This window comes from Rana temporaria, chromosome 5 (genome assembly GCF_905171775.1).
Source record: "Rana temporaria chromosome 5, aRanTem1.1, whole genome shotgun sequence".
Classification (NCBI taxonomy): domain Eukaryota; kingdom Metazoa; phylum Chordata; class Amphibia; order Anura; family Ranidae; genus Rana; species Rana temporaria.
The window spans coordinates 117,513,340-117,620,989 of NC_053493.1; the positions used below are offsets into that span (position 1 = coordinate 117,513,340).

The window sequence follows — 107,650 nt, forward strand, 5'->3', positions numbered from 1 at the left end:
TGAGTACAAAAAATCCTATTTTCTCTTATCGTCTATGGACGGACACAGCTCCTTAAGTCTTGACAAGTGGGACGTCCCCAAGCAGTGTCAAAACGAGGGGTGGGAAATATATCAGTAAAACCAATCTTAACTTCAAGCAGAGCTCTTCAACGGAGGAGGTGCAGTCTCAAATAGCTGCCTGCAAAAGCTAGCGGCCGAAGGAAGCATCATAAGATGTACTCACAGCAACCACGTAATTCTGGGAAAAGCGTGAACAGACAAGTAAGTCGCCGCCTCGCACACCCGTGATACCGACGCATGCAGTCGGAAAAAAAAACAGGAAGCACCATTGCCCTGGTCGAAAGTGCCGTGACCGGCAAGGGGGGCCTGCCCCCTAAGAGCATAGGGCCGTATGACAGCCTGCCTGATCCACCGAAAAAGAGGTGGTCGAGTAGACCACCAGGCCCCTTTTGTGGACCAGACACTGACACAAAAAAAGAGTCAGATCTCCGAAACGGAGCCGTAGCAGGCTGGTACACCCACAAGTGAGTACCACGCCTAAATTATGAAAGGCAACCTCCGTAGGATGCGCCAGCCGAGGACAGAAGGAAGGATGAAAGAACAATGTTCTTATCCCGGCGAAAGTTCGAAACTACCTTCGGAAGAAGGGAAAGTCGCGGGCGTACCACCATCTAATCCTACGGAGGGCCAAGCATGACGGCTTGCAGGACAAGGCCGCCAACCAAGAAACCCCTCTAACAGAGGTAAAGGCCACCAAAGGGGCCACCTTCTGAGATAGTTGTCAAGAGAATCTCTCTGACGTTTCTAAAAAGAAAGGTTCCTGAAGAACCGAGCGCACCAGAGTCAAAACTCATGGGGGAAGAGATGGGCCCAGAGGGGAAAGTGTAGGACCAACCCCAGCACAAAAAGGTACCCACCAGGGAACGGGCAGCAAAAAAAGGCCACTGAAGAACACAGCCAGGGCTGAAATCTGCCCCCAAACAGTGCTTTAAGCAATTTTTAGATCCACTCCAGGCTGTAAAAAACAGCAGGACCCTGGACACAGAGTATGTCCGTGGACGACACTCCATCTCTTCGTATCAAGAGATGTAAGCCTGCCCGATGCGACGGTAGATTCCCCGGAAGAAGACCATCGTGCCCTCAGCATGATTGAGATGACCGAGTCGGACAGACCCCGGTCTCTTAAAGTCTGGCTTCCAATAGCCCTGTTGAGCAAGTCAGTGACTGTACAACAGGAGGAAGTATGTGGCCTAGGGACAGAAGGGCGCGGCATCTAGTGAAACACCCCAGACATAAACAAGGCACTGGACCAGCTGGGCAGTAAGCCTAATAACTTCAGGAGAGAGTCGGTGCTCCTCCACAGTCTGGTGCAAAAATGTTCACTCCGTAAGCGACTGGGACCCCAGCGTAGTACAATAAGCCGCAAGGCAGACCCCAGCATGGTAGACATGGACCGGGTCAGTACTTCGGATCATTTAACAGTCAGATCCATACACGCGGGGTTCCCGCAATAGGGGGGGTGGTCACCTATACATGACCCCTGGAGGGTCCACCACCGGAGAAGAGGCCCACCTCTTGAAAGGGCTCTCCTAAAAGGGGTGGTGAGGGACTACAAAAAGCCTTCAGCGGCTTTTCTCATTCCGCATTCAGGAATTAATAAAAGAGGGCACAGGAGGAAAAACCTACACAGAGCGGTCTGGTTTGCAAAAAAAAAAAAGACCGAGCCCTCAGCGGAAACCCAGCTGCACTAACCAGCTAAAGAGAGTCCCTTGCAGCAGTGAGAAGCGCACCCAAAAATGCCGTATCCTGCAGACCCAGGTACCTGGTCCATGGCTCCATGACAGAGCATTCCCCAGGGGCTAACGGGGGGATGAGGCACTCTTAACCCCCGCCCGACAGCAGTCCCCACCCTGGCACCAAAAGGTCCAGGACCAACAATAAAAAGCACCCCTGGGAAACTCAGGCACTAACCATCTGCTGACAGCATGTTGGTGGAAGGATCAGGTACAGACTCCAAAATCTAGTAATACATATACATGTTGTATATGTATACACAAAAAAACGGAAGCTCCCAGGCCCTATTCAGGACATCTCACCTCTTGCTGCACTAACCAGGGTATCCAGGGGACTCACCTCGGGAGGGGACTGCCCAGCGCTGCCATCCGTCCGCAGCACACGGCGTGTGGGGAGGAAAGAACCCGTGAGGTAACTTGCGGCAGCCGAAGGGACCTGTGTGCACCGTAGGATTCAGCACTAGGGGCCAGGACTATCCAAAGATGGCCGCCGAGCGTTCAGAACACGGCCACAGGAAAATGGCCGACCGCAATTTTAGCCTGCGCAATGGTGCGGCTACGACAAAATGCCCGCCAATGAGGTTTTCAATACAATTGAAAAACCACCCAAAAAATGGCGCCAGCGTCAGCAGGATTTAAACAGTAAAATCATTTTAAGGCTTAAAAAGTGACACAAAGACAAAGCCCCTCACAGGAAAGCCCCAGTTACAACAGACTCAGGCCAACACAGTCCCCTCAGGCAGGCCCCCCCCCGACAATATACATGTAGTTTATGTATAAAATAAAATTTTAACAATGCAACAGAGAGAAAATAGCAAGAAGGGAGGAGAAGAGGACCCCCGAACCCCAGGAATGCCCAGCCGTACCAACCCACCGAAGCGGGAGGGACTGTACTTACCCGTCCAAGCGAGGACTCGCTGACGCATTCCTGACAGACCTACAACCCGGTCCACTGTGAGTGAGGCAACCTCCTTCCTCTGTACTTGAAAGTATTAAAAACACCAAGATTGGCATTTTTGAAGGATTTTTTAAAACTGGACGTGCCGACTGGTCGCTCGGGTCTCCGGGATGAGTGGAATTATACTTGCTAATTCCAAGTCTTTCTGAAGCTCTCCACAAGTGGTCCTTGGTGTAGTGATATAAATGTATAGTGTAGTCCGGTTAGATAATTGATATTTAGGTGTTAGTATGATGACTATAAATTATGTTGTTCCGCAGCAACACAAGTGCATTTATTTGACTTCCAATACAGAATAAAGTCCAAATTCCACAGATGATACAAATCCAACAGAGTAATTCAAAGTCTCATCTTTTCCTAGACCTGTGCCATATTCATACAGAGAATATACTCAGTGACAAGACTGACTGAATGCCAGCTTGAATGTCTTAAATACTGGTCTCACACTTCCAGGTCAACCAAATGTTTCCTGAATGAATACCCCCTCAAGTCTAATTACCATCAATAAATACTTCCTAGGTAGTCTTGCATAAGATTAACACATCAAAGCGTCTTCAGCTGTCCCTTTGATATGGTAGAATTCAGCTGGCTTGGACAGTTCAACTGAATTTCTGGTCAATATGGTAATGCAACACAATATATTGTGCAATACATATAACACAATATATTAAATACCTACACATATATATTAATATTACAACACTTGGCTCTTGGACAACTCTTCTTATAGTCACTCTTCTGTCAGAAATCTTGTGAGGGAGCACCTGGTCGTAGCCAGCTTATGGGGAAAGATGCTCTTTCCACTTCTGGATTATGGCTCCAACAGTGCTCACTAGAACATTCAGACGTTTAGAATGCTTCTGTAACCAATGCCATCAGTATTTTTTGGAAGAATAAGGTTCCGTAGGTCTTGAGAGCGCTTTGCTTTTACTCATCATGAGATGTTTTTTATTTGACACCTTGGTAATGAGGCACCTTTTTATAGGCCATCAGTTGAGACTGAACCAGCTCAAATTAATTTGCACGGACAAGGGGCAGGATTCCTTTCTAATTACCGATAGATTACAGCTGGTGTCTTTGCTTTCCATGCCTTTTTGCACCCTTTCTTTATGTGTTCAATACTTTTTCCCTGTGTCATTCAATTTTATTATACATAACTTCATTTCTGAACTTACTTGTTTTGGTTTCTTTGTATGTATAGATTGCATGGGTTGTTGCTTAGATGTGGTGAAAATGTCATGTCAATAGCACCTTTAGAAATATATTTACCTAGAAAAATTGTGATATGTTTAAATACTTATTTTCCCCTCTCCCACTCACACCATTTTACACTATTAATACTGGTAGTTATCACGTGTGTTTGTGCACTCCCCACAAGTCCAAGGCCCGGGCTTCAGAAACTAATCACTCCCTTTACCTTACATCTCTGGCAAGTAGGTCCGTCCACATATGGGTGCTTCATGGGACTTTGTTTGGTGACCCCCGCTGTCCTCGCCCGCTGGGTTGTTTAGGTAAGCAGCTGAGCCCTTGTTCCCCATTCTACATATTGTAGTTTTGTTTAATGTATAACCATTGATTGTTTGTCAATTTTAAATTTCAGACATGCTTCTGTTAAAGCGGCTTTCGCCGCGAAACTAGTCAAGATGATTGTCGTGACCCTCAATTCACAGTTTCCTTCCCCCTTGGGGATAAGTATATTGGTGTTGTGTACGGTCGTCACTATTTTAATTCTGTAACTTTTTGATGTTGTATTTAATAAAATAATTTTCGTGTTTTATATTTGCATTTGTATAATTGATATTTAGTTTATCAGTACCGCAATAGTCCAACCGCCCCCCCTTTCTTTGGCTCTTTGGTTTGGGGACCTTAGACCCAATCCTTCTATACTACCCCCTGTATGGGTCAGGTATACAACTCTGCCTGCAAATTTCTTTGTTCAGACATGTGTGCCCTAAAGCTGGGTGCACAAAGCAATGCAGCGCAGTTCACAGCAGGGGTCCGATGCATCCCTGTTCATCTTTTCAGGTCCGAATTCTGACCTGGAATGGACCAGAAGACGCACAGGACTCCTGTGCAATTCGCTCCACAGCTTTCCCGGAGATGTGTGAACTGGTTCCACTGCGAGCCAATCACAGTCTCCTAACATGCAAAAAGGATGCACATCTAATTCAGAATAGTGTGAACCCAGCCTTATACAAATGTATGTTTACACAGGTAACTGTATATAGCCATGTACCGACTTCTGTAGGTAGCACTTTTGGGTAATACGCCAGAATTTACACCATATGGCTATGTACATGAGCCCTTAGAATATAAAATAGTTTATGGTGACAGAGTTAGGCCTTGTACACACGATAGGTTAACCAGAGGACATCGGTCTGATGGACCGTTTTCATCGGTCAAAACCAATCGTGTGTGGGCCCCATAGGTTATTTAACCATCGGTTAAAAAAAGCCAACTCACTGATACATATTTATTTTGTGCATCTTGTCATCGATATTCATTCACTGCCTTCACACCTCCTTCTACCCCGTTTTCCTCCCCTTTTTTTTTCCCCCTTCCTCTGGCTGCATAACTATATATATATCATAGCTTTTAGTCTGTTGACTTTGTATTTCTGTAATGCTTATTACACCTGTTCCATCTTTTGTTACACATTGTGATTTTATTGTATGCAAATGTATTTATATTTTAATAATTCAATAAAATATTTGAAAAAAAAAAAAAAAAAACCAAAACCAAAACCGATCGTTAGTAGGCACAACCATCGGTTAAAAATCCACGCATGCTCAGGATCAAGTCGACGCATGCTTGGAAGCATTGAACTTTGTTTTTTTTCAGCACGTCGTTGTGTTTTATGTCACCACGTTCTGACACGATCGTTTTTTTAACCGATGGTGTGTGGGCGCGACGGACCATCAGTCAGCTTCATCGGTTAACTGATGAAAACGGTCCATCAGACGAGAGGACGAACGGGGAGAGGTAAGTGTAAACAAACCTCTCCCTGTGCTTCCTAGTGTGGCTGTCACTGATCGTCTGTGCCCTGTGTTAGGAAACGATAATCAGTGACGTCACACGCACAGCCACGCCCCCCCCTACAGTAAGAACACTCCCTTAGGGCACACTTAACCCCTACAGTGCGCCCTCCTGGTTAACCCCTTCACTGCCAGTGTCATTTTTACACTAACCAGTGCATTTTTATAGCACTATTTGCTGTAAAAATGACAATGGTCCCATAAATGTGTCAAAAGTGACCGATGTGTCCGCCATAATTTCGCAGTCACGATAAAAATTGCTGATCACCACCATTACTAGAAAAAAATAATAATAATAATGCAATAAAACGATCCCCTATTTGGTAGACGCTATAAATTTTGCGCAAACCAATCAATAAACGCTTATTGAGATTTTTGTTACCAAAATTATGTAGAAGAATACGCATCGGCCTAAACTGAGGAAAATTTTATTTTTTTTATATCTTTTTTGGGGATATTTATTATAGCAAAAAGTGAAATATATTGAATTATTTTTTTAAATTGTCACTCTATCTTTGTTTATAGCGCAAAAAATAAAAACCGCAGAGGTTATCAAATAGCACCAAAAGAAAACCGTATTTGTGGAAAAAAAATAAAAAAGATGCCAATTTTGTTTGGGAGCCACGTCGCACGACCGCGCAATTGTCAGTTAAAGCGACGCAGTGCCGAATCACAAAAAGGGGCCAGGTCCTGCATAATGGTCTGGGTCTTACGTGGTTAAAAAAATTTATAAAAAATTCTCTTTAGTGATCCTTTAAGGACTGAAAAAATCCAGGGTGATAGACAACGCTAGTACAGCAATGAGGACTGGTGCTCCTTCAGACCCACTAGATGTTTACCACTTACCTAATGTCCATCTCTGCTGTAGAATCTAAGGGCCAGATCCTCAAAAGGGATACGCCGGCGTAACTGCTGTTACGCCGTCGTATCCCTGTTTCTAACTATGGAACTGATCCACAGAATCAGTTTTCCATAGTTAGGCAGAAGATCCGACATGTGTAAGGGACTTACACTGTCGGATCTTAGGATGCAGTACCGCATCCGCCGCTGGGGGCATTTCGTGTCGAAATGCCGCCTCGGGTATGCAAATTAGCACTTACGGAGATCCACAAAGCTTTTACGCTTCGTTTTTTCTCCGTAAGTTTTAGTTTGCAAACGCAAAATTAGGGCTGCTTTTACAAAGTGTAAACTGTTTACACCATGTAAAAGCAGACCCTTCTGTCCAGCGACGCGATTTTTTTTTTGTTTTGAATTTTTTTTTTTCTGCTGTATCTTTTTTTTTTTTCGACGCAACTTTATTGACCCGTCGCGATCCACAAAGCTCGGCGTAACGTAATTTCGCGCTATGCACGTCGGGAAAATGACGTCACGAGCATGCGCAGTACGGCCGGCGCGGGAGCGCGCCTAATTTAAATGGGAATCGCCCCCAGTTGAAGAGGAACGCCTTGCGCCGGACGGATTTAAGTTACACCACTCAAAATTTCTAGGTAAGTGCTTTGTGGATCGGGCACTTAGGTAGAGATTTTGCGGCGGTGTAACTTAAATGCCAAAAATTACGTTGCGCCGGGTTTTTGAGGATCTGGCCCTAATTACATATTAATCCACATTTAAGCTCCAGTGTTGTTCTCAGAAAGTTTGTAACTGCTAACCTTTTGTATATGTAGATGTCGTTTTAAATTAAGTGTCAAAAAACACGCAGGAAGAGACCGTAGGAGTACTTAAAAACCATTTATCCCTTTCCAATACATAAATACAGAGTTAGAATTAATATATGTATATATAATATATACACAGGAACATTTTTTAAAACATTAATATACACCTACAAGCTAGTGCAGAGAAAACAGACTTCTAATTTCCCCAAATATTATGAAGACTGCAGTGGCATTTAAAATGAAATAGCAGTTTAGACTAACAGTTAACAATGTCTGCTACATGACTCCAGTCCAAGAGCTCTCCAACATGGTGGAAAGAGGTTCTCGACTACTACAACTCCACACACACACACATACGCACACACATACACATACACACAATAGCTTTTTGAACAGGTCTACTTCATAAAGAAAAGTGTCCATTCTTGTATTAGCAAATTTGAAATATTGTTTTTCTCAAGAGCCAGCACCTGATGTAGTACTTCGGCGGGTGTGAATGAGGACATTTCTCTGCAGATGAGGAGATGAAATATATACATGATTAAAGTGTCTTCTTTAGTCGTCGCTGTCACTTCCCGATTCACTTAGCTGAAGGTCATTCCCTAATGCAGTTGAAGAAAAGGAGAGACATCAAATGACAAATGCTTTTATCATGGCCTGAATGCATACAGAGAACCTTCTGTGTCATTTGAGCAGAGAGCTTCTGGGTTCATTTACTGGGGAGAGATTAGAGAAATAGATGCTTCTTGATCTTCCCTCATTCACCATCCTGTCATCTTTTATTGTGGGCTCCCTGGGCAGGGGAGCCCATGACCTACTGGAGAAGATGCCTAGAACACGTCATTAGCAGTCAAATGGGTTAAGTTGCTGGATGTCAGAATGGAGGTTATTTACAAAAGGTAAATCCACTTTGCACTACAAGTGCAAATTGCATTTGAAATTGCACTGATGCCGCGTACACACGACCATTTAAAAATCATGAAAAAACGTCATTTAAAATGATCACGTGTGGGCTACACATCATTTTTCAGGTTCTGAAAAACGCCACAAAAAAAATTCGAACATGCTTTATTTTTTAATGTCGTTTTAAACTATGTCGTTTTTCGGGTTGTAAAAAATGATCGTGTGTGGGCTAAAACGACGTTTTAAACCCGCGCATGCTCAGAAGCAAGTTATGAGACGGGAGCGCTCGTTCAGGTAAAACTACCGTTCATAATAGAGTAAGCACATTCATCACGCTGTAACAGACAAAAAAGCGCGAATCGTCTTTTACTAACACGGAATCAGCTAAAGCAGCCCAAAGGGTGGCATCATCCGCATGGAACTTCCCCTTTATAGTGCCGTCGTACGTGTTGTACGTCACCGCGCTTTGCTAGATCATTTTTTTAAAAACGATGGTGTGTAGGCAAGGCCGTTTTTAATGATGAAGTTGGAAAAACTTCGTTTTTTGGACATGCTGAAAAACAAAGTTTTTTTCATGCTGAAAAATGATTGTGTGTACGCGGCATGAAAGTGCACTTGGAAGTGCAGTCGCTGTAGATCCAAGGGGGACATGTAAGGAAAATAAAAAACAGCATTTTAGCTTGCACATGATTGGATGATAAAATCAGCAGGGCTTCCCCTCATTTCAGATCTACCCCTCAGGCCCCGTACACACGAGGAGACATGTCCGATGAAAACGGTCCGCGGACCGTTTTCATCGGACATGTCTCCTGGGAGCTTTTGGTCTGATGTGTGTACAAAGTAAAAAGTAAAAAGAAAAAGTACTCTTATGCCGCGTACACACGATCGGACATTCCGACATCAAAACCGTGTATTTCTTTCCAACGGATGTTTGCTCAAACTTGTCTTGCATACACACGGTCACACAAATGTTGTCGTAAATTGCGAACGTCAAGAACGCGGTGACATACAACATTACGCCAAGAGAAATTAAGTTCAATGATTCCGAGCATGCGCCGAATTGATTCCGAGCCGTCAAATTTTTGTGCGTTGAATTGTGTGCACATGGTCAGAGATTCCGACAAGAGCTTTTGTTGTCGGAAAAATTGAGAACCAGCTCTCAAACATTTGTTGTCAAAAATTCCGACAGCAAATGTCCGATGGAGCATACATACGGTCAGATTTTCCGACAAGAAGCTCACATCGAACATTTGTTGTCGGAAATTCCGACCGTGTGTACGCGGCATTTTTGTTGAAAAAGTGGTTTGTGCCTCAAGTAGTTATAATTATTACAGCTGCACTATACAACATAATTAATCACAAATTATGTGATGCTATACAACAGGGGTGTCAAACTCAATTTCATCGTGGACCATATCTGCATTATGATTGTCCTCAAAAGGGCCGGTTATATCTGTAAGATTAGATGTCCCGTGCATCCCCTCCCCTTAAATTAGATGTCATGAGCCACCATCAGAAGAGGAGTCCCCCACTCTCCCTTACATCACAGTGTACCCCCTTTCCTTATGCTGCTGCTGGGAAGAAGCTGGATGCATTGCTTAAAAGCAGAAAGTAGGGGTCTGGAGGATGACCAGAGGAGGGCTGGAGCTCTCCTGCAGCTGCAGGAGAAGTGCGAGGGCCACGTGAAATGGCCTGGAGGGCCGGATTCGGCCCGCGGGCCTTGTGTTTGACACCTGTGCTATACAAGGCCTGAAAAGCAGAAGCCTTTACTTACGGAGAGTGTTCATAAGCTGGTTGGATCCCTGGGCTCTGTTGGTACCATTGGAGACAGATGTTCGATTGCCATACTGCTGAGAAGGAGATGTGTGTGTGTCATCTTCTGCTCCACTGCTGGAACTATCATCACTCCCAGAGGAGCTTCCTGTATCAGACGAACTGGATCCACTGCTGCTGCTCATCTGTTCAATCATATCGACCTCGGCTCTCAGTTCTATGACAAGCAAACACATATTTCATATAAGAAATTACTCTGGAGATAACAGTTTCCTAGACTTTCTATATTAGAACTATTAGTAATTATTTGAACATAGCTGACTTTCATAAGAGACCGGCAGTGAGGGAGGTGGTGGCGCTGTAATACTATAAAAACCATCATCCAGAACACGCAAGAGTTATACAGAGAGAGGGCTGGAGCTCAAATATAGCAAATATGACAGTGCCACACACAATAATACTGGAAGTTGCTATATCTTATACTAATATATCCCAGGGGGTGCTCACTGTTTGACACATTCAGATAGCAGTTGTGCCCAGGGCTTATGAAGAGCGTGAAGACTTGGCAGAAACCTGCAGCACATCTGTCCACATTTGTACACATGCAATATCTAGGATCTTGATATCTTCTGCATCTATGCATATGTGTAGGTATCAGATACATGTGGAGGTGTGCCTAAGGTCCTGCAGCGCATCTGTGCATGTGTGGAATCCCACAGCATGCATGTGCCCATTAGTAAAGCTGTCCCCTGGGGTGTGCGATGTGAACATTCCAAGAAGGAGTGGCGGGGGGGGGGGGGGGGGGGGGTCCAATGTCATCCTCATCTAGGAGAGAAACCAGAAAGCAGCACGCACATGGGCGCATTAAAATAATTCCATCTAAGCTAGATATTTTCTGCAGATAACATCCCCTGTATAAAAATGCTCACTTTGGTGTGCAATTACACATACTTACAGGTGTGGGGTTTAGACGTGTATACATATAAACTTATTCTACTGAGTATTCATTTATTCTGGGCACTAGTATGAATTTTTGTAAATAAGCTCCTCTCTGACCTCAGGTTTGGGGCCTTTTCACCCAAAACGCTGCTCTAAAATCAGAATATAAAATCTAAACTATAATGTGTTGGCTAAAATTGATAAAAAAATGTATGTATGTATGTATATATATATATATATATATATATATACATACACACACACATATACATACACAGGGTTTGACAAATTTGCTTGGAATCTAGGAGCCAGCTAAAAAAGTTAGGAGCCAGAAAACGCGCCCCGTCCAGCCGAGCTCACGCGCAGAAGCGAACTCATGCGCGAGTAGCGCCCGCATATGTAAACGGTATTCAAACCACACATGTGAGGTATCGCTGCGATTGGTAGAGCGAGAGCAAGAATTCTAGACCTCCTCTGTAACTCAAAACATGCAACCTGTAGAATTTTTTAAACGTCGCCTATGGAGATTTTAAAGGGTAAAAGTTTGTCGCCATTCCACGAGCGGACGCAATTTTGAAGCGTGACATGTTGGGTATCAATTTACTCGGCGTAACATTATCTTTCACAATATAAAAAATAATTGGGCTAACTTTACTGTTGTCTTATTTTTTTAATAAAAAAAAATAAGACATGTATTTTTTCCCCCAAAAAAATGCGATTGTAAGACCGCTGCGCAAATACGGTGTGACAGAAAGTACTGCAACAACTGCCATTTTATTCTCTAGGGTCTTAGAATAAACAATATATACAGTATTTATCGGCGTATAACACGCACAGACGTATAACACGCACCCTAACTTTAAGAGGGAAGATTCAGGAAAAAAACTTTCCACAGCCCCCTACGTATAACACGCAGGCCCAGTTTACCCTCTATTTTCTGGGTAAAAAAGTGAGTGTTATACGCCAATAGATACAGTAAATGTTTGGAGGTTCTAATTAGAGGGAAGGAGATGGCAGTAAAAAACACACTAGAACGGCTGTTTTACTTGTAATGCCAACGGGCCACCACAAGATGGCGCCAGATCATAGAAGAAAGCTTAGGCCTGCAGAAGGCCGCAAAGGCGCGGCCTCAATTACCAGCGGGAACGGGCCTGCCGCAATCGCGCAGCGGGGGAGGTGGGGGCGCACGGAGACACTGTGTCTCCGTGCGCCCCCACCTCCCCAGGTGCGCGATTGCGATGGGCCCCGCCGGCCGGTAATTGAGGCCGTGGCTTTGCGGCCTTCTGCAGGCCTAAGCTTCCCCGGGCGCCAGGTCACAATTTCCTGTCGCAATTGTGACTGGGCGCACGGATATTGTCATGCACTGTATATATATTGGGGCTGTGGAAATTAAAGCGGTTGTATACCCTCAGGGTACATTTGCACCTACAGGTAAGTCTACATTAAGGCTTACCTGTAGGTGCTTACAATATCTCCTTAGCCTACATGGTTAAGGAGATATTTGCAGAAAAGCGGGCACCGTTGTCTACGGCGCATGCGCGGCATAGACAATGACGCAGGCGCACTGAGCGCGGCAGATCCTGAATGGAAGCCTGCCGGAAAGTTCCCGGAAATGTGCGCTCGCGCGGGGATCATGCCGTTCCGCGTGGGAGTGACATCATCGCCGCTCCAGCCAGTCACAGTGCCGATACCCGGAAGTCACTCCGGGTATCATGGTGGCGACGGAGGACGTATCCGAAGACCGCTGCAGGGGCTTCTATCTAAGGTAAGTAATTGATAATGAGCTAGAATGCTAGTCAAACTAGTTCATTATGCCTTTGCCTTGCAGGTTTTTTTTAAGGGTTTACAACCGCTTTAAAGATGAATTCCTCGATTAATCGTAAATTTTTTGGAGCGATCCAAATTCTTTTGATCGGTACAAGTGGTGCAATGGATCGTAAATGATCCGTGATCCGAACGGGTGACCATATGCAGATCGGCACACCACGTGATCCGCGGAGCTCCGCTGCTGCCTTGGCCATAGGAAAGGCCGCGGCTTCGTCCTAGCTCCCGGAGCGGCGGCCATCTTGGTCCACCCGGCGGCGGCCTAGGTGAGCCTAGAGCGACGCGCTGACGTCATCACCCGGCCTCAACTGCTCGTGTTCGGCCGGCTTCTCTGTAATTGTGGCGAGGAAGAGCCAGGAGCAATAAAGCTTTTTGAATGGGTGAAGGGTCTGCTTAAAGTCTCAAATGTGTTAAATAAAAAAATGTTTAGCTTTATCTCAAGCTTTATCCCTACCTCTCTTGATGTCATCAAGCTGAGGCTCTGGAGATGGATGGTCCTTCACTGGAGAGGTTTTAGGTCCAGCAGATAGTTTGGATGGGGTCTTAAACTGGGAGCTTGGCTGGGAAGAACGAGCAGATTGTTGTTCCATGCGAGCCTGTATCTTGCTGCTCCCCTCAGCCCTGAAAAGGAAACACTTTTCATTATTTCAAGGTCATAGTTCATTATTTAGCTAGTAAATGTTATACAGTAAAACCTTGGTTTGAGAGTAACTTGGTTTAAAAGCGTTTTGAAAGACAAGCAAAATGTTTTAATACATTTTGACTTGATATACAAGCGATGTCTTGATATACAAGTAGTGTCATGTAACAACTGAGTATAAAAGAGAAGATAGGTGTCTCTAAGTGTAGCAATATGGTTACATTTAATGAAGGTACAACATTTGGCAACATATTGCTACACTCATGCCGCGTACACATGACCATTTTCGGGTTCTAGAAAATGACGTTTTTTTTTATGTCATTAAAAACGATCGTGTGTGAGCTTTTTCACGATCTAAAAAATGGGCATTAAAAATTTCGAACATGGTCTATTTTTTTTACGATGTCGTTTTTAAGGTTGTAAAAAATGGTCGTGTGTGGGCTTTAAAGGGGTTGTAAAGGTCCGTTTTTTATTTACCGTATTTATCGGCGTATATCGCGCACTTTTTTGCCCTGAAAATCAGGGCAAAATCGTGGGTGCGCGATATACGCCGATACCCGCTTTGCCGCGCCGAGTTTTGAATACTGCGCCAACATATACCGAGCGCAGTACACTCGGGTATAGTCGGCCAGTCTCGGCTTCTTCCGTGCTCACGTCCTGGACGTACAGGACGTGAGCGTGACAGTTGCCGAGCCTGCCCGAGTGTACTGCGCTCGGTATATGCTGGCGCAGTATTCAAAACTCGGCGCGGGAAACGAGTGGGGAGGACGCGAGGACGCCGGACCCGACGAAGAGGACACCCGAAGCCGCAGACGGACGCCGGATTTGCCGATGGACGCCGCGCAAGACACCAAAACTGTAAGTACAAAAACTATTTTTTTCCACAGGAATGGGGGCAACTTTAGGGGTGCGCGCTATACGCGGGAGCGCGCTATACCCCGATAAATACGGTACTATATTGGTTCCTTTAAAACGAGGGTTCACCCTAAAAAAAAAAAATCTAATAATTACATCCAGCATACTAAGGACATTTACTGTATGCACGTCTTCGTTTTTTGTTTTTTATCTGTACATACCGTTAGATTGTCATTTTGTCCAGGGCTTCCAGGTTCTGATGACTGCGGGACTGGGCGTTCCTATCCTTCGGTTAGATGATTGACGGCTTGCACAACGCGCGTCAACAGATTTACGGAAATCTGGTGACGCGCGTTGTGCGACAGGGGAACTGTTTCACAAGTCGTCAATCATCTACCCCAAGGATAGGAACGCCCAGTCCTGTTTTCTTTGTCTGAATTTCTCACTTCCTGTTCCTCCTCAGTAAGGTGTTCAGTACGCTGTTCTAAATTACTTTCCACCGCTCGGATGATGGGGGCAAGCTTACTGAGGAGAAACAGGAAGTGAGAAATTCAAACAAAGGAAAAAATCATTTGGAAGGGAAATCGAAAGAAAACGTAAGTGAACCAACAATGCACTAGCTTAACCACTTCCTTACTGGGCACTTAAACCCCCTTCCTGACCAGAGGACTTCTTGCGATTCGGCACTGCGTCGCTTTAACTGACAATTGCGCGGTCGTGCGACGTGGCTCCCAAACAAAATTAACGTCCTTTTTTCCCCACAAATAGAGCTTTCTTTTGGTGGTATTTGATCACCTCTGCGTTTTTTATTTTTTGCGCTATAAACAAAAATAGAGCGACAATTTTGAAAAAAAAAAAAAAATGTTTTACTTGTTGCTATAATAAATAGCTAAATTTTTTTTTTACGTTTTTTTTTTATCCTCAGTCTAGGCCGATACGTATTCTACATATTTTTAGTAAAAAAAAATAAAAAATAAATCGCAATAAGCGACTGGTTTGCGCAAAAGTTATAGCGCCTACAAAATAAGGGACAGAATAATTTTTTTTTATTTTATTTTTTTTACTAGTAATGTCGGCGATCTGCGATTTTTATTGCGACTGCGACATTATGGCGGACACATCGGACACTTTTGACACATTTTTGGCGCCATTCACATTTATACTGCAATCAGTGCTATACATATGCACTAATTACTGTATAAATGTGACTGGCAGGGAAGGGGTTAACACTAGGGGGTGAGGAAGGGGTTAAATGTGTAGCCTAATATTAGTGTTCTAACTGTGGGGGAAGGGGGGTGACTGATCTGTGTCTCTATGTACAAGAGACACAGATCCGTCTCCTCTCTCCCCTGACAGCACCGCTGTCTGCGAGAGCCGGGAATGAGAGATGATCTCATATGTAAACATATGAGATCATCTCTCATTGGCCGCACAGATCGCCTAGGAAACGGCCGCTCCGATTGGCCGTTCACGGCGATCTGTGACTGGCTGTGTCCAAGGGATACGGCCAGCACAGCAGTTCCCCGCTGCGCGCTCGGGAGTGCGCGCGGGGAACGAGCAAAGGGGCGGCCGTAAAAAGACGGCCTGTTAGAGATTGGGAGCCGCGCTGAGGCCGTACAAAGTCATACGGCCGTCAGCTAGTGGTTAAAGGAACCAATTTAGATAATAAAAGACGAACCTTTACAGCCCCTTTAATGACGTGAAAAAAACGTGCATGCTCAGAAGCAAGTTATGAGATGAGAGCGCTCGTTTTGGTAAAACTACCGTTCATAATGGAGTAAGCACATTCATCACACTGTAACAGACAGAAAAGCGCAAATCGTCTTTTACTAACACAAAATCAGCAAAAGCAGCCCAAAGGGTGGCGTCATCCGAATGGAACTTCCCCTTTATAGCGCCGTTGTACGTGTTGTACGTCACCGCGCTTTGCTAGAGCATTTTTTTTTTCACGATCGTTTGTAGGCAAGGCCGTTTTAATGATCGGGTTGAACAAAACTTTGTTTTTTCTAGACCCTTAAAAAAGTAATTTTTTAGAACTAAAAAAACTGTCGTGTGTACGCGGCATTAGAGGCGCCTCTCTTCTCTTTTATACTCTGTAGCTCCTGGATTTTGCTTCTAATCCCCTTGTGGAGGCTTCCATTTGTGGATGGACATTTTATGGTTACACAACCTGGTCACATTGCTATAATCTTTTTATATGGAATGATTGATGAATAAATGGTTGTGGCATGAATCATCTGAGTTTCCATTATTTCTTATGGGGAAATTTGCTTTGATATACAAGCGCTTTGGATTACAAGCATGAATTTTGTTTGCAATCCAAGGTTATACTGTTCATGCTGAAAACAAAACATTGTTTTTTTTTTATTTACTCAATTGCATTTGAATGTTCCACATTAATATAGACACTCAATTTCAGAGAGATTTTATGGTAGCCTAAAGTGATTAAAAAGTCTAAGGGCCAGATTCAGGTACATTTGCGGCGGTCTAACGTATCCCATTTACGTTACACCGCCGCAAGTTTTAAGCCCAAGTGCTTGATTCACAAAGCACTTGCCTGTAAACTTGCGGCGGCGTAGCGTAAATGCGTCCGGCGCAAGCCCGCCTAATTCAAATGGGGCATGTATCATTTAAATTAGGCGCGTTCCCGCACCGAAAGTACTGCGCATGCTCCGTTTTGAAATTTCCCGCCGTGCTTTGCGCGAAATGACGTTGCACCAACGTAATCTTTTGAACGGCGACGTGCGTTACGTCCATTCCTATTCACGGACGACTTACGCAAAAAAAATAAAACATTTAAATTCGACGCGGGAACGACGCCCATACTTTAACATGGGCAGTCAAAATCTAAGCCATGAAATAGCAGCTGTAACTATCCGCCGGGAAAAGCCAACTAGCGACGACGTAAGAGAATGCGACAAACGCGCGTACCTTCGTGGATCGCCGTAAACAGCTAATTAGCATACCCGACGCGGAAAAATACGCAAACTCCACCCAGCGGGCGCCGAAGTATTACACCTACGATCCGAAGGCGCACGAAGCCGTACGCCTGTCGGATCGAAGCCTAAAGCCGTCGTATTTTGTTTTTAGAATTCAAACTAAAGATACGACGCAGCAAATTTGAAAAGCCGGCGTATTTCTACTGTGAATCTGGCCCATAGTGTTTTTTTTTTTAACCTTAATGCAATCCCCCCCACATTAAGGAAAATGCATTAAGGTAAAAAAAACTCCATATAAAACGTATTTTTACGGGGAGTGTCTGTACACACACAGCCCGGCTTAGGAACGCGCCAGCATGGGTTAAAAAAAATTACAGCATCTTACAAAAGTGAGTACACCCCTCACATTATTTTGTAAATATTTTAGTATACCTTTTCACGTGACAACACTGAAGAAATTACACTTTGCTACAATGTAAAGTAGTGAGTGTACAGCTTGTATAACAGTGTAACTTTGCTGTCCCCTCAAAATAACTCAACACACAGCCATTAATGTCTAAACTGCTGGACAACAAAAGTGAGTACACCCCTAAGTGAAAATGTCCATATTGGGCCCAAAGTGTCAATATTTTGTGTGGCCACCATTCTTTCCAGCACTGCCTTAACCCCCTTGGGCATGGAGATCACCAGAGCTTCACAGGTTGCCACTGGAGACCTTTTCCACTCCTCCATGACATCACAGAGCTGGTGGATGTTAGAGACCTTGCGCTCCTCCACCTTCAACTTGAGGATGCCCCACAGATGCTTAATAGGTTTTAGGTCTGGAGACATGCTTGGCCAGTCCATCATCTTTACTCTCAGCTTCTTTAGCAAGGCAGTGGTCATCTTGGAGGTGTGTTTGGGATCGTTATGTTGGAATACTGCCCTGCGGCCCAGTCTCCGAAGGGAGTGGGTCATGCTCTGCTTCAGTATGTCGCAGTTCATGTTGGCATTTATGGTTCCCTCAATGAACTGTAGCTCCCCAGTGCAGGCAGCGCTCATGCAGCACCAGACCATGACACTCCCACCACCATGCTTGACTGTAGGCAAGACACACTTGTCTTTGTACTCCTCACCTGGTTGCCATCACACAAGCTTGACACCATCTGAACCAAATAGGTTTATCTTGGTCTCATCAGACCACAGGACATGGTTCCAGTATTCCATGTCCTTAGTTGTTTTCAGCAAATTGTTTGCAGGCTTTCTGCATCATTTTTAGGCGTCTATTTCCCAAAGACAACCTCTGGATATGAAGCTGAGCATATGCACTCAACTTCTTTGGTCGACCATGGCAAGGCCTGTTCTGAGTGGAACCTGTCCTGTTAAACCGCCATATGGTCTTGACCACCGTGCTGCAGCTCAGTTTCAGGGTCTTGGCAATCTTCTTATAACCTAGGCCATCTTTACGTAGAGCAACAATTCTTTTTTTCAGATCTTCAGAGAGTTCTTTGCCATGAGGTGCCATGTTGAACTTTCAGTGAGAAGTATGAGAGAGTTATAGTGATAACATCAAATTTAACACACCTGCTCCCCATTCCCAACTGAGACCGTGTAACACTAATGAGTCACATGACACTGGGAGGGAAAATGGTTAATTGTGCCCAATTTGGACATTTTCAATTAGCGGTGTGCTCACTTTTGTTGCCAGCGGTTTAGACATTAATGGTTGTGTGTTGAGTTATTTTGAGGGGACAGCAAATTTACACTGTTATACAAGCTATACACTCACGACTTTACATTGTAACAAAGTGTCATTTCTTCAGTGTTGTCACATGAAAAGATATACTAAAATATTTACAAAAATGTGAGGGGTGTACTCACTTTTGTGAGATACTGCATGTAAGGAAGTGTAGCTCATCAATTAGAGAACAACTGCATACCTAAACCAGGGCATAAGGCAGGACCGACAATGTAGTTGGTGGCCCATAAAACACTAGTTTGACATGCCTGCCCTAGCACTTCTCAATTCTACCTAAGAAAAAATGTTTTGGCTTTAGTTCTACTTTAACCACTTAAGGACCGCCTCCTGCACATATACGTCGGCAGAATGGCACGGCTGGGCACAAGCACGTATATATACGTCCTGTACTTGTACCCAGCCGTGGGTCCCCGGAGCTGAAGAACGGGGAGAGCCGTGTGTAAACACGGCTTCCCCGTGCTTCACTGTGGCGGCGTATCGATTGCGTCATTCCCTTTATAGGGGAGACACGATCGATGACATCACACCTACAGCCACACCCCCCTACAGTTGTAAACACTCACACAGTGAACCCTAACTCCTACAGCGCCCCATGTGGTTAACTCCCAAACTGCAACTGTCATTTTCACAATAAAGAATGCAATTTAAATGCATTTTTTGCTGTGAAAATGGTCCCAAAAATGTGTCAAAATTGTCCGAAGTGTCCGCCATAATGTCGCAGTCACGAAAAAAATCGCTGATCGCCGCCATTAGTAGTAAAAAAAAAAAATGCAATAAAACTATCCCCTATTTTGTAAACGCTATAAATTTTGCGCAAACCAACCGATAAACGATTATTGCGATTTTTTTTTACCAAAAATAGGTAGAAGAATACGTATCGGCCTAAACTGAGGAAAAAAAAAAAATTATATATGTTTTTGGGGGATATTTATTATAGCAAAAAGTAAAAAATATTGCATTTTTTTCAAAATTGTCCCTCTATTTTTGTTTATAGCGCAAAAAATAAAAACCGCCGAGGTGATCAAATACCACCAAAAGAAAGCTCTATTTGTGGGGAAAAAAGGACGCCAATTTTGTTTGGGAGCCACGTCGCACGACCGCGCAATTGTCTGTTAAAGCGACGCAGTCCCGAACTGTAAAAACACCTTGGGTCTTTAGCCAGCATATTGGTCCGGGGCTTAAGTGGTTAAAGCTCAACTCTGGGCAAATAGAAAAATAATTATCCCTTGCAGTGGGGCTGTGCCTGCACTGCAAAGGTTAATTGCTAGTTTATGCCTAGGGGGAACAATAAAAGGAGATATATTTACCCAATCCTCCACCCCTCCCTTCATAGAGATCCCTGTAGCTTCTGTACCCCTGCAATTTAGGGTCCTGGCATTATCAAGACCAGAGCAGGGTTCATAGCCCTGCTCTGGAGGATGCAGAGGGACAGTCCACAGCCAGATCATAGGGGAAGGCCTGCCAAGGGAGCAGAGGATTAGGTAAGTAAAACGTTTTTTCCTTGCCCCTAGATGAAATGAGCTATTAACCCTTGCAGTATGAGCACAGCCTCACTGCAAAGGATACATTTTTATTTGCCTGGAGTTGGGCTTTAAACAAAATGAAGGCACAGAAGGTGCACTACAAAGTGTAGCAAAGAGAAACCAGAGCAAATAGACTTTTTTTAGAGTGCAGTACATTCTCTCAGCAATTAAAACAACCCAGGCAATGCATAAGAATGAGATCTATAGACACAATAAAGGTTATATGAGTAGGAAAAAGTGCAGTAACCCATAGCAACTGATCTAGATTCAGCTCTCATTGATGTGACTAAAGGGAACTTTGTCTTCTGCATTTTTCTATAAGATAAACATGCGGATTCCTTTGTTGTACCTAGTCTTCTTGACTTGTATGCTGCTGCTTAGTTTTTCCAGGACATATTCTCCAGTGTCATGGTTTATTATAAGCACACAGTCCTTCTGGTAGGGCCTCTTATTCCCTTTGAAGACAGTCATAGGAGGTGTTGAGCCCTGAAACAAAGAAGAGAATTTAATAAAACACCCAGTTTCTTTTTTTATCACATACATCCAGGGGCGGATCCGGGGGGGGGGGGGGGGGGCAACAGGGCAACTGCCCCCCCCCACGAAAATACCACACTGACATGTCATGTTGTCACTTGCCTCTGCCCAAGTCTCTCTCTCTCCCATCAGCCGATCAGCGGTGATGAGAGAGAGAGAGAGAGACTCGTCTAATGTTATCCATATAGTATATAAGGAACTTATTCTTTACACAAGTCTTTTGTTTGTTCCCAGCTGGAGATTTCATTAAAACCATTTTTTCTGAAGTTCCTGGTTCAAGCTTTCATTATTTACCACTTAAATTATTTAAAACTTAAAGTTTTATGCCATTTGGCCATCATCAGTGCACTTGGACTTGGACTCAACAAGACAATATAACTGGAAAATATTCACATGTTTCATTCCATCACATAAAACTTAAAGGCTAGGTTCACACTGCTGCGAATTCCAAATCTCTGTAAAATCGCGATTTTACCGTGATTTCGCGGCTGCGATTTTGCCTCGATTTCGGCCGCGATTTAAGAGACATCTGTGCAGTGTTCAATGTAAATCGCGGCCCGAAATCGCAAAAAGTAGTACAAGAACTACTTTTTGAAATCGGTGCAGCGCCGCACCAATTAGGACAGTGCCATTGCCGACAATTGCCGCCGATTTGAGATGCGATTTGACATGTGAAATCGCATCTCAAATCGTACCAAATCGTACCCAGTGTGAACCTGGGCAAATGGTTATATTGTCATGCTGCCTGTATGCAGTTTGGAATGAATGGCTCTAAAATATTAAGCTATTTTTACGCTATACACCAGCAGTTCTGTATGTGCATTTGGCCAATGAGGTATTAAGCAAATATTTGCAGGGCTCCACCCACTTAACTTGATTGAAAAATAATCCTAACATTTTTGGGACATGTGATGGAATGAGACATGTGAATAACTTACATTCAAAGAAGGCGTTACTGTGCAGGCTCTGGGCTCTCTTTTCCCGTTCAGTTCCTCATCCCTGGAGCCGGATGCTGTGCTGGGCTTGCTGACTCCAAACTCTGCCCCCAGACTGACATGTTGGAGGATGCCTGCCGGCGGCGGCTTCCCCCCCTCCATCTCCTCCGTGTCCCCTCTCTGTTTTCTCCTGCTGGCCAATAGGGTCTTCGGACTCAGAAACAGGAAAACATTAGCGAATATTAATTTGCTAATGTCACACAAGTCTACTCTTTTTTCAAGCCAATTAGAGCCTCAAGCTCCAATCGTGTTCTTCTAAAAAAACAAAAAAAAAAAACCCTATTGAAATCCATGCATCCGGCGCCCTGCATGTTGATTGGGGGCCGGATGCATAGGTGGGGGTGGCACCTGTGTGCCCCCCTATGGACAGCCCTCCACTGGCTTTTTTGATTGATGTAGTTCCTTTTCATAATAACCTGTATACTGTAACTATATCATGTTTTTTAAGATCACATTGAACATGGCCTTTGTTGTAAACAGAATGAGCGATGAAAAACCATGGTCACTCAAACACCTACCAGCCTCACCCACTCGCAGGTAAAAATTATCTTTAAAGTTAACAGTTTCTTCTAATATTGCTGATTAAGAAAAAATATACAACATTTAAATTAGACGGAAACTATGACTTACTGGGATATGTGGTAACGTTATGGTGACTTCATCACCTTTGCCGACTTGAAGTTCTCCCTCACAGGAGGTATCAATTGAGGCTGGCTTAAAATCATCTAAAAAGGAGAACAAGCATAATTCAGTTTAGGGATTACTCATTTAGCAAAATTCTGCATTAAACAACCCAATCTGTATAATATACTCTACATCAGGGATATGCAATTAGCGGACCTCCAAAACTACAAGTCCCATCATGCCTCTGCCTCTGGGTGTCATGCTTGTGGCTGTTAGAGTCTTGCAATGCCTCATGGGACTTGTAGTTTTTCAACAGCTGGAGGTCCGCCAATTGCATATCCCTGCTCTACATGTACCGGTAACTCTAATTTAAAGTGAAATGAAGGCATGATACTTGTTCCAGACTACCAGGGCTTATTTTAGTTATTTCACTATGCTTGAATATAAAAAAAAAAAAAATTACTCCCCTGATGATTGTATTGTGTGTGTGGTGCAGGGGTTGACAAATTTGCTTGGAATCTAGGAGCCAGGTAAAAAAGTTAGGAGCCAGAAAACGCGCCCCGTCCCAACGAGCTTGCGCGCAGAAGCGAACACATACGTGAGCAGCGCCCCAATATGTAAACGGTGTTCAAACCACACATGTGAGGTATCGCCGCGATTGGTAGAGCGAGAGCAATAATTCTAGCCCTAGACCTCCTCTAACTCAAAACATGCAACCTGTAGATTTTTTTAAACGTTGCCTATGGAGATTTTAAAGGGTAAAAGTTTGTCGGCATTCCACAAGCGGACGCAATTTTGAAGCGTGACATGTTAGGTATGAATTTACTCGGCGTAACATTATCTTTCATAATATAAAAAAAAAAATGGGGATAACTTTACTGTTTTATTTTTTAATTAAAAAAAGTGTATTTTTTTTCACAAAAAAAGTGCGCTTGTTAGACCGCTGTGCAAATACGGCGTGACAGAAAGTATTGCAACGATCGCCATTTTATTCTCTAGGGTGTTAGGATAAAAAATATATATAATGTTTGGGAGTTCTAAATAGAGGGAAGAAGATGGCAGTGAAATTAGTGAAAAATAACATTAGAATTGCTGTTTAACTTGTAATGCTTAACTTGTAATACCAATGGCCACCACCAGATGGCGCCAGCTCACATCTGGTGATAATAACTTGTAATACCAACGGCTCACCACCAGATGGCGCCAGCTCACAAAAAAAAAATATTTTTTTTTTGCCCCCCTTCCAAGCCAAGTCGCCAGGACCCTATTTCTAGTCGCCATGGCGACCTGGCGCCCGGGATTTGTCCAGCCCTGGTGTATATATATATATATATATATATATATATATATATATACACACACACACACACACACACACATATATATATTACATTACACATATTGCGGTCTTGAAGTAGTTAATACTCACTTCTATGTAGTCTGGGATCTCATAGAGATTGGTAATGAGTACAAACCAGATGAGCTCTTTACAGATTTTCAGAGTATTGGCTTGGTGACATTTTACCTTAACACTACAGTGGGAACAATTGCTGCAATAATAATTTTGCTATATGAGTTTAAATTGTCTACTGGTGTGGACAATAAGCTCACTCTTATGCCGCGTACAGACGATCGGACATTCGGACAACAAAACCGTGGATACATTTCCGATGGATGTTGGCTCAAACTTGTCTTGCATACACACAAATATTGTCGGAAATTCCAAACGTCAAGAACGCGGTGACGTACAACACGTACGACGGCACTAGGAAAAATAAATTCAATACCAGTCGTGTTAGTTGAAGTTTGGTGAGAGACGATTCACGCTTTTCAGCCTCATGCTTTTTAGTCCGTTACAGCGAGACGAATGTGCTATCTCCATTAGGAACGCTAGTTTTACCAGACCGAGCGCTCCCGTCCCGTACTTGATTCAGAGCATGGATTTTGTTGTCGGAAAATTTGAGAACCAGCTCTCAAATTTTTGTTGTCACAAATTCCGACAGAAAATGTCAGATGGGGCCAACACACGGTCGGAATTTCCGACCAAAAGCTCCCATCGAACATTTGTTGTCGGAAATTCTGAGCGTGTGTACGCAGCATTAGGGTGAGTAAAATAGTTTATATACACACTTTCAAAAGGCAGTTGAATTCTGAAGGTATCCATTTCTTGGACTTGGAGATCTTGGTTCAGGACAGCCAGTTGGTGACCAAGACCTATTTTAAAAGTACAGATCAGAATGGATACATTCCGATCGATAGTTGCCATCATCCTGCCTGGTTAAACTCTGTACCTCGCAGCCAGTTGCTGCGTATCAGGCGCAACTGTTCGAATATCACAGATTTTCAGGTCCAGGTCTTAAAAAATAGATTTCTGGATAAAGGGTATTCCAGCCAGGATGTAGATAGGGAGATTGATAGGATCACTATGATCGATCGAACTACACTAACAACTGAATGGCAAAAAAAGGCCCAAGAATCAGGATTCAAAAACTCCTACTTTACCACCTTTTCTACCCAATATAGACAAATCAAAGAGATCATTGTGAAGCATTGGAAAGTTCTGAAAAGTGATCGAGTTCTGGGATCCTCGCTTCCAACCAATGCTGGGGTGATTTATAGAGGTGCCACGTCACTCAAAAACCAAATTGCCCCCAACATTTCAGATCCTCCAATTAAGCCTTCCCTTTTCCCCCTCTCTAAGGGATTTCATCCCTGTAGGAGGTGCATAGTTTGCTTAAACAATGTGTGCGGAAGGAAGAAGACTATTTGTTTCAGAGCCACCTGTACAGGAGTGGAATTTCCTATGAAGCACTTCTTCACATGCGCCACCAAGTACATTGTTTACCTTATCACCTGCCCTTGTGGAAAACAGTACTTTGGTCGTACCATACAGAGCTTTTCCACAAGGGTAGGTGAACACGTCACTAGTATTAAAAAAGGTCGCACCAATCACACGGTGCCCAGGCACTATCTGGAATGACACAACAAAAAACTGGAGGGCACCAGTTTTAAATTATTGATAAATTTGTCCCCCATTGGAGAGGAGAACCCAATGTTAGAGGGGTATCCAAATTGGAGGTATTCTGGATATATCAACTAAAAAGCTATGTACCTTATGGCCTAAACGATGTATGGGAATGCCTTCCTTAACCAATCTTAATATGAGCCATCTGGGTTGGTAATATATTCTTGATGCTTTTGATATGTAATTTTGACATGCCTTTTTTCATTTTCTGTTTTAGGATTTAAATGTGTTTTTTTTATGTCTACCCGATTAATACCCACCTGTGAGACCGAGTTTCTCTATTTCTTTACATCCCTGCCTTCCCGATGATCTGTTTGAAACACCTGGTCAGGATGGCCTATGGGTTTCATTATAGGAGGTATTGGCAGTGATTTATATAAATTCCCATAAGATGCCCACTTAGGACCACTGCGAGGGCTATTGTTATTTGATATGATATTGGTTTGTTTTCCAGTGTCCCTACGACGTTCAATGAGCCCTGTGGAGCGCAAGTCGCCAGCGAGTGAAACGCATGACGCCAGTGCACTTCCGCACCACGTGACACCCACGCCGTGTTGGTCGGACGTGCATTACGTGGGAGAGCGGTGCGTGGAGCGCATGGTGGAGCGCACGAGCGTATGACGCCCGCCGTGCTGAGCAAGGCGGGGCTGGTAAGCTGGACGTACAGCGCTCGTCACCTCTCCCTCATTGGAGGGATGAGAAAGGGGGAGAGACGGCTACCACCCTTTGGTGGGTCGGGACCCGGAGCAACCTATAGGGTTTGAATTATCAACCCCGCCCATGTACTTCTGACATGTGGAACGCAGATTCCCGGAAGCCATCTGCAATTGGCACGCATGCCGCCCCCTCCCGGCGGAGGAAACAGGGTCTTATACAGGTGGGTGTATAGGGTATTTAAGTGAAAGGGAAAGGTGGGGTCCAGCTGTACTACCCTGTTGAAGTCTCTATTAGACGAAACCGGTCGGGTACGCTGGTCCTACCACTCTTTCCACTGCACACCATTGGATTACTCCTGTCCATCCATCAAGGTGGAGAGTCGCTGTGTGTTGAAATTCTCACGTGTGTTTTTAAGACTTTGGATTTTCCTGTCACCAGTGTGATTTTTTTTAAAGTGTTTTTTTTTTTTTTTTTTTTTACATTTTTACACTATGAGGAGTTTTTTTCCTTTCCTCCTTCTTCCCCATTTTGGTATTGATTGAATGGTACTGTTACGGTGCATGCTCGTATACCGGATTGGAATAACGGGCTACAAGTGTACTTCGTGCACATTGGACATCTATCACACCTAGGACAACCATCCAGACGGCGCTATCCAGACGGTAACCAGAGAGGGCGATCGGCCCATACAAGCCCTTAAGACCCCCCAACCGTATGGTGCGTTGCGGGTCCACTCCATCCGGTAAGAGTACCTCATTTAAACCTATTTCCAAGTGTTTGGGGATTGCTCCTTGAAGTATACATCTGATTCAAGTCCATCAGAAGGGGAAATCATATTCATATCATTCATCGCCATGGTGTATGGACTTATGATATATTTTTCATCTTGAGTGGGACTTTACAACAGCAATTCATAGCTGGGGTTGCCAATTTCATATTTTATATTTCAAGTGTGTATAAGGTTTATCATTGGTTACACATGATTGTTTATACCAATTCTGTCACCTAAACGGCTTTTTAGGACTATTCACTTATTAATCTACCAGCTATATTTGGGTAAATGTGTTATGGCCCCTATGATTGTGGCTGACATATTCCCATTACTGTAGTGAGGAGTAGTCACCATTGGGGAAGCACTATCACGCACCTTGTTATATAGTGACAGATTGGGATCGCCTTAGCTGTCCCTTTCCAGGGCACCTGATTTATTCAATCACTTATTTGGTGTCAGGTCACCTGTGGCCAGGTGACAAGTGCACCCCGTAGGGGTCAGGGATGCACCACAGGGTGGTGAATCCTATGGCCGACTACTGCTAGCAGAGACGAAGCGTGAACCTAAGATCACCCAGGGCGCGGAGTCTAAGACCCAGTATTGTATTCACCAGAGCCTTTGATGGTAAGGATGGTCTTGGCCGCTACTGGGTCCAGGTCGCATCCCCGAGATTCCTCAAGTCACACTCCGCAGGGAGAAGGGGGAGGCAGCCAGCAGGACAAACAGTGGTGATGGACAGGCCGAGGTCAGGGCAACAGGCAGACAAGGATAACCATGGAACATGCAAATAGTCAGGGGCACAGGCAGACAGGGAAGTCGGGGACAAGCCAAAACGGTACACGGAAGATGATCGTAGCACTCTGCAACCAGGAACTAGCAATACACTGCAGACAGGAAGTAAGCATAGGAACACTGTTGAACAGCACTGCAGACCTGTAGAGCAACGGTTAATATAGGCTTCCTGGGATGGACTAGGGTGGAGCCATACAGGAAGAGGAAGTGATAAAAAGGGGAACCAGAGCAGGATCTGCCTCTAATGAACACATGGAGATCAGGTAGGCAGACAGGCTTGATGCATATTCATGACAGTACCCTCCCTCTTAAGGCCCCTCCCCCTCCCCAGCCTGGAGCCAGGGCTAAAGGGGAATCCCAGAAGAAACCTCTTTGACAAATGGGGCGCAAAGATCTCAGATGCAGAAATCCAAGACGCTTCCTCAGGACCAAATCCTCTCCAAAGCACAAGGTACTGAAGAACGCCTCTGCGGAGACGAGAATCCAGAACTTGAGTATCCTCATTGACCAGAACCGAAGTAGGGACAGGAGGAGAGGATTTATTGAGGACCAAAGGCCTTTTAGGAATAAGTAAGGGCATGAGAGGGTCAACAGGAATCCGAGGAGGATCAAGCAGACCCTTAAAGATGAACTGGGGATTAAGCACAGGACCATCAGACTGGGCAGAGGTCAGAGGAACCCTGAAGTCAGGTTGGTTAGAAGGTGACAGGGCACAGGAGTCAAGCTGGATAGCAGGGAAACCAGCAGAATGCAGAGAGCCCTGAAAACAAGGTAGAAAACCCCATTTGGCCGACGATGGCAATCTATCCAAAGGATGGATTGAGCCCCTTAGACAGGTTGCAAGAGGGCCTGAACAAGAAAAGGTAGGAGGCTCACTGGGCATGGGCTGACCTGGCATAGCTGATGCAGAGGCCGATTGAATAGCATATTCAGGTGTAGCGATTACCCGAATCGCATCACAAGGCGTAGTGACAGCAGAACTCGCAGACAAGTTAGCCTGGCTGTGCGTTTTAGGGACAGTCAACGGTAAACTGGAGTGAATGATCGGCTCAGGTTCACAGACGGGCTCCTCATCCAGAGTGCTACATTGGCTAGAAAGTGCATCAGCCTGACTATTGCAGGACACATTCCGGACATCACGACATGTGGTGGGACGAGCAAAAGATTCTGGAATGGTGGCAACAGGAAGTTTCTCTTTTGGGGCAACCTTGGGTAGGCAAGACGTGGAACAGGAGGGACCCCAAGCCAGGATCTGTCCGGCAGTCCAGTCAATGTGAGGAGAATGGAGTCTTAACCAAGGAAGACCCAAAATGATAGGAGCTGAGGTCTTAGGTAGAACAAGGAAGGATATCCACTCATGGTGAAGTGTGCCTACTGACATCTTAACAGGGACTGTCTGGAAGCGAATAGGACCCCCCGGGAGAACAGTGCCATCAATCGCCGAGACCACCAATGGTGTGGTGAGGGGCAAAAGGGTAAGTCTCATGGACGATGCGATTTCCCAGTCTATGAAATTGCCAGCGGCTCCGGAATCCAGATATGCCGAGACCGAATGAGAAGAAGCACCAAAATGAAGGGACACAGGAAGAAAAAGACGAGAAGGTGAAGGAGATATTTCTGGATCCAATACTCCACCTTCCAGATGTATTGAACCCGAGCGTTTCTCGGGGCGAAGAGGGCAAGTGTCACGAAAATGACTTTTGCCCCCACAGTATAGACACAGGCCTAGAGTTATGCGCCTGGTACGTTCCTCAGGGGATAGCCTGGTCCGACCCAGCTGCATGGGTTCCTCAGTTGGCAAGGGATGCTCCACGGGTCGAAGAGAGGGGAGCTCAGGCTGACTAAGGGCCAAGGAATGTTGGCGTCGCTTTTCTAGGGTCCTTTCCTGAAAGCGAATATCGATCTGATTACACAAGGAGATCACTCCGTCCAGATCAGTGGGGATGGTTCTTCCTGCTAGTTCATCCTTCACTCTATCAGATAGGCCATGCAAAAAGGTTGCGACTAAGGCCTCATTGTTCCAGCTCAGTTCAGCTGAGTGGATACGGAACTGCAGAGAATATTGTCCCACTGAACGGGATTCTTGGCGGAGACGTAAAAGGGCGCTGGCTGCTGAAGAGACACGAGCCGGTTCTTCAAAGATATTCCGAAAAAGTTTCAAGAAAACAGGCAGGCTAGAAACCACTGGATCATTCAATTCCCACAGAGGGGCAGCCCAGGCTAAGGCCTCCCCGGAGAGGAGAGAAATGATATAGGCTATCTTGGCCCGATCAGACAAGAAGTACTGGGGCAGGAGCTCAAAATGAATAGTGCATTGGCTAAGGAATCCCCTGCAGGCTTTGGAGTCTCCAGAAAAACGGATTGGAGGTGATAACTTCAGTGAATGCGACTCTGCGACTGGTGCAACAGGTGCAGCTGCTGATTGTACTTGGGGTTGCGGATTCGGGGTTCCCAGCGAGGTCTGAAGCTGATCAAAGCGGGAAGCCAGATCCTGAAGGAAACGCATCACCTGATCCTGATTAGCTTCATGCGTCTCGAGTCTGCGAACAATGCCCTGTAATGGATCATCTGCGGGGAGCGGCATGTCGGCCGGATTCATGGCTGTTCAAACTGTCAGGTCACCTGTGGCCAGGTGACAAGTGCACCCCGTAGGGGTCAGGGATGCACCACAGGGTGGTGAATCCTATGGCCGACTACTGCTAGCAGAGACGAAGCGTGAACCTAAGATCACCCAGGGCGCGGAGTCTAAGACCCAGTATTGTATTCACCAGAGCCTTTGATGGTAAGGATGGTCTTGGCCGCTACTGGGTCCAGGTCGCATCCCCGAGATTCCTCAAGTCACACTCCGCAGGGAGAAGGGGGAGGCAGCCAGCAGGACAAACAGTGGTGATGGACAGGCCGAGGTCAGGGCAACAGGCAGACAAGGATAACCATGGAACATGCAAATAGTCAGGGGCACAGGCAGACAGGGAAGTCGGGGACAAGCCAAAACGGTACACGGAAGATGATCGTAGCACTCTGCAACCAGGAACTAGCAATACACTGCAGACAGGAAGTAAGCATAGGAACACTGTTGAACAGCACTGCAGACCTGTAGAGCAACGGTTAATATAGGCTTCCTGGGATGGACTAGGGTGGAGCCATACAGGAAGAGGAAGTGATAAAAAGGGGAACCAGAGCAGGATCTGCCTCTAATGAACACATGGAGATCAGGTAGGCAGACAGGCTTGATGCATATTCATGACATTTGGTTTATGGTGTTGATTCACTCTATCACTTATATTGATTTTCACTGGCTGCTATCGCTTATAGCTGCTGTGGACATATGCTGGCCACTGCACTTATCCATAGCACACACAGGTTATTATACTACAGCCACTGTACCCACCCACAGTGTGTGGGGTCCAACTTTGGAAGAGCATTGCTACCCAAGGTTTGGGACTATTCTTGTCACAGTAGATCCGCCATATAGGTGGTTCCTCCATTGGCGCCACATTTTATTTGTTCACTTATTTTCACAATTATCCTTTGTTGTGTTGGCTGCCTAAAATTTTGTTTGTGGTTTAGCGCAATATATTTATTATTTTAACTGAAGGTATAAGGTTTTCTGCTCTGCAGTCATTTTTCATTTTTAACACTCAACTTAAATTATCTAACAAAAGTGTTCAATATATTTTAGTTTGCCTTCTTTAAAAAATAGAGTAGAAAAACTTATCCCCTACTTGCATAAAAGAGTGGGACCAATCTAAAGAAGAATAAAACTGTGGACAATTGTTTACTATGTCTAAATGGAAACTGCACAGCATCATTACTATTGCATCCTAAAAATGATTTGTGCCATCTGCTCTTATCCAGTATAAAAATGCCTGTCTTTTCAACATCACATGTCTTTTCAAGCCATACCCACATAGTGTACCACTTATGACTCTATAAAATGTTCAAGGCTTTTATTTCTGTTGGTGCAAACCTGGTATTTTTTGTCTATGACCCTTAAAGGGGTTGTAAACCATCGTGTTTTAGGATGCATTAAGGTGAAAAATCTTCTGACACTGACCGCCCCCCCCCCCCAGCCCCCGTTTTACTCACCTGAGCCTGTTCGTCCCCTCGTCGGAGACGCACTCTTCCTCTCTGCCCAGAGTTTTCGGCTCTTGATTGGATATATTGATAGCAGCGCAGCCATTGGCTCCCGCTGCCGTCAGTCAATCAAATCCATTGACGCGGGCGCTGGGCCGAGTTCGGCATTCTGTATCTATGCACGCAAATGCTGGACTCAGGAGTGCGCCCGTAAGGAAACCCTCAGGGAGAGCACTTCTCCCAGGGGGTTTACCGATGTGAGGAAGAGCCGCGAGCCCCGTCGGGGGGATTCCAACAGACGAGGTTCGTGACCACACTGTGCAAAACGAACTGCACAGTGGAGTCAAGTATGATGTCTGTTATTTAAAAAAACAAAAACAAAGGTTTACAATCACTTTAATGCTGCTGCCAGAAGTTATATGGGCATTGCAATTACATCATCTACTCTATGTTTGGACCTTATGCCATTTCATTTTGTTAATTATTTATGGTTGTGCTGCCAACCTGTGGTCATTTTTTTAATTACATTCAATTGTCTGTATCCTCCTCTTATATGATGCAACATCCTTCCTCACGGCGAGTTCCTGTATTGTTCCTGCAGGACACACTGAGGCCTCGTACACACGACAGAGTTTCTCGGCAGAATTCACCGAGAAACTCGGTCAAAACCCGGATTCTGCCGAGAAACTCTGTCGTCTGTACAGTTTTGGCTCGATGGAGCCGCCGAGGAACTCGACGAGAAAATAGAGAACATGTTCTCTATTTTCTCGTTGTTCTCGTTGTTCTATGGGAGAAGGCGGCCCGCCGAGCTCCTCGGCGGCTTCATCCCAAAACTCGACGAGGAACTCGACGTGCCAAGCACGTCGAGTTCCTCTGTCGTGTGTACGGGGCCTGAGGCTTGCAAAGCAAATATTCCTTTTGATTATCAAACACTGCAGCAGTGCCAACATCTACCGCATCATATTGTTTGTCTCCATGCTTCTGCATGCAATAAAGATATTTACTGATGCCAAGTGTTTGGTGATTTCAGCTATCTATCTGCAGTGATTGTCTGCTACATTCAGACCAGGCATAGAGGTCTCAGGAAGGGATAAATCACTATTACAATAAAGGAGTCATTATTGATCACCAAACTTTAACCACCTGATGACCATCGGAAGGATTTTTCCCCTTTTTGACTAGAGCAAATTTTTCCTATTCAGCACTGTGCTACTTTAACTTGCAATTGCACGGTCATGCAGCGCTGTACGTAAAGTTTTATAATTTTTCACACAAATTGAGCTATGTTTTGGTGGTGTTTAATCACCACTGGGGTTTTTTTTTTTGCTCTATTAAAATGAAAAAATGTTTTAAAAAATAAAATAAATTTAGGTCCAAACGTAATCTTTGGTAGAAACAAAATTCCCAACAAGTAAATATTTATTTGTGTGAAAGTTATAGCGTCTATAGGGGCTCGACATATCCCAGGCGCCAGGTTACCATGGCGATCAGAAATTGCATCCTGGCGCCTGGGCATTTGTAAGCCTCAGTGGCATAGCGTTGGGGGGGGGGGGGCAGCCAGGCGCAACGGGAAACACTGAACAGGCATCGCAGAACAGACGACATTCCTGGTAAAACCAGGCGGCCGGCAGGCAGATGTCACTGTGCCTTGTGTGAGCATGAGACCAGGGGTTTCGAGGGGTGGTGCTGTTAGGGCGGGTTAAAGGAGGAGAGGGGCGGGACTGTGAAGAGTGTGTTAGGGAAGATGCAGGACTGTAGGGAAGTAGGAAGGGCGGGTCAGGAGAGGAGCTCCTGGAGGGGGAAGCCAATGGGGCAGAGTAAGTGTACCCTGTGATGCTCTGAGTGACACCATGGCAGTGTCTCCTCCTACAGCATCACTACAGGCAGAGCTGTCCAGGGAGACTCATTCTGGGGGCTCAGTAATGGCCCCAAACCTGACAACTACTCGCAGATTCCTGCATGGGGAAGGAATTGGCTCTGCCACTGTAAACCACACTCTTCTTGGCCACCAAGGATCTAGGACTGACTTCCACCTGCTTCTTCTCACCTCTAGCTGAGGGCATACAACCCTTCTAGCATAGCTCCCAACTGTCCCTGATTTCGAGGGACTGTCCCTGATTTGGAGCAATGTCCCTCATTCCTCCTCATTTTGGTCTGATCCATATAGTTGTATATAAAATGTACTTTTTAGCTATCAAAAAGTGTTTTCCAGCACTAAACTTTTAATCCAAATTCTAAATTGCTACATTTGTAAATTCCAAAAACAAATATAAAGGAAAAGTAGTGGTAAAAAAAGCACTTGTGTGTTTAACCAATCTTGTTTTTTTTGTACAACTCATTTAAGGGGGCGTGGTAGGGGGTGTGTCCTATGCCTGCATACTGTTGCTAATAGGTCCCTCATTCCCATCTCAAAAAGTTGGGAGGTATGCTTCTAGGAGTCCTCTCATGCAGGGCTCGACAAATCCCGGTCGCCAGGTCACCATGGCGACTAGAAATAGTGTCCTGGCGACTTGGCTTGGAAGTTGGGCAAAAAAAAAAAAAAAAACATTTTTTTTTTGTGAGCTGGCGCCACCTGGTGGTGAGCCGTTGGTATTACAAGTTATTACCACCAGATGTGAGCTGGCGCCATCTGGTGGTGGCCGTTGGTGTTACAAGTTAAGCATTACAAGTTAAACAGCAATTCTAATGTAAAACTTTGCACCTCACCTGTGGATTTTACGAGTGAAGCTCTTGAAATGGCTCATAGGTTTAAAGACAGGGGATACTCCGCCACTGTGGTCAACAATGCCCTTCGTAGGGTTAATGCCATTCCAAGAGACTCACTTTTGGACAACAGGAGATCTAGATCTAGATCTCCCAACTCCATGAACAATGAGCCAGCTCCGATCTTTTCTACCTCTTACAGTATGGAATTTTACAAAATTAAGCAGATCATTATCAAATATTTGCCTGTACTGTATAGTGATGCGTCTTACACATCCATTCTGTCGAAGGGTATTAAGACGGTCAGTCGTCGAGCCCCCACATTGGGGGGGGTTCTCTCACCTAGTCTCTTTGAGTCCAAACCCACTTCTTCAACTTGGTTGGACTTTGTGGGCACCTTCAAGTGCGGCACCAATGGGTGCAGATACTGCCCCCTAATGGGAGCTGGTAAAGTTATACGGTCATGCTCCAGTGGCAGAAATTTTTACATTAAGCAATACATAAACTGCAACACTAAGTTTGTGGTTTATGTAATTACTTGCAACATCTGCAATGTCCAATATGTTGGTAGGACCATTAGAAGACTACGTGACAGACTCAGTGACCATCTGTACGACATTGACAAAAATCACAATACCAATGTAGCCAGGCACTGGAACAACGTACATGACAAAAACATTTCCAGCCTGTCCATACAGGGTATTGAGAGGATTGTGTGTCCGGTTAGAGGGGGGGACAGATTCAAACTTCTTTGTAAACGGGAGGTATATTGGATATTTCACCTCAATTCTAGACAGCCTTGGGGCCTCAACTTTGATTGGGATGTTTCCCATTTCCATGATTGAGAGTAACATCTCTCTCCCCCCCCCCCTCCCCTCTGCTTGGCATACTCACTGTTTTTGTCCTCTTTTTCTAATGTATTTATCATCACACGTACATAACCATGTTCCCACACCCAATATTATACTTGTCATCTTGTGGGAACACAAAGTGTCTTTTTTGATTTGTTGAGGCTCTATTACTTGTTCCTATGGTTTACACCCAAGTTGTTAATGGTAAACTCATTTACATTACCCACTTGCTGCTCACCTGCTGTTTATTTCGGCAGGTGGGCTACCATACGGGTTTCAGTGTAACTTCCCCAATTTAAGTTTGAGACTACATTCATATTTACATAATTATGCAATTTTGCTCACCTTTGCACTGTCCATACTTTGCATATCTCATTCACGAACAGGCGGGTCACCATATGGCTCTTGGTAATAATTTTTATCAAGACACCATAAATTAATATATGGGTTCTCGTGTGGCCTGTTAATATACAGGGTACGAGGGCTCTACGGGGGTTTTGGGAGGGGGGTTTTTTTTGTCGGGTGAACATGCAGGTTATGCATTAAACATTATTTTTAATCAGGCATTAGCGGTTGGATTGATGCCATATCTGGAGGTGATAACATATACAAGTCTTCTTCTACTGTAATTGGAGACACATTACACAGCTTCACCTTCACCAATATTATTAGTGCATCCTGCATCATTTTTCATCTACCTCTCATAATATATCCCCCCCCCCACCCCTAGGTTCAATTAGCGCTTCATTATGAAGCATACACATTTCTATACAATCTATGTTACACATCCCATATTCATATGGGTATTGTATTCGTCCCTCATTATACATATACTATATAAAAACCTATTTTAGATATACCTATTCGCAATTTTGCGTTTTTATACCTCTTTAATCTTTGTTTCCTTTTTCTTTATTTTTCCCCTGGGTTTTAGGAGCAGTACGCTATACTGGTTTCATTGTATGGCTGATGAGGTACCATTATAGACAGTTTGACTTATGTCGACCCTTGTCCCTTGTCATATATAACCAGGTGCCACACCATTGCACAGGTTCTCGGGCTTTTTGCGCACTTGTTTATTTATCTGTTTGAATTTCTTTTCTATTCATGTGCTAGCCCCGTTCCTTATAAGATCCAATTGATTGTCCGGTTCGGTATAATAATCTTTTTATTTTTATTTTTAATATCGATGATTGACACCGGACTTTCATGCAGGATCATATCCATACTTGCTTGTATTCTTATTTACATTTGCCCTCGCGACTATTATGTCTTTTTAACGTATAGAGATGTCTATTCACACTCTTTACTTGTGCGAGGTCACTCACACAGTTCCTTAACCGGATAATAAATAAAAAAATATATATATAAAAAAAAAAAAAAAAACCCAACACTTATATGTATATGGTCGCTGGTCTGCTCTTTTAGAGCATAACCAGCTTCTTTATTATGTATACTCTTACATTCATGTATTAGACCTCTGAATGGATAAATATTTAGACAGATCGATTGCACATTACCACACTTGACCTCAGACTTTTGCACTAGATCATCATCTACCTAATGGTAAAATAACCGTTACCATGTTCATCACGATCACATTTATTGGGTAAGGCACCTTAACAGATGTTGTCATTACCTGCATGATGTTCACGCACATCATATCCATATGATTTTGTTTTCACTGACTCATTCATTATAAGGTCTTACTCACTATTGAACTTTAACTTAATGTCCATTCATGTAGCGATTCTCCCATCAATTTATTATTTGATTTTGCTATTTCACAGTTTATTCCCTAAAATAGGTCTATTTTGGCTTCACTAATTAATTTATTCCAATAACTTATGCATTTTTGAGTCACTAAATGACCACGGGTGAGAGCGCTTCTATATATATATATATGTACATGTATACACATAATAGAGAATTTTTTTATTATTATAATTATTTCTTATTTTTTAAGTGAGACTATACCTATACATATATGTTGTGGTCTGATTTTGAGAAACTTTATAAGTAATTTTATGGGTATTTCTATTTTTATATATTTGTTTATCTTCATTGTCATTTCATTTTGATTTTCATTTATACACAGGTTTTTCACAAATCAATATGTGTTTTTCACGCTTTCTCCCTTTTTTACAAAGGGACACACTTGAGGGAGGTTTAACCCATATTTCAGCTGTTTAAAGTGCCGTTTGATTTACTGCTTGATTAACTTAATTGATTCCTCCCTGCTGTAGGCAGGGCTTTTCATCACATGATTGTATGTTTTGTGTATATATTTCATTTGTAGTGTGAACCTTGCTAGCCATGACTAAGCACTGACGCCAGTGCGAAACGTTGGCCATACTGATTTTTGTGGGCTTGCAGTGACTGTATGCACAGTTGAAAATAAAGACATCTCTTTTAAAGAAAATTTTGGAGTGCGGCTGTCCAGCTTTTGTTCTTTTGTTTTTTTGCTATTACCGCATTGCCAGCACCCTGGTGGTTCAACAACCCCTGATCATCACGAGGCTCACCTGGAGCGGTGAGAATTCTGTCTGTGTGTCTACTCTGGATTGTGCATCCTTGTTCACCAGCTCGGGAGCCTCTGTCAACGGGAACCTAGTGTTGACACTTTGGAACCACCAGTCTCTTCATGGAACACAGTGCACCTTCAAATGCAGCCACAGATTCGGTTTTTAGCAGAACCCTTCAACCCTCGGCCGAGAACCCGTTCCGATTGGGAACCTACACTGCCTCGGCACCCAGCCAGGATAATGGGGCTTCACTTTTGGCCATGTTCCGACTATTGGAACAATCTATGGCAAAAGAAATTAAGCTGTATTGGGACACTCACTTCCTTTCCAACTACATCACGATGCAGCAAATCCCCCGGGGACTACGAATTAAAAAATTCCCCACCACCATATTATCCAATGAGACATTACAACAAGAGTGGACGGATACCCTTAACACCTGCTCTTTTGCCTTAATGAGCATTCTCATCAAATCCAATCTTGAGCAAGTTAGCTCATTGCAAACCGAAATGTCAGCGGTTCAAAAAGATCTTACCATGCTGCAAACACATCCAGATTTTGCCGATTTGGACAGCAAATTAAATAAAAGATTGGATAAACTTGAGAAATTCGTCATCGACACAAAAAGGGGCAAGCAACTGAGAGACCGTGCCGACTACGAGAGCAATAAAGTTTATATACGCACGCATGTTCCTTTTCAGTCCAGACGCCCTCGCAAGAATAGAGCAAAGAAGGTGAGCTTTTCCGACATCGAGCACGATGTCGCATATGACACTTTGGTTACATCCGGATCCGAATCATCTCCGGACCGTCCCGCACTAACACCAAGTCCGTTGTCGGACGATGATATACAACCCAATGGACACCCTCACGGAACCAAGGACACAAAGAAGCGAAAACCCATCATAAAAAGACAAGAAGGGGAGGCAAGAGATCCAAAGGCTAAACGCACCCCATACGCTTTACGGGGAAACAGAAGGAAATAACCAACAACGTTATCAACATCTCTAAAAGAGACTTAAACCCAGATGAACTCCATCTACTATCGAAAGGCTTGAATTTTTGTCCGTCCAACCATTTTAACTTGTTTGGTACCATATTGGACGTTAATAGATTTGCAAGAAAATTAACCCTTAAGAAACATTTTTTCAAGCCACCTATAGACGAAGTCAGTTCATCAGGAAGCAGCTTGGAGCTGGGTGAGTTGGTCTCTTCTCCTATTCTGTTTAAGGATGTTTGTGGTCTTCAAGACCTAACTGATTTACTCATTGAATCGGACCCCTGCCCCGTGGATCCTGTGGATGATTTGATTTCTATACCTTTCAAATTACAATCTCGATTCTATCCACTAGGGTCCAGGGGCAGTGAACTCGATCTATATCAGAAGTTAGTGGAGAGAGACCTGACTCATCTGGCTCACAGCTGCCTTAATGTCCCACACTCCTCCAACTTAACACAGCTCGAGAAAAAGGCTTTGATGTCCTTGAGCTCTGATAAGGATGTAGTGATCCGAAATGCGGATAAGGGGGGGGCGGTGGTTGTCATGGACTCTTGCCTTTATAGATCAGAAGCCATCCGACAATTATCTGACACATCCACTTACACATGTCTCAAAAGTAATCCCACTATGGAGTTTACAAAAGACTTGGTTTCTCTTCTAGACAGGGGGGTAGCCGCAGGCATTTTTTCTGAAGCTGATAGTAAAATGTTTATCCCAGCATATCCCATAATGCCGGTCTTCCACCATCTGCCAAAAATCCACAAGGGACTAGTTCCCTTAACTGGTAGACCGATTGTGGCAGGCATCGGGTCGCTCAACGAGCGCCTCGGTGAGTGGGTGGATGGCCGGCTGCAGCCACTTGTGTCTGTTCTTCCTGGTTACCTAAGAGACACCAAACATCTTTTGTGCAAATTGTCGGGGGTTCCATGGCAACATGGTTACAGATGGATGAGTTACGATGTATGCAGTCTCTACTCTAGCATCCCGCATGATCTAGGTTTACAGGCAGTATCTCACTTTTTGAAAGAGTCGGGTCACTATTCATTAGTCTTACAGGAGTTCATTGTTTTGGCTCTTAAATATTTGTTAACGCACAATTTCTTTATGTTCGACGGGGTCTTCTACCTCCAGAGGTGCGGGGCTTCCATGGGGGCTAAGTTCTCACCTTCCCTGGCCAATTTGTACATGGGATGGTGGGAAAAGTCCCGCATCTTTGGGGGTACCAGCCCCCGTCGTTCAGATACAGTCATCTACTGTCGCTACATCGACGATCTGCTCCTCGTCATTTCCGACGAGTCTGCAGATCTAGATGAGTGGCTAGTTTATCTCAATGACAATGAGCTCAATCTTCGGTTTACAGGTAACCTACAACCTACTACCATTGAATTCTTAGATCTAAAACTCACTGGGGCTGATGGTATTATTTCCACAAGTTTATTCAGAAAGAGTACTGCAGGTAATGCTCTGCTACGAGCTGACTCATCTCACCCTCCGCATACTATTAATAGTATCCCCTATGGGCAGTTCCTTCGCCTGAAAAGACTTTGCACCTCACCTGTGGATTTTACGAGTGAAGCTCTTGAAATGGCTCATAGGTTTAAAGACAGGGGATACTCTGCCACTGTGGTCAACAATGCCCTTCGTAGGGTTAATGCCATTCCAAGAGACTCACTTTTGGACAACAGGAGATCTAGATCTAGATCTCCCAACTCCATGAACAATGAGCCAGCTCCGATCTTTTCTACCTCTTACAGTATGGAATTTTACAAAATTAAGCAGATCATTATCAAATATTTGCCTGTACTGTATAGTGATGCGTCTTACACATCCATTCTGTCGAAGGGTATTAAGACGGTCAGTCGTCGAGCCCCCACATTGGGGGGGGTTCTCTCACCTAGTCTCTTTGAGTCCAAACCCACTTCTTCAACTTGGTTGGACTTTGTGGGCACCTTCAAGTGCGGCACCAATGGGTGCAGATACTGCCCCCTAATGGGAGCTGGTAAAGTTATACGGTCATGCTCCAGTGGCAGAAATTTTTACATTAAGCAATACATAAACTGCAACACTAAGTTTGTGGTTTATGTAATTACTTGCAACATCTGCAATGTCCAATATGTTGGTAGGACCATTAGAAGACTACGTGACAGACTCAGTGACCATCTGTACGACATTGACAAAAATCACAATACCAATGTAGCCAGGCACTGGAACAACGTACATGACAAAAACATTTCCAGCCTGTCCATACAGGGTATTGAGAGGATTGTGTGTCCGGTTAGAGGGGGGGACAGATTCAAACTTCTTTGTAAACGGGAGGTATATTGGATATTTCACCTCAATTCTAGACAGCCTTGGGGCCTCAACTTTGATTGGGATGTTTCCCATTTCCATGATTGAGAGTAACATCTCTCTCCCCCCCCCCCCTCCCCTCTGCTTGGCATACTCACTGTTTTTGTCCTCTTTTTCTAATGTATTTATCATCACACGTACATAACCATGTTCCCACACCCAATATTATACTTGTCATCTTGTGGGAACACAAAGTGTCTTTTTTGATTTGTTGAGGCTCTATTACTTGTTCCTATGGTTTACACCCAAGTTGTTAATGGTAAACTCATTTACATTACCCACTTGCTGCTCACCTGCTGTTTATTTCGGCAGGTGGGCTACCATACGGGTTTCAGTGTAACTTCCCCAATTTAAGTTTGAGACTACATTCATATTTACATAATTATGCAATTTTGCTCACCTTTGCACTGTCCATACTTTGCATATCTCATTCACGAACAGGCGGGTCACCATATGGCTCTTGGTAATAATTTTTATCAAGACACCATAAATTAATATATGGGTTCTCGTGTGGCCTGTTAATATACAGGGTACGAGGGCTCTACGGGGGTTTTGGGAGGGGGGTTTTTTTTTGTCGGGTGAACATGCAGGTTATGCATTAAACATTATTTTTAATCAGGCATTAGCGGTTGGATTGATGCCATATCTGGAGGTGATAACATATACAAGTCTTCTTCTACTGTAATTGGAGACACATTACACAGCTTCACCTTCACCAATATTATTAGTGCATCCTGCATCATTTTTCATCTACCTCTCATAATATATCCCCCCCCCACCCCTAGGTTCAATTAGCGCTTCATTATGAAGCATACACATTTCTATACAATCTATGTTACACATCCCATATTCATATGGGTATTGTATTCGTCCCTCATTATACATATACTATATAAAAACCTATTTTAGATATACCTATTCGCAATTTTGCGTTTTTATACCTCTTTAATCTTTGTTTCCTTTTTCTTTATTTTTCCCCTGGGTTTTAGGAGCAGTACGCTATACTGGTTTCATTGTATGGCTGATGAGGTACCATTATAGACAGTTTGACTTATGTCGACCCTTGTCCCTTGTCATATATAACCAGGTGCCACACCATTGCACAGGTTCTCGGGCTTTTTGCGCACTTGTTTATTTATCTGTTTGAATTTCTTTTCTATTCATGTGCTAGCCCCGTTCCTTATAAGATCCAATTGATTGTCCGGTTCGGTATAATAATCTTTTTATTTTTATTTTTAATATCGATGATTGACACCGGACTTTCATGCAGGATCATATCCATACTTGCTTGTATTCTTATTTACATTTGCCCTCGCGACTATTATGTCTTTTTAACGTATAGAGATGTCTATTCACACTCTTTACTTGTGCGAGGTCACTCACACAGTTCCTTAACCGGATAATAAATAAAAAAATATATATATAAAAAAAAAAAAAAAAACCCAACACTTATATGTATATGGTCGCTGGTCTGCTCTTTTAGAGCATAACCAGCTTCTTTATTATGTATACTCTTACATTCATGTATTAGACCTCTGAATGGATAAATATTTAGACAGATCGATTGCACATTACCACACTTGACCTCAGACTTTTGCACTAGATCATCATCTACCTAATGGTAAAATAACCGTTACCATGTTCATCACGATCACATTTATTGGGTAAGGCACCTTAACAGATGTTGTCATTACCTGCATGATGTTCACGCACATCATATCCATATGATTTTGTTTTCACTGACTCATTCATTATAAGGTCTTACTCACTATTGAACTTTAACTTAATGTCCATTCATGTAGCGATTCTCCCATCAATTTATTATTTGATTTTGCTATTTCACAGTTTATTCCCTAAAATAGGTCTATTTTGGCTTCACTAATTAATTTATTCCAATAACTTATGCATTTTTGAGTCACTAAATGACCACGGGTGAGAGCGCTTCTATATATATATATATGTACATGTATACACATAATAGAGAATTTTTTTATTATTATAATTATTTCTTATTTTTTAAGTGAGACTATACCTATACATATATGTTGTGGTCTGATTTTGAGAAACTTTATAAGTAATTTTATGGGTATTTCTATTTTTATATATTTGTTTATCTTCATTGTCATTTCATTTTGATTTTCATTTATACACAGGTTTTTCACAAATCAATATGTGTTTTTCACGCTTTCTCCCTTTTTTACAAAGGGACACACTTGAGGGAGGTTTAACCCATATTTCAGCTGTTTAAAGTGCCGTTTGATTTACTGCTTGATTAACTTAATTGATTCCTCCCTGCTGTAGGCAGGGCTTTTCATCACATGATTGTATGTTTTGTGTATATATTTCATTTGTAGTGTGAACCTTGCTAGCCATGACTAAGCACTGACGCCAGTGCGAAACGTTGGCCATACTGATTTTTGTGGGCTTGCAGTGACTGTATGCACAGTTGAAAATAAAGACATCTCTTTTAAAGAAAATTTTGGAGTGCGGCTGTCCAGCTTTTGTTCTTTTGTTTTTTCGCAATTTTGAAGCGTGACATGTTGGGTATGAATTTACTCGGCGTAACATTATCTTTCATAATATAAAAAAAAAAGGGGGGATAACTTTACTGTTGTCTTATTTTTTAATTTAAAAAAGTGTAATTTTTTCACAAAAAAGTGCGCTTGTAAGACCGCTGCGCAAATACGGCGTGACAGAAAGTATTGCAACGATCGCCATTTAATTCTCTAGGGTGTTAGGATAAAAAATATATATAATGTTTGGGGGTTCTAATTAGAGGGAAGAAGATGGCAGTGAAAATAGTGAAAAACAACATTAGAATTGCTGTTTAACTTGTAATACCAACGGCCACCACCAGATGGCGCCAGCTCACATCTGGTGGTAATAACTTGTAATACCAACGGCTCACTACCAGATGGCGCCAGCTCACAAAAAAGAAAAAAAAAGTGTTTTTTTTTTTTGCCCCCCTTCCAATTCAAGTCGCCAGGACCCTATTTCTAGTCGCCATGGCGACCTGGCGCCCGGGATTTGTCGAGCCCTGATCTATGGACATAAATATAAAGAGAGAACACTCCTATGGACACATCCGTTTCCAATATTGGTAAAAAAAAAAAAAGGGGGCAGACAACTGTCCCAAGGTTGGACTTTAGAGGCACTTCTGGATAAGAGTTGAAGTATAAAAATTTTTTTTTTATTATTATTGATAACAATTTATAAGGCAATAAAAAAAAAAGTTAAAAATACATAACATATAATGGACGAGAGTACATGGTGCAACAAAGGAAATTCTGCACCACGTGAACAACAGTAGTGAGCCCCTGTGTGTCAATGCGTTTTCCTGCTTCGTCAGGACACATCCAGGGGTTGTTGGAAAGAGTGGGCCTCACTATCTTGTCAGTAGAGTTCACCGAGGAGGCCACTAAACATCAAACGACACCATATATAGTGTCCAAATATATGAACCAGAGGTAAGCAGCCAAGAGCATCACTTCAAACACATATTAGTACTCTAGCATTCCTCCGAAGTGGATAAGGAGAAGACCAAAAACATACTGGAAAACAGTATGTGTGATCGCATCGGGCCGCGACGGCCGGTAATTGAGGCCGCGGCTTTGCGCCCTTCTGCAGGCCTATGCTTCCTTCCCCCAGACACTGGGTCACTTATTCTATTTGCAATTGCAACCTGGCGCCCGGACTTCGTCGAGTCCTGATTTTTTTGGCTCAATAGAACCATATTTTTATAAGCTATAAACAACCGACCTGCAATTGGTAGGTATTCACGGAGAAAAACTAACTCCTTAAAGCGGAGGTCCCGCAAAAAAAAAATATATATATATTAAAAGCCAGCGGCTACAAATACTGCAGCAGCTGACTTTTAATAAATGGACACTTACCTGTCCAGCGCGCCCGCGATGTCAGGAGCCGAGGCGCGTGCAATCGCTCGTCTCTCGGCTGCTTCCGCCGCCATCCTCGATGAGGGAATCAGGAAGTAAAGCCTTGCGGCTTCACTGCCCGGTTCCCTACTATGCATGTGCGAGTAGCACGATGCTTTCCCAGTGGTCCCTGCTGTCTCCTGGGACCAGTATGTTTCCCAGAAGGCAGCGGGGAGGGGGGGGGGACTGGAGTGACTCGTGGGAGTCATTCCCAGAAGTGGATGCAAATACCTGTATTATACAGGTATCTGCACCCCTCCCCCCTAAATAGTGCTAAATGTGACACCAGAGGGGGGGGGGGGGATCCGAAAAGCGGAAGTTCCATTTTTGGGTGGAACTCCGCTTTAAGGCCTTCATAGCTGAAGTTGTGTCCGGTCTGCCCCCCCCCCTCACACACACATAAAGCACGTCCACCACGATTTATGTGTGTGAGGGGGGGGGGGGGCGGCAGACTGGACACAACTTCAGTTTGATGGTCTTAACTCTTAAGGAGTTAGTTTTTCTCTGTGAATACCTACTAATTGCAGGTCGGGTTGTTTATTGCTTATAAAAAAAAATATGGTTCTATTGAGCCAATAAATTATGGCCCGGATTCAGAGAGCAATTGCGCCTGCATAATCATCGTTACGCAGCGCAATTGCTTACTTGCACCGGCGTAACGAATGCTCCCGATTCAGGAACCTCGTTACGCCGACTGCAGCCTAAGATATGCGTGGCATAAGGCTCTTATGCCCGCATATCTTAGGCTGCAATCTTGCGATGGCCGCTAGGTGGCGTTCCCGTTGTGCTCAGCGTATAGTATGCAAATTGCATACTAACGCCGATTCACAACGTTACGCGAGCCCTGCGTACGCAGTTTACGTCGTTTGCGTACGGCGGTTTTCGCGTAAGGCTGCCCCTATTAGCAGGGGCAGCCAATGTTACGTATACCCGTCGTTCCCGCGTCGCGAAAATTGAATTTTACGTAGTTCACGTAAGTGATTCGTGAATGGCGCTGGACGCCATTCACGTTCACTTTGAAGCAAATGACGTCCTTGCGACGTCATTTGCCGCAATGCACGTCGGGAAAGTTTCCCGACGGAGCATGCGCTCTGCGATCGCCGCGGGAACACGCCTAATTTAAATGATTCCCGCCCCCTACGGGATCATTTAAATTGCGCGCGCTTACGCCAGGGCATTTTGCCGGAGCGCCCACGCAATTTACGGAGCTACTGCTCCGTGAATCGCGGGTAGCGCAGAAAATTTGTGTGGGCGCAGGGCAAAAACGGTGCCCTGCGCCTACGTAAAAAAAGCACAGATGTTAGAATCTACCCCTATATATATATATTTCTGTACCAACAATGAGCCACAATTCTTCCCAATGACACCAATGATGGGGCACAATTATTCCCCATGACACCAATGATGGGGCACAATTCTTCCAAATGACACCAATGATGGGGCACAATTCTTCCCCATGACAGCAATGATGGAGCACACAATTCCTCCTATCAACTTTAACAATAGGGCACAATTCCTCCCAATGACACCAACAATTGGATTCAATGACACCAATGATGGGGCACAATTCGTCCCAATGACGCTAACAATTCTGCCCAATGACGGCATTCCTCCCACTGAAACCAAAGCTGTGGCATGGTTTTTCCCTATGATGTCGGGACATTTTGTACTCTAAATGGCCACAGTCCAACCCTCTTAACCACTTCCTTACTGGGCACGTATACCTGACCAGGTGAAATTTCAGCTTCTGCCACTGCGTCGCTTTAACTGACAATTGCGCGGTCGTGCGACATGGCTCCCAAACAAAATTGGCGTCCTTTTTTCCCCACAAATAGAGCTTTCTTTTGGTGGTATTTGATCACCTCTGCGGTTTTTATTTTTTGCGCCATAAACAAAAAAAGAGCGACAAGTTTGAAAAAAAGTTTTTTTCTTGTTACTATAATAAATAGCCCATTTTTAAAAAAAAAAAACATTTTTTTTCTCAGTTTAGGCCGATACGTATTCTTCTACATATTTAAAAAAATCGCAATAAGCGACTGGTTTGCGCAAAAGTTATAGCGCTTACAAAATAGGGGACAGAATTATTATTAATTTGTATTATTATTTTTTTTTACTAGTAATGGCGGCGATCTGCGATTTTTATTGGGACTGCGACGTTATGGCGGACACATCGGACACTTTTGACACATTTTTGGCGCCATTCACATTTATACTGCGATCAGTGCCCCATCCGTCCATGGCGGATCAGATTGGATGGATCTGATGAAAAACGGACAGCATCTCCCCATAGGAGACACAAGCACAAGCCCCTCCCCGCTCAGTAAGCAGAGAGGGACTTGTCATCCGCCGGCTCAGCGTTTGAACCACCGGGAGCTAGCGGACTCTGTAGCGATGGAGTACGCCGGTGTGGGAGAGGCCATACAGTGATCAGTGCTAAAAATATGCACTGTCACTGTACTAATGATACTTCAGAGCCTACAATTTTTTAGAACAAATACAGTTTATCATTAATTTCCCTTTTTTATTTGTCATATAATTGAGTTTCTATCTTAAGGGGCCCGAACTTGTAGCTCCCGGGCCCCCCAATGGGGCTCATTGTCACCTATGGAGAGGTCATGACACAATAGGATGGCAAACCCCGGCTCATTGTCATCTATGGACACAACACAAAGGCTAAGCTCGGCTCCCTGTCATGTATGGACAATGGACATTAGAGCGGTCATTAGAAGAACACATGACGTCAATCAGTAAACAAGGCCTGGGATTGGTCTAAGCCGAGCACGTCACTCCCCGGTACTCACATCGTACTGTGTGGAAGGAGGAGCGCGGCCTTTTCTCAAAGCTCTCTCCTAATCGCAGCGTGTGTTCCTCCCGGTCCAATGGCGGTGGTGGGGGCGTCCCGTTCATTACTATGGAGTCCGTTATTACCGAGCAGTATGCAAATAATCACGTCAACAAGCTACGCGCTATTTCCCCAGCGAGGCGAGCATGCGCAGCGTTGGCTTTCCCATTGGTCTGCAGTTACCCAGGTGACGCATGGTCTGTACGGCACGAATAATATTCCGGGGGGAACAGTGTAGATGGTAATTGGTTCCCCTGCTGCATGCGCTTTAGTGTTGCGATAGGCATAGTATTTTGTCAGCTGTTCCTGCCACCCGGGGTTCTGAAGAGCTGTCCTTGGCGAACACACCTATGAACGAGTTCAGTGCCATGCTTCTTCGTGACAGCGGTGTGGGAATCTAGGTATGTCTGCTTATTGAGTTGTTAATGTTTAGGGCAGCATGGAGGAAGTGGTTAGCAGTCTTGTCTTGGGTTTAGCGTGGGCTTCTTCCCATAATCCACAACATATTAAAGCAGGAGTAAACCGAATTTATTTTCATTTTAAGCCCTGTGAGAAAATACATTAGAATGAAAGGAACACTAAAGGCAATTTTTTTTTAACAACTTCAGCCCCGGAAAAATTTACCCCCTTCCTTGCCAGAGGACTTTTTGCGATTCGGCATTGCGCCGCTTTAACTGACAATTGTGCGACGTGGCTCCCAAACAAAATTGACGTCCCCCTTTGTTTTTTTTGTTTTTTTTTTTAACAAATTGGAGCTTTCTTTTGGTGGTATTTGATCACATCTGCGTTTTTTTATTTTTTGCGCTATAACCAAAAATAGAATGACAGTTTTGAAAAAAAATTCAATATTTTTTGCTAAAATATCCCCAAATAAAAATCTTATATATATATATATATATATATATATATATATATATATATATATATATATATATACACGTTTTTCCTCAGTTTAGGCCGCTACGTATTCTTCTACATATTTTTAGCAAAAACAATAAACCGCAATATGCGTATATTGATTGGTTTGCACGAAAGGTATAGCGTCTACAAAATAGGGGATAGTTTTATTGCATTTTTTTTTTCTTACTCGGCCCCACCCCGCGTCGCTGGATGTGATGGCAGCGCGAGCCAATGGCTGCGCTGTTTTCAATCAACCAATGAATGAGCCGAGAAGCCAGCGCGTTCAAGGCGCAGGACTTTCGAGAGGTCAGTTAAGTAAATGGGGGGGACGCTAATCCTCGGATGTTTTTTCACCTTAATGCATAGAATGCATTAAGGTGAAAAAAAACTGTACCTTTACAACCCCCTGAAGCCTTCCAGCGCTGTGCTGTCACTGTTGAAGGTGGTTCCATCTTCACCTAGTCTTCTTTTAGGGCCCCTTTCACACTGGTGCGTTTTTGCCGCATTTTTGCGGTAAAAATAGCGCTGTTAAAACGCTCCCCATGCCCCTCTCCATTGAAATGAATTAAAATCGCGGTGTTTTGCCGCGATTTTAACGCTCCGTTTTTACCGCCTTTTTACAGCGGTTTTTAATTCATTTCAATGGAGGGGGCATGGGGAGCGTTTTAATAGCGCTATTTTTACCGCAAAAACACACCAGTGTGAAAGGGCCCTAAGGGTTTGCTTCCTCCAGCCGTCTGGTCGCGCCGTGATGACCTCACTCCCGCCGCGATGACATCACTCCCGCACATGTGCATATGAGTCACGGGCCGTGGCTCGGAGCTTTGAAGGGACGGCATGGGTATGCACCACCAAGCTTCTAATTCACTCCTTGGTTATTCTCTCCTCAACTACTGCAACTCCCTCCTCATTGGATTACCTTTACACAGACTATATCCCCCCTTCAATCCATAATAAATGCTACTGCAAGACTCATCCACCTTACCAACCATTCAGTGTCCTCCACCCCTCTCTGCCAATCCCTTCACTGGCTTCCACTCACCCAACGAATAAGATTCAAAGTGCTAACATTAATTTACAAAGCCATCACTAAGGATGAGCTCTGGCGTGTTCGCATAGAACACGTGCAGAGCCCGCCAGGAAGTGTGCACGGCTCTGTGCTAATTGCAGCCAGGGAGACATTGTCCCGATGCTCGGCTGCAGGGATCGTGAAATGTCTCCCTGGCTGTTATTAGCGCAGCGCCGTGCAGACTTCCTGGCGGGCTCTGCACGTGTTCTATGCGAACACGCCGGGGCTCATCCTTAGCCATCACTAACCTAGTAGCAAAATACCAACCAAGCCACTCTCTTCCGTCCTGCTCTCTAGCTCCCTTGTCACCTCCTCCCATGCTCGCCTCCAGGATTTCTCCAGAGCTTCTCCCATCCTTTGGAGCTCCCTACCCCAATCTGTCTGACTGTCCCCTAATCTATCTATCTTTAGACGATCCCTGAAAACTCTTCCCTTTAAAGAAGCCTATCCTGCTTCTAACTAATACACTGTTTTACTTCCTCCATCAGCTCATCCCTCACAGCTATTACCTTTTGTATCAATTGACCCTCCTTTTTTAGATTGTAAGCTCTAATGAGCAGGGCCCTCTGATTCCTCTTATACCAAATTGTAACTGTAATGTCTGCCTTAATTTTGAAAGTACTGTGCTAACTATTGGCACTATATATAAATCCTCTATAATAATAAAACATATTCAATAAAAAAAACTAAAATTTCTTCGTAAATGTAGGCCAATATGTATTGTATTGATTAGTTTACACAAACATTATAGCGTCTACAAGCTATGGGATATATACTATGATTTTTTTTTTTTTTTTTTTTTAATGTATACTAGTAATGGCGGCGATAGTATGGCAGGCAGTCTCACACTTTGTGGGAACCAATGACACTAATGCAGTGATCCGTTCTACAAATATGCACTGTCACTGTACTAATGACAGTGGATGGTAACTGATTACATCCAGGGCAATCAAAGGGTTAAATGTAGGGTTGCACCAATACAGTTTTTTTTAGCAGCAAGTAGGAGTACCGATACTTTTGGTCAAGTACTCGTCGATACCAAGCATTGATACTTTGCTGTGCGATTTGCGTCAATACAAAAAAAGATTGGTGCAAATTGCACTGTATAGAATTCCATGCGATTTGAACAGGATTGCAGTGTGTTTTTCCCACACTGCAACTGTGTGTGTCTAAAAATGGAAAAGCACCATCTAGTGGGCAGGTTAAAAAAAATTGTTAGCACTCGTACATATCTGGCCACATGCAAAATAATCTACATGGATGTCCCGCTCTGCCCATGATAGCAAATCTGGGCCACTGGAGGAGGAGTTCCAGGACCCCGTCGGTTTGAAAAGGTACCAGAGATAAATTCATATTCATTTTCCACTTCAATACTGGGCACTTTTACCCCTTTCCTGCCCAGGACAATTTTTAGCTTTCGGTGCTGTCACACTTTGAAACAAAAATTGTATTTTCTTCCCGCAAGCTTTCTTTTGGTGGTATTCGATCACCACTATGTTGTGTGTTTGTTTAGCAAAAAAACAAAACAAAAAACAAACTATAGACCTCAATCTTTTTTTGTTATAAAATGTTTTCTCCTTCACTGGCTGGCACTGATATGTAGAATTAATGAGCACTGACAGGCGGCTGTGTTGGGCACTTATGGGCGGTACTGATTGGCATTGACAGGTGGCACTGATGGGCAGAACTGATGAGGTTTTGACAGGTGTTACTGCTGGGCACTGAGGTGGGCACTGACTGGCAGCTGTGGTGGCACATCCAATGGGGCTGTGCGTATATTGATTGGTTTGCACAAAATGTACAGGGTCTACAAAATAGGGGATAGATTTATTTATATATATATATATATATATATATATATATATATATATTAGTAATGGCATCGATCTGCGATATTTTTATTTTTTTTATTTTTATTTTTTTGTGGGACAGATCAGACTTTTTTTTTTGGAACCAGTAACATACAACGATCAGAGCTAAAATTAGCCACTGATCACTGTATAATGTCTTTGGCAGGGAAGGGGTTAAAACTAGGGGGCGATCAAGGGGTTTATTTGTTCCCTAGGGAGGTGTGTACTGCCAGGAGGAGGAGAGAGATCTCTGTTTCTGATCACTAGGAACAGACAATCCCACTCTACTCCCCTGCCAGAACGGGGATCTGTCTGTTTATATTGACAGATCCCTGTTCTGGCTCTCTGAGGATCGATTGCGGCCACGCGCATTGGCTTTGGCATCGTGCCGCAAGCATGTGCTCCTCCTATCGCTCTTAAAGCGGCCAACATACACCTACAGTGATTAATGCTGCCGTGCCAACCTGCCTCACTATAATGACGGCGGCTGGTTGGCAAGCGGTTCAATTCTGACTCCCTATCCCGGTAGGTCCGATCAGCCCCTACCCGGTTTACCTTTTGAGAGATCCATAAAAACTCATTTATTCAGGGAAGCCTATCCCACAAGCACCTAACAACTGTCCCCGAGCCACCCCCATCAAATCCTTTCTCTGCAGCCATTACCTTTTGTACCACCCCCACCCCCCTCTAAAGGCTCATACACACGGTAGGACATCCAACAAAATTTCCCTTGGATTTTTGTCCTAATTGATTTGTCCTGCCACACCCATAGCATACACACAGTCAGACTTTTCTGCAAACTTTTCCAAAAGTTTCCTAACATCATGTGGTTTTTTTTGCTCTTTTCTGCTCTTTACCGCCACCCTTTGGTTAACTTCTGCTATTGTTTTTTGCTTTTAACATTGGTTTTGAGCATTCGTATTTGCACTTTGTCCAAAAGTTGGTTGGATTGCTGTACACACGGTCACACAAAGCACCATCGGACTTTTGTTGCCGAAAAGTTGGTCCGTTCGCAGACCCAACTTTTTGTTGGATGAAACCAGAAAAAGTTGGTCTGATGGAGCGTACACACGGTCGGACAAATTTGAAAAGTTGCAGATTTTGAAGTTGGTTGGCCAAAAGTCCTACCGTGTGTACAGGGCTTTAGAATGTCAGCTCTACGAGCAGGGCCCTCCTGTACCTTTTTTGTATTAAACTGTACTGTCCCCCCTCTACATTGTAAAGTGCTGTGTAAACTGTTGGCGCTATATAAATCGTGTATAATAATAATTCTGACGCTGAAATAAGTGTCCAGATCCCCCTGACTTGCACTGTTAATTGATACTTACCTAAAATTTCTAAACCAACACAGTAGATCATCTTCTTTTGGTCTTTTTGCAGCATAAATAAAATAAAATAAATACTAATAAAACAAGATCATGATAGATTTCTTTCATTGGTTTCATTAAAACTATTTATTATGTGTAATGGCCAGAGAAAAACTGTCTAATATGTTGCATCAAGCCTCGCACACACGATCGGATTTTCCGACGGAAATTGTGTGATGACAGGCTGTTTGCGGAAAATCCGAATGCTCCATCGGACAATTGTTGTCGGATTTTCCATGGACAAATGTGGGATGGCATGCTTCAAAATTGTCGGATTTTCCGATCGCGTGTACACAAGTCCGTTGGACAAAGCTCCAAAGTACAAACGCACCTGCTCAGAAGCAATGCTCACCATAACAACATTATTATTTTATTATTCTACACCATTTATATAGTGCCAACAGTTTACAGAGCGCTTAACAATGTAGAGGGGAGACAGCATAATCACAGTTCAGTTCAATACAGAAGGTACAGGAGGGCCCTGCTCATGGAGCTTACATTAGGGCCGAAACAACTAATCGATTAATCGTCCAGTAACATAATGGGGTTAAAAACTAAAATTAGCCCTTTATAATACAGAAAGAGCAAATCGCTACTGTAAATATTACTTTCACGGTCCCACAGTAAAAAATGAACCGCTTACAGTAGCGATTGTTTGCTCTTTTTGTACTCCCATTTTTTTTTTAAACCCCTTTATTACTAAACCTCTCACTAAATCTATATGTTACTAAACATCTCAGGCCTGGGTCACGCCTCTGTGTTTTTGGTGCTCTTTGCAGAAACGCACTACAGTTCATTTACATGGTTTCCTATGGGAGACGTTTGCATCCAATTATTATTATTTTTTTTTTTTAAGTTATTAACCGATTAATTGAAACAATAATCGGCCAACTAATCGATTATGAAAATAATCGTTGGTTGCAGCCCTAGCTTACATTGTAAAGGGAGGGGAGGGTGGTAAAAAGGGTAATGGCTGCAGAGAATGATTTGATGGGGGTGGCTTGGGGACAGTTTTTAGGTGGGTGTGGGATATGCTAAGCAGAAGTTCCCAAAAGGGTGGTGCTAAAGAGCTGAAAAACCACGTAGTTTTGTGCTTGTTGGCCGACAATTCTTTGCCGTTTGGTATGCAAGACAAGTTCCTGGCCAACGCCCTTCGGACAAAAGTCCTACGCTTTGTCCGCTGAAAATCCGATCATGTGTATGAGGCTTTAGAGAGCAGTGTGAGCAGAGGGATGTTGCTGCTCCATCACTGTCTAGGCACAGGCTGGAGATGATGTGACCTATCTTTATTGAATAACTGCAAGTACAGAAAGTAAGGTCACCAGTCTGACTGTGCTGCCTGATAGGGGTGAGAAAATCTTAGGCCCCTTTCACACTGACACGTTTTTCAGGCGGTTTAGCGCTAAAAGTAGCGCTGCTATACCGCCTGAAAAAATCGTGCCCTGCAGTCTTCAGTGTGAAAGCCCGAAGGCTTTCACACTGAAGCGGTGCGCTAGCAGGACCGAATCTTTGGAGCGGTATAGGAGTGGGGTGTTTACCGCTCCTTCCCATTGAAATCAATGGGAAACCGCGGTAAAACTCCGTCAATGCGCCTCTGCCTCGGCATTAACCCTTTTTCGGCCGCTAGCGGGGGTTAAAACCGCATTGCTAGCGGCCGAATATCACGGTAAATACGACGGTATATCGGTGCTAAAAATTGCGCCACTATACCGCCACCGCACCTCCACTGCCCTGTGTGAAAGGGGCCTTAGGCTAGGGCACAGTCATAAATCTTTAGCAGGTAAATAAGCTCCCTCCATTTTAAGCATTTCGGTAGTGCTCTTTAGCCCGCATTCACATCTAGGCGTTTTTACGCCTGTAGCGCTATGCCGCTGCCGCTAGAGGGCTGGAAACACATTTCCCTCTATGGAGATGGTTCACATCTCCACGCCGAACGCCTGCCGCCTGAAAAAAGGTCCCGGACCTTTTTTCCAGGCGACTTTCGGCGTTCGGCTAGGAGATGGGAAGCATCTCCATAGAGGGGGGTCAATCTGGGGCACATATAGGCAGACAAAACCGGCGTTTTGTCGCCGCAAATCGTGGTACAAAATGCCGCTATTTGTACCGCGATTTCGTCCGCCTAGATGTGAATGGAGCCTTAAGGTTGGCCTGGACTTCAGCTTTAAGATCTACAAAATCTAGACAGAAATACAAATCCATTGACAAGCAAAAAACTTCCATATAAATATTTAAACTGTTTTTTTTTTAATCTGTATTTAGGCTTTATATGGGTTTTAAGTCTAACATGGCCTTCTATTGAAGTTGAAACCTCCTATAGCAATTTGTGTTAAATACTGACTAAAAGAATTGATTTTTAGCTAAATTCAGGTAGGGGCGCGTATCTTTCCGGCGGCGTAGCGTATCGTATTTACGCTACGCCGCCGTAAGTTAGATAGGCAAGTACTGTATTCACAAAGCAATTTCCTCCTAACTTACGGCGGCGTAGCATAAATGTGGCCGGCGTAAGCGTGCCTAATTCAAATGAGGATGGGGGGCGTGTTTTATGTAAATGAATGGTGACCCGACGTGATTGACGTTTTTTTTACGAACGGCGCATGCGCCATCCGTGTACATATCCCAGTGTGCATTGCTCCAAAGTACGCAGCAAGGACGTATTGGTTTCGACGTGAACGTAAATGACGTCCAGCACCATTCACGGACGACTTACGCAAACTACGTAAAAATGTCAAATTTTGACGCGGGAACGACGGCCATACTTGACATTGACTAGGCCAGCTATTTGTTGGAATAACTTTACGCCAGAAAACGCCTTACGTAAACAACGTATCTTTACTGCGACGGGCGCACGTACGTTCGTTAATCGGCGTATCTAGGCTTTTACATATTCTACGCCAAACTCAACGGAAGCGTCACCTAGCGGCCAGCGTAAATATTGCACCTAAGATACGACGGCGCAGGCCGTCGTATCTTAGATAGGTTTAAAAACACACTTAAACTTACGACGGCGCAGATTCAGAGTTACGTCGGCGTATCTACTGATACGACGGCGTAACGATCTCTGAATCCAGCTATTTGTATTTTAGAATTATTAGAAAAATTTTATTTTGTGATCTGTTGAAAAAATAATTGAATTTAGAAAAATATTGGGATCCTGATATAAGTTTTTTTTTTTTTTTTTTTTTTTTTTTTATATATAGGTCCACACTGTAGTTGTAACGCATGGATTCCTGTGCCTCGGATGGGGATACCTCTGCAGGAAAGAATGGCTCTATCTGTGAAATACCCTCTGCAGCAGAAGTACAATTTCAGAAGAAAGCTGACCAAGTGATGAGTGTTAGCCCTGAAGTGGCGCAAAAGCTGCAAAATGATGGCGTTCTGGTATCCGAGTTTAAGAGACTGAAACTAGAAACGGATGCACAGAAGAACTGGGACTTGTTCTATAAAAGAAATAGCACTAACTTTTTTAAGGACAGACATTGGACCACAAGGGAGTTTGAGGAACTCAAAGCGTGTAGGGAGGTAAGTACAGCTCTTTCAGTATTGTGAACACATAAAGATATGAAGGCATGAATAGATAATTGTTTTAGTTTGACTGTAGAATTTGTTCTATAGTCAAGGAATGTGGAATCTTTCAACACCTTATCCATCCAAAAATGGATGTGCTCCTACCAACACTGTGGTTGTTAAAGCAAAACCTGAGGAAGTCGGTATATACGGTTTTACCGGTCAAAGGATTCATAGTTCTGTACAGCCAGTCTTGTGATTTACACACATTTTTTTGCATGGCCAGACAGGTGACACATGTAATTCTTGATTTAGTATTTTATCTTTTTTGGCAAATCGGCTTTCTATGTCATCTTAGAGCCTTCAGACATTGAAGGCTTCATTACTTCTGTCCAGTGAACAGATTTAAACCGCAGTAATACTGGCCCAGGAAATAGCAGAGTGATCTTACAGACTAATAAAGGTGCATGTGTGTAAGAAGATACACACTATGCTTTACTTTTTTCTACTGTAGTTAAAGCTCAGCTTAAGAAATTAAGAATGGAATTGGTTCCCTGGCAGTCTGTAATGAATTAAAAACATAAAAATAAACAGCTACAGCTGCTATACTCGCCTCCTATCTGGTGGTGTCCCATGCAGACTCGCCCACTCAGAGATGCCATGCATTGAATGACACCAAGCCTCAGTCAGCCCATTTTTTGGTGCTCCAAGGGTGTTAAAGCTGAAATCCAGGCAAAACAAAATACCCTTGCAGTGAGACTTGACAGGTGTTTAACCAATGCTGCGTGGGAGGCTTCACTGTAAAGGTTTTTTGTGCCCAGAGTTGGGATTTAAGCCTCCACCTCCTGTCCTGGACCCACGGGAGTATGCTGCAGAGAACAGCATCTTGTATTTATTTGACTCCTGCAACATTTAGAATCCACCCAATGCTGGCAGAAGAAAAGGGCAGATATGACCCATGATGTTGGCAAAACCAGCCAAAGAGACTTGTAAAAAGGTATGTTATAGAGCAAGGGTGTCAAACTCAATTTCATTGTGGGCCGCATCAGCATTATGGTTGCCCTCAAAAGGGCCGGTTGTATCTAAGATTAGATGTCCAGCGCATCCCCTCCCCTTACATTAGATGTCAAGAGCCACCCCACCAACAGAAGTTGAGTCCCCCACTCTCCCTTGCATCACCGTGCACCCCCCTTATTTCTGCTGGGAAGAAGCTGGATGCATTCTTGAAAGTAAAAACGAAGGGTCTGGAGGAGGACCAGAGGAGGGCTGGAGGGCGGGCACTCTGGGTGGTGCTCTGTAGGAGCGCTGATGAGGTAGTGCAGGGACAGGCATTTATAGTCTTGGAAAAATCCAAGTCGCCACACAGCTTCAGGAAGAATTGTCCTTCATGCAGGGCCACGATGGGTGAATCTTGGACTAAAGTGTTTTGTAAGGAGTGCATTCAGGGTTTAGTGATGGAGCACTCAGCAGAACAGCAGATTTTGTATTTATTTTTCTCGTATGACAAAATAAAAATTCTGAAGTGATATGGTTTCAGTGACTGCAATAATATTTACATTGGCAGTACCAGGGCTTTTTTTCAGGGGGAACTTGGGTCTGGTTTCTGTGTTTACAAGTGACAGCTCTGCACTCTGTGTGTAACCCCCCTGAACTCTGCACTCTGTATGTAATGCAATCCTGGTATTTAATGCCCCTTTAAGACCCTTCTACCATTTTTGAAATCTGAATGGGGTCGTGGTTGAGTTCTTGCACCTATTTTCTGAGAAAAAAAGCTCTGGGCAGTACTATTTCAAACCCCCCCCCCCCCCTCTTACTTTCTACATTGATGGTAAGTGGCAATACTGTTAACTCTCACAGTGGCATTGCTGTTAACAGCCACCCATCCATACCTCCTTCTTTGGTGGTCTGTGGCAATGCTGTTAACACCACTTCCCACATCACTCTCTCTGATGGTATTGTGTAAGAAATACTCTCAGCTGGAGATGACTCCACTTGACAATATTAGATAAAAAGGAACTTGGAGAGCACCCCAGCACCTGTCATCTCAATGCCACTCTGCCTCATTGCAGACATACCCCACTTTTAAGTACACAATGGGACCAGGGTATGTATGTAAAAAAAAAAATGTACTTAAAGTGAATCAATTCATTTTTTTTTTTTTTTCACTTCTCAATGCATGTAAATACACTAGCTCTATGGGAAATCTTGGTCGGCTTGACATGGCACTGCTCCCTAAGTGACAGGGACACCAAACTTGGGGACCCAGTTTGACTCTAGAATTTGTTCTATAGTCAAGGAATGTGGAATCTTTCAACACCTTATCGTTATCCATCCAAAATTACCCTGACTACCATGACTTTGACATGGTAGATTACCTAGGCAAGCTGGCCGACCCCAAAATGGGATATTTTTTAGTCCTGGGTCCCCTCCTAGTGCTCCCCAAGTTTAGTTTCCCTGTCACTTGTGGTTCTGGAGCAGTGCCATGTCAAGCTGACCAAGATTTCCCATAGACAACAATGTTAAAAACTGGGAGCAGTGCCATGTCAAGCTGACCAAGATGTCCCATGGATGACAATGTAAGTAAGAGTACGTAAAGTGGGGTATGCCTGTATAGTGCTGGTTGCAGAAAGGCAGAGTGTGTCCCAGCACCTGGTCTCCTGCTGCCACTCTGCACTGATGCCCAATAGGTGATGGTCCCTGTACAGGAAGTGGCAAGCAGTGCAGAGAGAGTCAGTAAGCAGAGACATACTGTCTAAAAAAGGGAAGGGTGGGGGGGGGGTTGTTGCTAGAAAAAAAGGTTAGCCGTTCTTGCTTTATACAGTGTATATATAGACTGTATAGCTACTACATATTAATTGGTCAGTAGGTATCAACAAAATGTTATTAATAAAAGATGTATAGAATAACACAGATTGTTCTGTATTTTGGACAGAAGTGGGATTTGACAAAATCGCAAAATTCCTTCTGTAATGCCTCTTCCCATATAAAGTTGTGACTTTCCATTATATTTCAGCAGTGTATGATGATCTACTGTGTGGCATGTTTTTCATTCCAGTTTGAGAACCAAAGGCTAACTATCCTAGAAGCGGGCTGTGGTGTTGGAAACTGTTTGTTTCCTCTCCTAGAAGAGGATCCACGTCTGTTTGTGTATGCCTGCGACTTTTCTCCTAGAGCTGTGGACTTTGTGAAGGTTTGTATTCACTGACTTTTCCCAGTATTGTATGTTTTTTAATAGTCTTGTTGCTATTCTATATTGATGAGGATTCGGAACTCTGTGGCATTTTGGAATAATATACTGTATTTAGTGATTCTGTAAATGTATCTGGATAGTGTTTTTTTGCATTAAGATATTTGTTTCCTGTATGTATGGAGATGCATTGTATTATATGCAGTTTGTTTTCAATACTTGCCAAATAGTCAAATCAAAAGTGGGACTAACACTTGATTATATAAAAGAACAACATACTACTGAAACGGAAGACAACAATGTAAATCATTTTACATAACCCAATTGCCAACAAGGTTAGTAACCGTACCAGTGCATAGCTTGCGTTTGCAGCGTCTCAGCCTTTGATGCCTCCAGCTTGAATATGATCTCGGCTTGAGTCAGCATCTTCTTCCTAGCGGTAGATCGTGGCCTACTAATGATGCTGTATGTATGCTCACACATCTCAGAAGGTGTTGGCAAAAGCCACTCAGCTTTTTACAAGCGTCACATGCAGTTCTGCATTGATTGCACTGCATGTTAATCTAATACATAACAATGTACAGTAAAACCTTGGTTTGAGAGAGTTTTGCAAGACAAGCAAAATGTTGTAATACATTCTGCCTTGATATACAAGCGATGTCTTGATATAAGAGTAGCGTCAGGTCACAACTGAGTTAAAAAAAAAAGAGAGGAGCCTCTAAGTGTAGCAATATGGTTACATTTAATGAAGGTACAACATTTAGCAACTTATTGTTACACTTAGAGGTGCCTCTCTTCTCTTTTATACCCTGTAAAAAAAATGCTTTGATATACAAGTGCTTTGGATTACAAGCATGTTTCTGGAACGAATTATGCTCGCAAACCAAGGTTTTACTGTAGCTTACTATGAGTCTTGCAGTAAACTTTTCTCTTTTGGCAGCTTCACACAAAAGTTCCACTTTAAGCCCTTCTTAGCCCCCAAATGCCACCCCCACCCTTCTTTAGGAAATGCCACTTTTTTTTCAGAAGGGGAGCGGGTACCTGGTTTTGACAAGTACCTGCTTTCACTTCCACTTGGATCACCTAGGCGATCTGAGCAGAAGTTCACTCTTTGACACCCCCCCTGTGCAGTCCTCTGGGACACAATACAGGTCCCAGAAGACAGTGGGACAATTTTGGAATGTGCAGCTCACACAAGCACAGCGACACCCGACTGTGAAGCTGCAAGCTGTGCCCACAGTTGAGATGCTGTAGCTAGGGACAAAAGACTGATGGAACAAGTAGCTCGGGTGAGCACATTGCTGGATCCTGGGACTTTTATTAAACACAAATATGACTTAATCTCCTCTTAAAGTAACTGTGCATTTTATCCTTTTGAGTTTGGAACTCTAGGGTGAGAATAATGGGTAAATTAGACTTGCGATTCAATATAAGGAGCTTGTGGGACCACTTTTTTCTGGGTTTTAAACTGCAGAAACGTTATTGCTGGCATGACGCCTAATAGAGAGTAACTTTGGACGGAGCAGAACACCTCAGGGCTGAAGGCAGATGTACTGGGAGTGAAGATCGATATAGTTTAGAAGCTACATTCTTTTTTTTCTTGCTTGCTTTGCCCTTTTAGTTTATCTGCCGCAAGCATTTCCAGAAGGTATAAAGATCAGTGTTAGAACTAAGGTTGTCCCGATACCGATACTAGTATCGGTATCGATACCAAGCATTTGCCCGAGTACTTGTGCTCGGGCAAATGCTCCCAATGCTTCACCCGATACTTGTACTGTCGGCGGTGATCAGTGAGTGGGGAAGTTACAAGCACCGATCACCGTTGATTTTAAAGCAGCTGAAAGCCACCGTGTATGCCGCCGTGTGTATGCCGCTGTGTGTATCCCGTGTATGCCGCCGTGTGTATACAGCGTGTTTCTCTCCCCTTCGGTGCTCCTCCACCACCCCCTGGAAATGTCAGGATCGAGAGCGGGGTAGGAGGCGGTAAATCCGGCTCCTTACTGCTCCGAATGGACAGAGTCAGTGATCACTGACTGTCCATTCACATAACTGAAACATTGTAACCTGTGTTTACAAATGTTTCAGTTTATGAATGAAGAGAAGACGCTGTCTTCACTCCATTCATTTTCAGCGCAGCTGATGCTGCTGAGAAAGGGACAGGGGAACATGTGTGCCTAGTCCCTTTCCCTGTCTCAAAGGGAAGATGTCGGAGGTCTGTTAAGACCCCTGATATCTCACCAAAGCCCCCCCAACAGGGCTGAAAAAATAAATAAAAAAATAAAGAATAAAAAAAACAAAAGATTAAAAAAAAATGATTGTAGAAAATAAAAAAAATGAAAGAAAAAACACACTGACACGGTCCACCCCCCCCCCACCCCCCTTAAAAAAAAAAAAAGAAAGCATTATGAATAATATATATTTTTTTAAATGTAAAAAATTAAAAACAAATTGTTAAAGATAAAAAAAAAACATACTGACACATGTGCCGCTGTCACATGAGATTAAAAAAAAGTATCGGTACTTGTACTCGGTCTTAAAAAAGTGGTATCGGGACAACCCTAGTCAGAACCAAACTGTTCATTCAGGTTTTGCACGGTTAGATTTTTTTTTTATTAATTTGGTCTCTTTTTTGCTTTCTTAGCAAAACCCATCTTACAATACAAATACCTGCAAAGCCTTCCAGTGTGATCTGACCAAGGACAATCTAACGGAGAATGTACCGACGGAATGCGTGGATGTCGCCACCTTAATCTTTGTCCTTTCTGCTATCCATCCAGATAAAATGCATCTTGCTATTAGTAATATTTACAAGGTACATTGCATTTACAAAAATAAATAAAAATGTCATGCACACTTTGTATTAGCCCAAACTAAGGAACATCTTTTTCTTGCAGGTGCTGAAGCCAGGTGGGTGTGTTTTGTTCAGAGACTATGGGCTGCATGATCATGCCATGATACGCTTCAAACCAGGAAGTAAGCTTGGGGAAAACTTCTATGTAAGACAAGATGGGACACGGTCTTACTTTTTCAAAACAGGTGAATTGGCTTTTTAATGTTATCCTATGCGCTAAAATGCATCCATGGTAAAAGTTTCTATACAGTAAGGACTAATGCATGGAACTTTGTTCCTAGGAGAGCTGTATGCTTCAACTCTCATAATCCAGACGGATAAATTAGGGATAGGTTCTCCAAAGCGGTGCTTTGCAGCCATTACTGCATACCCCACTGGTGATCTGCAGGCTGTCTTTATCAGTCACCATTCACCCAGATGCAGATCTGAATGATTTAGTGTCCCCGATATGGAGATAAAGTAGAGAAGCACTATATATTGAGCTATATGAGTAAAATGCTGGGGTGTGTTTATCAGTGAAGAGGTGCTTGTAAAGCTGAATGAACTGAACTTCAAGTAAGCTTACTGATTAGATTCAGAAAAAATATAAGCAAGTTCCCACTTCTGTACATAAGGCATTTAAAAGGTTAAATGTGTAACAGAGAATATAAGAACACTGCTTTGCTATGAGCTGAATTTTGTGCAGTGCCATTAGCACAAGTTATATTCTCAACCAGCTTAAAGTGGAACTTCAGTCAGAAAATCTAAGTCTTGATAGATGACTTCAGGCTGGCCCATTTTACAGGTATACCGTGTTTCCCTGAAAATAAGACCTACACCAAAAATAAGACCTAGCGTTATTTTCAAGGAGGGCTGCAATATAAGCCCTACCCTGAAAATAAGCCCTAGTTTAAGATCCTATAATCCACTCTTTTAAAGTAGTATATAATGTACAATGTGTGTGTTTCTGTAATTATAATTGTGGGGAAAGAGAGCGCTGGTGGGTCACAGAAGCACAGAGCGGCGCTATAATGAAGGTTTTTGGCACAATTATATTACAGAAACACACACATTGTACATTATATAATACTGTAATAGAGTGGGTTATAGGATTTTACAAGCATTTCAACTCCGTTCCCACTGGGGATTCCTGTCGGGCAGGGAGAGAGAAAACATCACATTATATGGTAAGACCTACCCTGAAAATAAGCCCCACTGTGTCTTTTGTTGCCAAAATGATTATAAGACCCGGGCTTATTTTCAGGGAAACACGGTAGCTATGTAGAACATTAAAAATAATTGTCTATACTGTTTAAAATGCAATAATACACTGTCTCGCCCTGCTCTGCACATGCTCAATGGCTCTCCACTTGAGCATTATTAGGCACTGCCAAGTTTTTAGAGGCCAATCTGCTGCCAGCCTTAAAGAGGTTGTAAACTCTCATGTTTTTTCACCTTAATGCATCCTATGCATTAAGGGGAAAAAACTTCTTACACTGACCGGCCTCCTAGCGTTTTACTCACCTGAGCCCGTTCTTTCCTTCGGCGGAGACGCACTCTTCCTCTCTGCCGATTTGTTTCCGCCCTTTATTGGATAGATTGATAGCAGCGCGGCCATTGGCTCCCGCTGCTGTCAATCAAATCCAATGACGCGGGGCCGAGTCCTGCATTCTGTGTGAATATTAGGGCTGCGCATCTTCACTCGTCTCACGATTCGATGCGATTACGATTATCAAGTCCACGATTCGATTCGATTCGGCGATGCATCACGATGCATCAAGATTATTACCCAAGTCCCCTTGTTTTTCAATTTTACATCAAAAAATTAATTCAATCAGTCAGAAATTGCACAAAAATATTTATTTGTATCTGCTATTTAAACAAATCATACCAAGTTCCCTGCATATCATATAGCAAAGTCTGAATGAACAAAACAGTGCAGCAGACAACAGTATTTATTTAAAACAGTACTGTCAGTGTCTCTGAAACATTAAACTGTTGTGCTGGCCTGGCTGGTGCAGTTAGTTTATAAGTTTTGCAATAGTTTTACCATATAATATATATTATATATTATATAATATTAAACAGTACCTACAAAAAAAGGAGCACTTCAGTTCCTGACTGTAAAACATCACAGTGAGTCAGTGAACCTATAACACAGTCAGTGACTGTGTTATAGGTTCACTCACTGTGATGTTTGCCAGTCAGGAACTGTCTGTCACACAGTATGTTCAAGTTGTCTGTGTTGCAGAACTTCCTGGTTCACCGTGATTGTTTTGGCACCAGCACCAGCACCAGCACCAGCACCAGCACCACCAGCACCAGCACCAGCACCACCACCAGCACCAGATGGGTAGTACGTCTAGATCAGTGCTATAAGCTCTCAGAGTTGTCACTTTACAGAAAACGTTACCTGCACTGAGCACTCAGCGAGCACTCTACCACGATACATCAACTGAAGCCAAGCCATGCCACCATTAGAGGAAGCTGGAAAATCCTTGACAGAATAAATTTTCAACTGAATCTGAAAACCTTGGACAAATCTTTATGGGATCACAAACACACACCACAGAATACCAGAAAAAAAATAAACACACATCCTCCTCACTGAATCATAATGGTAAAGGGCAGGCCACAGGACGGGCAATGTGGCACAGCCACCATAGTCAGACATGATGTCAGAAGGTCGGTGTGTGTTTTTTTGGTTTGTGTGAATGTGTATTTGTGTGATCCAATAAAGATTTACTCCAGGTTTTAAGTTTCAATTTATTCTTTCAATGATTTGCCTTCCTCTGGTGGCTTGGCGGGCGTCAGTTGTCTTTAATCAAATAAATACACTTTTAGAATATTTGGCTGAGGTTTTAAGTTGAGCCCCCCTAAAAATTGACATTCAAAAGATAGACAGTACATCAAGTTAGAAAATTCAATGGAATGGACACATTTTTGAAGATTGTGTCCGACACAATCTTAAAAAATAATACCATTCTCCCCAGTGCTAGAAATTGAAAAGCTTGTCGTCACACAGTGACTTAACAGAAAATTTTACCTGCACTCTACCACGCATAGTCGCATACACCAACTGAAGCCAAGCCACGCCACCATTAGAGGAAGCTGGAAAATCCTTGACCGAAAAAATTGGCAACTGAATATGAAAACCTTGGACAAATCTTTATGGGATCACAAACAGTCACCACAGAATACCAAAAATAAAAAGAAAACACACACATGACACTGAATAATGATTGGTAAAGGGCAGGCCACAGCAGGTCAGACAGACAAGCGGGCAATGTGGCACAGCCACAGACAACATGAGGTCAGGTAGGTGTGTTTTTTTTTTGGTTCGTGTGATCCAATAAAGATTTACTCCAGGTTTTAAGTTTCAATTTATTCTTTCAAGGATTTGCCTTCCTCTGGTGGCTTGGCGGGCGTCAGTTGTCTGGAATTAAATACAGAATTCTTTTGGTTGAAGGTTAAACCCCTAAACAGAGTCAGAAATTCACAGAGCATGACAGACACATTGGGAAAACACCAAAAAACACGTCGGTGTAAAAATACAAAATGGATCGGACTGACAGTTGCATAATAGAAAACCATTCTCCATCTCCTCTCCACTCCAGTGCTGCTAAAAGCTAGAATAATATCATATATTCTGATTAATCATCACAGTGAACTTAGAATATATGATATTATACAATTACAAATATACATATTATAACAAAATGTTACATTCATTGATCGTTTGCAATTGCCACGACCTGTCGACCACTGCCAGTCACCTGCAGGCGGTCACTGCCAGTCTGACTGCCAGTGCCACGACGGCACCCCACCAGTCAGTCAGTCACAGTGACTGAGTGCGTTCCGTTGAGGACGAGAGTGGCATAACTGGCGTTAACCGTTAAGTAACTGGTCTTGTTGACAATGACAGGGATGGAGTTGGAGTAACTCGTCGTGAGGGAGGGGTGGGGAGGAAAAAGGGAAAGGGGAGGAAAAAGGGAAAGGGGGGGAGGAAAAAGGGAAAGGGGGGGAGGGAAAGGGGAAAGGGGGGGAGGGAAAGGGGAAAGGGGGGGAGGGAAAGGGGAAGGGGGGGGGCGGGGAAGGGGGGGAGGAAAGAGGGAAAGGGGGAGGGGGAAGGGAAAGGGGGGGAGAAAGAGACACAGAGACAGACACTCACAGACACAGAGACAGACACTCACAGACACAGAGACAGACACTCACAGACACAGAGACAGACACTCACAGACACAGAGACAGACACTCACAGAGACAGACACTCACACAGAGACAGACACAGAGACAGACACAGAGACAGACACAGAGACAGACACAGAGACAGACACAGAGACAGAGACAGACACAGAGACAGACACAGAGACAGACACAGAGACAGAGACAGACACTCACAGAGACAGACACTCACAGAGACAGACACTCACAGAGACAGACACTCACAGAGACAGACACTCACAGAGACAGACACTCACAGAGACAGACACTCACAGAGACAGACACTCACAGAGACAGACACTCACAGAGACAGACACTCACAGAGACAGACACTCACAGAGACAGACACTCACAGAGACAGACACTCACAGAGACAGACACTCACAGAGACAGACACTCACAGAGACAGACACTCACAGAGACAGACACTCACAGAGACAGACACTCACAGAGACAGACACTCACAGAGACAGACACTCACAGAGACAGACACTCACAGAGACAGACACTCACAGAGACAGACACTCACAGAGACAGACACTCACAGAGACAGACACTCACAGAGACAGACACTCACAGAGACAGACACTCACAGAGACAGACACTCACAGAGACAGACACTCACAGAGACAGACACTCACAGAGACAGACACTCACAGAGACAGACACTCACAGAGACAGACACTCACAGAGACAGACACTCACAGAGACAGACACTCAGAGACAGACACAGAGACAGACACAGAGACAGACACAGAGACAGACACAGAGACAGACACAGAGACAGACACAGAGACAGACACAGAGACAGACACAGAGACAGACACAGAGACAGACACAGAGACAGACACAGAGACAGACACAGAGACAGACACAGAGACAGACACAGAGACAGACACAGAGACAGACACAGAGACAGACACAGAGACAGACACAGAGACAGACACAGAGACAGACACAGAGACAGACACAGAGACAGACACAGAGACAGACACAGAGACAGACACAGAGACAGACACAGAGACAGACACAGAGACAGACACAGAGACAGACACAGAGACAGACACAGAGACAGACACAGAGACAGACACAGAGACAGACACAGAGACAGACACAGAGACAGACACAGAGACAGACAGAGACAGACACAGACACAGACAGACACAGACAGAGACAGACAGAGACAGACAGAGACAGACACAGACAGAGACAGACACAGACAGAGACAGACACAGACAGAGACAGACAGAGACAGACAGAGACAGACAGAGACACAGACAGAGACACAGACAGAGACACAGACACAGACATACACACAGACATACACACAGACACAGACAGAGACACAGACATACACACAGACAGAGACACAGACATACACACAGACAGAGACACAGACACAGAGACAGAGACACAGACATACACACAGACACAGAGACAGACACAGAGAGCGGTAAACGTAAAAAGAGAGAGAGAGACTGAGAGGGAGACAGAACGAGAGATAGGGAGACGGAAAGAGAGATAGAGAAAGACAGAAAAAAGGAGAGAAAGAAAGAAAAGAAAGAGAAAGGAGAGAAAGAATGAGGTAAAATTGAGGAAAGGACTAGTAGGACTAGGAGCCGGAGGAGAGGAAAAGTTCTCCTCCTTTCCTCCTTTAGTCTCTCCCCTTTCCTTCTCTCTCTCTCTCCCCTTCTTTCCTTCTCTTGGAGAAGGAAAGAGGGAGAGGGAGGAAGGAAAGAATGAGGGAGAGGGAGGAAGGAAAGAATGAGGAGAGAGGGAGGAAGGAAAGAAAGAAAGAATGAGGAGAGAGGGAGGAAGGAAAGAAAGAAAGAAAGAAAGAAAGAATGAGGAGAGAGGGAGGAAGGAAAGAATGATGAGAGAGGGAGGAAAGAAGGAGGAGAGAGGGAAAAAAAGGAAAGGAGGAGAGAGAGGGAAAAAGGGGAGGGAGAGGGAAAGGGAAAAGGGGAGGGAAAGGGGAAAGGGAAAAGGGGAGGGAAAGGGAAAAGGGGAGGGAAAGGGGAGGGAAAGGGAAGGGAAAGGGAAGGGAAAGGGAAGGGAAAAGGGAAGGGGAAGGGGGAAAAGGGGAGGGGAAGGGAAAAGGGGAAGGGAAAAGGGGAGGGGAAGGGAAAAGGGGAGGGGAAGGGAAAAGGGGAGTCTGGCAGGGGAGACAGAGAAATAAAAAATTTCAGTGGCAGAGACAATGCTATAAACAAAATCTATAAAATTAAAAACACTGCTCAGCATTTGGGAACATGTAGATTTTTCTGTAAGAACACCAATTGATCTACATGGTCTGGTTTGAGGGCGCTTCTTTTTGCAGTTACCACATCTCCTGCAGTGGAGAAAACCCGCTCTGCAGACACGCTTGTACCTGGGATACACAAGTATTGCTTTGACAGCCGAGAAAGGAGGGGAAATATGACCTCATGCTCACGCCACCAGTTCAAAGGGTCCTCAGTGAGAGGCAGAGGTGGGGCTTTACAATAGTTTTCCATTTCCTCTTCAGCCTTGGCATAGGGGGTCTTTTTGGGTTCTATTGTACCTTCAGTGTCAGTGAAAGACTGTCCCAGCAAACTCACGAGCAGCGATCTGGCCTTTTTGGGAGGAGATGGTGGAGATGGAGAATGGTTGTCTTCGATGGGTGAACTGTCCTCTTCTTCCAGAGTTCCTTTTCTTCTAGGCACTTGATGATCCTCTTGTGTCCTCTCACTCTCATCTGATGTAATCTGTGTTTGAACAAAAAAGAAACGGAAAAAAAACAATAAGTAAAAACACAAATGTCAATGCCTTTGATTCTGATGGGGTGATGAAAAAGCACAGGAAACGGACAGTACAGTTCCCGCACCGCATCAGATTCAGAAGCGTGGTAGTGCTACTGTCGTTTCAAGAAGAAACATGATGGAATTCTTCAAATTAATTTAATTACCTCCAAGGATGCAGCTTCCTCAGTGACTCCTTTAAATATCTCCAATCTTTCTTCATCTGTGAGGATGAAAGGCAGTCCCTTAAAGCGAGGATCCAGTGCAGAGGCTGTATGAAGGATCTTCTTCTCGGCCTCACTGCTGTACCTCTTCTGGAGATCTGTTCTAATAGAATTCTTGATCTCATGGATCATGGGTGTGTCTCCCATCGTGTCTGTCATGCTCTGGAGAAGTTGTGCATTTATAGGGGCAATGAGAGAAACTGTTGGATTGCGCTCTTCTGACATCAGCATGGTTGCATCCTTCATTGGCTTTAATGCACTCACGGCGTCCTCTGCATTTGACACATCTGTTTCGTTTAGAGTGCAGAGATCGGACTCTCCTCTTCTGACTTCTGGAGACAGCAAGGTGGCACAGACTGCATGTTGTTGTTCCAAGAACCTCTCGACCATGTCGTATGCACTGTTCCATCTTGTTACCACATCAGTTATCAGCTTATGATTCTTCAAGCCAAGACATTTCTGTTTCTCTTTTAGACAGTGGCTTGCTCTAGTGCTGCGGTGAAAGAATGTGGATATCCGACGTACTCTGCCAAGAAGCCTAGAGAGAGTGGCCACTTTCAACGCTCGCTGGGATGCAAGATTCAGTGTATGGGCGAAGCATTTCACATGGGGGAATTTTCCAACTTGAGCTGCAACTATCATGTTTGACGCGTTGTCGGTCACAAGCACTACAGATTTATCGGACAGCTGCCATTCTTCCACAACATGAGAAAGTAGCTCTGCCAGATGAGCACCCGTGTGAGACTCATAAATGGCTCTCGTTTGCAGTACATGCGACAAAATCTGCCAGTCCTTACTAACGTAATGTGCTGTTATTGTAACATAAGACTCTGTCGTGACTGAAGTCCAGGAATCACACGTTATTGCGACTCGACTTGCTTGGCTCATTGATGCAATTATCTTAGCTTTGGTTTCGTGGTAGAGTGCAGGTATGACGTTTTCTGTAAAGTGACTTCGTGACGGGATCTTGTAACGCGGCTCTATCGTCTTCAAAAGGTAGCGAAACCCACTGTTTTCCACAACAGAGTAAGGGCGCAGGTCCTTCGCTATGAAAGCTGCCACAGCTTTTGTTATTCTCTTTACCTTTTCAGAGTTGGGCGGCAAAGTTGACTGTAACATTGCATCAATTCTTGGCTGATCTGGGTTCATTTCCTTGGTGGTGGTGGTAGGTTTCAGCATTTCTGGGTGAAAACGGCTGACGTGGTTTCTCAGATTAGTAGTATTCCCTAGATATTTAATTTTTGTGTGACAGATTTTACACACAGCGTATGACTTGTCCAATTCGTGCTTCCCACTTTTTTCATAAAAGCCAAAATGTTCCCAGATGTTTGCTTTTAAAAAGCTAGGTGCATTTTTTATCTCTCGTTCCTTTTGTTCTACTTCTGCCATTTTTATTTACTAGCAAATGCAATGCATGCCAGGCATCTATGTGAATTTGTGAGTAGGGATGACACAAGTCTTGACGTGACGATGATGTTGTCAAACTCTGTCAGTTTAAAAAAAATAAAAATAATTTGAGTGACTAAGCCTAAAGCCTGCCACGAGATCAACAGAAAAAGTAACACGTTTCTTTCTAGTATGTATGTAATTGTATGATATGTAAAATCCTCATTTATTATTCTACCCCCCCCCCCACACACGCAGTTAGTCGCAGTCGCTGTCAACTTGTCAGGTGTCAACTATCATTATTCATCATGTGTAAAAGAAAAAATGCGCCCTGGCCCCTCATCTCGTCTGCCGCCGGTGGTTGGTCAACTCAACTGGTGGTGGTCATGGTCATTGGTCAATGCATTGGCATTGCAATGGTCACAGTCTCAGAGAGTCAGCGACAGCCGGTCACGTTATATCGCACTCTCTCTCCTTCTCCAATCTGGTACACTGGCATTATTTGAGATCACAAACTGGCTGCTATAACACAACAACAACATGTCCCGCCAACATCCCCCCCCCCCAATGACATAATGCCAGTGCCACCCATTTCATTAATTCTGGTTTTATGCATCATTTGAATGTCTTGTCTTGGTGATTGATTCACAATTCACAAGTTCATACTTACCTTGTTTGTATTGTAATATGATGCTTTTTGGTTTTGCTCATCATTACTGCCCCACACACAATGCACTTGCCTTGCAGTGCAGCTGCAGCATGTGTGGGGCTGGGGCAGTGATGAGCAAAACCATAAATGCTCTCAAAAAGTATCAATAAAGTTGTGATCAAACAATCATCATTCATCACTAAGACAAGACAGTCACACTGGACAAGTGGACAAATGGTCAGGACAGAACATTCAATGGATTAGAGATAGAGATATATAGACCTAGACCAGCACCAGCACTGCAGACCTACAGTCATAAACGTAACCATAATTAATTAAATGGCAATGGTATGGTCTGGTGATTGTCACTTAAACTCATTAAACCTTTCATGACATAGTTATTTAATATAATGTGAAAGATGATGTTTATTAGTTTTCCTACCTGATTAATGATGATACGATGATAACGACGACGGTGGTGCTGGTGGTGGTGGTGGTGGTGGTGGTGGTGGTGGTGGTGGCACTGCTGGCTGCTGGTGGTGGAGCGATTCTCCTCCTGCCTGTGGTGGACTGGACTGAGCCTGAGGAGTGAGGAAAAACGGACAGGTGAGGTGACACAAGTGACAATTTTTTTTTTTAGGTACGGTAACAGGCAGTGAGCAGCTGCAGTCTCTGTGAGTGGTGTATCTGTGTGATGGTCACCACACCTACCTGTCACAACAAGGTGGCAGAGTCTGGCTGGCACGTGGCACCTGCGGGTCTCCTCTCCTGCTGCCTGTGATGATGAAGGGACTCGGAGCAGGGGCGGACTGACCATTCGGTGAGTCGGGCAGTTCCCGAGGGCCCGTGGGGAGGGGGGCCCGGCCGGCTCAGTCTGTCCCTGAAGGTGCCCGCAGCAGCGCTGATTATTGTGCACAATAAAAAAAAAAAACTGTACCCCCGAGGAAGCAGTGCCATGGAACCATTGGCTGTGGCTGTGTGAGCAGCTCAGAGGTGTTTGCTGGCTGGGATGGATGCCTCATCAGAGCCCTGAGCCGTGCGGGGATATTCAGAGACAGGCGCTCCAGCCACCTCTCCCCCCTGCTCTCTCCTGGGGAATCCAGCTGAGGGGGCGGGGCCATAAGTCTGCCGTGGGTTACAGTCTGTGAAGGAGCCTCGAGGCAGAGAGCACTGCACACAGAGGAGAGCTGACTGAGTCAGCATGGAATTTCCAAACGGCATCCATCCACACTGATCTGCCTTGTGAAGCAGCAGGAGGTCAGTGTGATAATGAAATCACTGCAGTTACTGTGTCTGTGTGTTGTTCTAAGCCGTGCTGAGTGTTACTTCCTGGTTCCTTCCTTCTTGCCCTGTGCTGTGTGCCTATTTACCAGATCAGGTGCTATTCACTAATGCACACTGATATCTGGTACACTGAATGCCACTCAATGCACTCAGTGTATAGATATCAGTGTTATATATAGGGAATAGCACTTAGCCCTGGTTTATATTGGAGCAATTTGCCATGCGATTTGACATGTCAAATCGCATGGTAATGGCACTACCTGAATCAGTGCGGTGCCCCATTTGTGGCCCTGCACCGATTCCCAAAAGTAGTTTCTTTACAACTTTTAGTGACTTCTTGGTGCAATTTCCATCGACATCTGTGAAGCAACCCGCACAGATGTCTCTGAAATCGCCCGCCAAACTCGCACTGACATGCGGGTATGAAATCGTGCAAGTTTAGCTGAACTTGCATGATTTAATTCCTGCTGTCAGTGTAAACCTGGGCGTAAGTGAGTGTTATTCCCTATATATACACATTACATAAAATCATTGAAATGTATACACTAAGTGCTTTTCCCTAAGTCCCCCTTCACACTGGGATATTTTTCATGCGCTTTTCGGCTAAAAATAGCACCTGTAAAGCACCTGAAAAATGTCTCCCCTGCAGTGTAAATGTGAAAGCCAGATACTTTCACACTGAGGCGATGCGCTGGCAGGACGTTAAAAAATGTCCTGCAAGCAGCATCTCTGCCCATTGAAATGCAGCGGCACTTTGCGGGTTGTTTTATCCCTTTTTCAGACACTAGTGGGGGTTAAAAGCGCCCCACTAGCGGCCGAATACCTCCACAAAAATTACGGTAAAGCGCCGCTAAAAATAGCGGCGCTTTACCGCTGCCGCCACCCCAGTGTGAAAGCAGCCTAATACTGTCATCTGTACACTAAGAATGCACCTTACATTGGTGATCAGTGGGAAGAATGTCCCTTACATTGGTGATCAGTGGGAAGAATGCTCCTTACATTGGTGATCAGTGGGAAGAATGCTCCTTACATTGGTGATCAGTGAGAAGAATGCTCCTTACATTGGTGATCAGTGGGAAGAATGTTCCTTACATTGGTGATCAGTGGGAAGAATGTTCCTTACATTGGTGATCAGTGAGAAGAATGTTCCTTACATTGGTGATCAGTGAGAAGAATGTTCCTTACATTGGTGATCAGTGGGAAGAATGTTCCTTACATTGGTGATCAGTCAGAAGAATGTTCCTTACATTGGTGATCAGTGAGAAGAATGTTCCTTACATTGGTGGTCAGTGAGAAGAATGCTCCTTACATTGGTGATCAGTGGGAAGAATGCCCCTTACATTGGTGATCAGTGAGAAGAATGTTCCTTACATTGGTGATCAGTGGGAAGAATGCTCCTTACATTGGTGATCAGTCAGAAGAATGTTCCTTACATTGGTGATCAGTGAGAAGAATGTTCCTTACATTGGTGGTCAGTGAGAAGAATGCTCCTTACATTGGTGATCAGTGGGAAGAATGCCCCTTACATTGGTGATCAGTGAGAAGAATGTTCCTTACATTGGTGATCAGTGGGAAGAATGTCCCTTACATTGGTGATCAGTGAGAAGAATGTCCCTTACATTGGTGATCAGTGGGAAGAATGTTCCTTACATTGGTGATCAGTGAGAAGAATGTCCCTTACATTGGTGATCAGTGGGAAGAATGCTCCTTACATTGGTGGTCAGTGGGAAGAATGTCCCTTACATTGGTGATCAGTGAGAAGAATGTTCCTTACATTGGTGATCAGTGGGAAGAATGCCCCTTACATTGGTGATCAGTGAGAAGAATGTTCCTTACATTGGTGATCAGTGAGAAGAATGTTCCTTACATTGGTGATCAGTCAGAAGAATGCTCCTTACATTGGTGATCAGTGAGAAGAATGTTCCTTACATTGGTGATCAGTGGGAAGAATGTCCCTTACATTGGTGATCAGTGGGAAGAATGTCCCTTACATTGGTGATCAGTGGGAAGAATTTAATTCCTATAATAAACATTTATTTTGAACATTGTGTAGAGAAATTCTTTGAACGCTTGCAATGTGGGCAGTGCAATGTGTAGGTGGGACTTTGTGTGGATGTAGCTTGAACGTGGGCGGGGACACAGGGGGCCCCATGATCTTCTTTTGCCCGGGGGCCCCATGAGCTGTCAGTCCGCCCCTGACTCGGAGTGTGTGGCACTGGCAGCTGCGGCCTAGCTCCCTGTCCTGCGAGCCGGGTAACGGATGGGCTGGTCTCCCTCTCCTAAAAAAAAAGATAGCAATTGATTGATTGATTGCATCACGAAACTGGAAAGTGAAAAGGGGGGTAAAATTAAAAATTGTAAAATACCCAGTTCAAGATGTATGGGACAGAACAGTCAAAATGTTTTATTTCTCGAGTCGTCTTCCAGGACGGCACCTTGAGAGTAGACTGGCTCCACCTGACAGGAAACACAATCAAAAAGAGGTTTAAAAACCCCGCCCCTCCCCGTGCACCTCAGTTCATGATTGTGTTTCCCCCAGCGAAACGTTTTTTTGTTTTTCCAAAAAGACCTAAGGCCTGGGGCTGGTGGTCCCCCTCCTGGAAGGTGAGCCATGGGTCCTGGGAGGCCTTGAGCTCAGTGAGGCTATTGCCTGTCCGGAGGGTCTCCCTGCATTGAGGGGGGGGGGGAGCGGAAGGAAAAACCATGTTTGGAACCCCCCCCGGCTAGGTGTATCTGGGATAGTGGCTACCTCAGAACACCTAGGTGGCTGGAATCCCTCTCTCCCGAGCGTCCTCCTACCTGCTGGGCCGGGTAAGGACACTTCTCCGCGCTGTGGACTCGGCTGCTGTTCTCCCAGGCCCGTTTCTCGGTGGAGCCAGCATTTCCGACGCTGCGTCGATGGCGGCGCATGGTGATGACGCGCTTCCGGTTCCGGTCTTCGCCAAAATGGCGGCCGCCATCGGCGTTAGCTCACACGCTCGGAGCGCAGCAGGGGAGAGAGTGGCGCCCGATTCGATAGTGCCATGGAGCGTGAGGACCGCCCGGCACTAACCGCTGCTGCAGAGGAAGCCACCAAGGGTGAGTCTACCTCCAGAAACTTCATTGGGGCACTTGGACTGGGTCCTTATTCCCCACACACCCCCCTTCCCTTCCCCCTACTCCCTTTGTATTAAAGCCTTGTCTTTTACTTTCAGGGGAAGAGGTTACTGCCCAGGGGGAGGCTTCTAGTGTTTCTGCTAAACATACATCTAAAGCTAAAAGATGTGGGAATTGTAGCATTAAGCTAGCCACTGACTATTCCAAGCTTTTGTGTGCTAAGTGCATTCAAAAACTTACAGGGAAGGAAACTTCGCTAATAATGAAAGAATTCCTGACGGTTCAGTCAGAGATGCTTTCCACATTAAAAGAGTTTAAGGAAGCCTTAAAACCCAAAGGACCTGATCCCCTAGCAGCTGGACCCTCCTCACAGGAAAGCTTATCCACCTCGGCTCCAAAATTGTTGAGGGCTAGGGACGTTCTTCTGTCAGACTCTGAGGATTCAGAGGCTCAGGAAGAAGGTCTCATTGATAGCCAGACAGATGAGGAGGATGAAGATGCTAGATCAGGCAAATTCATTTTTTCAGCAGATGACATGGGTGGTTTACTGGCAGCTATCTATACCTCTGAGGGGATTCAGCAGCCGACCGAACTAGTGTCAGCACAGGATAAGATGTACCAGGGTTTAGCTAAACCCCAGCCAAAGGTTATCCCAGTTCACCAATCTCTTCAGGACTTGGTTCTAAAAGAGTGGGCAGAACCTGAAAAGAAGTTACTTAGGTACAAAACCTGGAAAAGGCGCTGTCCCTTTAAGGAGGAACTAGAAAACAAATTTTTCAAAGTCCCTAAACTAGACGCTTCCCTAGCTCAACTGTCTAGACAGTCTGACCTCTTCTTTGAGGATGCTGGGAATTTAAAAGATTCACTAGACAGACGGGCAGAGACCTCCCTTCGCAGGGCCTGGGAGGCTAATGCGGCAGCCCTTGGGCCCGCCCTGGCCTCATCCTGCATTGCCAGGAATACGGATACCTGGCTATCCAGGATGTTAGAACATATCCCACAGACTTCAAAGTTTAAGGATATCCGAGATTCCCTTAGAGTCATAGGTAGCGCTGTCGCCTATCTAGCAGACGCATCAATTGAGTCCGCTCGAGCCTCTGCTAAAACAGGCGCTCTTATTAACGCCTCAAGAAGGGCACTATGGCTCAAAACATGGGAAGGAGATTTGGCCTCCAAATCCCGTCTCTGTGCCCTACCCTTTGAGGGATCCTTCCTCTTTGGGACAGGTTTAGACCAGGCTCTAACTAGGGCCTCAGAAAAGGGTAAACGGTTCCCTCCCAAACCTAAACAAAATAGGAGGAGATTTTTTCGAGGCCCCCAGAATAAAAATCGACCTTCAGACCGAAGAGCGGCCTTTAATAGGAAGTGGATCACAGGGAAGGATAAACCAAAAGGGGGAATCCTTTTCCCTGATCCTAAACCCGCTGGAAAAGACTCCAAGTGACTCGAGAGTCGGGGGAAGGCTCTCCCGATTTCTTCCAGCTTGGGAAAGCATAACGCAGAGTCCTCATATTTTGCAGATAGTGAAGGAAGGCTACAGATTGGAATTCCGCCATCTTCCCCCACCAATTTTCCTCCTCACTCATTTACCCCAAAATCCCCTCAAAGCGGCAAGCCTTCTAGGGAATGTGTCAGACCTAGCACAACAGGGGGTCATAGTCACAGTTCCGGTAGACCAACAGGGTCAGGGGGTGTACTCTCACATCTTCGTAGTACCAAAACCCTCTGGAAAATTCCGTCTAATCATCAACTTAAAACCCCTGAATACTTATCTCCTCTACAAGAGGTTCCGCATGGAAAACATTTACAGTCTCAAGGGACTTCTTTTAGAAGGGGTATTTATGATAACCATAGACCTGAAGGACGCCTACCTCCATGTCCCCATTTACCAGGACCATCAAAGATTCCTGAGATTCGCCATTGTTTCCCCTCAGGGGATCCAACACTGGCAATTCACCGCTCTCCCCTTTGGGCTTGCCTCCAGCCCAAGAGTTTTCACAAAGGTGCTAGCAGAGGTGGTCGCCTTTTTACATCTGAAAGGCATCTCCCTTGTCCCCTACCTCGACGATCTGCTGCTGTTCAATCCCAGTCGGGCACTTCTTCTCACGGACCTGACCACCGTCCTGACTACACTGGAATCCTTAGGATGGATTATAAACAGAGAAAAATCTTCTCTCCTCCCAGAACAGAGAAAGATCTATCTGGGATTCTTAATAGATTCCTTAGAGAAAAAGCTTCTCCTACCAGTAGACAAGGTCCAGAGACTCATCTCAGTGGTCAGGTCTGTCAGGGGAACAGCAGATATTTCACTCAGGGAGATCATGAGGTTGTTGGGACTTATGACCTCATGCATCCCAGCAGTTCCGTGGGCTCAGCTCCACTACAGGCCACTACAGGCCTTCCTCCTCTCCTCCTGGGACGGGAAGGAAACATCCCTAGACTCCAGGGTCTCCATTCCAGAGTCGGTAAAGAACACTCTAAAGTGGTGGCTCATTCCTCGGAACTTGGAAAGAGGCCTTCAGTGGAACCAGTCAAATCCCCTCAGGATAACTACGGATGCCAGTTCCTGGGGATGGGGAGCCCACGTGGCGGGCCTACAGGCCCAGGGTTCCTGGGATCGACACCAAAGGGAGTCGTCTTCCAACTTCCGAGAATTATTAGCGGTCGGAAGAGCCTTGGAAGCGTTCGAGGAGAGAATCCTGAACCAGGAAATACAAATTCTCTCCGACAACGCGACCACGGTGGCGTTCCTGAACCATCAGGGAGGCACCAGGTCCCGTTCGCTCCTAAGGTTGTCCCTAGAAATTCTAGGCTGGGCAGAACAGAGGGTCCACTCCCTGTCAGCAGTCCACATCAGGGGAGTCCTAAACCTAGAAGCGGACTTTCTAAGCCGCCAACACATTCTCCAGGGAGAGTGGGAACTAAGTCAGGAGGTCTTCGATTGGGTATGTCATCATTTCGGCATCCCAGAAATAGACCTCTTTGCTCACAGGAGGAACAAGAAGATAGAAAGGTTCTTCTCCCTCTCCCGGGATCACGGATCGGAAGGGGTGGACGCGTTGGCCCAGGCCTGGACATTTTACCTAGCCTATGCCTTCCCTCCTCTGAATCTGATCCCGAGGGTATTGCAAAAACTGAGTCGTTCACAAGGGAAGCTGATCCTGATCGCTCCCTGGTGGCCCAAAAGATCTTGGTTTCCAATGTTAGAACAGTGGTCGGTCCTTCCTCCCCTCCCTCTCCCAGTCCGGGTGGACCTTCTGCGGCAGGGGCCGATCGTTCATCCAGAGCCAGGCTTTTTCAGTCTGACGGCCTGGTACTTGAGAGGTGGAACCTGCAGCGGAAGGGTTGCTCAGAGAAGGTAATAGATACCCTCTTAGCGAGTCGTAAGGAAGTTACCAGGAAGATCTATGCCAAGACCTGGGGGGTGTTTTCACGCTGGTGCACAGCAAGACAAGCCCCACTACCCGAAATATCGGTTATCTTGGAGTTCCTTCAGGAAGGGGTAGATCTAGGTCTAGCTACGAGAACCCTAAGAGTACAGGTTGCCGCCTTGTCCTACTTTTTAGACAAGAGGCTGGCTCTGGATCCTCTTATTAAGAGGTTCCTGACGGCCAGGGATAGGTTATCACCTATACAGATATCCAGAGTTCCCCCTTGGGACCTCTCCCTGGTGTTAGATCAGCTATCCAAACCTCTGTTTGAACCGATAGACAGCATTCCGGTTAGGCTGTTAGTATTTAAATTCTCCTTTCTTTTGGCCATCACCACGGCCAAAAGAATAGGAGACATGCAAGCGCTCTCAATCAAAGAGCCTTATTTTCGTTTATTTGAAGACAGGGTAGTCCTAAGTCAGGATCCCCTGTACCTACCTAAGGTGGCAACGAAGTTCCATAGGTCACAAGAAATTATACTTCCTTCTTTTTGCGCAAACCCACAGAATGAAAGAGAACAAACCTTTCATTGTTTGGATGTAAGACGCTGTTTATTAATTTATTTAGAAAGGGTGAGCGAGTTCAGACGCTCATCACACTTGCTAATCAACTTTTCAGGACAGAAAAAGGGTTGCCAAGCATCTAGAGCCTCCATATCTAGATGGATAAGACAGGCAATTTCAGTAGCATACAGTAAGGCTGGCAAAACAGTACCTAAAGTCAAGGCACATTCCACGAGATCTATAGCAACCTCCTGGGCAGAGAGAGCAGGAGTTTCAGTGGAACAAATCTGTAGATCAGCAACGTGGTCAAGCCAGAATACCTTTCTAAAACACTACCGAGTGGAACTCCTGTCACCCCAAGACTTGACGTTTGGCAGAAGAGTCCTGCAGGCAGTGGTCCCGCCCTAAGGTAGGCCTGAGGGTTACTTGCTTATCTCTCAAGGTGCCGTCCTGGAAGACGACTCGAGAAAATACCAGTTACTCACCGGTAGCTGTTTTTCTATGAGTCTTACAGGACGGCAGGCCTATTTCCCACCCTGAGGAATTTATATGGTTTGTATTTTTATATACTGGTTCCCGTGCTCTTATGGTGGTTACTTTATCACGAACTGAGGTGCACGGGGAGGGGCGGGGTTTTTAAACCTCTTTTTGATTGTGTTTCCTGTCAGGTGGAGCCAGTCTACTCTCAAGGTGCCGTCCTGTAAGACTCATAGAAAAACAGCTACCGGTGAGTAACTGGTATTTTTTTAAGTAACCAAACAGGCAGGCAGGCATGTTATATTGTTAAATAGTTGTGCTTTAAACCACATGACAATCCCAAGAACAGCAGTATTGAACAGTTGCAAACAGTGTTGTCTGGCATATCTTTGTAAATGATGTGATCAGTGATCACTCACTAAGACCTCTAACTTTACAGCATTGCAAAAAGCTGCCACTGACTGTAGTGTATTCAATACACATAGTGTATTTGACTTGCAGCTTTTTGCAATGCTGTAAACTAAGTTAGAGGTCTTAGTGAGTGATCACTGATCACATGCATCACAGTAATACAAAGATATGCCAGACAGTCAGACAGTGTGCAATTGTGCAGAAGCAGATCATCATCTCCCCCCCAAAAATAATAAAAATCCCCCAAAAAAATGCAGAAGGGTAACTTACTAACCAGTTTGTGCTCCCATGTGGCATGTGCTGCCTGCCACTGCTGCTCACTGTGTCTGAGTGTGCGGCACTGTGTCAGGCGGTGGCTGCGGCCTAGCTCGGGTCTCACTCGTCTCCTTCACTCCAGTCCTGCGGTCTCCTCCTCCTCTGTCCCCCTGCAAGACACTGTCAGCCTGTTTTTTTTCTTTTGTACACTCTGAGCGCTCTTGGGGGTACGAGGACGGGTCCGCTGTGCTCAGTGCTGCTCCTCTCCTTCGGTCTCCTCTCCAGTCCTCCTCACGAGTCGACTCACACGTGCGACACAGGGGGAGGGGGGTGTCACTGTCGTCACGTCAGCGGGAGGCGGGAAAGAAGGCGCCAAAAAACTTTTTTTTCCGACTCGGCTCTGCAAGGCGGACGCGACGCTGACGTCATCAACATGCATCGATTATTTAAAGCAACCGCATCGATGCAGAATCGCCGGGGGTCGAATCGCGATGCATCGCTGCATCGATTATATTCGACAGCCCTAGTGAATATACACAGATGCAGGACTCGGGAGCGCGCCCACACGGGTGTCCACCTTAGGAGCACCTTTGCCAATGTAGACACTTGATGCGGGAAGGAGCTACCAGCACCGCTAGAGGACCCCAGAAGTCGAGGATCAGGGCCACTCTGTGCAAAACAAACTGCACAGTTGAGGTAAGTATGACGTTTTTTATCTAAATAGCAAAAAAAAGAGGGTTTAAAGCGGAATTAAACCCTTTTATCCTTAAAGCGGGGGTTCACCCAAAAAAATAAATGTTAACATTAGATTCAGCCGAATTGTCAGAATGACAATCGGCTGTGTTTTTTTATTTTATCCCCGTACATACTGTATTTTCACCGCCGCTTCCGGGTATGTCTTCTGCGGGACTGGGCGTTCCTAATTGATTGACAGGCTTCCGACCGTCGCATACAGCGCGTCACGAGTTGCCGAAAGAAGCCGGACTGCGAGTCGGCTCTATACGGCGCCTGCGCACCGACGTTCGGCTTCTTTCGGCAACTCGTGATGCGCAGTATGCGACGGTCGGAAGCCTGTCAATCAATTAGGAATGCCCAGTCCCGCAGAAGACATACCCGGAAGCGGCGGTGAAAATACGGTATGTACGGGGATAAAAAAAAAAAAACAGCCGATTTTGTCATTCTGACAACTCGGCTGAATCTAATGTTTACATTGTTTGTTTTTTTTTTTTGGGGTGAACCCCCGCTTTAAAGTGGTTCTAAACCGCTTTTGACTACTTCTACCTATAGGTAGTGGAGATATCTCCTAAACGTGCGCTGTTTAGGAGATATTTCACTTGTAGTCCGCCGCAAATGTTAACGGCGCATGTGCAGGGAAGAAACACTAATTTACTTCCTCTTTAAGGCTCCATTCACACAATGAATTTTTTTATGCTTTTTGCAGAACGCAGGACTTTTTTTTTTTTTTTTTTTTTTTTTATATTTTTTCATCAATGCATTTTTGTGCTGCTGCATTTTTGGAAATGGTCGGGGACTTTTTTTAAACTCAAAACGGTGCCTTTCTTGCTTTGGTTCAATAGACTTCAATTGAGAAGCTGCACAAAAGCATGTAGTGTGTTTTTTTTTTTTTTTTTATCGCGATTCGCAGTTTTAAATTTGCCCAACAACAAACCAAATCTGCCCCAAAAAAAAAAAAACATAAACGCAAGATCGTGGTGAAAAAACGTAATGTATAGATGAATAGTGTATGGTGAATCGAGCCTTACAGCCAAGGGAGCTGCTTCTGTGTGAACTGCCATGGTGCTGCACATGTGACCAGTTATGACACCAGCCGTTTGACAGTTTGGTTGAGGACAAAAGCAAATGTAACAGTTGGCAATCCTACTATTCCAGGAATGTATCTTTGCTGAAACCAATAAATTGATGGGTTTGGTTTCGCTTTATGATTTACTGCTGTTCAGGGGCTCTGGGCTTCAGCAAAATGGCAGCTTCCAGCAAGAAGAAACGGGAACAACACTGGAAGCAATTTGTAGCACAATTATTAATATGGAATGTATGTTCTTTGCTAAACAACATTATTTTTTTATCAAGTTGTTATGGGTAAAGTTCTGCTTTTTAAAGCTGATCTCCAGGCAAACGGCTTAACTGCTTCCACTGCACATTTACTGCAGCAAGGCGGCATGGCTGCGCGAAACAACGTACCTGTAGGTTGCCTCTTCTTCCAGGCCTGGGGCGCGTGCAGGAGTCAAACAGTGGGTTCGGCGGACGTGATGTCCGCCGGAACCCACCGATTGTTGACGATCTATGTAAACAAGCAGACTGCCGTTCTGTCAGAGAGGTAAATGGAGATCTTGTGTTTCTGCTAAGCAGAAATGTGGATCTCTGTTTTCCTTCAGTTAAGCCATCCCCCCTCACAGTTAGAAATAATTTCCTTGGAAGCAAATTTAACCCTTTGATTGACCATGGTGTTAACCCCTTCCCTGCCAGTGTCAATGGTACAGTGATTTTTTTTTTGTTGGCACTGTTCACTAGTCCTCAAAAAGTGTCTGATTTGTCCGCCGCAATGTTGCAAAAAAAATGCTGATCGCCACCATTACTAGTAAAAAAATAAAAATTCCATAAAAATATTCCAGTTTGTAGACCTGATAACCTTTGCACAAACAAACCAATACAATATACGCTTATTGAGATTCTTTTTTTTTTTTTTTACCGAAAACATGTAGCAGAATACATATTGGCCCAATTGATGAAGAAATTCGATTTTTCTATATTTTCTTATTGGCTATGTTTTTTTTAGCAGAAAGTAAAAAATATTGTTTTTTCCCCCCAAAATTGTTGCTCTTTTTTTTTTGTTGTTTTGTTTATAGGTCAAAAAATAAAAGCCGCAGAGGTGATCAAATACCACCAAAAGAAAGCTCTATTTGTAGGGGGGGGGGGGGGGACATAAATTGGGTACAGTGTCGCATGACCACGCAATTGTCCAGTTAAATTTACGCAGTGCCGTATCGCAAAAAATGGAGTGGGTGAAACCTTCCGGGTCTGAAGTGGTTAATACATATGAGGGCTGCTTTACATGCTAACAGTTCTGCCGCTCAGCTCTGTCTGACAGGAAAGGGGACCTGATCTTTCTCTGCTCTAGGTTTACTTTCACTTACAAGTTTCTTTCCTACCCCAACCCTGTAACTGGACAGTCAAGCGGACAAATGTCTCACTCTTTACACTGCAACACACCCAACTGGCTACTTGTGCTGCTTTTCCCTTCCCCTGTCTAAGCTGCGATGCACAAGGTTAATTCAAGCAAAAAAAAAACTGTTGCTTTCACCGCTCAAATTAAAGAAAAAAAACACATAATGATGCCTTGATTAAAGATCTGCTACTGTACTGTGTGTGTTTTTTATCTGCCTGGATTTTAGCCATAATTCTTTCCTTTTTTACAGAGTATTTGCAAAGTCTCTTTACAACAGCGGGGTATACAGAAATTTCCAATGAGTATGTTCTACGAGAGACTGTGAACAAGAAGGAAGGCCTATGTGTACCAAGAGTCTTTGTTCAGAGCAAATTTTATAAACCTCTGCAGATGCTTTAAGTTTATTTGCATGTGGCTTTTAAACCTTATTTACAACATCATTTTTGTTTTATTTTTTATATATATCATTTTATTTTTGTTGGCCTTTATTTTCAAAAACGATTAAATATGTTTTATTATTTTCTGAATCATGTCCTATGTTTGTTTTTATAATATAAAATAAAAATAATAATGTTTTATTTTTTTTTATTTTTTTAACAGCAATTAACAGACAATTCAGCAGTCTATAACTTGACTGGTTGGTGGAGCTGAGTAAATTCTATCTAATTTTGCCATTGACTTTTGTTAACACTGCAGAATGTTTGGTAGAAAATTGATGGAACACCTCTTTATATGCAAATCTAAATATAGCATTTTTTACCTCAATTCACCTCTTGTTACTAAGAGGAAAATACTTCTGCTTGTCTTATCTGTTGAATTGTGCCAAACGCCTACATAGGACTTCTAAAGGTTCGTTATTATTTTTTTTTTTTATAGAGGTTACTTTAAAGGGGTTGTAAAGGTACAATTTATTTTTTTCCTAAATAGCTTTTATGTCTCTATACCCTGTAAACAGTCATTTCAGCAAACATTTTTTTTTTCCCTTTAGTGATTTTTTTAATCACACTCCCAGATCGTATCGCAGTGCGAACTGTGAAATGGTGCAGGAATCGAACACCCATGCGATCCGATTCCATTGCAGACCAAAAAAAAGGGTCCTGCACCATTTAGGTGCAAATTCGATTTCAGCTGTAAAGTTTGTATGGCTGAAATTGCATCGCACAGACAACGCATGTGATCTGCACAGCAATGTGGTGCGAATCACATGCGATGCCTGACTGCACTAGTGTGAACCGGGACTAGACCATTTTTTTTTTTTTCTACAGAATCTGATGAATTGGGAATCTTGGGTGAACACCTTTTATAAACAGACCCCTTAACCAGTTCAGGCCCAGAAGAATTTACACACTTCCTGACCAGGCCATTTTTGTCACTTTAACTGACAATTGTACATCCTTTTTACACATATAGAGCTTTCTTTTGGTGGTATTTGATCACCTGTGGGTTTTTTTTGCGCTATAAAAAAAAAAAGCGACAATTTGGAAGAATTTTTTTTTTTAATAATTTATACTTTCTGCTCTAAAACATCAGTTTACGCCAATCTGTATTCTGCTACTTATTATTGGTAAATAAATAAATAAAAATTGCAATAAGTGTATATTAATTGGTTTGCGCAAAAGTTATCGCGTACACAAGATAGGAGATAGATTTATGGCAAAAAAAATGTACTAGATTTATTTTATATATATATATATATATATATATATATATATATATATATATATATATATATATATATATATATATATATATATATATATATATATATATATAATTTTTTTTTTTTTTTTTTTTTTTTTAACTAGTAATGGCGGCGATTAAGTTTTTTTTTTTGTTTTTTTTTTGCTGTACTGCAACATTGCGGCAGACTAACTGACATTTTTAAAACTTTTTTTGGGAACCAGTGACGTTACAGTGATCAGTGCTAAAAATATGCATGGTTATTGTACTGATGACTCTGGCAGGGAAGGGGTTGACATCGGGGGCAATCAACGGGTTAAATGTGTTCCCTCATTGTGTGTGTGTTCTAACTATGTGACTGGGGAAACACACAGGTCCGACTTCTGGTCTTTCTGCTATGCAGGATCTGTGTGATCTCAGAACAGAGATCTGCCTTGTTTACACAGGCAGATTCCTGTTCTGTCACTGCGGGGAACGATCACGGGTGGCCGGCGGACATCGAGTCCGCCAGACCTGCTCATTGGCTCCCCCGCTGGATAATGGGAGCATGCGCAGCCACAAATCGCTGTGTACGAGTTGACGTACACCTACGGCGATTCGCGGGATTGAGCTACCTTGCCGCAGTATAATTGTGGCAGGTGAGGAAGTGGTTAATGTATAGAAGCCATCGTTTTAAAATTTGTTATACAAATAAAGCTTTTGTAAAAAATAAATAAAAAAAGCCTACAGCTTTAGTCACTTCATTACAGAGATTTATGTTCCATGTTGTGCAGGCAACTGGATCCTGGAGAAATCTCCACCGCAGGGATGCCTATCCTCTTTCAGTCTCTAAAATTCTGGCGCTGCAGTGGTTAATAGCTTTGGGTATTCAGACAGAGCAGCAGCACAGATGGTGAGACAGGGACACGCCCCCTCTTTCTCCCTCCTTCAATGAGAAAAAGGTCTTTTACTGATTATACTGTTACATATTTTTATAATCTTGAAAAAAAAACACAGGCCCCATTCAGTTCAACCTATGTGTGTATGATTTATTTTTTATTTTTTTATTTATTTATTTATTTATATATATATATATATATATATATATATATATATAACTCCCAGCTAGTACTACTCCCCAGGGGAGGGAGTTCCTCGTTTTTACTGCTCTAACAGAAAATAACACTATCCACAATCAAAGATTAAACCTCCCTTCTAACCTTAAATCGAGGCTGCATGTGCTCTTGAGGGACCTTTTAGAGTAAACAGTTTATCACAGTTACTAAAGTCACCTTTGATGTACAGTATTCGTGCATTGGGATCCTATTCCCTCTTAAGCACTCTCTTCTCTTCTCCAGAGTTATTACACTGAATTCAGCAGTTCCTCCCTATTGCTGTCCCTGCACAGCCTGTGCATTTTAGTTAGTAGCCTTCATAATATTTATATTGTAATGCTGACATTATGGGATTTGAAATAATCTATATTGTGTGTGTGTGTGTGTGTGTGTGTGTGTGTGTATGTATGTGTGTATATATTATATATATATGGGATTGCGCGGGGGCACATGGCAACATCTAAGGAAATACAGTATTTTTTGTCTGTATTTCTGTCTTAAAGCGGAGTTTCACCCTTCGGAACTTCCAGTCATCTGATTCCTCCCCCCCCCCCCCCCCTCCGATGCCACAATTGGCACCTTTCGGGGGGAATAGCGCTCATAAAACTCTCTCCATGCATCTCAATGGACCCTTTCACACTGAGTCCTGCAAGCAGCATCTTTTGAGCGCTGAAAAAAAACGCTCCATTGAAATGAATTGAAAGCGCTGTAAAAACGCCTTACCCTTTCACACTGGGGCGTTGAGAAAAGTCCTGCAAGCAGCATCTTTGGAGCAGCGTTTGGGCGCTGAAAAAACACTCCAAAAACGCCCCTCTCCATTGAAATGAATTGAAAAGCGCTGTAAAAACGCCTCACCCTTTTACACCAAGGCACTGCAAAAACGTCCTAAAACGTTAGGGTCTTAGTGGTGCTTTACCAGCACACTGGGATTGCAGATGAGGCTTTGCCCGAATAACGCTGTAATAATGCTCGAAAAACGCCCCAGTGTGAAAGGGGCCTAACCCACAATGGTGGCAGCAGCACCGGACAGCTGATGGAAACCGTGGTCCCGACATAGAGGGCCTCCAGGACAGGTAAGTGTCCTAATATTAAAAGCCAGAAGCTGCAGTATGTGTAGCTGCTGGCTTAAGTTTTTTGTTTTTGTCTGTTACACCGCTTTAACAGCTTCTAGTATATAATTATGTAACCCTAGCAATGGATTTCTCTAATTGTGCTCTCTTTGTTGCATCTACTCAATACTCAGAAGGTAGATCGCTATATAGAAAGATCTAATCCCGACTACAAAAAAGATTCCCAAGAGACCCACACAGAAATAAATATTGTCTTTCAAACTACTGATGATGGTAACAACACTTTTATAAAGAGCCTCAAATCATTAAATATAACACAAAATATATTTTTTCAAATTCACCCAAAAAAATATACAATTCAAAGCATTTTGTTATATCTGTTCAATAAGTGCATTAAAATACAATTTTCTTTGGGACTTGGATACGCTTGTATTTTTAGGTTTGACCACTAGATGGCAGTAGATGATGCTTATTTTTTTTTCCTCACATCTGTTGGGCGTATATAGAAAATTTGTACACACTGTCCTATTTTGTGTTGGCAATAAAGTTTTTTTTTTTCTCCTATTGTTTAGTGCAGTTTCAACTGAGATACAGTAAAACCTTGGATTGAGAGCATTTTTGCAAGACAAGCAAAATGTTTTAATACATTTTGCCTTAATATACAAGTGATGTCTTGATATAAGAGTAGCGTCATGTCACAACTGAGTATAAAAGAGAAGAGCGGAGCCTCCAAATGTAGCAATATGGTTATAATTAATGAAGGTACAACATTTATCAACTTATTGCTACACTTAGAGGTGCCTCTCTTCTCTTTTATACCCTGTAAAAAAAATGTTTTGATATACAAGTGCTTTGGATTACAAGCATGTTTCTGGAACTGATTATGCTCGCAGTCCAAGGTTTTACTGTACTTGGAGACCCTGTTGTCTTGTCCTTTGAGGGGAAAGTGACAGGGTCTATTTAAAACTCATCCCATGAACCATTGATAATACCCATAACCTTCACAATGCTCACCTCAAAAAAGGTGCTGCTAAATACCTGGTATTTCTTGGCACGGGAGAGCATGTGACCTGTTTCCAATCTCTAGGCCCCAAATGTTGTCACATGAAGAAGGGGTTGACATTACTAAGGCTGCTTTCACACTGGGGCACTAGCCGGGCACTTTTAACCACCCACTAGCGGCCAAAAGAGGGTTAAAAAGCACTGCTGTAGCTGCGCTTTGTCCGCACTGCCCATTGATTTCAATGGGCAGGATCAGTGGAGGAGTGGTGTACACACCGCTCCAAAGATGCTGCTTGCAGGATTTTCTTTTTTTTTTTAACGTCCTACCAGCGCATCGCCTCAGTGTGAAAGCACTCAGGCTTGAAGTGAAGGAGAGACGTTTTTCAGGCGCTATTTTTAGACCAAAAGCACCTGAAAAACGACCCCAGTGTGAAAGGGGTCTTACTGCAAGCTCCGAATCTAGTATTTTGTGGCCACTGTGACGGAAAAAGGAATGGCGGAGGAAGCTGAGATGGCGAGAATAACTTGGTGGGGGGGGGCTTTAAAGCATAGGTCCACTTTAAAACAAATAGCACTTATTCTCTTTTGCTCCCTCCCTTGACCTAACCAACCCTCCCTCTTCACAGATGCATACTTACCTCGATCTACTGGCCTCAGTTCTGCTATTTGTTTACATCCAGCAGTGCAAGCTTGGCTTTACCTGTGCATTAGTGCCCCATAGACTTCTATAGGGCTGTGTCCCAAGGTGGATGACGGTCTCAAAGGTGTCTATGTGACTGTATTTACACAGGAGGTGGTGGATGTAAATAAACCGTGGAACCGCGGCTGTTAGTACAAGGTAAGTATGCATCTGTGGAGGGCGAGCCCGATATCTTTCAGTCACAGCTTCTCTGGCCTCATTCACACTAATACTCCTCTGTTTAACCTTTCTAAATATAGGAGTTATCTGAGAAGTATAAACCACTATTATGCTTCCCAGATAAAGTTTTCCTGCATTTTGATATCCCTGGGATGAGTTGCATTTACATGCGTTTAGCCACATTTAGAGTTTCTAATCAGAATTCACTTTTCTCCAAATGCGGCTAAAATGACTGCACCTAAATGCAGGTAATCCCACAGTGTGAAAAGGTACCATTGACAAATGATTATGTCCTATAAATGCAGGTTTGACACTGCCAGGGTAAATCAAGCCATAGATTTGGAGCAAACTTACAATTTTTTGATAGGAAAAGGCCTTATGTGACATAAGATAAAATGACCCTGAACATATGCTAAAGAATGATGTTCTAGAATGTACACTATACACTGGAGTCTACAGTGCCTCAAAAGTATTCATACCCCTTGACATTTTACACATTTTTGTAATTTTACAACCAAAAACATAAATGCATTTTATGTGATTGACCAACACAAAGTGGCACATAATTCTGAAGTGAAAGAAAAATGATACATGGTTTTCAGATTTTTTTTTACAAATAAATATGTTAAGTGTGGTGTGCATTTGTATTCAGCCCCCTTTTGGTTCGTTTAAGCCCTGTTAGACAACCTGCCTCTGGGTTCTCCTCAAGCCGACCCCTCAATCAAATGGCTCCCAGCCTGGGATCTTTTCAATAGAACTGGGGACCCAGTAAGTCACTGGGGCCCCTCTTGGCAACATAGAGCTCCGCGTAGCATTTGACCCAGGCCTGGAAGGCCATCACCGGTGTCCGTTGGATGCGCGCACCCTAAAGGTGGATGCCGCACCTGGGACCCGCGGAAGAACCAATAAAGATGGCGTCTGCCACAGATATACTCTCCCCCAGCATGCCCCGCGAGGGAAAATTCCTCTAATTGGCTGCTGGGGAAAATTGCTCTGCCAGAACCCCTCTAGTGCCACCTGTCGCCCAGGGGTGGAAACAACACCCCTGGAGCGCAGGCTGACCTACAGGACATTTCTGGAATGACAGCAGCCCAAATTTGACAAATTGTGAATGGGAGCAAGAATAACTCTCCCATTCCCCACTAACTTTAGCGTACCTAAGTCTGTGAGTCTGGCTTGGTTCCCATGTGCCATGATTCTATTACCTAGTGTATTGGCCTTATTCACCTTCTCCAGGTAGCTGACACTTAGTCTCCTGCCTGTTGTCCTTTTTTGCAACTTACCCTCTCACTTCCCCTCATCAGCGTGGGTAGTGTCCGGTTGAAGGATTTCAATCCGCTCGGCCCTTTCTCCATTTCCCCCATGCATCCTCTTGTCACAAGCAGTTCATTCCTCATGGCGGGTTGTCTCGGGCATCAGGCTCGATCCATTTTTCATGGGTCTTGAGTTCTGAGCAGTTTTCGCAGGTTCTATAGGGGGTTCCTTCTGTCACAAGTCATGGGTCGGTGGGTTTCTTCTGTCATAGCAGATACGTACCGGATACGTATACGATTGCCTTCCAGGCGCACGCTACTCCACTGGACGGATTGTTCTCTACCCTCTTTTTCACCTATACATGTGTCTTTTGCCCTCTTCTCAGGCATACCGACCAGCTAGGCCAAGGCACACCTCAGGCCTTGGTTGTTAGGGTGATCATAGTTCATACTCGAAGACTCTGACTACAAGTGTTAAGGCTGGCCGAAGGCTAGCCTGTATTTGTGGGAGGAGTCTGCTGAGTACTTAAAGCCTCCTCCCACGTCGGGTCCGGTGTTGGCGCCATTTCAGGCTTCCCACCCACCCGTTCCCCCAGCTTTCATACACACTATTACTCTTTGTACATTTTCTTATTCTTACATTCAGGGTATGCCCTCTTCTCAGGCATACCGACCAGCTAGGCCAAGGCACACCTCAGGCCTTGGTTGTTGGGGTGATCATAGTTCATACTCGAAGACTCTGACTACAAATAAATATAATGTAATTTCTCATTCACTACACTATGTACGGCCGCTATGTAAGCAGCCTTACATAGTGTGGGTCGTGAACTTAGCCCCCTGAGCCATGATTGGCCAAAGGCACCCTGCCTTTAGCTAATCATGACTCTTAAACAGAACGCGATGTGATTGGCCAATGCATGCAGCAGCCAATCAGCAGCCGTCAATGCACTGTGATCTCGCAGTGCATTGACGATTTCGCAGTTCATTATGCGGCTTTCTGCGGGAGCTTGAATTTCCCACAAACGCTCCATAATGTTCTAAATTGGGCGAAAACCAGATGTTTGAGTCGCACTTACGTTCGACTCGAACATCGGGCTCATCCCTAGTGGTGAATGGTCCTAATCTCCTGTGTGTATGAGCCCTATATGGTAGAGAAGCAAAGAATAGACTGTCACGTGATCCTTTATTCAAAATGCATGCTTTTTACAGGTCAGTGACTCGCCTAGCTGGAGAGAATAACGATGACAACCCCCCTACCTTGTACCTTTAAAAACATGCCAGCAATGGCTGCTTCATATTTAGATTATATGAAAAACACCAGAGAAACACCAGAGAAAAATGTAACAATACATTTAAGTGTTTGTTCACCAATGCCAGAAGTCTGCCAAGCAAAACAGGTGAGCTGGAAGCTCTGATGCATGAGGAGAGCTATGATGTAATCGGTATTGCTGAAACTTGGCTTCAATCCTCACATGACTGGGCTATTAATATTCCTGGCTATGCTCTCTTTCGGAAAGACAGGGTAAAAAGGAAAGGTGGAGGGGTCTGTCTCTATGTGAGAAGTGACCTCAAAGCAAGCGTGAAAGAGAACCTGGTTGATGGAGCGTGTGATGAGGCTGAAGCATTATGGGTGGAACTGCATACAGATGTGCGTAGTTCAAAATTAATCATTGGAGTTTGTTATAAACCACCCAATGTTAATGAGGAGGTGGAGACTCAGCTCCTTGCACAGATGGAAAGGGCTGCAAGGTCTGGGACGGTGATAATAATGGGGGATTTTAACTACCCAGAAATTGACTGGATTAATGGCACTTCTGGGACAGTTAAAGGACAAAAATTTAAAAACCTATTGCAGGACAATTTTATGGTGCAGTTTATTGAGGCCCCAACTAGGAATGATGCTCTGTTGGACCTGATAATCTCAAACCATGCAGAGCTTATTACTAATGTTCAGATAAAGGAACACCTGGGTAGCAGTGATCATAACATGATTTCATTTAATGTTAACTATAAGCAAGAAATACATACAGGAAATATTAAAACACTAAATTTTAAGAGAGCAAATTTTCCAAGGATGAGGGCTGCTCTCCAGGACTTGGACTGGGAGGGACTATTGGCACATATGAACACAGAACAGAAATGGGAATTCTTCAAAAAGACTGTGTGGAACCTCACTGCAAAGTATGTTCCCATGGGCAATAAGTTTAAAAGGCTAAAAATAAAACCTATGTGGCTCACGGTCAGAGTTAAAAAAGCTATAAACAATAAGAAAGTAGCTTTTAAAAAATATAAAAATGAAGGAACACTAGTGTTGTTTAAATGTTACAAAGAATATAACAGGATATGCAAAAAGGAAATCAAGGATGCAAAAATTCAAAACGAACGACAGATTGCAAAAGATAGTAGGACAAACCCCAAAAAATTCTTTAAATATATTAATAGTAAAAAGGTGAAGTCTGAGCATGTAGGCCCCTTACAAAATAATCTAGAGTGGGTGACTGGGGACAAAGAGAAGGCAAATTTATTAAATGTTTTCTTCAGCTCTGTGTATACAATGGAGCATGGGGGAGCTCATGTCCAAAATGGGGGTGGGAGTGACACAGCCCCAAATCCACAATGGCTCAAAAGTGATATGGTCCAGAAATATTTAGACAGAATAAAGGTGGATAAAGCACCTGGACCTGATGGCATCCATCCACGGATCCTAGGTGAGTTGAGCTCTGTCATTTCAAAGCCACTGTATCTAATATTTAGGGACTCATTAAAGACAGGAATAGTACCACTGGATTGGCGCAGGGCCAATGTGGTGCCCATATTTAAAAAGGGAACAAAGTCTTTACCAAGTAACTATAGACCTGTTAGTTTAACTTCTATAGTTGGGAAGATACTGGAACGTTTAATAAAAGACCACATGGATGAGTTCTTGCTGGAAAAAAACTATTTAAGCAGCAGTCAACATGGATTCATGAAAGACAGAAGTTGTCAGACAAACCTGATTTCCTTTTATGAAGAGGTAAGTAAAACCCTGGACAGAGGCGTGGCTGTGGACGTGATATATTTGGATTTTGCAAAAGCGTTCGATACAGTTCCGCACACACAGCTCATGTGTAAGGTAAGGTCTACAGGATTGGATATATCAGTTTGTAAATGGATAGAAAACTGGCTGAAAGCCAGAATTCAGAGAGTCGTGGTTAATGATTCTTACTCTGAATGGTCCAATGTTATCAGTGGTGTACCCCAAGGTTCAGTGCTGGGACCCTTACTTTTCAATATATTTATAAATGATATTGGGTCTGAGATCAAAAGTAACATTTCTGTCTTTGCAGATGACACCAAGCTATGCAGTGGAATAACGTCCTTACAGGATGTCTCCAATTTACAAGCCGACCTCAATGCTCTGTCTGATTGGGCGACTAAGTGGCAGATGAGGTTTAATGTAGATAAATGTAAAGTTATGCACTTGGGGGCTAAGAATATGCATGCATCATACATACTAGGGGGAGTACAACTGGGGGGGTCTGTAGTGGAGAAAGATCTGGGGGTTTTAGTTGATCATAAGCTCAATAATGGCATGCAATGCCAAGCTGCGGTTTCCAAAGCGAGCAAAGTCCTTTCTTGTATTAAGAGAGGTATGGACTCCAGAGACAGAGATATAATTTTGCCCCTGTACAAATCATTAGTAAGACCTCATCTGGAATATGCAGTTCAGTTTTGGGCACCAGTTCTCAAAAAGGATATAGGAGAACTGGAGAAAGTGCAGAGAAGAGCAACCAAACTGATAAGAGGCATGGAGGAGCTCAGCTATGAGGAAAGATTAGAAGAACTAGATTTATTCACTCTTGAGAAGAGGAGAATTAGGGGGGATATGATCAACATGTACAAATATATAAGAGGTCCATACAGTGAACTTGGTGTTGAGTTATTCACTTTACGGTCATCACTGAGGACAAGGGGGCACTCTTTACGTCTAGAGGAAAAGAGATTTCACCTCCAAATACGGAAAGGTTTTTTCACAGTAAGAGCTGTGAAAATGTGGAACAGACTCCCTCCAGAGGTGGTTCTGGCCAGATCAGTAGATTGCTTTAAGAAAGGTCTGGATTCTTTCCTAAATGTACAGAATATAACTGAGTACTAAGATTTGTAGGTAAAGTTGATCCAGGGTAAATCCGATTGCCTCTCGGGGGATCAGGAAGGAATTTTTTCCCCTGCTGTAGCAAATTGGATCATGCTCCGCTGGGGTTTTTTGCCTTCCTCTGGATCAACTGTGGGTATGAAGTTGGGTGTATAGGATTTTACTGTGTTTTTTTATTTTGTTTTTTGTGGTTGAACTGGATGGACTTGTGTCTTTTTTCAACCTGACTAACTATGTAAGATTTGTTTTATTCTAAAACACTTCTGATGGTCACATATCTAGAAGATTACTCACCTTTCTCAAGTAGGAAAAACTGCTACTTAAAGGGTTTGTAAAGGATTTTTTTTTTATCTTAATAGCTTCCTTTACTTTAATGCAGTGCTGTTTTCATGTCCTCATTGTTCGTTTTTGCTCTCAAGTTGCTGTAATTCTTCTCTGATCTCCACACTTCCTGGTTGTCTGTTTCCTGATGACCACAGTACTGGGAGATTTCTCTCTGTGGTCACTAATCAAGGAGGTGTGATTACTGTGTGTCTAAAACCCCTCAGCACCAATCAGTTTCGTTTTCCAAACCATCACTGCCCTGTATTGGCTCTGTGGCTTTGCAGGAAACATGCAAAAACGAAACTAGAAACTACAGGTACATTATATGATTGATTGTTATCTATTTTTAATCATTTTTAAAAGGAATCAGTTAACTATTATGTCTCTATACCCTGTAAACAGTCAATTCAGCAAAAAAAATTGTATTTACAACTCCTTTAAGCATTTCCCTACTAATTTTATGGCACTGAACATATGTCGCTTTACAAATCTGCAGGTGATCCTCTGTTATCCACATAGTGGCAGATGTATGGGGAACAATCATAAATGTGCCAGAGGATTGTTACATTATCCAGCAGAAACTATTTATTATTGTGCCAGATGGTAGAGTGATAAAACCAGAGCATAGTAAATGTGTTATCGCATGAGGTTTAATGTGCAGTGGGAGAAATAAGACTATAGCTTCTGCAAAATTCTATTAAATGAACAGGGACTTTGGGCTTCACTTTAAAAGTTCTATGAAAACGTGCCAAATGCTCATATTAACTTGAAATTTTGACTTTATTTTCTAATGTGCATTAGAATAAAGACATGTTGGGTCTAACTAGTGTATGACAATGGTCTGTTATTCCGTTGCTTTAGGTATAAATATTCCCCATAGCATATGTTACACACTGGATTGTATTGCATTGTACAAAAGTACCCCCTCCCCCTCCTGTTATGTTGTATGGAGGCTTCTGCACAATGGGCTCCTATTGTCACATCAAAAGGACAACCAAACCAGTGATTTTCTCTACTTGTTGGCCTCATTTTTTCAAATGACGGCCATCACTGATTAGTTATGATGGTCTCGTCTTTGTAAGTGCTTCACATACAAACATAATTCAGCGGAGTAGTCACTGTATATCACTTTGTTCTTCTATAAACTAATGTCACTGTCCTGTATGAATACCAGCTTAAAAGAAAACCCAATGGTTTGGGATCAATTTCACTTAAAATTTGGTAAAACTAAAACATTTTAAAATTATTATTTTTACTTTTATTACTAATTTATAGAAGATGCAAGCATGACACAGGATTCACAGAGCATGTTGGGCTTCCTAAGCGAGAGTACAACAGAAGTTAACAGCCTTTAGACATTCTTTAAATTACTTAAAGCCAGGAACCAATAATTCAATAGTTTTTTTAGGGTTTAGTATTTGTTTAAATCTGTGGCGTAGTAATCTAATATTTGCGGTTTCAAAAAAAGAGTTTAGTTTCAACACTCCATCATCAGCATTGGCTTTGCGGCTCCCATCTACGTGGGCCCAGTTACAAGTCATATGGCCACAGCAGCATCACAGGGTCTTTTTTTTTTTTTTTGAATGGTCATCTGTAGATGTGCGATACGGCACTGAGTTAGTTTAAAGGGTAAGCTCACCTTTACAGAAGGTGAACTTACAATTTAACTGACAATTGCGCAGTCATGCGACGATGTACCCAAATAAAAGTTATGTAATTTATTTTTCTCACAAATAGAGCTTTCTTTCGGTGTTATTTGATCACCACTAGGTTTGCATTTTGTGCGCTATAACCACTTGCTGACCAGCCACCGTCATTATACGGCAGCAGGTTGGCTCGTTCCCACAGACCGTCGTAGCTGTACGTCGGTCCCTTTAAGCGGGATAGCGGACGTGCACAGCGGGGGTGCCAATGCTCGTGACCGGCGGTCGCGATAACCACTAGCCATGAGCGATCACGGGCAGGAGAGGAAGAACAGAGACGTGCGTGTGTGTGTGTGTATATATATGAACACACACATCCCTGTTCTGAGAGGACACGATTGGCAAATGCCAGCGGAGATCCATTCGCCGATACCCGATGACTAATCACAGCAGAAGCGGCGCGCTCGTCCCTTATGCATAAGTGCAGAATCACGCAAATATATGTGATTTTGCACAGAACAGCCGCCCTGTAGCAGTAAATTTGCCATGGGGTGGTTATACCAGCGGTGGTGTCTAACATACTTGCAGCTCTGAAGTCATTGGGGGGGGGGGGGGGGGGGGGGGATTAGAAGTTCAACTGGAGTTGTACTATCCAGTGATGCTATAGGAATAAAGCAAATACTACACAAGAAAGTTAAACAAATGATAAGCCTTGCAAAATCTTTAACATTTTGGTGCCCAGAGTTGGGCTTTAAGGCTTGTGCACACCATGTCTGTTGAGCTGCATTTATGATGTGAACAGGGCTGCATACCATATTCACACCACACATGATACATGTGCAGTGGTGTGCAAAAAAATGAAACTCAACAGACATTGTGTGAAAAAACTCTGCACAATCTGTATGTTTAAAGAAGAGATGAGACACTGCTTGTGTGTAAATTTCTGTTTGGTTTATTGAGCTCTGTAAACATCAGGCTTTTTTGACCAATGCAGTTAGGTATAGTCTTGCAGTCAATGCAGTTAGGTATAGGCTTGTGAAAAGGAATCTACAGCTCCCCCTGCTGGCAGTAAGTGAAGATTGAAACTAATGATATGCCGTTTTTTATAGCTCTAAAAAATTCTGTGTAATATAAATTTCTTACACATATATATATTTTTTTTTGATTAATAAAGAAAAACAGTTTCTTAAAAAATCCATTGCCACATATATATATATATATATGCTGTAATTAACCCTCCTTCTTTCAAAATGTGTCATTTTGTAATGTTATCTGAAAACATAACAATAAACATATTAAATGCAAAATATATTTTATATATATATATATATTTATTTTTTATTTTATTTTTTTAAAGTGCACCAGTATCGATTTTTAAGGCCTCATGCAAATGGGCATTTAGCTGTGGTTCATAAGGTCCCAAAGTTTAGGTGTAGGAGCAAGGCGTATGTCCACCATCTGGCCCATTGCCAGCAGCCTGTAAAGTTCTATAAGAGGCTGAAAGTCATTGGATGGATGGGGCTGAACTGTACACCAAGTGGTTCTAATGTTTATTGCAGTATGACCCCAGTGATGAAAGACTAGTTTGCCAGCAGTGGAGCTGGATGGTGTACCCGTGCCTTCTGCCCGCAACAAAACGCTGTGATCTCATGCACCGGGGCTAAACTCAGGAGCTTTAGGGGCTTTTAGAGGAGAATAGTAAAAGGTAAGAACAGGACGTTTTAGGCTGGGTTCACACTGAATTCGGATGGGCTCACAGCAGAGGTCCAGTGCGTCCCCTTTCTCCATTTCAGGTGGGAATCAAGCCCAAATTTTAGCCTGAATTTGAACCTGAAATGGAGCCAAAGACACACAGGACCCTTGTACAATCCGCTCCACAGCCGTCCTGGAGATGTGTGAACCGGCTCCATCACAATCTCTTGCCATGCGAAACCGCATCCAATTTGCGTAAGTGTGAAGCAAGACTTAGGCCTGGTTCTCATTAGTGCGACTTCTGATGGAACTTGAGTCACACAGAATTGCATGACAAGAGAAATCTTTGTTTTTAATGGTGCCTGTTCTAATCAAAGGGACTCAGAATGGTGTGCACTACTTTGGTGAGATTTACAGTGCAACTTGCTCCTATAGATTATGCAAAGTCGCACCATATAATCACACTGTACATCTTATCAAAGTCACACAGCAGTAGTGTGGACCGAGCATTAAAGGGGTGTCCCAGTCATTTTAATGTTTATTACAAGTCAGCAGCTACAAAAAGTGTAGCTGCTGGCTTTAAAATAAACATGCACTCACCTGCTCCACGTTCCAGCGACGCGCCGGCCAGGACAGCTTTCGGCTTCACGGCCGGGCACCCACTGCGCATGTGCGAGCGGCGCTGCTCCATCTGATTGGACAGGCGATCGCCTGGGACCTGTCACGTGTCCCAGGCGATCGCCTACAGGGAGGGGCTGCCTAAAGGCGATTAGACTATTGGCCTTAGCAGCCCCTCGGCGGAAGGAGGAAGTGGGACAGGAAGTCCCACTCCCCCCCAAAGAAATTACAATGTGGCATGTAAGGGGGCGAGGAGTGGATTAAGCGGAAGTTCCACTTTTGGGTGGAACTCCGCTTTAAAGTACTGTTTCTGCAACTCCATGCCACAAGAAAATTCATTCTGCTAATGCTTTTCCGAATTATTTTAAAGTGTTACTAAAAACAGAAGCGAAAATTACATTTATCACGCAGTCTGACTTTAGCATTAACACAGCAGTCTTTGTTTTTCTCACATAATTTTTTAACCTGTTGATCCTGCTGGTATTTTTTATATTACCTTTATACAGTATACCAAGTTATAAAGCAAGTTTACTTGCTCCTAAATTATAGCTTGTGCTTCATCCCTCCTTCCCATGACTTGGAACACATGGAAATTAGGTCATGCAGGGAGTAATAAACCTAATAATCATTTTAATTATACAATTAATTTACAACAACAACCACCCTTTACTCTGTCATTAAAAAGACAACTATCGTAAAATAAATATTTAGCAAATGACAGCAACATTTTCTTTAGGACTTTGTGTACACGGGTACTTGTTTGCATCAGAACTGCTTTTCTCTTCCATACAAGTCAAATATACAAAACAGTTTAATGCGTCTTGGAAGGAATCAATAGCAGATCAGAGGTTGGCCTAAGGCCAGGTTCACACCTATGCGAATTGAGTGCGGCTTAAACCGCATCCAATTCGCAGAACATTTCAAAATACATTGTTTTCAATGAGGCTGGTTCACATATGTGCGATGCATTCGCACTGCGCATTGCCGCAAAACCGTGTGCGTCTTTTAGGCCGGAATCACACTTGTGCGGTGCGAATTTCAGCTCTCTTATCTTTGCAGAGAGATTACAGAAGTGTTCAGCAGATTAGCAACGTTTTAGAATTTGGCAACCTGGGAGAAGTTACAGGTGAGAGGAGAGTGGGGGAGAAGTGTATTGAGCTGAATGAGAGAAATTCCTGAAGAGAACTGAACACATTTGCGAATCAGCTGCGTACCCATAGAAGATAATGGGCCTGAATTCGCACCTGAGCCGCACCGCAATGCCTAAAAGACGCACACGGTTTTGCGGCAATGCGCAGTGCGAATGCATCGCACATATGTGAACCAGCCTCATTGAAAACAATGTATTTTGAAATGTTCTGCGAATTGGATGCTATTTAAGCCGCACTCAATTCGCATAGGTGTGAACCTGGCCTTAGGCATTGCGGTGCGGCTCAGGTGCGAATTCAGGCCCATTATCTTCTATGGGTACGCAGCTGATTCGCAAATGTGTTCAGTTCTCTTCAGGAATTTCTCTCATTCAGCTCAATACACTTCTCCCCCACTCTCCTCTCACCTGTAACTTCTCCCAGGTCTCCAAATTCGCATCTAAAACGTTGCTAATCTGCTGAACACTTCTGTAATCTCTCTGCAAAGATAAGAGAGCTGAAATTCGCACCGCACAAGTGTGATTCCGGCCTTAACGTTTGCACAAAACTTGTGGCCAGTAAAAATGGGTGGTTTAGCCATAGTTTTACCACCATCCGTAACCCAACACAGTGCTGATGAGGGTTGTACACACATCAGAATGTGATGCTTTGCTTCACAGCCGCAGCAAAAATGATTCCGAATGTCGCATTTGGTTTGCAGTTCTGCCGCTGGACACGAACCCATTCATGTGAATGGTGCTGCGTCTCAACCATCCTGCAACACCTGCATTGGTTCAGTTTTTCAGGGTTAAAACAAGTGCTGAGGAGGGGACATATCACTTACTAGTCATTGTCAGCTATTCTCTAAAAAGTATTTGAACGCAGAGGGATGACAAGGGTTGCCACTCATGTAAAGAAAACCCTTAATGTATATTTCCACTTTTGCAGCCAATTTTGAGATAACATGTTCTCATTTACATAGCATAACTTAAAGTGGCTGTAAATCTCAGACATGAAATATGAACAAAGCACATCCCTCTATATCAGGGGTCTACAAACTTTCTAAAGAAAGGGGCAGTTTGCTGACCTTCAGACTTTAGGGGGGCCAGACTGTGCCCAGTGGGAGTAAACAATGCCCGGTCTTTGGTATTAGGGGGGAGAAATAGTTGGTGTCAGAGGGAATAATAATGTCCCATGTTTGTTGTCAGTGGCAGGAAGTACAGTATGTCCCATTGTTGGTGTCAATGGAAGGAATTATGCTCCATATTTGTTGTCAGTGGAAGGAATTATGTCCCATTGTTGGTGTCAGTGGCAGGAAGTATGCCCCATTGTTGGTGTCAGTGGCAGGAAGTATGCCCCATTGTTGGTGTCAGTGGCAGGAAGTATGCCCCATTGTTGGTGTCAGTGGCAGGAAGTATGTCCCATTGTTGGTGTCAGTGGAAGGAATTATGCCCCATATTTGTTGTCAGTGGAAGGAATTATGCCCCATATTTGTTGTCAGTGGAAGGAATTATGCCCCATTGTTGGTGTCAGTGGCAGGAAGTATGCCCCATTGTTGGTGTCAGTGGCAGCAGGAAATATGCCCCATTGTTGGTGTCAGTGGCAGGAATTATGTCTCAAAGGCTGGATAAAGGCAAGCAAAGCTTCATCCGGCCCCAGAGCCACAGTTTGGAGACAACTGCTCTATAGTGTGTACTTGTCAGCCAGACCTTCTCGTCCACATCAGTACCTGACCTCACAAAATGCTCTTCTGACAGAATGGTCAAACATTCCCATAGACACTCTTAAACCTGGTGAACAGCTTTCCCAGAAGAGTTGAAGCCATTATAGCTGCAAAGGGTGGGCCAACTCAATATTGAACCCTACAGACCAAGACTGGGATGCCATTAAAGTTCATGTGCGTGTAAAGGCAGGTGTCCCAATACTTTTGGTAATATAGTGTATTCACAGTTAATATGATAGAGAAAACGTTGGCCTTTAATTTAGAGAAGTGAAAAAAAAAAAAAAAAACAGCAACAGGAAGTATTATGTAGTATAATTTAGGTTTCATCTAGAAAGTTTCTTCTAGAATTCTGCACTGAGAAAGGAAACGCCATTTGCGCCATCGTAAGTCCTAATCTGGCCCGACGTATCTATGCGACTGATTCTTTACGCATAGATATCCATTAGATCTGACAGGCGTAAGGCTCTTACGCGGTCAGATCTTAGATGCATTTTTTTTCCCGCCGCTAGGTGTCGCCGACGCCGTTTTCCCCGTCGTCTATGCAAATTAGCTATTTACGCGAGATTCCCGAACGTACGCGCGGTCGACGCAGTGAATTTACGACGTTTCCGTAGCTTTTGCGACGCATAAAGTTGCCCCTGCTATATGAGGGGCAACCAATGTTAAGTATGGCCGTCGTTCCCGTGTCGAAATTTTAAAAAGTACGTAGTTTGCGTAAGTCGTCCGTGAATGGCGCTGGACGCCATTTACGTTAACGTCGAAACCAATGACGTCCTTGCGATGTCATTTAGCGCAATGCACGTCGGGAAATTTTAGGGACGGCGCATGCGCAGTACGATCGGCGCGGGAACGCGCCTAATTTAAATGATCCACGCCCCCTACCTGGATAATTTGAATTAGGCGGGCTTGCGCCGGAGAATTTACGCTACGCCGCCGCAACTTTACAGGCAAGTGCTTTGTGAATCAAGCACTTGCCCGTAAAACTTGCGGCCGCGTAACGTAAACAAGATACATTACGGCCGCATAGTTTAATGCCGATCTACGAGAATCTGGCCCTAATTGCATTTAAAATGATTATAAATGTAAACTTTTTATTATTAGAATACCAAACATGTCATACTTACCTGCTCTTTGCAGTGGTTCTGCACAGAGCAGCTCCTGGCTCCTCCCCCTGCCAAGTGCCCCATAGCAAACCATGTGCAAAAGGGACACTTGTGCATGCTCGCTCCTGAGCCCCGCTCTGCGTGTCTATTGACACACAGAGCATGGCTGAGCCCTGCCCCCTCCTCACTGGCCATGATTAACAGCAGCAGGAGCCAATAGCTCTTGCTGCTGTCTCTGAGCCAATGAGGAGGGAGAGAGCCTCCGCTCTCATGCACATCGTTGGGTCAAAATCTGGCCCAGGTAAGTATAGGTGAGGGTTGTCGACTGCCTGTCTGTATAAAATCAGTGTGTAGTGAACCCATCCAGGGGGTCACACAACCTGCTACCGAGCTAACCCCTTACAAGCGCAACAAATAAAAACCGCAGAGGTGATCAAATACCACCAAAAGAAAGCTCTATTTGTAGGGAGAAAAATTATAAAAATTTAATTTGGGTTCAGTGTTGCATGACCGCGCAATTGTCATTCAAAATGTGACAGCGCTGAAAGCTGAAAAATGGCTTGGCCAGGAAGGGGGTGAAAGTGCCGGGTATTGAGGTGGTTAGGGTTTTTTTTTCTCAACAAAACAAAATAAAATCGCTCTTTAGCCCCTACGTGGGTGATCTGTATGCTTGCTTTTGATTTCTTACATTGAGTCATAAAACCAATAAATACATTGAAACAGAATAACAAAAATTTATGAACAAAAAACAAGATTTACCCCTCTTCCTGACCAGGCCATTTTTTGCAATACGGCACTGCATTAATTTAACTGACCATTACGTGGTCATGCAACACTGTACCCAAATAAAATGGTTGTCCTTTTTTCTCCGCAAATAGAGCTTTCTTTTGGTGGTATTTGATCACCACTAAGTTTTTAATTTTTTGCACTATAAACAAAAAAGACTGACAATTTAACCACTTCAGCCCCGGACCATTCGGCTGCCAAATGACCAGGCCACTTTTTACGATTCGGCACTGCGTCGCTTTAACTGACAATTGCGCAGTTGTCTGACGTAGCTTCGAAACAAAATTGACGTCCTTTTTTCCCCATAAATAGAGCTTTCGGTGGTATTTGATCACCTCTGCGGTTTTTATTTTTGCGCTATAAACAAAAATAGAGCGACAATTTTGAAAAAAAAGCAATATTTTTAACTTTTTAATAATAAAAATAATAATAAATAAATAATAAATATCCCCCAAAAAATATATAAAAAAGCAAAATGTTTTCCTCAATTTGGGCCGATACGTATTCTTCTATACATTTTTGGTAAAAAATAAGTGTTTATTGATTGGTTTGCACAAAAGTTATAACGTCTACAAAATAGGGGATCGTTTTATGGCATTTTTATTAATTTATACATTTTTTTACTAGTTATGGTGGTGATCAGCAATTTTTATCATGACTGCGACATTATGGCGGTCATATCGGAGACTTTTGACGCTATTTTGGGACCATTCACATTTATACAGCGATCAGTGCTATAAATATGCACTGATTACTGTGTAAATTACACTGGCAGTGAAGGGGTTAACCACTAGGGGGCTAGAAAGGGGTTAAGTGTGTCCTAGAGAGTGAGAGAGTGATTCTAACTGTTAGGGGGCGTGGCTACGAGTGACACGTCACTGATTGCCGCTTCCGATGAGAGGGAGCATACGATCAGTGTCAGTGTCACTAGGCAGAACGTGGAGATGTCTTGTTTACACTTGCCTCTCCCCGTTCTGCAGCTCTGTGACTTGATCGCGGGACACCGGCGTAAATCGAGTCCGCGGGTCCCGCGGTCACGGTCACGGAGCTTGCGGCAGGAAAATTCAAAGTGACGTAAATATACGTCACTTTGCCCAGACGTGCCATTCTGCCGACGTATTTAGTCGTGAGTCGGTCTTTAGGTGGCTAATAAAAAAAAATGTTACTTTCTGCTATAAAACATGTCCATTGAAAAAATTTAAATAATCAAATTTATTCATAAATTTAGGCCAATATGTATCCTGCTACATGTTTTTGGTAAAAACAAATTCCAATAAGTGTATATTGATTGGTTTGCGCCAAAAATTGTATAGCGTCTACAAACCATGAGATATTTTTTTATATTTTAACCACTTTAAAACCGCACGCCGTCATATGACGTCCAAAAAGGGGATCTGTTATCCCGGGTGGACGTCATATGACGTCCTGTACTTTGTGCGGGGATATCTGAATGATGCCTGCACCTAGAGGCATCATTCAGATATAATTTTCTTCCGGCGGCGATTCTGCGCACCGTAAGAATGATCATAGCGGCGGTTCCGCCGATTGATCGTTCTTATAGGCGGCGGGAGGGGACATCCCCTCCCACCGCCATTCGGTGCTTCTCCGGGCTCTCCCGTCCCATCGGGGGCCCGGAGAGATGATCGCCGTCCGCCGGATGTGCAGCATAGAGATGACTGGTGACCAGATGGTCACCAGTCATCTCTATGACCGTCGGAGGCCCGGGCGCGATGTGATGACGTCACGCCCGGGTACCCGTAAGTAAACAAACCGCAATTGCGGCTAGTAAGAATAACATCTGTGAATTTTTTTTCATGATCTCATTCTTTCCAGCCTGGAGGAGAGATGTGGGGTCTTATTTACCCCGCATCTGTCCTTAAAGAGGACCTGTCACACACTATTCCTATTACAAGGGATGTTTACATTCCTTGTAATAGGAATAAAAGCGATCGGAAAAAAAATATGTAAAAAATAAATAAATAAGTAAAATAATAAATAAATAAAAAAAATTAAAACACCCTGTCCCCGGTAGCTCGCGCCCAAAAACGAACGCACACGTAAGTCCCGCCCACGTATGTAAACGTCGTTCAAACCACACATGTGAGGTGTCGCCACATGCGTTAGAGCATGTGCAACAATTCTAGTACTAGACCTCCTCTGTAACTCTAAACTGGTAACCTGTAAAAAATTTCAAGCGTTGCCTATGAAGATTTTTAAGTAACGAAGTTTGGCGCCATTCCATGAGTGTGCGCAATTTTAAAGCATGACATGTTAGGTATCTATTTACTCGGCGTAACATCATCTTTCATATTTTACAAAAAACTAACCACAATGCGAGAGCTTGCATGAAAGTGGATGGAGGAGGAGGAGCCGAGACAGGCGCCGAGAGACCCCAGAAGACCGGGTTGGGGGCCACTCTGTGCAAAACGAGCTGCACAGTGGAGGTACAGTGAAGTATAACATGTTTGTTATTTAAAAAAAAATTGCCTTTAGCGTTCCTTTAAGGTTGTATTCACACTATTGCGATTACAAACATTGCATGTGATTCGCACCGCATTGCTGTGCAGATCACATGCGATGTCTGTGCGATTCAGCCATACAGTTTGTATGGTTGAATTTGCATGGCATTTGAACCAAAATGGCGCAGGACACCTTTTTTTGGTCCGCACTGGAATCGGATCGCATGGGTGTTCACACCTATGTG

The 107,650-nt window shown here is 43.8% G+C and overlaps 2 protein-coding genes and 1 long non-coding RNA gene across 3 annotated transcripts; 1 reads left to right on the forward strand and 2 right to left on the reverse strand.

The window, feature by feature from the left end:
- Positions 1 to 7,501: 7,501 nt before the first annotated feature.
- EAF1 (ELL associated factor 1) lies at positions 7,502 to 48,419 on the reverse strand. The gene is made up of 6 exons (XM_040353057.1): positions 48,210 to 48,419; positions 22,735 to 22,829; positions 20,925 to 21,061; positions 13,335 to 13,501; positions 10,119 to 10,334; positions 7,502 to 8,043 (listed from the first exon to the last, which is right to left on the reverse strand). Exons 1-6 carry the CDS (start codon positions 48,313 to 48,315, stop codon positions 7,997 to 7,999), a joined length of 768 nt encoding a protein of 255 aa, XP_040208991.1. The 5' UTR covers positions 48,316 to 48,419; the 3' UTR covers positions 7,502 to 7,996.
- A 16-nt stretch (positions 48,420 to 48,435) lies between these two features.
- On the forward strand, positions 48,436 to 85,332 carry METTL6 (methyltransferase like 6). Its single transcript, XM_040353056.1, has 6 exons — positions 48,436 to 48,651; positions 56,634 to 56,955; positions 59,996 to 60,130; positions 62,769 to 62,939; positions 63,022 to 63,163; positions 85,091 to 85,332. The coding sequence occupies exons 2-6, from the start codon at positions 56,656 to 56,658 to the stop codon at positions 85,237 to 85,239; spliced, it is 897 nt and encodes a 298-aa protein (XP_040208990.1). The 5' UTR covers positions 48,436 to 48,651; positions 56,634 to 56,655; the 3' UTR covers positions 85,240 to 85,332.
- LOC120940292 lies at positions 71,345 to 72,998 on the reverse strand. Its single transcript, XR_005749414.1, has 3 exons — positions 72,911 to 72,998; positions 72,642 to 72,780; positions 71,345 to 71,650 (listed from the first exon to the last, which is right to left on the reverse strand). It is a non-coding gene; the product is annotated as an uncharacterized LOC120940292 (long non-coding RNA).
- Positions 85,333 to 107,650: the final 22,318 nt, after the last annotated feature.

Excerpts from the sequence above, each read along its gene's own strand:
- EAF1 (XM_040353057.1), bottom strand. The coding sequence starts at position 48,315 with ATGAACGGGACGCCCCCACCACCGCCATTGGACCGGGAGGAACACACG. Across the intron at positions 22,830-48,209 it reads CTCCTTCCACACAGTACGAT|ATGATTTTAAGCCAGCCTCA; the intron begins GTGAGTACCGGG and ends TCTCCTTTTTAG. Across the intron at positions 21,062-22,734 it reads TAACGTTACCACATATCCCA|GGCTCAACACCTCCTATGAC; the intron begins GTAAGTCATAGT and ends TCTTTGTTTCAG.
- METTL6 (XM_040353056.1), top strand. The coding sequence starts at position 56,656 with ATGGATTCCTGTGCCTCGGATGGGGATACCTCTGCAGGAAAGAATGGC. Across the intron at positions 56,956-59,995 it reads AACTCAAAGCGTGTAGGGAG|TTTGAGAACCAAAGGCTAAC; the intron begins GTAAGTACAGCT and ends TTTTCATTCCAG. Across the intron at positions 63,164-85,090 it reads GTCTTACTTTTTCAAAACAG|AGTATTTGCAAAGTCTCTTT; the intron begins GTGAATTGGCTT and ends CCTTTTTTACAG.